The sequence below is a fragment of the Camelus dromedarius genome, chromosome 16, assembly GCF_036321535.1.
Source record: "Camelus dromedarius isolate mCamDro1 chromosome 16, mCamDro1.pat, whole genome shotgun sequence".
In the NCBI taxonomy this organism is placed as follows: domain Eukaryota; kingdom Metazoa; phylum Chordata; class Mammalia; order Artiodactyla; family Camelidae; genus Camelus; species Camelus dromedarius.
The window spans coordinates 43,659,058-43,767,704 of record NC_087451.1 but is presented as its reverse complement, the minus strand read 5'-3'; the positions used below and the strand labels follow the sequence as shown (position 1 = coordinate 43,767,704).

Below are 108,647 nucleotides of genomic sequence, written 5' to 3'. Positions count from 1 at the left end.
CCCAAAGTAAAAGATGTTAGAAAACGAAAAGTGATTTTTTGAGCAGGCAAAGTGTCAGCGAATGAGGCAGACTGGCCTGTTGAGAGCACACTGTGTGAAGGTATGTGCAGCTGCCTAATTCCGATAGGGTTCTACCTGCCTCAGCTACCTGGGCTTGCAGCATGGAAGTACTACTCCCTTTTCTACACCCTCGATGAATTCAGGCCTTGTCAACCATTTCCGTTCTTACTTGTCAGAGATAACTTCCCCTCTCCTTTATCAGTTCATGTCTGAATTATTGCAGCATTCCCAACATTGGCCTCCTTTACTCTATTACCTAATTCCCTGCTCCATGTAAGCATAGCTGGTCTTTCAGAATCACAATACAGTTCATTTTGTAAAACTAAGCTCTGAGAGGACACGGACTGTTATACTTCCTTTTTTTCTTAATCCCTTTGAGTATTTTACATAGAGTCAAATACATAGTAAAGATTTTGAATATGTGTTCAAGAAAGATATAAACAAAGTAACATACCATTGATAACAGGATTATGCATCAGGATTTAGCAAGGAAACATCAAAGATGAAGATTTTTCTCTATATCCTCCACATTTCCAAGCATAGAAGTACCAGGCACACAGAAGTTCAATAATTGACTTTCTAGCCTTAACATTCATTGAGGGGTTCTAGGACTCAGGCTGATGGGATGGGAAAGTGGGAGCAATGTGCCAACAGTCCTCTGCCTACGATCTCAGAAGGGAGATCAACCCAGCTCTGACCCCAATGGAACATCCACAAGGAACAGAGTCCTTATTGAATAGCAAACTCTCCCTTTCCAAATCTGATCTTCCACCTGTTTTAGTTAATGTACTACTGTCTTACCAGCCACCCACCAAAGCTTTGAATTACTTTTGACACCTCCCTACCACATCCAGTTATGGATTGTGTGATCTCTGCTCTCTCCTTTGTTCCTGCCATCAGTACCCTGGTTCAAGTCTCATCACCTTTAACTGAGAGGATTGTAGTCACTATGCATCTGGTCTTCCCCCTAAGTCTTGCCTTTTCCAGTTCCTTCTATCCAACGGTAGCTAGTGTAATCCAGATTGGAGCACAATTGATAATGTATCTCTTATTTTCTGAATTAAAACTTTATGACTCTCTATCTCCTATGGATTAAAGTTCAAATTTCTTAAGACATTCAAGGACCAGTGATTGGACCCCAGCCTTCATTTCACCCTTGTTCCCAGTCCTCCCCAGTAGCCATCCTATGCTGGCTACTTGCCTTTCTCTTTAACTGACCTCTATGTTGTTCTGCATCTCTTTGGTTATGTTATTTCCTGTATCTAAAACCACCTTCATTCTCTGACAAAAGGCAACATAGTGCAAAGTTTAAGAACATGGACTCAGGCATGTGTTTGAATCCTATTTTTGCGTTTATAAAATGGGCATAATAGTACCTATTTCATAGGGTTGATATGAGAGCAAATTATATAAAATAGCTCAGCTAGGCATCATCTCTCCCTTTTTCAAGGCATGCTTTACTATCCCTCAGCTGCAGTTACATGTGTTCATGTCTTAACTGCCTCTGCACCAAGTTTTTTAAAGATCCTTTACAATTATCTTTGTATCTCTTATCCTTCAGTGCCTTGAACAGAATAAGTATTAAAAACATTGTGAAATGTGAGTTAAATTTGGGCTATACAGTATACACCAGTAACACACCACCACTCAGCTGAGGACAGTGGGAGGGTGAAAGCTAAGCATAGGACCCAGATAAGTATTCATTCTAACAAATACGTTACATGCCTACCATGAGCCTGGCACTGGGAATTCAGCAGTAAAGAAGGCCCAGACTAAAGTTCAAGGAGCTTCTAACCTGGAAAAGGATAGGATTTTGAGCTGTGTGCTGAGGTGGTGAATTACAAGGGCAGCGGAGGACCTGAAGGGATTCCAGAATGGCACAGGGTAGTTGGGCAGGCTAAGATGACGGTTAAGTTTTATCAGAAAATGTAGAGCAAAAGGAAATGTGACTATGTTCCTTAACCCCTAGCAGATCTCTTGAGTTTTCTTTCTGTGAACCTGCTTTTTTGGGAAGCCATGCAGTGTCAATAAGACTTGGCACTCCTCTTCCTCTGAGTATCCATAGAAAATGACCTTGCCTTTCTGCTCAAAACTATTCCTTCTCTTTCCACATGTAACCCTGAGTTTGCATCTTCCATCCTCAGTGCCTGCTTCCATTCAGTCTGTCTGTCTGCAATACCTACTATATGCTGGGCTCTGGGCTAGGCCCAGGGGCTGCAGAAAGGAACCTTGCTCTCAAGGGATTCATGGACACAATCCAGTGAACAGACCATGACTAAATAGTGTGCTTGGTGCTGTGTGTTAACCCGAGTGCCAGCCTGAGGAGTTGAGGGAGGCATCTCCTAGGCAATGACTCCACTGGAATCAAATCTTAATTACTGGACAAGAGTTCTGTCACCCAAGAAGGAGTGAGGGCCTGCCTCTGATTGAACAGCTGGTACAAATCTCATAGCCTGTGAGCCAGAATACCCTGGAATGACTCCTCTTTATCCCCATCTCCTTTCCCCTTCAGCTGAGATCCATTTGCCACCTGACCCCCCACCCCAGCACTGGCTGCACTGTCGTGGCCACATTAAGACTTGGCCCCAAATGGAGGACAAGTCAGGAAGCTGCTGCACCAATATGGCTGACTGAAGCTGCCCAAGGCCCTGGAAGGAGGAAGTGGATAAGTGCCTTATCCAAAAGGATACAGCAGCCTCAGGCCTTATCAAGTGGCAGGAGCTTCCTCACCCCCTCCCCAACCCCTGACCAAGTCAAAATGTGCCACAGCTGATGTGTGTGAGGGGAGGAGGAGATGCAGAACTGTGGGCTGGAGTGGAGGTGTACAGACCAGTTGGTTCACGGTTGCACTACCCCAAGTAGAAAGCAAAGGTAGCTTAGACTAGCATGCTGGTAGTGGAAAAGGTGGGAAGATTCAAGAGACATAGTTGAAAGGCAGAGTCACCAGGACTTGATGATAAACTGCTCTCAAGAAAAGGGAGGAGTTGGCTTTCAGCCATAAGTATCCACCCCCAGGGCGACCTCACCCCCTTCCTGGCAATCCTAGAAACCATGTGGATCCAGGACCTATATAGCCTTTTACTCTGCCCACTGCTCAGCAAGTAGGTTCCAGTTTGATAAGAAAAGACTTCCTGTGGTGGAACTGAAAGGAGCTAATCCATTCCTGCCTAGGACGTTGTGGGAGAAGGAAGATGGCCAGAGCTTTGTGTCCACTTCGTGCCCTCTGGCTTCTGGAGTGGGTGCAGCTGCTCTTGGGACCAGGTGCTGCCCCTCCAACCTGGGCCTTGAACCTGGACCCAGTGCAGCTCACCGTCTACACAGGCTCCAATGACAGCGACTTTGGGTTTTCGTTGGACTTCTTCAAGGACAGCCATGGGAGGTGAGCCCTGGAGGAACTCCCCCACCATCACTGCCTTTGTGGGTCTCAAGTTCCCCATTTGTGATAGAGGTTGAGCAAAGTGATTTCTAGGATCTATTCCTGCTGAGTTCTTGTTAGGAATACTGGGGAGGGATCAGCTCAGGTGAGGGTATCAGCGAGGGGCACCACTGGGGACCTGGGCACAGTGAGAAGAAAGAGAAGGCAAAAGTTGATACCTTATTTTTTCCCCAAGGGTCAGTGTTATGATCCACTCCACCCTCATCCCCTAGAAATACAGAGAGGAGAACATATCTTAAATTGACTTGCAAACCTTGCCTTTCAACTCCATTCCTTTCATCCCCATCAAAATTATAGATATTTGAGAAGAAGCAATAGAGCATTCATGGTTGGGACTGATCAGGCTGTGAAATCAGACTGCCAAGATCAGAGTCCTGGCTCTTCCTCTTTATAGGAACTACTCTGAGCTAGTTACTTATTGAGGTGGGTATTAATGTCCAGTTTCAGGGAGTGGCAATGGCAAATGGCCTTCAAGTATTAGCTCCTTGGGGAATTTCCTCTGCCGAAGAGAGCCACTCCCCCAAAGTTAAGTCCCCTTCCAAATGTGGCCTATGACCAATGACTGATGGAGTATGGAAGGAGGGAAGAAGTATAAGTGTCCAACTCTCTTACCTCAGGACAGTTCTGAAGGGTCCTTTTAGCTCCAGAGTTCCCAGGCCATTGGCCCGTGGCTGTCACTGGGCCTGAATCTCACCTTGACTCTCTCCTCTCTCCTCTCCCTGCTTCTTTCACCTCCTTTCCACAGATACTGGTTTTGGGAATGACTTAATAAACATGCCGCATGCCTTAAAAAATAAAATAAAATAAATACATATATATATATATGTTGCATTTTTTAAGCACTTGTTATGTATTATTTGGCTGGCACCATGCTGAATGTTCCTTATACATTTATTTCATTTACTTCTCCTGACAGCATCGATTGGTTGGTATTGTCCACATTTTATATATGGCAGAGCTGTGATTTGATCTACTAGAGCCCTCAGATGTCAGCACCCCACTACCCACTTTAGAGGTGCCCACTGCTTCCCTAATTCTTCACCATTAAAACTGGCTCTCAGGAAGGGATCTAATAACAGTCTAATAGTCTCCAGACAGATGTAACAGGGTGTATGTAAACCCCTGGTTCTTGGTTGGGCTAGTGGGGAATGTAGATTGTGTACAGAGCTTAGGAAGTCTCTTTCAGCAGGGATATCAAACCCTTCGTGTTCAAAAAAAAAATGGTTAAAGCCTCAGCTTTACCCTTAATTTCCCAGGTGACTGTGGGCATGTGATTTCTCTCACTGGGAGTCAGTTTCACTGGCCATAAAATAAAATATTGGCCTCGATGGTCGGTGAAGTCTCATCGAGGACAGATGATTCTGTGACCCCCAGGGCACCCTGCCCTTCCGGGTAGTGCTCCCACCACGAGCACTGGGACTAGGGGTACCCTGGAATCTGCACTGCGCTCACCCAGCTTTCTTACGCAGCGTGTCCATCGTGGTGGGTGCCCCAAGGGCCGAGGGCCGCAGCCAGGAGAAGACGGGCGGCGTTTTCCTGTGCCCCTGGAAGGCCGAGGGCGGCCAATGCAACCCGCTGGTCTTCGACCTCAGTGAGTCCTGGGCAAGGAGGGAAAGAGAGGGAGGAGGAAGCGTGGATAGCTGGGCTTCAGCGCCCCACCCCATGTCGTGCCCTCCAGATGATGAGACGAGAACCATTGGCACCCAAACTTTACAGACCTTCAAGGCCGGGCAAGGACTGGGGGCGTCGGTCGTTAGTTGGAGAGACAACATTGTGGTGGGTGTTATTACAGGACAGGGCTCAGGGAGCAGACCCGGGTAGGGACACGTGGAGGGGGGAACCCGGGTTCCGCCCTTTCCCCACTCTCCTGTGGCCCTGCTTCAGGCCTGCGCCCCCTGGCAGCATTGGAACGTCCTAGAAAACACCGAAGAAGCTGAGAAGACGCCGGTAGGTGGCTGCTTCGTGGCTCAGCTCCAGAACAGCGGTCGCGCGGAGTACTCGCCCTGCAGGGACAACACCATGAGCCAAGCTTACTCGAAAAGTCAGTTTGGTGAGCGCCGCTCTTGGTTTTGGCTACTCCCACTCGTGGCCATTTAGCCCCACACTTAATACGATCCTTACCCCCTGCCCCTACATCTCCCCCATGCCCTGCTTTCAATCCGGCATCGCCCACTGGCCCAGCTCAGTCTGCGCCCGCCGCGCTAAGACCACGCCTCAGTATTACCCAGTGGCCCCGCCCCATATGACAATAACGCTACGCGACGCCCCGCCCCAGGCTCCAGAGCAGGCTTCTCGGTTTTCCCCTTCACTGACTCTTCCTCCTTTCCTCCTTTAGGAGACAAGCGCTATTGCGAAGCCGGCTTCAGCTCCGCAGTCACTCAGGCGAGTTAGGGAGCATAAGCGGCGTAGGGGCAGCTCCCAGAAAGGAACCCCTCTCACTCACTTCCAGGGCTTTCCTTTCAGGCTGGGGAGTTGGTGCTTGGAGCTCCTGGCGGCTATTTTTTCTTAGGTACATGTCCATCCATTCACCTCCCTTCTCTCGACCTGGATAGACTCCAGGGGTCTGGGCCCCAACACCCGCTGTCCCTCGCGCCCTAGGTCTCCTGGCACGGGTTCCAATTGCCGATATCATCTCGAATTACCGCCAGGGCACCCTCTTGTGGCACGTGCCCACCCAGCAGCTCACCTTCGACGACAGCCGCCCAGAGTACTACGATGGCTACCGGGGTAACCCTGGCACTCCTTTCGGAGCTTCCCAACACTCTAAGTGTTGACCGCCGGTCAGATCCTGCCCTTGTGGGAACGCCCCCATGCTAACCCCGCCTGGCCAGCCCCAGCGCTAAGGCGCCTGCCTCCACCCTCTGCTCCCGCAGCTCCCCCCACCTCACAACCCGCAGACTGCCCGGCTCCCATATGCCTGCCCCACCTCACCTTACCGCCCTGGATTCGCTACGTGGCCTAGGGCAGATCTTGACCTCTCGATGGCCTCAATTTTCCCGTCTACATAATTGCAGGGTTTGGACTGGGTGGTCTCTGAGTCCCCTTTCCTCGCGCTCAGCCCCCTCCCTGCTTCGCCCTCCCGGAAAGACTAATTCGAGCTGTGTCTTCAGGGTACTCCGTGGCTGTGGGCGAGTTCGACGGGAATCTCAACACTACAGGCAAGAAATTCACCTAGTTAGGGGTGGGAGTTGGGGAGCCCGGCCTGGGAAGGAGCACCTCCCCCCTCCCGCCACGGTAATCTCTCCAGATTGCTGAATGTGGGCGGAAGGCGGGTAGGTTCCAAGGACCTCACTCGCTGGGTCTGGCTCTCCCCAGAGTATGTCTTCGGTGCCCCTACCTGGAGATGGACCCTGGGAGCGGTGAGTGTCCTCTGCCAGCCACCCAGTATCCTGAAGCCAGTCTTCAGCCTGACAATCCCCCTAAACCTCCTGTTCTTCTGCCCTGTGGTTAAAAGTGACACGCTCCTGTGTATTGTCCCCGCAGGTGGAAATTTTGGGCTCCTATTACCAGAGGCTGCACCAACTGCACGGAGAGCAGGTGGGGGCCAGGTCCTGGTGCGGGTGGCCGATGCTGGGGGGTTGAGACCCTAGAATGTTCCACGAGACATGGTAAGGGTGAAGTCTAAGAGAGGGTGACAAGTCCTGGAGCAGAAATTAAGGTGCACCCCGTCTTCCTGCAGATGGCTTCATATTTCGGGCACTCAGTGGCCGTCACTGATGTCAACGGGGACGGGTGAGGAGCCAGATGCCCCACCCCTACCCAGCTGGGTCCCCAGTTACCAGAGGCCTCGACTGCCCTTGGTCTTCTCCTTTCCTAACCCTCACTCCCACATGACCACCCAGGTGGGAGCGGGAGGGTGAGGATTTACTCCTGGTCTGCGACATATCTCTAGCCTACCCCCACATAACTGCCCGCTGGGCCTGCAGGAAGCATGACCTCTTGGTGGGCGCACCACTGTACATGGAGAACCGTGCTGACCGCAAGCTGGCCGAGGTGGGGCGCGTTTACTTGTTCCTGCAGTCTCGAGGCTCCCGTGTTCTGGGTGGTCCCAGCCTTCTGCTGACTGGCACACAGCTCTACGGGCGATTTGGCTCGGCTATCGCACCTCTGGGCGACCTCAACCGTGATGGCTACAATGGTAAGGGAAGAAAGGAGCCCCACCTGCTGCAGAGGGGTTAACAGCCACAAAAAAGACCATGGATTTGACCTTGAGGGCAGCAGGCACCAGGAAGGGTTTGCAGCAGGAGACAGTTAAAGGAGACCAATTAGAATTTGTTTGCTTTAGTCTAGGCAAGAGATGGTGACTACCTGGATGTAGATTTTGGCAGTGGAGTTGGAGATGACAGTGATTTCAAGATATTTATTACTTAGATTATTAAGATTTGATGGATGACTGGATGTAGGGCTAAGAGAAAGAGGAGTTAGATGGGTGATGGTTCCCTCCACTGCCTGGAGCTCAGGCCATGCAGCAGGTCTGGAAGGGGTGAGATGGGGTGGGGGAGATCAGCAGTTCAGCTCGGGGCCTGTGTGATATTAAAGGACTTAGGAGCATTAGGCAGACAAGTCCAGAGAACAGCTGTATGTAGCTTCCTTCCCCCACTTCCAGCAGAGGGATCTGAGTGGGAGACAGGGGCTTGGGGAGAGTGGATGAGGTCCTGGGAGCTTGTGAATTGTGAAGAGGCCCAGGACAGAGCCCTGGGGAGCAAGAGCATTTAGCGGACTTCCACAGAAAATGAGTCTGGAAAGAAGACAGAGGAATGTTCAGAGAGGTAGGAAGGAAACCGGGAGATCTGATGATCCAGAACTCAAAGGAAGAGTGCTTTAAGCAGGAAGAAGCTGGATCAGTGGCTCCAGATGCTGCTGAAAGTTAGTTAGATGGGTCTGGAGAAGCATCCGTGGGCTTTAGCAAGAAAGAGGTCATGGGTGACAGTGACAAGAACTGATTTAGGGCTGGGTAGGGACCAAAGCCAGAATGCCATGGGGCAAGGTATGAATGGAGGTGAGGAATTGATAACAGCCAGGGTAGACAGCTCTTCCAACCAGTCTGTGAAAGGAAAATGAGAAAAGATGATTTCTGAAAGGACATGAAGGTCAAGGGAAGATTATTTTAATTTCAGAGAATATGGAGTAGGTTGAATGTGGAGGAAAATTATCTTGTAGGGTAATGGGGCAGGGAGAGCAGAGTGAGCTGGAGGAGGGTCCCTGTAATGCCTGGAGGATGTGGAGATGGGATGCTCAGCCCAGTGGCAGGGTAGAGAAGGAACACCTAGTCCAGGGTCATGCGGAAAGGGGGAAAAAGTCGGTGTGGAGTTATAGTACAAGTGTTGGGCTGCTTCTCTTTGTGAAGGAAGTGGGGACCTGGGAACTTGACTGAATGGAGAAGGCTTGAAATAGACGCTGAGCAAGAAAACCCTGAGGGACTGCTGGGCAGCACCAAGGTCTCTGGTGAAAGCTGGAGGTCAGAAATTCGTAGTGTCCAATATGGTGGGGTCTGGCTAGGCTTGCTCAGGACTGGCAATGGGGGCAAGATGGCTGAGGATATGGCAAAAGTGATCCGATGGTCAGAAAATAAGTGAAGAGATGAGGAAGCCAAAGATCAGGAGCCAGTAGAGGCCCAGGGCCTGTGGACGAGACTGATCTGAGTGGTCTGTTTGGATGAATTCTATGTAACTCGATCAGAAACATCAATAAAGATTTTGAAAAGAAAAAACTGCACGGAAAACATACCGTAAAGTCAGAAAACAAAGGAAAGACAGTTACAAGATTGTATCAAAGATATTAATTCCTATCACATGCAAAGAATTCTTACAAATTAATAAGATTATGATGATTCATATATTTTCAAGAGGGATCTGAAAAGTTATTAGTGATGACAAGCCCTTGGTGTGGCTCTGGGTTTGCATGGTGGGAGTGGAATAGAGTGAAGACCCCAGGGGAAGAGGAGGCCAGTATTTAATAGGTCTTTGTTACTTAATCTTCTGGGATTCCATTTTCTCTTCTAAAATGAGAAGAATAATGCCTGATTTTCAGGATTAAATGAGATTATGTCAATCTATTTTCCTCAACAGATAGTGAGAGCTGTTACTGTTTTTCTAATAAGCTGACTTGATGAGTGTCCCTCCTACCCAATTGTAAACTCCTGGAGGCAGGGCCACTGCCTTCTTGACCCGGACTTTTGCATTCCTCTCCTGGTCTCCCTGGGGTCTGCCCAGGGAAGGAGCTCAGGAAAGTTTCACAGGACCATCTGGAGAGACTGGATAACAAGCAGCCACTCCCTTTCTGTTGCTCCTTCCAGATGTTGCAGTGGCTGCCCCCTATGGTGGTCCCAACGGTCGGGGCCAAGTGTTGGTGTTCCTGGGTCAGAGTGAAGGGCTTAACTCACACCCCTCCCAGGTCCTGGACAGCCCCTTTCCTACAGTCTCTGGCTTTGGCTTCTCCCTTCGAGGTGCCACAGACATCGATGACAATGGATACCCAGGTGCCCCTGGACTGCCTCCAGCTAGACAGGGAAGGCCCTTGGGTATTAGCTGAAGATGCTGAGAGACACAGCCAGGGGCCCGTGCCTGACCTGGTGCCCGACTGACAGCTCTGACTTGTCTGTGGGGCTGGGATGACAGGGGAGGCCAGATCAGACTTACAGTGGGGGAGGTAGGGTGGGGAACCCCTGGGAAAATGAGATGAGGACCCCAATGCCCTCGCTAATGAACAATTCTGACACCTCTTCCCTCCCCACCAATGTCTATAGACCTGCTGGTAGGAGCTTACGGGGCCAACAAGGTTGTTGTGTACAGGTGAGCCCTGGCTCCAGGGGCAGGGTAGGGGCGGACCCACACCATCAGAGGAGACTAGGCCAGGAACGGTCACAGTGGCAAGCCTCCCTCATCCCACCAGAGCTCAGCCAGTTGTGAGAGTCGTTGTCCAGCTGCTGGTGCAAGATTCGCTGAATCCTGCTGTAAAGAATTGTGACCTGCCCCAGACCAAGACACGAGTGAGCTGGTGAGGAGATGGAGGGCATGTGCCAGGCAGGACTTGGGACCTCAGTTGAGGGGCCCTAGCCCCTCATCCCCTCTCACGTCTTTGCAGCTTTAACATCGATGTATGTGTGGGAGCCACGGGGCACAACATTCCCAAGAAGCTGCGTGAGTAGCCTGATGGGGACAGGAGGGAGATGGGCCTGGCTCCCTCTGGGAGCTGGCCAAGGAGACCCTGGCCCTCCCTACTTGCCCTGCCAGGCCTAAATGCCGAGCTGCAGCTGGACCGGCAGAAGCCCCGCCAGGGCCGGCGGGTGCTACTACTGGCCTCTCAACAGGCGAGCACTATCCTGCATCTGGATCTGGGCGAGAGGAGCAGCACCATCTGCCAAAACATTACAGCCTTCCTCCGAGTACGCCCAGGCTGGGGATGGGCAGGGCAGGTCGGGGTGTGCAGAACCTGTTCATCCAGCCCTGGCTTAGGCTGGGCGCTGCAGGGGATGGCCAATGAGACACACATGGTAGGGTGCTTGGTAGCAAGATGGCCTGACTCTTGCCCCCTCCCTAGGATGAGGCTGACTTCCGGGACAAGCTGAGCCCCATCATGCTCAGCTTCAATATGTCCCTGCAGCCCGAGAAGGATGGAATAGTGCCTGTTTCCGTGCTGCATGGAGACACCCACGTCCAGAAACAGGTACGGGTGGGTGGGTGCAGGCAAGAGAGGTGCAGGATCCCCTGCCAGAAAGTCAGAGTTAGGGATAGTGTCCAAATCATAATGTGAACCCCAAAACCTGGATGTCACCTCCAATCTGATATTACTCTAAACCCTAATGAAACCTCCAAAATCTCAATATCCCCAAACCCTCATCTAAATCCCGAATATTGATGTCACCTCTAAACGTTGATATAAACCCTGATGCTTCTCCTTTTCCTTCCCAGACCTTCTAGTTCCCTAAGCCCTGAAGTAACCCCCAAACTTACCCACACACCTGATGTGCCCCCTCTAGACCCGCATCATCCTGGACTGTGGGGAAGATGACCTGTGTGTGCCACAGCTTCAGCTCACTGCCAATGTGTATGGAGACCTCCCACACTCCCCGACTCTGGCCCCATCTGCCCTGATGATACCCACTCCCCACCTGGGTCCTGATCCTCTGTCCTCAACCTGTCCCCTCCTCTCAGACCCTGGGGTTTACTCCTTTCTCCCAATAGGACGGGCTCCCCACTCCTAATCGGAGCCGATAATGTGCTGGAGCTGCAGATGGATGCAGCCAACAAGGGTGAGGGAGCCTACGAGGCTGAGCTGGCCGTGCACCTGCCCCCAGGTGCCCACTACATGCAGGCCCTCAGCAACAACAAGGTGAGTGTGCCACCCCCGGGGTGTTGTCGGGGGGCCTGGAAGGAGCAGGAGCCTTGATTCTCATCTCCCACCTGAGAGCTCCCACTTTTATGCTTTCCTTTAAAAGCTGTGATTTTTTTTTTCCTTTTAATTTGGGAGAGCAGTACTTGCTAATGGCACAAAATTCAAGAACTCTGTTATAAACCCCAAACCAAGAATGGCTCAGGAAATGAATGTTAACATTCAGTGAACTTCCTTCCAGTCTTTTTTCTCAACATTGACTTTTACATAAGGATATATTTATTTTATTGATGTAATTTAAAACAATGGGCTTATATTCCATGTAATGTTTTGTGGGTTTTATTTTTTTAAAAATCATTAAAAAGAATAAAGTGCTACAATAATACATAAAGAGGAATGTGACAGTCCTTTAAAATCCCTCACTGAGAAACTCCCCTCCTCTCCCTGGCATCCTCCCTTCCCTGACTTTCCAAGGGAGCTTAAATATATATGGAATGCTCTGTGACCACCTTCTTTCTTGGGACTGCCACCTCAAAGGACTTTGAGAGGCTCATCTGTAACCAGAAGAAGGAGAATGAGACCAAGGTGGTGCTTTGTGAGCTGGGCAACCCCATGAAGAGGAATGCCCAGGTGAGACCACCATGTCCTGGGTGCTGGGTCTCCTCTACCAGGGGTTCACAGGCAGCTATATTTTAGGGGCTAGGTTTGCAGTCAGATGGCTCTGGGCTGGACTCCTGGTCCTTCTACTCCCTAGATGTATGTTCTTGGGTGAGTAACTCCTTTGAATGGGCTTCTAAGCAAAATGGAGATGAATGAGGGTACCCTTGAAGGATGAGGACTGAAGGCCACATTCAGAGCAGGACCACCCACAGTGGGCATTTGGGCAGTGACTTTGGCCCTCCTGTCTCTCAGATAGGAATCACGATGTTGGTGAGTGTGGGGAACCTGGAAGAGGCTGGGGAGCAGGTGTCCTTCCGGCTGCAGATCAAGAGGTACTAGACTGGGGACCACTCCCCTCCCCTGTCCGATCCCAATGTAGAGACACTTCAGATGCCCTCCATACATAAGGGTCATCTGGGATGCCCACTCCTTAGACTGTCCTGTTCCTTTTCTTCCTCAGAAATTGTTTCTGAGTCTTGGAGCTCTAGAGGAAGTTCTTTTCCAGGTCTAACTTTAGTGTGGCTTGCTGCTTGTGGAGCTAGCTCTTCCTGAGCCCTCTGAAATTCTGGCCCTGCCCCAGAGAGTCCTGATGTTCACTGGGCTGGCATCCCTGACCTGTTTCTCCTCATCCATTCCCCTACAGCAAGAACAGCCAGAATCCAAACAGTGAGACTGTGGTGCTGGATGTGCCAGTCCGTGCAAAGGCTCATGTGGAGCTGAGAGGGTGAGAGGCCAGGGATGGATAAGGGAGATGGCAGGCAGAGCCTGAAGGTTCAGGGGATCCTGGGTGAACCCCCACAGGCAAGTCAAGGGATCCAGCTCACTCTGGGGTTCTCGGGCCCTGGCAGGAACTCCTTTCCAGCCTCCCTGGTGGTGGTAGCAGAAGAAAGCAACAAGGAGAACAGCTCAGACAGCTGGGGCCCCAAAGTGGAGCACACCTATGAGGTAGGGAGGAGCCTCCGGGCCTCAGGCTGGGGTGGGAGGGTCCCAGGAGTTAGTCTAGGTCCTGAGCCACCTAACTTTCTGCCACCACCACCCCACCAGCTCCACAACAATGGTCCTGGTACTGTAAGTGGCCTCCGCCTTCTCCTTGGCCTCCCTGGCCAGTCCCAGCCCTCTGACCTGCTCTACATCCTTGATATACAGCCCCAGGGAGGCCTTCAGTGCTCCCCAGAGCCTTCTCCCAATCCCCTCAAGGTGAGAGCCTGGGTGGAAGAAAGAGCTGTGGGTGAGTCCGCAGCCCATCAACCGGGACCCCTCGGGGAGGGCAGGGAGATGGACAGAGCTCAGGACCTGAAGGCCTCTTTTCCTCCCCAGCTGGACTGGGGGCTGCCCACCCCCAGCCCTTCCCCTCTTTACCCGGCCCATCATAAGCGGGATCGCAGACAGGCATTCCTGTCAGAGAAGAAGCAGCCCTCCAGGCTTCAGGATTCAATTCTGGTGGTGAGCAGTCTCTGTGGTCTCCAGCTGGGGCCTCCCTGGAGCCCAGAGACAGAGGGGATGAGGCAGAGGCAGGGAGGGAGAGGGGCAGCTGGTGTGATGTGGGCCTCAAGTGGGCCACCTTGGTCCCACAGAGTCCTCGACAAGAATATGAAGAATTGTGCTGGCCTTGTGTCTGGGGCGGGGGCCACTTGAATTTAAGATTTCCAGCGCATTAAAGAAAATGAGTAAATGCCAAAGCAGGGTTGTAAAAATTCTGGGTATTGAACGCTATATGATTCATTCACTTCTTCCTGCCTTCTCCCTGCATCTCGGGGACTGTGTGAGTAATCACATTTAGAGATAACGTCCGAAGCTTGAATCTGAGGCCCTTCCAGAGGGGGAAGCCAGGCCCCAGCTTCCTGACCCCCAGACGCCTCTGTCTTGGGTCCTGTGATGAGGGGGTGATGGGTCAGGAGGGGCTGGGGACTGATGACGCATCCCCTCAGAGCTGCGATTCGGCGCCCTGTACTGTGGTGCAGTGTGAGCTGCAGGCGATGACGCGTGGGCAGCGGGCCATGGTCACGGTGCTGGCCTTCCTGTGGTTACCCAGCCTGCGCCAGGTGGGCCTGGGTGCGGGTGGGCGGGGCCTCCTGAAGGCGGGGCCCAAGTGTGCTGGGGGCGGGGCTTCGGGGAGCGGGAAGAGAGTGAGGGAAAGATTTACTCTGGACTTTGGAGGGGACGGGATTAGGCGAGACGGGAGTCTGTGGCTGGGACTCTTGCAACCAATAGACCTCGTGTAAATGGCTTTCACCCCCACCCCATCCAGAGGCCCCTGGATCAGTTTGTGCTGCAGTCGCACGCTTGGTTCAACGTCTCCTCTCTTCCCTACGCCGTGCCCGCCCTCAGCCTGCCCAGTGGGGAAGCTCTGGTGAGTGTGGAAGGATGGTGGCAGAAATGAGTCCTGCAGGTCTCCCATTGGTCTACCTACGTGTTTGTGCCCAGCAGGATGGGGGCGGGGCCTCCCCAGGTCTGAGAGATGGGACAGGTAGGTGGCTTGGTTGGGGGTCACCAGCCCGCAAGTTTGAGTCTTTGGGAAAGGCAAGTGTCACCATGACCGAGGAGATGCGCGGGTCTCCCCTCAGGTGCAGACGCAGCTGCTTCAGGTCCTGGAGGAGAGGGACATTCCAATCTGGTGGGTGTTGGTAGGTGTGCTGGGCGGCCTGCTGCTGCTCACACTCCTGGTCCTGGCCATGTGGAAGGTGAGGAATGAAGGGAGGGTGGGGTCTGTGGGTGGGCAGTCTCACAGGGAGGCAGAAAGAGATGGTGACCCAAGTGGGTGACCTGTCTCTGATCTACATCTCCTATCAGAGTGTCATTCACCAGAGGACCTTTTTCGGGGCACAGTGCCTGGGAGAGGTGGCACCTGAAACTCTAAGGCCTTTAGACCCATTTCCCCCTGAGAGCAGGAGTACCAGGGAATGAGTCCTGCCTTTAGGAATTCAGTGGCCACTGAGAAGGACAAAGTTCACCTCCTCCCTGTTCTGTCCTTCCCCTGACTGAGGTGGGAGACCCAGATCTGATCCAGACCTTGCTTCCTGCTCCTTCTGAGGCCCTGGTGGGTCACTCCCAACTCAGCACCTGAAGAACATGTGGGCGGTTCTCAAACTCGCTCAGGTGTCCAGGCTCTGGGAAGCCATGGTGCTTTTAGGCAAAACCGCACATTAGACTTATAATAATCAAATACATACTACATGAGCTTGAGTCACATAAAGACATAATCATCAATATTTAAGAAAAATTCAGGGAAGAAAAAACAAAACATTAAAAAAGATTTTTGTTACAGGCATTATCTCTAAATGGGGAATGGTTTCCATTTGATGGTGGGGTTTGTATTCTCTGCTGGTCCAGGGCGAGGACCTTACCGCTGGCTGGTTTCTAGGATATATCCTCCACTGCTGCTCTGGGGTCTAAATATCATCTTTACACCCTGTTCATGTTCCTGTGCACCCCCAGCTCGGCTTCTTCAAACGGAATCGGCCACCTTTAGAAGAAGAAGATGAGGAGGAGTGATGGTGCAGCCCACGCATGCTCTGTCCTAAGCAGGAAGGCTGGGTGGTGCCTGCTTTGCCCCTTCTCCAACGACTGCCTAGCTCTGGTCTCCCACGAGTTGGAGCTGTTCCATGAGGCCTCCCGATGTCCTCCCCCTCCCATCAGAGCTGGGTCACCTCCTTTCCTGCTGCCTAATAAAGAGGCTGAGCCCCACCCCCAGCATGCTGCCTCCTTTTGGGGTCAGAGGAGTGGAGGGGGCCAGAAGTGATGTTTGGAGTGGGGATCTAGGGCTGACAGAAGTATGAGCAGAGAGGGTCTCTGCCAGGGCAAAGAGTGCAAATTACTGTCTTTGGGGACTGTCAGGGAGTAGAGGGTGGGGGGTAGAACAAGGGAGAAAGGGTGGCAGAGCCTCCAAGTGAGACTGGAGGGGGATGAGTGTCTGAGGGTGGCTGAGTGGGATGGGGGTTGGGATCAGCAGAGAAAACAGGCTGGGACCCTGGTGCGCAGCTTTAAACAATATTTTTTCCTCGATTTTGGAGGGAATAAACCTTAGGATGATCTGAGACTTGGGAAAATAACATGCTGTCCCCATGCTCATAAAAGGAGGTGCTTACAGCTGTGTTCAGAGTAAGGAGGGGCAGAGGGAGGCTGACTAAGCCCTCAGCCTGAGGAAGGCAGTGTTACAGCAGGGAGAGAGGAGCAGGCACTGCTATCTGGCTCCCCTGCTGCCTGCTGTTCCTTCTTCCCCACCAAGGGGAAGGGTTTTCAGTTAGGAACTTGGGCCCTGGGCAGGGAGCTCACAGGAGGGCTAGGAGTGGAAGACAACGGTCCCACCCCCAAGACTGGAGTCAGCGGATAGAGGTGGGGGGTTCCACCTGGAGTCCTGAGAGGTTCATTAGTTCAATAAATATTTATTGAGCACCTACCATGTACCCAGCACTATTCCAGTGCTGGTTTGGAGCAGTGAAGAAAACAAAGTCTCTGTGCTCATGGAACTTATATTCAACCAAGGATAAAGAGTAAACAAATTAATATACGGTCAGGGGCAATCGGTGCTGGAAATACAAATAAAGGTAAGGAGATAGTGACCAGATTAAGTGGGTGTTGGGAGAGGGCTGACACTTTAGGGAGAGTGGGCAGGGAAGGCCTTTCTGACGAGGTGAGCAGAGAGATGAATGAATGAAGCAAATGGCTGCAGGGGAATAAAGTGTTCTGGACAGAAAGAGCAGCCAGTGAAAAGGCCTGAAGTGGGAGCAGGCTTGATGTGTAAAAGCAAGGAGGCTCATGGGCTGGAGGTGGGTGAGGGGTCCAGACGAGCTCAGGGGTTGGGGCAGGCAGACAGCACCTTGTGGCCATGGGGAGGAATTTGGACTTGATGCTAAGCATTGTAGGAAGCCATTGATGAACAGACACTTCACAAGAGCTGCTGGTATTTGATTTTACCCAAAGGAGTAACAGGTAGATTCTGAAAAGAAGGGAACAGTTTGACATCCATGCATGCAAGTTCCAGAACAGGTTTCTAGTGGGGTGACTGTGACCATTTAGGAAAAGATTAAGCTGTGATCCTTGAACACCAGCCAAACTCCCTCTTTCCTCTGCCATTGTAATTGGGTGGCCTCAGACAATTTATCTTGATCCAGCAAAGCATTTGGCATTTGTCCTTATAGACAAGACAGAAATGTGAACTGGATGGTAGAGACTCGGATTTAAAGCTGAACAATTTTGATAAAGCTGAAGGCAATCTCTATGGGGGTGTCCCAAAGCTCCATCCCTGGACTGCCTGATATTGTCAGGAGTCCCTTGAATGGAAGCAAGGAAGCTGCTCTTCATGGAGCAGATGGCTGCTGGCTGAGAGGGAGCTCCAATACAATGGGTGACTGATGCAGATTCAAGGCAGCCTTGACAGATTGGAAAGTTGGGTTGAAACCAACAAGATGAAATTCACCAGGAATGAGTCCTAGATCCTGTGTTGAGGTTGTGAAAAAATTGGTTTCATAAGAATAAGACTGGGAAATCTGATTAGATGGAAACTTATGAGAAACAAAGAAACAGAAAAAGGAGGGAGAGAGAGAATGCAACAAAGAGAAAGGAAGGAAGGAAGAGAAAGAAAGGAAGAAAGAGAGAGAGAGAGAAAGAGAGAAAGAGAAAGGAAAAAAGAAAGAGAGAAAGGAAAAAAGAAAGAAAGAAAAAAGAAAGGAAGGAAGGAAGGAAGGGAGTGACTTTGTTCACCAGCTCATAACAATGTGTCCTTAAGTCAGCAGATGCAACCAGGGGACCCAATGTGATAAAGAGGTGATAAGCCAGACAGATCCAGGAGAAGGTTACCAGACTAGATGAGGATTTGACCACCCAGAAGCTGAACGATGAGGACAACAAGAAACTGGAAAGAAAGAGCTTAGCTGGGGTCAGGGCAGGCTTCCAACTGGGGGTTCAAATGTGGGTTTCAATGGCTGAGGAAGAAGGAAAAGACTCCGTTAGTCATCCATTAACCAGAATCAGTGGGACTAACCCACGATTCTCAATGGGAGAGAAACGCTGCTTCCATATCTAGAAGAATTTTCTAAGCATTGTGTTTGCCCAGCAATGGATCTTACTACCTGTGTGGCGGTGAGCCCCCACCTCACCCTGGGCCAACAATAGCACCATTTATTGCACCCCTGCTCTGGTCAGGCATGTGCTAAACCCTTTACATCATTATCTCTTTTAATCGTTACAATAACTCCACGAGGTAGAGATTATTACAACTCTCATTTTAAAGGAAGGCTGTGGACCAGAAGGGTAAGCAACTTGCTTATGGCTCAAGAAGAAACAAAGGCTAGACGAGAACCCGTTCTGAGTGATTCCTAAGAGGGCTGCGCTCTACCTCCCCAATACTGCTGGGGTGTTTGTGCGGGGAGAACTAGGCAGTTCTTAACACTTTTGGGGAACACTTGTGACCTCTTTAGTATATTATAAGCAATAGCCATTCTTTCTCCCAAAACTTTACACTAAATTTCAAGGGCTCTGGAACTCTGAGGACCCCGGTGATTGGATCCTATTCGCTACTCTTCCTTGAAGCTGGGGGTCTGGGCGAGCGGCAGGGGTTGCGGGGTGGGCTGCGGGTGGGCTGTGCGGGAGGACGGCGGGCGGAGCAGGGCGGCGAGGGGGCGGCACCCGGAGGCCCGCGAGGTGGGCGCCGACTGCAGGGGGCGCTGGCGGCTGCTCCGGGCGGAGACAATCGCGCTGAGCGGCCACCGCAGCCAGAGCGGGAGCCCGAGCAGCGCGGCGCGGCGTAGAGCTGTGGCTGAGCGGGGCCGGCCGAGCGGGGCCGGGCAGGAGCCATGGGCCGCTAGGGCCGGGCCGAGCCCTGCGATGCCGCCGTCGAGTGGCCCCAGCATCCTCGCGCGGCTACTGCCGCTGCTGGGGCTACTACTCGGAGGTGCCTCCCGGGCACCCGGCAAGTCGCCGCCGGAGTCCCCCAGCCCGCAGGGTAAGTCTCGGTCGGGAAAGGCAGCGATTGCGGGCCTGCAGCACCCACCCCGCCACCGCCCGCCACTGGGCCCCTGACTGCCAGCCCCCTCTTCGCGGCGCTCGTGAATTGGAGACTATTCTATTTGGGTGGGGGGAGCTAGGCGACCTGGGTTTGGCGCTTACGGGAGAGAGGAGGGAGGGAGAGGGAGACTGGCGGGCAGGGGTCTAGGGGAGACACAATAGGAGGGCGGGGGTCCCCAGGCTCCGCGCCGCCGCCCCCTCCCGCCTTGTTTTTCTCCCTCCTGGTCCGCGAGGCGTTGCTGCCTGAGCCATTGTCTATCGAAGACACCCGCCCAGGGGCGGGCAGGGGCGGGCGCCTGCTCCGCAGCCCCCTGCGGGTTCCTCGCTCCCGACCTCGGCGGGGTGGGGGCGCAGGCAGCGGCTGCCACCCTGGGCCCGAACGGGGGCTGGGCGCCTAGAGCTGGGTTTGAAGGGGGGAGGGGAGAATGGGGAGTGAGTGAGGCGGTGGGCGGATTGACTGCTCGAATGGGGTTCTTCACCCTGGAGCCTGACAGCCCCCAGCCAGCCCCCCAGGTTCAGAATCTGGGGTGTACCAAAGAGACACTGATCAGCCCATGACGAAGGAGGGGCTGCAGTTGGGGGAGTCTGGAAAAAGGGGTACGTTGTGATTCCCAGCTCAAGGCGCATGGCAGAGCTATGGTGGCGGAGCCATGCTGAGCTGGCTAACAGGCTGTGAGCAGTGTCGGCTGGGAGGGCAGGTGCCTGGGTCCCTGTCCAGCAGGACTCCAGCCACTCTTGTCCCTAGCCTGCCCCCAGGTCACCCCCTCCTCATCTCATCTCTCCATGGCAATGCAGGAGACCCTCCCACCGCCTCACCGCCCAGGTGGGTGTGTGAGGTGGGGGTGGGGTCTGTTCCTGCGGCAGAAGAGGATGGGAGAGCTAGACCATGACTCTTTACCCACCCTTGGATTCTCAGGGGCCCACCCACTCCAGCCCTGCGCCTGCCTTCCAGCCTCTGGCCCCAGCATCCCCGCTACTGTTCTCCCCACTCCTGTCTGAAATGGTGCTCTCCACTCTTCATCTCCCTACCAAGAAGCTGGCAGGAAAAGCAGGGTGGGAAGGGGTCTAGATGAGGGAAGTGGGGTCCGGATGAAGGGAGGGGGTCGGATTTCCTCTTGGAATGAGGCAGGGCTGAAACCAGGACAGGCGGATACTGTATGGAATGTCAGGCTTTGAGGAACAGGGATGGATCTCCCCGGCCTGTCTTCCCTGCTCCCTGCAGGAGGAGAGGAAGCTTTGATGTGTAGGAAGGTGCTCTGTGTTTTCAGGAAGCTTCTTACTCAAGTCCTGCATCCCAGAGGAGGGGGCCCAGGGAATTGGCTGGAATAGAGCCAGGAGAGGGGGTTCTGCCAGGCCGCTGGCTAGGGGCCCAGATTGAGGGGAAGGGGGAAGGGCCTCTGCCAGGCACCTGCCCTTCCCCTCCCCAGCTTAGCACTGATGCCTCCTCAGCCTTACCTGCCCACCCCTGTATTGTTCCCTGGGTCCTCTCCCCTTTTCTGAGGCTCTGCCCTTGAACCCAAGGCATTCCTTCAAATGACCATGTTCCAGACTCCTGAGTCCTCTTTTCCCAGCTGCTCCATCCAGCTGCTACTAGACTGGGGTAGGGGGTGGGGAGTCTGCCAGCCCCTCTAACTTCTCAGAATTCCTGCTGGGTAGTGGTAGAGCAGGGGGGAGCAGGGGCGGGGTGGGCGGGGAGGCTTTCAGTTCCTGGGAGAACCAGAGAGCAGGAAAGTGTGGAGTGTGTGCACCCTCTTGCCAAATTGGGCTCTGGCCTGGGAGGCGAGAGGGAGGTGGACTCAGGCGAACAGCTGGATAGGATGCCAGGGGCAGGCGTGGTGCTGGCCCTGAGGTTGGTTGAAAGCCTGAGATAAGACACCTGTCGCTGTTGAGTGTCAGGCTCCACTCATGAGGCCCCTGACCTCCCCGTGCCCTGCTGCCCTCAGCCCCCTGCTCTTCCTTCTGTACCTGGACTCCCCTAGGTTTGTGTCCAGCATGCACCCCATTCCCCACTTCCCTCCTGGGCCCCTGCACAGAGGCATCTGTACCTTTCCAGGCATGACACCTACTGCCATTTCTAGCAACAGGGTAGGGGTGAGGCATGTTCTTGAGGAGGGGGGAGGGGTAAATGGTGCTATGGATCAGAGCAGCTGCCTGCAGAATCCATGAGAACAACTGCAGGCCTGGTCCCTGCCCTGTCACCCCATCTGAGTTCAGGACACCTGCAGGCCCATCCCAGCCAGACCATCCTGGGGTCTGGGGCAGATGTGGCTGGAAGCAAAGACTTGGACTTCCCTTCCCAGCCCCCTCCACACTAGTTTCCCTTGGGCCTGTGTAACCCCCACCCCCAGATTGTCTTCCCCTTGCCAGGGCCTCAGCTCCCTGCCCATCTCCTGGGAGGAATGAGGGCGTTGCCATGGTGATTGACTGTAGCTGACCAGCTGAGAGGGGGCTGGCAGTTCATGTGAGGGGGAGGGGTCAGGAGGTACTTGTTTGAGCTTAGGGGTTTAGGATGAATCCCTAAATTTGAAGGGAAACAGGCTTGTGCGAAGGATTCTGGGAAGGGGATGAATGATGTGAATGGCCAACTCGCATAGTGTCCCCTTCTCAGTTTTTTCTTGAGAACCCAAATTTTGACCCAGTCTCCCTTTCTCCCTTCCAAATGGCTGAATCCTGACTGCTCTTCCCTCCACTTGCAGATCCCTGGTTCTGCAGTCATTCATCCTTTCTCAGCCGTCTTCCCTCTCCTCTCCCTGACACCAGCCCCATAGGGTCCAGTGGTAAGAATCTCGGTCTAGAGACAGACTCCCAGATTTGGATCTCAGATCTCCCACTTAACTGTAGTACAAGTATCTGAACTCTTTGAGCCTCGGTTTCTTTATCTGTAAAATGAGCTAAGAGCATATTTTATCAAATCATCATTGACTGTAAGATGCATCATTATTTATTTCATGTGCCAGTAAAAAAGGAAGAAGCTGCTGCTGATTATAATGATGACATCATCAATCATAGGTGTAGCCTGAGTTCAGAAGCGGTAAAATGTCAAAAAGTGTATGTGTTAGAATTAATGAAATATGCTAATTGTACCCCCCACCTTACAGGCTGATGTGAGGTTTAAATGAGAGTTCTATAAATGCTGGCTTTTATAGTATCTTGTGTAGCTTGGGCTCCAAAGCCACTCCCAACCCACAGCCCCTTCCTCTGATCTCCTCTCTCCTCTGAGGCTCCTCCCAGTTCTCTTTTCTCCCCTCCCTCCTCCTCACTCTCCTCACCCCATCTTGCCCACAGAGATCCTGATCAAGGTGCAGGTGTATGTGAGTGGGGAGCTGGTGCCCTTGGCCCAGGCCTCAGTGGATGTGTTTGGGAACCGGATGCTGCTGGCCGCTGGCACCACGGACTCGGAGGGCGTGGCCACACTGCCCCTCAGCTACCGCCTGGGCACCTGGGTGCTGGTCACTGCTGCCCGCCCTGGCTTCCTCACCAACTCTGTCCCCTGGCGTGTTGACAAGCTGCCCTGTGAGTGCAGGGGCAGGTGGGGGGAAGCAGCAGCTGACCCCATCAGCCCCTTCCCAAAATAGTCCTTGGAGGGTGGAGGGAGCAGGCGTTCTAGCAGCTGCTGCCTGGGCTGGGGTACACAGAGGGGGCTGAGGGAGGATGAAGTCACTGGGATTCAGATGGTGGGAGTGCCTGGCCTGGGGGATAGGGGCTTCCTCTTGAGCTAACAGCCCACCCCTCCCGCAGTGTATGCCTCAGTCAGCCTCTACCTGCTTCCTGAGCGGCCGGCCACCCTCATCCTCTATGAGGACTTGGTGCACATCCTCTTGGGCTCTCCTGGTAAGGCTGCCCTCTTTCCACTCCCCCTGCCGCCCATGCCAGCTCCTCTTCCTTCTCCCTGACCTGGGTATAGAGAGCTCTGCTCTGCCACATATTAGCTGGGTGCCCTTGGACGAGTCACTTAATCTCTCTGAGCATTAGTTTGTTCATCTATAAGATGTGGATATTGATAGTATGTACATCATCAAATTGAGGTAAGGATTAAATATCATCAGGCATGCAAAAAACAGCATAGAAGGTGGTCAATAAATGTATATTGTTACTGGGGCCTCTCATGGTTTCTATTCTCCCTCTGCTCCTACCATTAGAATTCCAACTTCCTGCCACCTTATCTTCAGTGGGTCTACACATACTTCTTGTGCACCTATTGGGTGGCTGGCTATGTTAGAGGCCATGAGAGGGTCATTCCACAGGTATAGAACACCTATCAAGTGCAAGGCCTGGAGCAGTCCCGCAGTGGCCCTTGTCTACCCACAGGCTTTCGGTCTCACCCAACCAATACTGCCTGCAGCAGCCGGGCTGTGCCAGGCATTGTGTCTGGTGCTGGGGAGTAACGGTAAGGAAGAGCCGACCCGCTCCCCGCCTTGTGGAGTTCACAGACTGGTAGGAAGATAGACAAACAGAACATTGCAAACCCTGAAATAATTACAGAGCAGGCAGGGCAGTGGAGTGGAGGGCGGCTACATTCAATACTGAGAGGACCCTCCCGTGGGAGTATAGCAGGGCGAGAGGATTTGTTGAAGGAAGCTGTGGGACCCGTGGGCTCGGGAGTTGAAGGGGGAGCAGACGCACCCTCATGGCAGAGGAATCAAGATGCAGGGGCATAAGGGAGCCATGAGGTGCAGGGACTGCTCTGGTCTGGCTATGCAGGAGGGGTGCCTGGTGCAGCCTGGTTGCCCAGCCAGGCAGAGGGTGGACGCCATCTGGTTAGTACTAGGGAGCCACTGTGGGTGGAGGGGGAGCCTCCCCTCCTCAGTTTATATTCTTAATTAGAGCCCTTGTCCTCAAATTACTCTTTTTAAAACTTTATTCATTTATTTTATTTATTTATTTATTTTTGGGTGGGTAATTAAATTTCTTTCTTTCTTTCTTTCTTTCTTTCTTTCTTTCTTTCTTTCTTTCTTTCTTTCTTTCTTTCTTTCTTTCTTTCTTTCTTTCTTAATGGGAGTACTGGGAATTGAACCCAGGGCCTTGTGCATGCTAAGCATGTGCTCTATCACTCAGCTATACCCTCCCCCACCTCAAATTACTCTTCTTGTTTGCTCATCTTCCTCTCTCTGATCTTGAACCAGAGGCTTCTGAAATGTCTTTGGAGGTTTCTAAAACACCAAGTGAACCTGTTGTTGCCCCCTAGCTTAAAGCGTCCCCACGGCTCCCACTGCTTTCGTGCCCTCCAGAACCTGGCGTGTGGGCTGCTGCCTTGCCTGCCTCCCACTCCAGCCACCCGACCAGCAAGCTGCCTTGTGACCCTGCGCCTTTCTCTGTCAGTCCTCCAGGAAGTTCCTTTCCACTTTCTTTCCTGGCTGAGTCTTACTCATTCTGCAAGACTCCATGGGGCCTTCCTGAGCTGGGCAGGCCAAACTCCCCTCTCATCCTGCTATTTTAATAACAAGGCAGGATGAACTGGTGGGTGAGAGGATGGGCCCTGGCACCAGACTGTCTGGGCTTCAGCTGGGCTCCAGGATTGTGACCTTGGGCAAGTTACTGAATTTCTTCCACTTCCATGGTTGCAGCTATAAAATGGGCACGTACCTCAGGGGCTGTTGTGCTAATTGCCAGGGTTAGTATAGGTAACCTGCTTACAGCAGTGCCCAGCATATCTTAAAGCTTAGTAAATGTTAGCTATTACCATATTATATTGGAATTCTGTTTATACATCCCATCCACCCCAAGACAGACAGATACACACACACACACAGGACCAAAGCTGTTAAATGCAGTAGCCAAAAGCCACATGTGGCTATCTAAATTTGGATAAATTAAAAATTCACTACACTTTTTAGAATTAAAAATAAATGCAGATCTTGGAAAAAAATAAATGCAGTTCTAGCACAGGGAACTATGCTCAATATCCTGTAATAACCTTTAATGGAAAACATATGAAAACAAATATATGTATGTATATGCAAGACTGGGACATTTTACTGTACACCAGAAATTGACACACTGCAAATTGTATTTCAATTTTAAAAATAAATAAATAAATAAATAAATAAATAAATAAATAAATAAATGCAGTTCCCCAGTCATACTAGCTACATGTCAAGTCCATAATAGCCCCTGTGTGCCTAGTGGGTCCTGTAACAGGCAGCACAGATGTAGAACATTTCCATCCATAGCAGAAAGTTCCAATGGGTAGTGAACAGTGCCGCCCTAGACTATGAACTTGAAGGCAGGGAATTCAGCACCTAACACAGTGCCTGCCACACAGTAGACAATAATAATTGTTTAAGGAGCTGAACATCATCATTTTATAAGTTAATATGGAAACAGTGTTTCAGAGAGAGCAAGTAACTCGCTCAGGGTCACACAGCCAGGGCTAGGAGACTTCAGGTCCATGTCCCTTCTAGGTCAACATTCTAAGACTGTCCAGTTCTCTCCCTAAATCTCCACCCTCCCTGGCCTTCCCAAGTGGCTTGAGCCATTGATCCCCCTTCTCCTTAGACTCTTACTTTCTGCTCTGGTCCTTGGGGAGCCTTGTCACTGGCCAGGTTACTGCAGCTCCTCTCTCCATCCAGGTGCCCGCTCCCAGCCCTGGGTGCAGTTCCAGCGCCGGGCTGCCCGCCTGCCCGTCAGCTCTACCTACAGCCAGCTCTGGGCCTCGCTCACACCTGCCAGCACCCAGCAGGAAATGCGGGCTTTCCCTGCCTTCCTGGGCACAGAGGCCTCCAGCTCAGGTATGCCGGGTGCCAGTCATGGAAGGGATGTTCCCCCCATCAGAATTTAAGCCCTCAACTCTTGTGTCCCTTTCTCCCAGGCAATGGCTCCTGGCTGGAGCTGATGCCAGTGGCTGCTGTGAGCGTGCACCTGCTGGCAGGTAATGGGACCGAGGTGCCACTCTCGGGCCCCATTCATCTGTCCCTGCCTGTGCCCTCGGAGCCTCGTGCCCTTGCCGTGGGCACCAGCATTCCAGCCTGGAGGTTCGACCCCAAGAGTGGTGAGTGTCTCAGGGGGATGCAGGTGCTGGAGTCTGGGGAAAGAAAGTGGGACTTAAGTTTCAGGACACTGAGTTTGATGAAACCCCTGCCTCTCCCAGGGCTGTGGGTACGCAATGGCACTGGCGTGATCCGGAAGGAAGGCCGGCAGCTCTACTGGACCTTCATCTCCCCCCAGCTGGGGTACTGGGCGGCTGCCATGGCTTCCCCCACAGCTGGTGAGAGTGGGGGGACAGCAGGGACAGGGGACAGTGGTGGAGGGAGAGGCTGGGAGATTGGACTCCTGAATGGCAGGAGGGACATCCACACCTGGGAACGCTAAGCCCTTGCCTGGCACAGGGCTGGTCACCATCACGTCGGGCATCCAGGACATTGGCACCTACCACACCATCTTCCTGCTCACCATCCTGGCAGCCCTGGCCCTACTGGTGCTCATTCTGCTGTGTCTGCTCATCTACTACTGCCGGTGAGTGCCCCCCAATCCCCTCCTACTGCCTCCCAATCCCCCAGCCTTCTCTCATCCCAGGCACTGACTGAGGCCTGCTCCATGTCTGGTCTGCTGGGCACTCTGGCCCCAAAGATGCATAGAATACAATTTGGATCCTTAAGGCTCTGACAGGAAAGCATTGCATATGCACATGCAAAGACCCAGACTGGTGGCCTCAGAGAAGTGGGGGGAGAGAAGGCAGGAGCTGCAGACCAGGCCCCTCCCTGCAGCTACTCCTACCACACCAGATCTCACTTCCAGGGGCCCTCAGGCCAGATATGTGCCTGTTGGCTTAGGTGCTCCTCCCTGGCTCTCACTGCACCTGGTGTGTGCCAAGGAGTGCAGTTTACTGGACACATCTGCTGGCCGGACCTCCCACAGACACTCAAGCTCCTTCCACAAACCTCTCAGGACCCATCTAGGCTCCCCAACCTCTCTGCTGAGTCCCAGGCGTTGTTCTGAGCCCTCCAACCATATTCATCCCTCATCTTGCAACTGCGGGTTTAGAGAGCTGCTCTGGTCCCCACCCTTTTCTGAGGGTCCCCGTCTGCCTCCTCTCCAGGAGGCGCTGCCTGAAGCCGAGGCAACAGCACCGCAAGCTGCAGCTCTCCGGGCCCTCTGACGGTAACAAGCGAGACCAGGCCACCTCGATGTCCCAGCTCCACCTAATCTGTGGGGGACCACTGGAGCCTGCCCCGTCAGGGGACCCCGAGGCTCCACCTCCAGGTCCCCTCCACTCAGCCTTCTCCAGCTCCCGCGACTTGGCCACCTCCCGGGACGACTTCTTCCGTGCCAAGCCGCGCTCCACAGGCCGCCCGGCCGCCGAGCCGGCAAGTGCCCGCGGGGGCGAGGGTGCCGGGATGAAGGGCGCCCGCTCGGTAGAGGGTCCTGGCGGGTTAGAGCCAGGCCTGGAGGAGTACCGGCGGGTGCCCACGGGGCCCGCGGCCTTCCTGCAGGAGCCGCCCTCGCCGCCGCCGCCCTTCGAGCACTACCTGGGCCACAAGGGGGCGACCGAGAGCAAGACCCCCGACTTCCTGCTGTCGCAGTCCGTGGACCAGCTGGCGCGTCCGCCGTCTCTCAGTCAGGCCGGGCAGCTCATCTTCTGCGGCTCCATCGACCACCTTAAGGACAGTGTCTACCGCAACGTCATGCCCACGTTGGTGATCCCCGCACACTACGTGCGTCTCGGCGGCGAGGCAGGAGCAACGGGGGCGGGCGACGAGCCGGCGCCGCCAGAGGGCGCGACCCCCGGCCCGGTGCGCCCTTTTCCCCAGCCCGACCCCCAGCGCCCGCTGATGCCGGGCCACTCGGGCCCCGGGAGCGAGGGCGGTGGGGGTGGCAGCGGCGAGGGCTGGGGGAGCGGGCGCTCAGCGCCTGTCAGCGGCTCAGTCACCATCCCGGTGCTGTTCAACGAATCGACCATGGCGCAGCTCAACGGGGAGCTGCAGGCGCTGACCGAGAAGAAGCTGCTCGAACTGGGCGTGAAGCCTCACCCACGCGCCTGGTTCGTGTCCCTCGACGGGCGCTCCAACTCGCAAGTGCGCCACTCCTACATCGATCTGCAGGCGGGCGGCGGCGGCCGCAGCACGGATGCCAGCCTGGACTCGGGCGTCGACGTGCACGAGGCTCGGCCGGCGCGCCGGCGGCCCCTGCGGGAGGAACGGGAGCGACCCCCAGCCGCTGCCCCACCGCCGCCGCCGCCGCCGCCACCGCCTCCGCCCGCACCTCCCCGCCTGGCGCTCAGCGAGGACACGGAACCCAGCAGCAGCGAGAGCCGCACGGGCCTCTGCTCCCCGGAGGACAACTCGCTGACACCGCTGCTGGACGAGGTGGCCGCTCCCGAGGGCCGGGCGGCCACGGTACCCCGGGGTCGGGGCCGCAGCCGCGGGGACAGTTCCCGCAGCAGCGCCAGCGAGTTGCGGCGCGACTCGCTCACCAGCCCAGAGGACGAGCTCGGGGCAGAGGTTGGCGACGAGGCGGGAGACAAGAAGAGCCCGTGGCAGCGACGGGAAGAGCGGCCGCTCATGGTGTTCAACGTCAAGTAGCACCCATGCAGGGCCTGGCACCGCCTCCAGGCCGGCCCCCGCCCCCTCCGCCAGGGCCCGCCCCCAGGGTGCGCGCCCCCGGCAGCTGCGGGGGCCCTCGCCCTTAGCCCTCAGCCCTGGCCTGGAAAGGTGCCCGGGTGTCTGTGGAGCTGTCTGGTGGTATGTGCTGGGTAAAGTCTTGGGAGGGACCCTGGGTCTGCCTCCAAGAGGGAGGTGGGAAGGGTCCAGATCCCCGTTGGGAGGTGCTGGGGAGGAGGGCTGGGTGGGGGGAAGCAGTGCCTGTATAAACATGGCTGTATATAGAAAGCTCTATCGTGGGCAAGCAAGAGGGGCAACCGGGCCTCAGCTGCTAGTGTGAGGGCTGGGAAGGGAGAGGGAGTTCTAGCGGACCCCTGGGAGGGGAGGGGGTGCTGCTTGCTGACTAGTCCACCTCTGGGCTACGATGTCACAGGGCTGGATGCTGGGGCGGCTCTGGGGACTGGGGGATAATGTGATGGGATGGCAGTGGGCAATAGCAAATATAAAACTGGTGAGATTAACTTCTCTGTGTCTTTCTGTGGGGTGGGGGGAGTGTGGACACTGGATGGGGGCCGTTGCCCAGGGGTCTCCTGGGAAGGACAGGCAGGGTGGCCAAATCAGACAATGTTAAGAAAGTGTACAAACTTTACTGCAGCACTACATACACACACGCACACCTGTAGATAAGGAAGAGCACCTGGCCACAGGGTCCATGGAAATTGGGGGAGGGGATGGCAGCTTGAAATGTGGCTTTTGCCACAGCCCCCCTTCCCATGGGGAGGGCCTTAGATTGAGGTCCCATCTCCCATGGTGATGAGGGGACTCAGAAGGGAAGGTCTGGGAGAATTTGGCAGGGGGAGGTGCTGGGGAGGCCTGAGCAGTGGGCACCCTCTGAGCAGGGTCCCGAGGGCTGCAGAGTGTCTTCAGTCCTCAATCCCTCCTCACAGCAGCTGTCTGGGGGCCGCGTCCCTCAGAGGAGTGTCCCAGCGCAGGGCTTTCCTGCGCAAACACTTGGTGCCCTTGGCCCCACAGCGGAAGCCAGCGGGACAGCAGTGACGCTTGTCCAAACAACAGGTGCCCTGGATGGTCAGAGTGGGGAGCGAGAGTTAGACACAGCAGGACCTGGCCCATGCCCAGACCCAGCCCCAGGGCCAGGGATGGCACTGACCTGGCGATAGGGACAGCAGGCCCAGCCCCCTCGGCTGTCTGGGCAGCAGGTCTGGTTATCATGGCAGAAGTGTCCCGCCCCACACTCTACGTTCCCCACACCCACATGAGGGCTGTGGGTCAGCTGGGCAGCAGGGTGGGCAGAATCTGCCTCCTTCTCACAGGATCGGGCCTTCACATTACAGGTGTAGCCAGCAGGGCAGCAGTGCTGGCGGTCCTCACAGCACACGGCCTGGGGGGATAGAGCAGCAGTACATTCTCACCCCCGCTACCCACCCAACCTGGGACCCAGCTCCCCCATCTGGGAGCAGGCAGGTGGGCACTCACGTGGGGCAGCTGGCAGCAGGCCCAGCCCCTGCTCAGGCTTGGGCAGCAGGTCTGCCCCACTGGGCAGCTGGTGTGCTGGTCACAGCCCATGTCTTTGGGGTGGGACAGCGAAGCCCGGTGGGCAGGCATCTTGGCCATCCCAGTAACAATCTTGTCCTCCCTCTTGCAGTGCCCCTCAGCCATACATGTGTAGCCCTGGGGGCAGCAGTGCTGGTGGTCCGAGCAGCAGACAGCCTGGGGAGGTGGCAGAAAAGGGGGGTCTAGGAAGCTACTCTGGGACAGAACACTGAGCCCCTACTACACCCACTCACAGCTCCTTTAACTGGGAATGACTCTGCCAGAGCTGGTGTGCCACCCGTGCGTGGGCAGAGGGTAGAGAACAAGGCAGTAGGAGCCTGGCCACCTGCCCAGGCCAACACACTGTCCCCTACCCCATGTACCTCTGGGACAGGGCAGCAGCCCCACTCCCCAGACATGAAGCGACAGCAGGTACTGGAGGAGGGACAGCTGGTGATGTTATCACAGGGGACATCACTCTCCACGGCTTGGGGGTCTGGCAGGCTGAGGTAGGCTGGGGACTTCTCCATCCAGGGCACCCGGTGGGCCCCCTGTTCGCAGGTACCCTTCTCTGTGTCACACCTAAACCCAGCCGGACAGCAGTGGACGTGGTCCTCACAGCACACGGCCTGGGGTGGATGGAGAGGGGACAGTGGGCATGGGGGGGCCTAGCTGGCTGCCACCGTCTGCTTGGCCCAGCCCACTTATCACTCCCAGGTACCTGGGCAAAAGGGCAGCAGCCCCAGGCCCCGGACTGCAGGCGGCAGCAGGTGTAGTCATCTGGGCAGCTCACCTCCATGTCACACTTCACCTCCTGCACTATGAGGGAGGCAAGGAGTACAGGTCAGCAGTGGCACTAGGGACATTTAGGGGTGCCCACCCTTGGCCAGCTCCACCGCTAGAACCAGATGTGGAGGATGGAGGGTACCGTTCAGGCCACCCCTGGCAGTGATGCTAAGGCAAGGCCCAGTGTGGACCAAAGAGGGCTGTACCTGCTCTGGCCTCTCCAGGCAGCTGTCAGTCCCCACCCCCATATCTATTCATGCTTCATGGTGCAGGTGGAATGCGGCCTGCTCCGGTACCTGTATCTGCAGGCAGCTTGGTGAGGAGGTCTGTGGCATTCTCCTTCGAGAGGCACTTACTCTGGATCAGGTCGCACACAGTGCCTTGAGGGCAGCAGTGCAGGTGGTCGGCGCAGCAGATGGCCTGGGTAAGGGCAGGGTTGGGTCTCTGGGATTTCCAGTCTCCCAGGAGTTCAGGGAGCAGCCAGGCTGACAGCTGGCACTACCCCAATCCCCCGCTAGGGGGTGGCATGAGTCCTGAGCAGCCATGCTCCCAGCAACCAGCCCGCCAGCCCCACCCCCTGGAGTCCCTGCCAGGTAGGTAGGTGTCCAGGTCAGGTGGCGGTGGGCACAGCCCGACTGGCTACAGCCCCTCACTCACATTGGGCATCGGGCAGCAGCCATACTTTCCACTAGGAAGCTTGCAGCAGGTAGAACCGTCGGGGCACTGGGACTGTGCATCAGGGCACAAGACCACTGGGAGGGGAGAGAAGCATGAGGCGCAGCCAGGGTAGAGGGGAACCTTCCCCAGCCAGGAGCCAGATGAGGCTGCTCCTCACTCTCAACCCCCAACCAGATGCTCTCCCACCTCCTCACCTGCCCTTTTAGACTTTTGTGCAGGAATCTTCTTTGCCAGGGGGTGGGTCCCCGTGGTGGTGAGGCAGCGGGCATGAGCCAGGTCACAGGAGGTACCATGGGGGCAGCAGTGCACCTTGTCTTCACAGCAAGAAGCCTAAGAAGAATTGGCCCTGACTCTGTCTTTGCTCCCTCCAGCCGTTTCTCTGCCCCTACTGCCCTCCTCTTTCCCCTCCATCTTCCTAAACTTTACCTGGGGCATGGGGCAGCATCCCCAGGAGCCATCAGGCATAGTGCAGCACGTGGAGGAGTTGGGGCATTCATACCGTCTGTCGGGGCACTGGACGGCACCCAAGAGGTTGGTATCTGTGGATGGAATGACCCAGGATTCCACCCTGTCAGTGAAGGTCATTACCCCCCTCACTCAAGGCGCTGCTGGCACCAGGGCCTGCAGGTCCAGCTACAGGAGAACTGCGGAGTCTGGCACTAGGGCTCAGGGCTCCCCCTGGCTCTCCTAACCCACTGTCTTCCAGGCCAGTCCTTGCCTCAGCAATATGGCACGGGATAGGGGCACGCATTGCCTGGGTGGTATTAAACCAGTCCAGCTGGCCTCTGCCCAGCCCCACAATGCTTGGCTCTGGGCCTGGAGTCTCACATTCTCTCCCACCCCCTCCTCGCCCCAGTGCTGCCCCTCTGGTCAGACCAGGGGGGTCTTAGTACAGATGCCACATGATGAGGGCACGAGGAATCAAAGAATCAAGGTCACACAGCTGGCTGGGCTCCTGGGTGCGCCAGGCTCTGCGAGCTGCCTGTCCTCCACCTCCACCTCCACCTCTGTCGCACCTGATCTCTGGAAGCAGGACCGCCCATCAGCACTGCAGTGGAAGCCCTGTGGGCAGCAATGGCGGCCATCTCCGCATGACACGGCCTGTGGGACACAGAGACACCTTCGTTGGCCAGGCCCTTTTCCCTGAGGGGTAGAAGACTGCAGGAATAGTGGAAATGCAGATCTCAGCCTCTCCATCGACCTAAGGGCACCCTCACCTCTGGGAATGGGCAGCAGCTGGAGGTCCCCGAGACGGTGAGGATGCAGGAGTAGCCAGGAAGGCAGTGGGCATCAATCTGGCAGGGTGTGCCCAGACGCCTGCTCAGTGCTGCGGGCCACGTGTCCTGGGAAGCAAGAGGAGTGGATAAACAGGAAGACCCGAGCTTGGACCCCTCCCCTGGCCAATCTGAGATGACCCATGGGAAAATGTCAGGCTGCCGGCTCTTGCCCAGGCGAAGGGCACTCACCGGGATGGGATTGCAGCAGCTGTAGCTGGCTCCTCCCGGGTCCAGGCAACAGGCCACAGGGCAGAGCTGACCATCTGGGCACTGTGTTCCAGCCACCAGCCCTGTCACAAAGGCCACCCAGCTCACCAGGGTCCACATGGTCCACCTGCAGATTACCAAGAGGCATTTGGCAACTAGCTTAAGCCCATGGCACCCTCAATTCTGGGGCCAGTCACTACCCCCGCCGTAGACCCAGGCCCAGGATTACCTGAGCCTCCTGACAACGTCTTGTCCCGGCACGAAGAAAGATGTGGGGCCTGAGATTCAGCTACCAACCTGTGTCCTGCATGGGTGTCCCACATGCACCACGTGTAAACCCGTGAGCACAAATGCTGACATGAGTAACTGTGAAGCTGTGTCCCCAAATGGTGGTCTAACACCTGAGCCTCTGTGGCTGAGTGTGCAGAGATGTGGGCATGTGAGAGTCAGGAAGATGTGTGAGTTCTGTGGGTCTGACCTGGGGGGATGTGGGCCACCTCCAGGGGTTGGGGAGGCACCAGGAGCCATGGGAGGACAGGGCTGGGGGGCAAGGAGGGAGTCCCCCCCTTAAAGAAAAGTCAAGGTTCCACTTCCCCAGCCAGCCCCTCAAGACACCTCCTCGCCTGAAGTTGTGCTCACACCTGCACTCTGCTAAGTAAGGCCTGTTGGCAGGGGAGGGGAGCTCACATGATGACATGGGAAACCACGAGGTTGAGAAAGTTGTGAAAAGGGAAGTGTTGTGCTGGTAGAGCCTGGGCTGCCTTCCTCAGAGGCCAGCCACCACCCGCCCACTGATGGTCCCCTCCCCACCCAAGGAAGGGGACACGCAAGCTGGGTCAACCTTTGGGACACCTATGTTCTAAGGGCTCCCCAGTACCACCAGGCCCTTTCTGAATCCCCAAACATGCCACCCTCCTGTCCCCCTGCCTCTCCCCACCCTGGAGCTGAAACCCAGCTGCATGTGGAGAGAGGCCATGCATGCCCACCCAGCTGTTGATCTGAGTTAGCAGAAGGAACCAAGCCTCAGTCTCTGGAGGGGAGCAGCCTCTCACTTCCTAAACAGTTCTTTCCCCAAGCTCAGCCAGCCCTGTTTGTTCAATGGGGTGGGCGGGGGAGATGTTACCCTGACTAAAGAGGCAAAACCAGTCAACTCTGTTGAGCCTCTTAGGAGCCAGTTACAACACTACATTATTTTCTTCCTTCTTTACAACAACCATCCAAAGTAGTGATTACTACCTTTACTTTTCAAAGGGGGAAACTGAGGCTCAGAGGGATGTCAAGTAACCCATCCATGTCATATATCAAGACATGGAAATGGCTTGCTTTGATGGTTCCAGAGTATATTGGACCTGGGTTCATTTCACAAGTGGCACCATGGACAGTGCCTGGGAATGGACCCCAAACCCCAGAAAGGTAGAGGCCTGGGGTTCAAGTTGAGAAGGGGGACAGAAGTACTTCCTGGGCAGGTGGACCAGGCAGGACAGAAACTCGGAGTACAGGGGCTGCCTGGATACACCCACCAAGGTGGGTCCTAGTCCTAGAATTGCCACCACTGACAGTGAGAGCCTCAAAAGTTGCTCTCTGTCTCTTGGCCTCAGTTCCCTATGAGTCTGTGTGTAGACACTGCACATTATGTGTGGCAGGGAATTGCAGACCTCCAGTCACTCACATCCTGTCTCCCTCACCTGGCTTTTCTTAGTGCTCCCTCCCTAGCTCAAAGACCATCCCTTCCTGGCCAGGTAAGGCTGAAGAAGACTGGTCCTAGCCCATGGCTCCTTTCACCCTCTCCTCCACGCCCATAGCTCCCTGGCAAGACATCTCCAGCTGGCCCCGCCTGCTTCTTGGGAGTCCAACCTCGGCCCTCCGCAGGCTTGTCCCACTGCTCTGACTCAGGCCAGAAGGAGTGCCTGTTTGCACACATGTCAGACTACTCAGCACCCTAGTGATTTATTTACGTATATTTTCCTTCTTGGGTATCCTGAGGTTCGGGAGTAGAGTGTATACTTCTGTTGGATACACATGCAGGCACATGCGCGCGCGCGCACACACTCAGGACAAGGGATGGGGGACCTAATTCCTCTTAGTAAGGTTCCAAGTGATGGCCTCTCACCTCCACCCCACACTGCCACCAGAGAGCGAGGACAGGAGCCTATTCAAGCCCCGAGCTCCGTCATCTTCCACTAGGTGGCAGCCCCCAACTCCGAGTGAGAGGAGACAGATTCCCAAAAAGTGAGCCAACCCAGCGGTGAGAGAGCAGGGAAAAGTGGCAGGGAGAGGCGGAAGTTAGCTTGTTCCACCCCCCACGAGAGGAAGTAAAAGAGTCAGACACAACCCAGAGGTTCAATCACCTCTCCCAAGTCTCTACTGTCTTTGAGGAGGCCAGGGTCTCAAGCTCCACTTCCAGCCCTCTGAGCTCGGAGCAGGGGCGGGGACTACCCAGCACCACCAGCACCACCAGCACCACCAGCACCTGCCGACGGAAGCGGAGTCGGCTCTAGAACAAAGTGGTCCCTGCTTTGGGGGAAGAGGCTGCAGCTTCCGGGGATGCTGGAGAGGGAGAGAGCCCCTTCTAATGGAAGTCACTGCAATTACTGCTCACTCCCACCACCTATAAAACTCCTTCCAGTGCATCGGAGTTTCTCTAAGGGAGTCTTTCCTTGTTTCCCCGCTGAAACTCCAGAGGAGCCTCAAACCCCCACGTCCCCCTGGCTGGGCCCCTGGGGAGGAGCAAGCGAGAGATCTACGCAGCCACCCTCCTTACCTGAGTCGGAGTTCGAGCTCGCTGGGTAGCAGCTGCCGGGTAGCTCAAGAGTTTGGGCCTCTTGGCTCGATGGCCCGCCCACCTCAGTTTCAATTGGCCAGGTGTCCGATCTCTCGCGCTCTCATTGGCTACTCGTCGATGTAAAGGCGGGGCCAACATGTAATCTGTGCTGCTTTCCTACTCAATTCACTCTCCTCCCTCCCTTCCTCTCTTCCCAACCCCCCATTTCTAGGGATCATGTGATTGGAGAATCATGTGACGCCCTGGCTCGATCGGTCAGGCTGCGGGTGCCCGCCTCGCTGCCTTCTGCTGCCCCATCCCGATATGGGGCAGCGCCTGTCCGGGGACATTAAGGCACAAATGCATTTAAGAGCATTCACAGGATGTCGGCTTCTGGATTCGGAACGTCTGGGCTTCCTGTTTCTATTCTGTTCAATCAACTCAAATTTAATGCTGGGCGGCCAGGCCCCAAAGGGAGGTGAAGGAGAGTTGTGCGGGCAAGGATAAACAGCCCTCAGGCTCTTTCCTCAAGGTGCTCACAGCAGTGGGTGGGGTGGGGGTTGGAGAAGGAGAGACAGACTCAGATTAAGTCTAAATTAAGGTACAAGGTCCTGTGCCAGGTGCTCTAGATGTGTGAAGGGAAAAGGTAGTAGGTTGGCTCTGGGCAGGGAAGCAGGGAAGAAGAGATTTAACTTCATCCTGAGGGCACATTTTTGAGCTGAGTCTGGGAGGATTTTAACTGGTAGGTGGAGAGAGGTTGGAGAAGTGGCTAGACATGGGAGTGGGTGGGGAGTGGGTTGGGAAGAGCATTAAGAAATCAGATAGGAAGGGCAGCCTTGGGCAGGGATTGAGTGTCAGGTTCAATGAAGTGGACGTGAGGAGCTGCTGAATGTGTGGCACAAGGCTGGGCTGGAGGTGAGTGCATTGTGGAAGTGGCTTCCTAGTTTCAGTCGGCCCTGCCCTCTGGGAACTGACATGCCAGTGAGGGGAGAAAATGTACTACATTTTCGCCGGCATTAGGAGTCAGACTGCTCAGTGCCAAGGGGCCTGGCCCAGGCAGAGGTGGGTGATGGGAGATGCACCAGGAGAGAGGAGAGGCCCATAGAAAGCCTGGTGCTGGGCCTTGGAGGAAGGGCAGTGTTTGGTTGTGCAGAGTGGACGGAGAGCACAGCAGTCTCCGCAAAGAGCTTGAGCTGAGGGTGAGGCTGGGGTTGGGGACGAATAGCCAAGCTCAGGGGTGGTGGGAGTCTGGGTAGGGAAGAAGTGGCAGGGTTGAAGGATTGTGTGACAGTGGTTCTCAGCTGGGGCTAGAGAGGGTCCAGAAGGTGGATAGGGCTTCTGATGAAAATCAGAACTATTCTGCACACTGGTGACATTGTGCATATTTATGCTTCTATTGACCAAGCGAGCACACACACACAATTTTCATAAAATGTTAGACATATCAATAAATTAACCTATAACCCCAACAATACAGAGCCAGAACAAAATACATGAAGAAAAACACCTAAAGTGACTGAAACGAATATCGCAAAATCCATAAAGGGGTGCTGTGCTTTCCAGGGACATTTGACAGCGTGTGGAGACATCCTGAGTTGTCACAGTTGCAGGGAGGTTTTACTGGCATCCAGTGGGCAGGGGCCAGGGAGGCTGCTGAACATCCTACAATGCACAGGACAAAGATGATTCTGCCCAAAATGTCAGTAGTGCTGAGGCTGAGAAACCCTCTCTGAAGGATCTAAACTTTCTCCATGAAAGAACTCAAAGTTTTCCTCACACAGAACCTCTTTTCTCTTACTTTATATACTTTTAATAAATGATGACTAATTAATTGATGCTGATTAAATCATCTGATGTCTCAGTAGCAGTAGATTATATAGATCAGGGGATTTGTGTGTTGAAGTTTTCAGAAGTTTAGCAGGGATTAAAAGCATTCAGTACAAAAAACTATGAAAAGCAGACTGAAGAACTTAGAAGCCCAACATCCTGGGGATGTTGAGTGTAGGGGCACACAGTCCCAACTCAATATACCTCATGGGCATCGCTTTTAAAGGACAGTAATTACTAGTTAAGGTATGAACCTAAGCATTCAAAAATTTTGAGTTATATGCGGTTACTCTGATTACTGTGGTAAAGAAATGTGAAATATATTCCTCAAGAAACACTCAAGTCCTTAAACTCCCCAAGTCAGGAATCTCTCTCCCTCCACTTTTTGCTTTTAAGGAGGAAGTATCATTTTGTGAACAGGGAGGACTGAAAAGAAGCAAATTTCCAGAGCCACAAAGAGATTTGATATCAAAAGTTCTACCCCTCATTGCCCCATTCCCTGAGCCCTCCCAGCCTCCTTGGGTCAGGCTTTGTGATTTTTAATTTTGATAGAATCAATTGACTGTAAATGTGAAGGTTTATTTCTGGATTCTCAGGTCTATTCCATTGATCTATCTGTCCATCCTTAAGGCCAGTACCACTCTGTCTTGATGACTATAGCAACTTTTGAAATCAGGAGAAGTGAGAATCCTCTACATTCTTTTTCAAGATTGTTTTGGCTATTCTGGGTCCCCTGAATTTCTATGTGAATTTTAGGATCTGTTTCTGCACAGAAGACAGCTGAGATTTTGATAGGGAATGCCCTGAATCTGTAGGTCAATTTAGGGTGTATTTTCATCTTAATAATTTTAAATCTTTCTGTCCCTGAATGTGGGATATCTTTCCATTTATTTATCAGTTTCTGTTTGACAGTCACCAAGTATTCCACTATTACATAGTTTACTTAACCAGTCTCATTTAATGGACTTTAATGTGTTTCCAATTTTTTCAGGTACAGATAATTAATTCAATGAATATTTTTGAAAATGTTTCTGAATGCACATATGGGGATTATTTTCATGAAAGTTACACTGCTGGGTAAAGGGTATGCACATTTGAAATATTAATGCCAAATTACCTTAACATTTTTCCGTTTTACACTCCCAGTCACAGTATTTGGGGAAACTTATTTCCCATATACTTACCAACAATGGATATGTGAGTTAAAATTTTTTTTGCTAATCTAACGACAGAAGATATTTCATGGTTGTTTTATCTGCATTTCCCTGATCTCTAGGGAAGCTGAGCGTGTTTGTGTATGTTTATTCCGCATATGTACTTCTGTGAAGCCTGTTCTTATCTGTGTTAGTCAGGTTCTCCAGAGAAACAGGACCAACTGATGTGTGTATAGAGAAAGATTTATTAAAAGGAATTGGAGCCGCTCTGCCTTCTGAGTGAGATTAAACTCACTCTGTCTATGGAGTGTGTATCTCCCTGAACAAACTTACTTTCATTTCACTATGCCTTGCACTTGAATTCTTTCCTGGGCAGGATAAGAACCTGATCCCCAGCAACATCTTTGGCACAGCCAGCCAGGAGGATTCAACCGTTATTCTTGTACTCTGATGCTGTTGCAAGCGCTTCGTCTTCAAGAAGACTCATAGGAAGGCTATGGAAGCGGTTACAACACTTCCACATCAAGATGATGGCTATGCGAGGATTCTAGCCCGTACTGCCATCCTCTGACACAAAACAAGAAACTGTCTTGCCCCTGGGACCCCTAGATTAAGCATCCAGAGATTTTTTTACTCCTTGACAGGCTGAATCGATGTCCCTAATCAGCCCTGAAGCAGCTACAGAAGACAGATCGTCACCCTCTTCTCCTCATAAAATTATGGAAATAAAATCTCTGAGAGGGGAAGGGAATGAGACAGGAAGGAAGGCTACTGAGCACAACCATCAAAAGAGTGACATAGCCATTGAGGACACGACAAAAACTGGCTAGAACCCACTGAGCCCAAGAGGGTGGAAGATTTGACTTCCAAAGACTTTGAGCCTCATGGCACACCCACAGGCACCATGACAGTTCCCAGGCTGACCTTAAAAGGCCAAAAAGTGGGCAAGGGCCCAATTCCTGGAAATCTCCGCTCCTTCCCCAACATAGTTAGAATAATTCTCCCACTCTTTAACATGTGAAATTACCTGGCCCATAAAAACTAACAACCCCACACCTCCTGTCCGCTCTCCCTTCTGAGTGTGACAGACTGTACTCTGACTATAGAATGTGTATCTCCCTGAATAAATTTACTTTCACTTAAAAAAATTTTTTAAAGGAATCATCTCACATAATTATGGAAGCTAGTAAGCCCAAAATCTGCAGTGTGGGCCAGCAGGCTGGAGAGTCAAGAGAGTTGATGGTGCAGATGAAGTCCAAAGGCAGTCACTGGAGGATTTCCTCTTGCTTGGAGAGGCTAGTCTTTTTGTTCAATTCAGGCCTTCAACTGTTAGATGAGGCCCACCTACATTATGGGCAATTTGCTTTAGCCAAAATTCAGTGATTTTAGATGCTAATCTCAACCAAAAACACCCACCAAATTGATACATAGAACTAACCATCACACAACAGACTCACAGATATAGAGAACAAACTAGTGTTTATCAGTGGGGAGAAGAAAGAGAGAGGGGCAATATAGGGGTAGGGGATTAAGATGTACAAACTACTATGTATAAAATAAGGTACAAGGATATATTGTATAACACAGGGAATATAGCCAATATTTTATAATATCTATAAGTGAATTATAACCTTTAACAGTTGTATATCATTGTATTGTACACCTGTAACTCATACTTCAATAAAAAACAAAAACAAAAAGCCTAACCATCACATTGTCCATGGTTCATTTTTCTTCTGTGTTTATCCTTTTCTTGTTGAAATGTGGGAGCTCTTTATATATTCTGGATTTTTATATACGTTGCAGAAATTTCCTCCCAATCTGTCATTTGTCTTTTATCTTTGTCTATGGCATCTTTTGTGGTCAGAGGCTGTGTTATTATGTCATCTGAAATCTAGCCATCAATCTTTTCCTTTGTGGCTTCTGCCATTTTTCCCCCTTCACGCTTAAATGGTTATAAATATGTTCTTCGTGGTCTGTGATGATTCCTGCTGCAGCTGACCCTCAGAAGCCAGAACTGCCCTGGACTAAGGCACCACAGTGAAAGGAGGTTCCCCTGATGTGAAGAGAACCCTGGATGTGTCTCTAGAGGAGGTGGTCTGGATACAGGGTTGGACAGCTGCCCCCCATCCCTGCCCTGGTTTCTACTTCTCTCAGCTTCTCTCCAATTCTTCCGATCGTCCCCTCAGGGTTTTCTTCATTCAGAGTTACTGTTCTGCCCCCAGAGAAGAGTCCCAGCTGCCCCAGGGCAGGGGCCTTTCCCCCAAAGATCTTGAGTTGCTGGATAAAACACAGGCTGCCCAGTTCCATTTGAGTTTCAGATTACAGACAAATTTTTTTAGCATCAGTTATGTCCTATGCAATAGTTGAGCCATTCTTACACTTAAAAATTATTCCTTACGTATCTGAAATTCAAATGGAACTGAGCGTTTTGTATTTTTATTTGCTAAGTCTGGCAGCCCTGAACACTAAGCTCTGGAGTGAGGGCACAGAAACAGCCCTGCCACACACACCTACTCCTTCCTTCCCTTTCCTGCCTGAGTCACCTTAGGGTGAGCAATTGTTGCCCCAGTTCCTGGGGCGCCTGCCCTTGTCACCAGGCACCTGACTGGTGCCTGTGGGGCTCCGCTAGGCCCTCCAGGTTGTCTGGGTAGGTGTGGGGGAGGGGCGGCCGGAACAGGCCTGTGCCAGGCTGGAGGCTGTGGCGGGATATTTGGCAACTGAGGTCCCAGACCTAGGTTCCTGCCCCAGCATAGGTCGTGAACTTGCCCAGTGCCGGTGGGCAGGCCACTTCCCTTGTTGTTGCTTTCAATCGGTGACTATTTTTAACAAAGTGTAACATGCAAATAAATTTTAATCAAATTACAACACAAAGTAGCACTCTCATCCTCTCTCTTTCAAACTCTTTCACAGTTTCTTCTGTGAGTTTACCTTGTGTACATATGTGAATTCTAAATTCGCCTTTGGCCTCAGTGTGTTCATCTGGGTAGTGGGTGAGCACTGCCCTGCTTCTTGTCAGCTGGGAGGTTCTACAGTGAGCTGCCGCTGTTCCACCTGGCCCTGGGGGCAAGACCACAGCTTTGTGTGGGTAGAGTAATGCCAGATGTTACCTTTAATCCAGCTGTGGGGATGGAGGTGGAGGGAAGGGAGGGGAAAATGGGGAGAGTAAGGCAGGTAGGGGAAGAGGATTACTTGGCTTTGCAGAGGCCCTGGCTGGAGGGGCCTTCAGGGATCCTCTGGATGGGGGCTCTCAGCCCCAGAAGCCTGTTGGTCTTACCTGGGGAGCTCCTGTAGCTGCAGAAGGCCTCATGTGCAGGGATGTGCAGGTCTGAGGGCCCGTCATCCAGCTGAACCTTCTTTTTTAAATTTAGTTTTATTTTATTTTGGGGGGGGTAGTTAGGCTTATTTATTTATCTTTTAGAGGAGGAACTGGGAACTGACTCCAGAACCTTATGCATGCTGAGCATGTGCTCTACTATTTGAGCTGTGCCCTTCCCCCTGAACCCCTTTTTAATACAACGAGGAACCTAGTGTTCAGGGAGGAAACTCCTCTCCAGCCCCTTTCCTCTTGCAAACTATGTGACTTGACTTAACGTCTCTGCCTTAGCATCCTGGTCTGTACATCGAGGACACTGACGACAAGACATTCCCTCAGGAATGTGGTAATGCCCACGGTGCCTTCAGCACAGGGCCTGAGCCAAGTACATGCTCAATTAACAAAGCTGCCACCACTGTGGTGACTCCTCCCCTTGGGCCTTCCTCAGCCCCCACCTCCCCACCACACATACATCTTAGCCTGGGAGATTGCCCACCCACCCCTCAGCCCACCTCACCTTCTCCTCCCTAGCCCTGGCCCACATATCTCTCCTCCCCAAAATCCACCTGGACCGCCCCCCGACGCGGCTGCACCTCATCACATCTTCCTGGCCCAGGGCCCAGAGCTCTGTCCAGCAGGGACTATTTGCACCCAGCCCATTTTGGACTCCTGTGAAAGGCACCCCTCAAGCTGAAACCAACAGGATCCCTCAGCCAGATCAGGGGAAGGGAAGGGGCAGAGGAAGACTCAATCCCTCAGGGATGGGGTCGGGTTTGGGAGACATAGGGTAGGGTGAGCTGGGTTGACTTCTCTTCTCCAGATACGGAGTCAGCATCCACCTTTTCTAGAAGAGGAAGGGCGCATTCCCAGGTAAAGTTTCAGTTTCTTATATCATGAAAGCAGTGGGGAGATCCAGAGACCTTCCTGGTGGAGGCAAGGACTGACCCCAGCAAGTCTCTAGGAAGCCTCTGGGAGTGGCAGGTGGTAGGTGCCAGAGGTTGGGAGTCAGTTCTTTTCCTGGAAAGCTGGGTAGGGGACTGGGATCAGGCAGTGGGATCTCGTGTTTGCCTGCTGATGTCAAATCCCAGCCTGGCCCCTTACCAACTGGGTGACTTTGGCTTATTTCTTTGAACTTAAAAGCCTTCATCTGTGAAATGGAGTAATTGTAATAACTGCCAGGGCTTCAGGAGGCCGGAATGTGCTCACATCTATGTAAAGTTCCAAGCACACATTGTTCCTCACAAAGTCACCTCCTTCTCCACCACCCCTATGACTGAGAGAATTTTCACAACCAAAGTACATTTATTCAGGACTAAGGAATTCATTTGCCTATTAAAATTTATAAAAGCAATGATGGAAAATCTAATGCCACTCAAGTGAAAAAGAAAAAAATCCAGCCAAACCCAAGACTGGGGCTCAGGTCCTCCAAACCCTTCTCAAGCTCCCTCAGAGCCTGCGCCCTCATCTAAGAACACCCTGTCCCTCCTGGGGAAGGTGTGGGAGGGCCTGGGGCCCAATGACAGTCTAGACAGTGTCGTGCCTCCCTGTGGATACAGGGAATAGCTTTCCCCACTCTGTGCCTTTTTCTGAACTTGAAAATGCCCTGGGGGCAAAGCGGTTGCTGCATTGCCTGTGGACTCCAAGAGTTGGAGCTTAGCGTTGTCAAGGGCAGCAAGTGGACAGGTTGGGTTGTGGAAATGGAAGGACAGCTTGAGTTGTGGGCACTGTTGACCCACTGACTGTTAGAGCTGGGATGTTAATGAACTTGGCAAGGGCGAGGAGTGGAGAGAAGAATCAGGACCATATTTTGCATGCCTCATCTGTATCGCAACATGAGTCCTTCTAACAACTGGGGTGCATACGCTCCATCTTGCAGATGTCTGAGACGCTAAGGATCTTGTCCCGGGTCACCCAGCTACTAGTGATGGTGGAGGTATCTGAGTCCAAGTTGATGAGACCTCAGGGCTTTTGCCGGCATCTCCAGGCTCCACTGGATGCTGACACTAGCTCAGCCTGGTCCTCCCTCCCATCCCTTCCAGCCCACCTGAGCTCTCCTGGCTCTTCTCCAGGCAGACCCCCTAGGGGTCAGGAGACACCTGCTCCAAGTCACTTGGACAGGTCACTTAACTCCCCTGAGATTGTTTCCTCGTCTGTAAAATGGGAACACAATAACCTCCACGTGCCCTATTACACAGTCATGTGCGGTTCAAATGGGGTGATGGATATAAAGAAACCTTGTAAAATGGCACATAAAATGGGAGGAATTCCTTCTAGGACATCAAAGAGGTTCTTCTTATTAATCTGATGATCTGTCTCTGAAGCACTGGGCCAGGACCTCGATGAGAAACTGCCCTCTCCAGACAACTCAGAGGTCAGGGCAGAATCAGCTCCAGGAGCCCAAGGAGGTGCAGAGAGGAGGCAGCTCTAGGGAGGGAAAGGAGGAAACTTCCCCCCCGGGGCACCCTTTCCGGGTCACAAACCTGCTTCATGCATCTCCTCTGTCATCTTAAACCTCTCAGCAGTCTTAGGAGGGAAGCAGGGCCAAGAGTATTATTCTTTCCATTTTGAAAATGAAGAAACCAACGCCCAGAAAAGAGTCACGATCCCCCAACCAGTTAGCAGAGAAATCTGTCCTCAAATGCACATCAGGGGACTTGGATTCAATTGCTTATATTAGGATGGTCACTGGTATACCTGATTTCAGTGTTTTTAAGAAGTAGGTCTGGCTGATATTTGCTGAGACTTACATTGTGCCAGGTTCTGTGTTAAGTTTTCCTTTAATCTTTAACACAGCCTTGTGAGGTAGAGACAATTATTGCCCCCATCTTACAGTGAAAGAAGGAAGACTCAGAGAGGTTAAGCAAGTTTACTGAGATCACAGAGTCCACCTCTGTGGGGTGGAGCCCAAAATTGAGTCCAGGTCTGGTGCAGAGCCTGTGTTTGCAATCGTCAAAGTTACTGTGACATCCTGGCTCCTCATCTGAGCCCTTCCTTTCATCCCAGCCTGCTCAGTCCTCCCTTGGCCTTCACCTTGAGTTTATCTCCATCACTGTTCCCTGACGGCCCTAGACCATCTTGGGCCTCTGTATCACGTGACCTGTCTTAGTGCCCTCACAGATGTCCTTCCTGTCTGCAGCTGTCTTATTTATTCACTTATTTGTGTGTGTCTCCTGCACCAGAAAGTGTGAGCAGGGACCTGATGTGTCCTGTTCCCTGCTCTATCCTGGTGCCTACAACAGTATTTAGCACACAACATATGCTCAAAATTTTTGAAGAAGGAAAAAAGAGAAAGAAACACTCAGTAAATCAAAAAGAGAGAGAGAGATGCACACACGTGAGGGCTTTGGTCCAAGCCCAGCTGGGACAGCGCCTCCTCCGCTTGGGTCAGAGACACGCGCTCAGCCCTAGCACAGCCACGCTGTTCTGGTGGCTGACGTGCTCCAGGCAGCCTCCGTCACACAGCAGCCCCCAGGAGGCAATGACACTACAGAGGACTGCTCGGTGCCTGCTGAGTTCATGGTCCTTCCTGAGATTCTCAACAGAATCAGGTCCAAAGTGTCCTTTTGCTAATATGTATTTTGTAACTCTCCTTCAGTAAATTTTCAGAAATGAAATTCATAGTGTAATTTCCTAGGCACGTTTAAAAAAAATCCTTATAAAATTCAAACTGTAATACAGAGGGAAAATAAAAGAAAGCGAGAATTACATAATATGTATTTCTGTATGTGAAAGCTCAGACTTGACCCCACGAGAGAACAGAAGCTCGCACTCGAACATGCACACGAATCGCTGGCGTTGGAGAACCATAAACGCAGACTCGATGCTAGGGCGGTACGTTAGCAACTCAGCTCACACTGACTAGGTGGCCAACCGGATGAGATGTACTGAAATGGTGAATGGTCCTCGGTAAAGTTCTAATGGAGGCAAAGCCAAATCTTTCCTAAGATTACATGGTAGTTTTATTCCTGGGGAAGGCGACATATTATAAAACCATTAAAGAAGATGTGGGTGAAAGAGAGCTAGCGGATTCCAGGTCGGATAATTAGGAACAGATTTCTTGAATCCGCAGATGCGAAACCGGCGGACACGGAGGCTATTTGTTGTACTAGGCCATCTTCTAAGAGACTTGAGCACCGGCGGATTTTGGTATCTGCAGGGACTCCTGGAAAAAATCTCCCACTGATACCGTGGGACGACTGTCCAGAAAGACAAAGGAAAGTTGAGAGGTGTACGGGGATCAATCCTTCTTGTGTCAGGCTGGACAATTAGCATCCTTGCCCTGCCATCTATCAAATGCCAGGGGCTCCAATCTTTTGACAAACACAAACGGACTCATAAATTCCCCCAAATTTCCCCTAGAGGGCAGTAGAGCTCCGGGCGAGAACAACTCATGCCCAGCATATTCTCCAGCGCCTTGCCTTTTAATTTAACAGTTATTTTTGAGATTGTTTTACACATTCCTTTCAAGGTAGTATTCATTATTTGGAGATGTTGTCAGGCAGTCCCCTTTCGGCGGCATTATGCTGTTACAAGCAGGACTACGATAAAAGCGAGTCATTTCGCACACGTACAAGCTAATCAGTGGAGGAATTCTTACAAGTGGCCTGGCTGAGTCACAGGGTTTGGGCATTTGGAATGTTAGTTATGGCCAAAAACTGCCTTCCACGGAGGTGGATTAATCCACACTTCCCCAGCAGAGTAGACGGAGACAGCCTGTCCCCCAAGTTCTGGCAGTCAGGCTAGGTAGGCGGAGACAATTCTGGAAAGTCTCAACCAGGACCCTTCCCCTCTGGGGGCCACCTCCTCAGACCACACCAGGGTTCCCTCCAGTGAAGCCTTGGGTGTCCAGAAATTCCCGAGCCTACCTTCTCAGGCAATGGGGGCTGGGGGGAGATAGAGAGCGCTTTCTCCAGGTAGGCTGATACTAGCTATTAACTTTATTCAGTTTTTTAATCTTCCAAAAGACAGTTTTAAAACAAAAAAGACAGCTTTGTTGTTTTCTGATTCTATAAGATACATATATATTTTTTTCAGAGAGAGAAATCCCTTTCCCCACCAACTTTTTATTCTGAAAACTTAAAAAAGAAAAACTTCAGAAAAATTGCAGGAATGGTACAATGAACACCATAGACCCTTCGCCTTGATCTACAGTTGTTCATTTTGCTACACTGGCTTTACCTCTCTGTTTTTGCTGAACCGTTTGAGACTAAGTTGCAGACGTTGACCCCCAAACACTCAGTGTGCATTTCCTAAGAACAAGGATATTCCCCTACAAAACCACTGTACGGTGATCCCACTCAAGAAGTCTAACGTTTGATAAAGTAACATTGACCACACTCAGTTTTCTGCGGTTGTCCCAGAAAAGTCCTCTGTAACTCCGCCATCCCTTCCTGCCCCCAGGGCCCAGTAAAAGATCTGACCTGGCATTTAACTGTGGGCCCAGAGGTTGGATTTCTCCTCTTGGGCTCAGTGGTCCTGCAGCCTGGGGCCCTGCCTCCAGGAAGTCACCTCTAGGTGGGGATAAGGCTGGCCCTGAACTCAGAGGTGCTGGTGGAGTCCACGAGTGGGACCTGAGCCTACTTCAACCTCATAAATGTCTTCCTAGGCCCTGGGGATGCAAGCTGGGGCTTGCCCTGAAAGAATTCAGCCTCACAATAAACTGTCTTCTGTTGAAGTCGCTCCCCCATTGCCAGGCAAGGACTTGCCTGTCAGGCCCTGAAATAACTCCTGGGGCTGGTACTATTTTCTCCCCTTTTACAGTTGAAAAATTTTCTGTTTTCCATCTGGCAAGGAGGCCAGTGATGGCCACATAGGGCCACACGCTGCCTCCAGAAGGACCACTGGGTGCATGGTCAGTGTGAACCACGTCTGAATCAGCCAGGACAGCAGCTGCCTCCTCCTCCAGCCTCTAGGCTTTCTTCTCAGGGCAGCTGAGTCTAGCCAGGGCTCCACAGGTTCATGGGCGTCTTAAGGCTCCGGCTCCACCCTGCAGCCACCATGATTGTCCTTAGGAAGCACCTCTACCAGCTCCAGTGCTGGATAACTTCCCCTGCCTGCCCAGACTGCCACCACCGCACTGGGGTTTGGTCACACCAACGATACCCCCAAGGTTTTCTCTGACTCAAAACAATTACATGTTGGGGGTGGCAGGGGCTGTGATCTACTCAGCCTTGGGTCCCTGGCAGGGGCTCCAGAACTGTTTGTCTACCCTCCACATAGCTTTTCACAGACACGACTTTAGCTAAGAGTCTGTAAGTTAGCAGGATGGGTGACCTAATCCTTATTTTCAGTTGAGGAAACTGAGGTGTAGTGACAAATCTCAAAGGCATCCTATTGCAAGAAGAAAATCAGAAATGGAGTGCCAGCCTCTCATGCTACTATAGGGGAAACTGAAGCTCAGAGGTCACTAGGTTTGATTCCTGGCAGTGCTACTTTGCAGCTGTGTGAGTTTGGCTCTGGGGCGGAAGCGGGGGTGGGGTAAGGAGTTATCACTATCTGTGCCTGCGTTTAGAGGCAGAGGTAGGACCAGAACCTAGTTGCTCTAAAGACCCTTTCCAAAACTTTCTGTGCCACAGGTGCAGTGGGGACAATCAATAGTAATAATAACAGTAATAGTCACAGTACTTGCCACATGCCAGACAGAGCTGTAAACACTTTACAGCTATTAAGTCATTAAATCCTCACAAAATTCCTGCAAGGCAGGAGTATTTTTATCCCCATCAGCTCATTTTATAAACGGGGGAAGCTAGAGGTCTCACGATACTTGCCAGAGGTCCCACAGCTGCTGCAGGAAGCAGCCCAGACTGAAGCCAGGTCCCTGCCTCCCAGTGCTCCGATATTGAGGCAGGTGGGTGATGCAGCCCTGCACGTGCTGTATCTCTTGTAGTTCTTGGGGCCTGAGGTTTACCCTTTGCAGGAAGCAATGGGATGGGGTGGGGTGGGGGGTTGAATTCTGTCTGTCTCGAGTGATCTTGGTACAACTTGATCTCTGGGGGCCCGTTTCTCATTTGTAAAATGGGAGCGTGTGTGTGGAAAAAGTCTGAGTTCTACTCCACACATAAAGACCTCTGTTTTCTCCTCTCTAAAATGGGGAGAGTAATCTCTTGGCTGATCGCTGTTCGTATAACTTCCGTGAACCTGTTCGTATAACTGAGGCTGAAAAGGACCTTAACAGGGGCCGGGTTCTCGCCTTAACTGATAGTTTGTAAAAAGATTTAGTGTCATTTCAGAATTTAGTTGGTATGGGAGGGGAATGTAAAGGACGCCTTCTCTCGGGCCCTTTGGACCGGCCGCACTTCACTGATCACAAGTTACACTCTCTGCCCACTCCTCATTTCGGGCTTCTGAGCAGTGGCGAGCTGCAAAGCCGTTTCTCAGGGAAAGCGCATGGTTGGCCCCTTGGAATCCACGTGCTAATCCGGCGTGCACCGGCTGGCTGGGAGACTCCGGGCCCCGGCGCGACCATTCTGGGCGTGAGGGGCGGGGAAATTAGTGACGTCAAAGCCACGGCCTACTCTTCTTAAAGGCGCAGACTCATACACAGTGGGGTTTTTTTTTTTTTTTTTTGGACAAATTATTATTGACCGCACGATAGTTTTAAAGGCGAGGCAGGTGGTGGGGGTCTCGGGTGCAGGACTGGCCGAGGAAAGAAATGCATCCCTCTGTGAAGAGGGATCAGAGACGTCATTGCAGGATTTAAGCCCACCTGTCGCTCGGAGAGGCAACCTGGTGCAGGGGAAAAGGTACCTGCCTGGTTCGAATTTCGAGTTCTTAACTCCTACCCTCAGTTTTGTCTTCTGGAAATTGGGGTTAATAATAAACTACTTCTAAAATGTTTTGAGACTTAGAAGAAATAGGTTCTGTAAGAGTAACCAACACAGAAATGTCGGTCTCCTTCTCCCCTACTCGATCCTCAGTGCAGAGAAATCCAAGGTCCAGAGCGGTGTTGTAACTTGCCCAGAGTCACACGGAAGTGGGACGAAGCCCAGATTGAACCCGAGTCTCCGGGATCCCAGGCCAGTCTTTCCTCTCTGTCCAGCTTGTCTGGCTCCGGTTACAATTTGTGGAACTCCATTGCCCAAACCCGCAGGGTGCCCGGCAGTTTCCCAAGTGGTTTGGGAGCTGCAGGCTTGGTGGACTGTCTGTTAAATGGGGAAGATCTTGTCGCCGTGAAGTTGTAAAACCTCAGCAAAGAGCCCGGTGGGTAAATGTTTGTCATCACAATCTGATTACCCCGCAGCCTTGAAAGAATTGATTCAAATTCCCACAGCTGCACAAATGAGGAAGATGGGGAGAGTGCGTTACCCACGCTCTTCTGCAAAGTTCGCGGGAGCAGCGCTTGGCCAGGGTACTGGCGGGGTGGCATTGGTGACAATACGTCACCAAGTGCGGTGTTGCCGCCAGGTCACGCGCAGCGTGGAGACCTGCGACCTTGGCGGGCGGGCCAGGCGGGGCACCGGCGGCCGCGAGCGGGAGGGCGGGCGTAACTCCGGGCTTGTGGCCGGTCGGCCCGCAGGGGGCGGGGCCTCGCTGTGCAGTCCGGGGGCGGGGCGGGCTCTCTGCTTTCCGAGTCGGCCCTGGTGCCCTGTGAGCGCGCGCGGACCCCGCACCGGCCGCGTAGCCGCCATGGGCCCGCCCGGCCCCGGGCACCGCGCCGCGCGAGCACCGGCCTAGAGCCAGGTGGGCGGGGCTGAGCCAGGGACCGGGAGTGGCTGTTTCTGGGGATCCCGGGGAGCCTGAGCCGGGGCTGGGCTAGGGGCCGGTTGTCGCGGACCGACCTAGTTCCCACCGGGCGCTCCCCGAGCGTGGGGTCGGGACAGAGTGTCGCCGATGGGCGAGGAGCGATCTTCTCTCTCCATTCCTACTTCCTACCCTTTCAGCCGACCCAGGGACTGTATTTTGGGGTAGAGAAAGCAGAGAGATTGTCCTTCCCACCCAGGCCCGGGGCCTGGCTCTTCCGGCCTCGGGAGGACGGGTGCGGGGAAGGGCCGAGCACACCCTCCAGCAGGCCCCAAAAAACGGACGAACCCTTCCCCGCTCTTAGATTTTTTACCTTTCCCTCACTGCCCAGCCCCATCTCTCCACGCTCGGGACTCGAGGCTCCCATGCGCACGCCTCGAGGCTGAGTGCTGGAGTAGGGGGCGAAGGAGGGCGGCTCATACGTTTGATCTTTGGGTCCCCGGGGCCAAACCGGGCGCCTGCACTGAAGAGGTCCACAGTAATCCCCTCTGGTGAGGGTGAGGAATGGCGTTGGGCCATCATTACCCACTAACCGATGGATAACTATCCCAGTTTCCTTCCTATTCCCAGAGTGACCTCTGGCAGGTCACCTCACCTCTGTGAGCATCGGTGTCCCAATGGCAAAGTGGAGCTGACAGTAATTACTTTAAAAGGTGGTTGAGTGAAACTCGTACTCAACGAGTGAATGGGATGAGGGTGTGGGTGGTGTTCCCCCCTACTCCCCGTGCCCCGCCTCATATCTTCCCCTCGCCCTGGCCCTGACTCCTGTTTTGTGGGTTGAATTGCCAATTGAATGACCTTGTTTTTCAGAACTGAAGCTACAAGATGGCTGACCAGGACCCTGAGGGCATTAGCCCCCTCCAACAAATGGTGGCCTCGGGCGCTGGGGCTGTGGTCACCTCCCTCTTCAGTAAGACCTGGGGAGGTGGGGTGAGGGCAGCCAGAGACTGGGGCAGGCCAGAGATTGGAGGTGACTTGGCCCCAGAGGAGGGGTCAGGGGTGGGGTCCTGAAAGGCACCTTCAGACTGCCCTCCTCCCCCAGTGACCCCTCTGGACGTGGTGAAGGTCCGCTTGCAGTCTCAGCGCCCCTCGGTAGCCCGTGGTAAGTGCCTGACCCTGGAACCAATAGAGGGTGGTGCCAGGGGTCTCCTAGAGATGGGGCTCCTGGGCAGTTGGGGGTCTTCCTAACTTGAGGTGCTGCTTTGTGTTTTTGTTTTTGTTTTTAATTTAAATGGCGGTACCGGGGAGAGAACCCAGGAATTTGTGTGTGCTAAGCATGCACTCTGCTACTGAGCTATTACTCTCTCTCTGCCTTGTGTTTTAGATCTAACGCCTCCCGCCAGACTCTGGAGCCTCTCCTACACCAAATGTGAGTGCCCCAAGCCATGGGGAACCTGAGAGTCAGGGGAGGGAGTGTCCTAGTCTCCCCAGGGTAAGCTTCTAGATCATTTCAGCCAGTCCTCTGTCTTGCATAAGAATGTCCACCCAGGGACTCCAGCCTCTGCTGGAGCCCTTCCATCCTAATGCCCCCTTCCCTTCCCCAGTGCCCTCCTCTCTCCAATCCACAGGGAAGTGCCTCCTGTACTGCAGTGGTGTCCTAGAGCCCCTGTATCTGTGCCCAAATGGTGCCCGCTGTGCCACCTGGTTTCAGGACCCGACTCGCTTCACTGGCACCATGGTGAGGAGCAGCTGTGCCCTTAGCTGGGTCTGTAGACATTCCTAGAGATTCAGATTGGTGGGACAGCAGACCAGGAAGGAACAGGCAGTGTAAAGCCTGTAGGGATGGCCAGTTTAGTTTGGGAAGGGCTACTCAGGAGGTGGGCCTCCATGAGGGTTTTGAAGGGTAAATAGGAGTCCATTTGGAGCTGAATAGGGAATTACACGTGTGGAGGCCTGAGGGGCTACTGGGTAAAAGTGAGGGTACCAAGCTAGGGCCCAGCTTGGACCAGCCCCGTCACAGGCCTTGTTCATGTTCATCCTTCCTCCTCCTCGGCTGGTGTCTGCTTGGCCAGGATGCCTTTGTGAAGATTGTGAGACATGAGGGCACCAGGACCCTGTGGAGTGGCCTCCCAGCCACCCTGTGAGGACCCTAGTTCTTTGTATTGCTTTTCCCTGGTTACCCCACTGATCCCTTGCTCCCCTGTTGGCTGGCTGGGTGGGGAAGGGGAAGCTTGGGAGGTTGGGGAATTCGGGGGAGTCTTGGCTAACCTGTTCACATCCCCAGGGTGATGACTGTACCAGCGACTGCCATCTACTTCACCGCCTATGACCAACTCAAGGCCTTCCTGTGTGGTCAAGCTCTGACCTCTGACCTCTATGCACCTATGGTGGCCGGTGCATTGGCCCGCCGTGAGCACAGTCCTAGGCCGTGATCTCCCTCTGATCCCACCTATGCCAGAGCGCGGTCCTGACTCCTAGTCCCAATCTCTGCCAGCCTGGGGTGGGGGGATGTCCTAGGTCCCCAGACACTGGGCAGGCTGCCACTGGGACCTGTGAGCTGACCCCTCCCAACTGCTTCCCCCAGTGGGCACGGTGACTGTGATCAGTCCCCTGGAGCTGGTGCGGACAAAGCTGCAGGCTCGGCATCTGTCGTACCGGGAGCTGGGCACCTGTTTCCGAGCTGCTGTGGCTCAGGGCGGCTGGCGCTCGCTGTGGCTGGGCTGGGGTCCCACTGCCCTTCGGGATGTGCCCTTCTCAGGTAAGCACCAGTAGTCACGTAACTTCTCTGAACGTGGAATATTTCATCTGTGAAATGGACCCCGGCAGGCAGCACGTTCACCCAGGTTTTCACGAGATAATTCCTGCAGAGGACCCATTACAGAAACTGGCACGTAGCAGGCAGATCTCATAACTGGGAGGGAGTGTTTGTGATGTTGGCCCATGGAAGATGAGCAGTCTCGGGCCCACCCCATGGCCCTCCCCATCTCTAACAAGTGGACCCCTGTGCCCCCAAGCCCTGTACTGGTTCAATTATGAGCTGGTGAAGAGCTGGCTGAGTGGGCTCAGGCCAAAGGACCAGACCTCCGTGGGCATCAGCTTTGTGGCTGGCGGCATCTCAGGGATGGTGAGTTGACCGGGCTGGGAGTGAGACCAGTGGAGATGTCCCTGGGGGGGACCTGAGGGGTTGTTGGAGACCCTCTGGAGAAGAGTTTTTACCTGCAGTCAGGGAGTATGATCACCCCCGCCCCAGCTACGGCTGGCTGACCATGGCTGGATGCAAGGGATGGGGGTCCTGGGAGTGGAGGCAAAGCCCTCTCCTCACCCCACCAGGTGGCGGCCACCCTAACTCTACCCTTCGATGTGGTGAAGACTCAACGCCAGGTTGCACTGGGAGCCATGGAGACAGTGAGAGGTGAGGGGCCCTGGCTGGTGTGGGCCCTGGGCAAGCAGATCCGAGCAGGGGTCTTACTGGGCGGGGCCTCGATTTGTAGTGATGCCCCCGCACACTGACTCCACCTGGCTGCTGCTGCGGAGGATCCAAGCCGAGTCAGGCACCAGGGGACTCTTTGCAGGTGAGTGTCTGTGTTCATGCCCTGGCAGCATGGTGGGGTTGGGGGACAGGACCACCCCCTGACCTCAGCCTCCTCCCCACTCCCCAGGCTTCCTCCCGAGGATCATCAAGGCTGCCCCCTCCTGTGCCATCATGATCAGCACCTATGAGTTCGGCAAAAGCTTCTTCCAGAGGCTCAACCAGGAACAGCCTCTGGGCCCCTGAAAGGAGAAGGAAACAAGGACCCCTTCTCTTCCGTGGATGGTGGTGGGGCAGGAGGAGACTGAGCCAAGTGCCTTTTCCTCAGCACTGCGGGGAGGGGCCTCCTTTCTCTTTCCTTTCAACTCTGAGCCCCGGGGGAGGGGGCTGCCCCTCTGGGCCCTACCCACCCTCCTCAGACCACTTTTTTCCTGCTGCTCCCCAGCCCCAAGAATCATCATTCCTTCCCCCCAAGTTCAAGACCAAATCTGCTAACTACTGCCCCCCCCCCACACAATTTACCTGTATGTTGCTGTAGCTGGGCCTTGCCCCCAGGAGCCACAAGACCCTGTGCCTGGCATAGTCTGCACCCACTCCTGTTAATTCCTTGAGTCTAGAGATGATAAACTGTTCTCCAGTGCCTGTGACTGCGGGGAGATGTCTGGGGTGGGTGGGGAAAGCAGGACCTGGTGAGTGATTTGCACCAAAGAGGCCCGGAAGGGACCTTGAGGCCGGCTGTGGCTGCCCAGGTGACACCCATGTAGAAGACCCAACTTAGTGAGAGTCGGGTTGGGGTCGGGACCAGGAGTTGAGGGAGGTGAGACCTCTCCCTGAGGGCACACTTGAACTGGCAACCCAGGAGGGAGGGTGGCTTCACTGCCAGGCTTTGGCCTGATGGAAGGATCTGGACCTTTAGGTAAACCTGAATTGCTCAGGAGGATGGAAGGGAAATGGGGTCCTGCCAGGGATCGCCTTCACCATCCTGCCTCCCAGGACCTTCAGTCTTCTCTGCCTGGGGTAAACGAGTTACTGAAAGGTGTTGGGTTTATGGGGTCCTTGCATGTTTTGGTCTTGCCCTAGGCTGACTATTATTTAAGACACTTCATTCAAAATCCACCCAATTCTGAGTTACTCTGACAGGTCTGACAAGGGGTGCACACTGATTCTATCTGGTCCAGCATCATTTTTGTTGTGGGCCCAGCACTGGCCTCACCACATTCCGCCGACCTCAGGACAGAGCCCTGTCCCAGCCCCCCACAGACAAGGCTGCCCTCAGTCCTCTGGTTTTTATTTGCCTGATCCCCTTGAAGCCCCCGTCCTGGGAGCTGAGGAGGGAGGGACTCCAGGGGGTACACAGGGACAGACAGGAGAGGCATGGGAGGTGAGGATGCTGAGGCTGGGCCACCAGGTCCTGAGGAGGGTGGGGGACATGAGCAGGGGAGAGTCTGGTAGGGAGCTAGCCAGACATCAGGGTTGCCAGAAGCTTCCCCAAGGGCTTCCTGTGGCCTCAGTGCCCCTGTCTCCTGGCCTGACCAGCCTCCCTCTACAGCTCCTGCCTCCTTGGGCAGGAAGCTAAACTGGGCTAGAAGCAAAGGGTGTCTTTCCCGCAAGACCCCTGGCTGAGTGGGCAGCACTCTCTGGGAGGCTGGCCTGGGTTGGGGGCCTCTGTGTCTGTGCCCCTGGCAGGTGGCGCTGGCACTGCCCACGCCGCTCCTCAGCTGGGGCTCAGTGCCGGGCTGCCCTCAGGACTGTCGCTCACCAGGCACTCGTTGGATTTGAAGCTCGCCAGGGACTTGCAGCTGGGGATGGAGGCCAGGGAGCCGCAGAGGCCCAGCATGGAGGGCGTGGGGTCCTTCCCTGGGGAGAGAGGGCAGGTGAGGCTGGGCCAACCAGTCTGCGTGTGGGTGGGGTGTGCACAGGTGCAGGAAGTGAAAGAACAGCCAGCCCCCAGGTCACCCGCCAGGAGCCCTTCCTCATTTCTGGAGCGTTTGCCTTTTTCAATTAAACCTTAATAAGCACTATGCCATGCACAGTGCTGGGGACACTGTATTGTAATCGTCAGTTTATGTCTCTGTCTCCCCCTGAGGTTCATCCTCTCTCTTTGTCCATTTATTAAACACACAGTGAGCACTTGTTCCGTTCCAAGCACGGGGGATACAGAGAACGGACGAGACACGGTCCCTGCCCTCACGGAGCTCACAGTCTGGCGGGGAGACAGACAAACAGACAATCACAAACAGTGTGGCGGGGTTCCATGTCCATAGCCTGCCTTGTCTCAAAGAAGATCTAGGGTCATCCATTGCAGTGTGGTTTTTAGAAAGAAAAGACAGGAAGTCCAGGCACCGGGAAAACTAAGGTGGGAAACCAAGGTGAAGCCAGGGGGAGGGCAACACAAAATGCATGCGTTGAAGTCCTGGACATTCGCTTGAAGAGAGCCACTAATTTGGCTCTGAGCTTCCTGGCAGCCAAAGAAAAGGGGGAAACAATGGTCAGGTGACAGGTTCACAGAGTGCAGGAGATAAGAGCAAATTAGTTAGGCGAAGAACTCCCGAGAACTTGTGAGCCCCTTGAGGATGTCACAATACCAAAAAGCCATTGAGCCCTCACTGTAGGCCAACACTGGTGATTATTTTAATCAACACCCCCATTTTACAGATGAGAAGGGCTCAGCAAGTTGAAGTCATTGACCAAGCTCACACAACCAGAGGAGGCGCGGCTGGGATTTGCATCAGGGTCTGCCTGACACCCACCAGACCAAGCTCCTAATTGCTGTGCTAAGCTCTATGGAAGGGCTGAATGAATGAGGGAAGTGGCCAGGGCCTGACTACAAGCCCCAAGGCCTGGCCTCAGCCCTTCCTGGACAGGTGCTACGTGCTGGATGGGGGGGCTCACCGAGGGGGCCCCAGGGCTCCTCGTCCCGCTTGCCCTCTCCCAGGCGCTGGGAGTCCGAACTCAGACTGGCTTCAGCTGACAGCGGCTCCGTACTCATGAAACTGTGTCTGTGGCAAAGCAGAGAGCTGGTGTGCAGGCAGAGGCCTGCAGCCCCCAGAGTCCCTCTTCCCCAGAAGGGACTGGCAGTCAGGCCCAAGCCAAGCATGGCTGAGGCTTACCTCCGGTAGAGCTTGGGGTTGTTGGCACCCTCGGCCCCATTCAGTGTTCCCAGTGACGGCCATTGGTTGACCAGGCGTGTGGTGAGATCCTTGGAACCCTGGGCCAGGGGGCCGTGGTCACCGGGGATCAGACCTGTCCTGGGATGGGGAGGTGGGGGTCAGGCCTGGCTGGGAGGGGGAGCAGAAGTGGGGAAGAGGGGCTCAGCAACAGGTGGAGGGAGGGGGGAAGATTGAAACCTGGGTAGCAGTCTGAATGTTGAGGACCAGTGGGGCATATCCTGGAGTCAGTGGAGGGTACTGGGGGTCAGAGGTGACAAGAATTAGTGCACTCAGGCTGGGGATTGGGGGGATATGGGGTGTTGTGGGAGTCAGGGTGAGAGGCGGGTGGGTGGGGAGTAGGGTGGCAATCGTGAAAAGTAATGGGATGTCTTGGGGGATCATGCTGGTAGGTCGTAAGAGTGATGAAAAGGTTTAGAGGGGAACTGTTAGAGGGGTGGGTAGGAATGAGGTCAGGGGTCACGGTGAGTGAGAATGGTCAGTGGGCCTACATTGCTGATCAGAGGGGTGTTGAACGGAAGTAATGCAATCATGTTGAAAGTCGTTGAGTAACATTAGAGGTCCTTATGAGTAATGTTGCGGTCCTTGGTAGTGTTGGAGTCTCAGGAGTAATATTCAATGGCCATTCTAGCTGATGCTGGGTAATTGAAGGTCAAGTGCGGAGCCAGTTTGGGGGTCTTATGCGGAGGATAATGTTAGGTCACTGAGGGGATCTCAGGTGGAGGTGACGGGTTAAGTGGTTTGATGCTGGCGGTTGGTATCGGATAAGGTGATGTTAGAGTCAATGGGGGCGATGATGGGGGTTCTTTGGGTTGATGTGGTCGGGGTGGCTGGGGCCGGGGCTCAGGGTGGCGGCTGCGCTCACAGCTGCTCCTGCAGCTCCAGGATCACGCCTTCCAGCTCCCGCTTCTCGCGCTGATTCTGCGCCGTTGCCTCCTCCAGCTGCAGCTGCAGCCGCCGGTTCTCCGCCTCCAGGTCCTTCAGCTGCGACTCGCGCAGACGCACCAGCTCCTCCAGGTAGCCCTGTGGGGCGCCGGCTCAGCCCGGGCGGCGGGACGAGGGGGTCCCAGCGACCGCCCCGCCCCGCCCTCCGCCGGGCTCCAGCCACCCCCGCCGCGCACCGCACACCTTCTGCGCGTAGACGATGCGGAACTTCTGTTCCATCTTGTGCCATTTGCTGTACCAGCTGTCCTCGTCGGTAACGAGCGGCAGGTATGGGTGCTCGGGCGAGTTGTCCTCGCTCGTGCTGCTCTCAGCGCTGTGCCGCTCCTCCTCGTCCGTCAGGTAGTCGTAGCTTGAGGGAAGGAGCAGTGGGCACCTTTCGGCGCTTCTCGCCCGCGCGGCCCATGCCAACCCCAGCCCGCTTGGGCAGGGAGACCAGGATGCCGCCCGGCCCGCCCGCCTCCCTCCATCCCCGCACCTTAGGGCGGTCGTCTGTCTGCAACCACCGCAACAATTGGCTGCTCACCTCTGGGTGAACTTCAGGTAGGGCGTATAATCGATGACTACGGGGGTCTTCCCGTCCAGCACTTCGCCCTTTAGGCAGAAGCTGGGGGCAGAGCAACCACAGGTTGGGGGCGGGTATGAGGGGATAAGAGTGTGGACTTTCACAGAGAAACAGCAACCGTCACCCAGATCTCACCTGAAGTCAATGGCGCTCAGTCCGATCAGCATCCCAGTGAGGACCGTGGCTTCCTCCCGCAGCATGATGGCTCCTGAGTCATAGAAACGTCTGTGGAGAGGGGGGAAGGGACTCTCGTATGGCTTCGTCAAGGGAGCACCATCCCTCAGGGCTTCCCTTTTGGCTTACAAACCTTCCCTAGAGGAAGGTGCCTCTTGCTCAGCCCCCAGTTGTGGCTCTTGTCCCCACCCCAGACTGGGGCTCACTGGGGATAGCACTTGTGTCTCCCACCTATTAGAACGTGGGTCCCCTGAGAACAGACCTCCACCCTCTGAACTACCCCTTTCCCACCAAGTAGTGGGTCACCAAGATTCTCAAAATCAGAAAACAATGTCCTAATCATTAGCACTTCGCATATAGTAGATTCTCAAAAATATGTCTATGTGAACTCTGAAATGTGAGGACAGAGTGGAGAGAGATGCAGTGAAAACACAAGCTTGGTGTGGCCACTTGAAGGGAGGGGACAGGTACATGCCTCCCCCCCCCCCCCCGCCCCGTACTCAGACAATTTCAAACACACCTTCCCCACTGGCACATCTTGCCTGTGACCCTGTCTTCCAGACCCAACCTCTTTGCAAAACCCCAGTGCAGGGATTGAAGCTCTGCACCATAGGACTCTGTAGTCCATGGGTAGCAGGTACACACTGCTGCTGTTGTTTGGGGAACAGGTGGGGCTGTGTGTTGTAGGTCATGGAACAAGGCCAACAGGAAAAATGATCCACTGAGGTTTGTCCAGAGGTGTGTGTCTTAGGGTTCAACTGTGCATGAGACTAGCGCTGGGGAGTCATGGGGGATAGTGAATTTGACTTGGAAGAGGCGGTGGTGGTGCTAAAGTTATGTTCTGGGACTGCAGGCCCGGCTGCCCCCTGGACAGTCTAGGGGAGGGAAACTAGCAGAGCATGCTGGGAGTTGTAGTCCAGGTTCTGAAGGTTGCAGCAAGAACTTAAGGATCAAGTGTGTTTAGGCAGTGAACGTGCACACTGGGATTTGAGGTCTGTGCTAACTAAGGGGGTCTGACCTGGTGGTCCGGGTGTCCCGCAGGGCTGTGGTGATGTATTCCGACATGCGTTTCTCCATCAGAGCCACCCGAATCCATGCCCGGCCCTGGAAAGCACACTCCCCTTTACTTGCTGCCCCAGAGGGACTCATGTGTGCGCCACTCGGTCTGGACCTCCTGTGGCCCTTCTCCCCAGTGTCCGTGGGCAGGGGTGAGGACCAAGGAGCAGGCAGTCCCCCTGTATCCAGAGCAGGGGGCAGCTGCCCTGGCCCTGCCTGCTGCAGGCCTCTCACCTTGGCTCGGGCTGTGCTGATGTTCTCCATGTTCTCGATGCTGCTCACACAGTTGTTGGGCACTTTGCTGCAGGCCAGCCGGATATAGTCCCAGAAGCCCCGCTGCCCGTCTGAGCTGAACCAGCTCACAGGACCTGCTGGGGCACAGGCTGAGCCAGGGCAGGGAAGGGGCTCAACAAGACCAGGGAGTTTGGAGAGGGCCCATGTAATGGGGCACACACATGCATAAGTATAAGTGGCCATGCACACACATGCATGTACACGTGGGGCATGCTGGCACGAAACTGCATGCCCATTGATGGGGCTTGTGGGCAATGATAGAGTTCAGAAAGCCAAGGAGTAGATCAGAGAAGGGTGGCTGGAAGCTAAATGCTAGGAGTTGGGAGGGCTGAGCAACGGGAAACAGGAACCTGGGCCCACCTTTGAAACGGTGGCTGAGGATCTGCTCTAAGATGGCCGCAAAATTCACAAACTCCTCGGATGAGTCATCGATGGGCTCCGCCGTGTACTTCTCCAGCAGCGTTTTCACAGAGAACCTGGATGAGGGGCAGGGAGAAGGGGCAGTGGAGTGTCAGGCGAGAAGACAGAGCAATGGTGGTAAAGGAAGGGCTTCAGGCAGAGAGGGAGCGAGGGGCTGAGGAGACGTTGTGGAGAACACAGATGTGCTGGGGAGGAAGAGGAGAAGAGGACAGGGTGAGGAGAGAAAATAGTGACCATAGAGGGACTGTGACATGGGAGTGATAGGTTAACAGATGGGAGATGGATTGACAAAGTGGGTGACAGGAGAGGTGACAGGCAGAAAAAGGAAGCTTCAGGAACAAGGTATGAGAGGGGATGAAACAACAGGTAGAAAGATGAGGTACCTAGAGCCTGGGGGCTGGCCCTGAGCCCCTTGCTCCCTGCCCATCCTTCGGGGTTGCATTGTCTATGTGTCAGAGAAGTGTCAGTCAGCCAGGAGTTAGGAGCTGTTTTGTGCCCCTGCTCCCAGCTGTCTTCTGCTAATGCTGGAACAACCTCCAGTCCCTTCTGGGGTTGGGGTGGGGGCTCACCTGTGCCAGGGCATGTGAGTTGGCACCAAGCACATGGAGCGTGGGCTTGCCTGGGCAGCCAGGTGGGCTCCCAGCACACGGATGCCCCCCATCCCCCTTTTCCTTCCTAGTTTGGCCACCCACACACCAGCTGCCCAAAACCAGGCGGTGCAGAGCTGGGCCGGGGGAGGTGCAGTGGGTGGGTCTGACACACACACTGGGTGGGAGCGGGCATTGGCAGCAGATCTCAGAAGGGGGATTTGGGGCCCAGATACCTGGCTTCTTAAAGAGGGAAGCCAAAGGAAGCCAGTCAGGCTGAGGGACTGGAGCCCAGCAGCCCCTGTCCCTCTCTCCTATCTTGCTAGGAGCCTCGACTCCCTCTGCAGTTCCTACCCTGCAATCTCCACTTGCCATCGCTGCAGTGGGGTGGGGCAGGGATGAGGATGTTGCTCCCAACATCCCATTATTGCTCCATTGCAGGTGGCACAGCAGGGGTGAAGTATCCAGGGATATGGGGGCTGCTTGGAACTGTCCTTTCTCCCTTAAGCTCATCAAGCCCTGTAACATAGCAAGCACTGTACTCTGCATGTGTTACCTCGTCCATCCTTATGGAAGCCTGGGAGGCAGTGCTCTTATCATTGTCATCCCCATTTTACAGATAAGGTAACTGAGCGTCCAAGAGCTTGACTGGTCTGTTCAGTCACAGAGCTTGTGAGGAGTCAAACAGGTCTGTCCAATTCCAAGCCCTTGTTCTTTCTGCTACATCTGTGGCCTCCTGGTGGCTGTCAAGATTACTCATGTCCCCGAACAGCCCCTGCCTCCTCTGCCCTCTGTCCTCTACTCTGTAGGCTCCAGCCCTCAAGCACTGGCCTCTGAGGCTCCTGGACCAATGGTACAACTGAGCCCAGGGACCTCCCTTCCCTTCCCTTTGGACTTAGAGTTGGTCTGGCCTGAGATCAGAGCCAGGTCAGTGCTAGGGTTGCACTTGGGGGAGGCAGCCAGGCAGACTCAAATTCTGTGTCCTTGTGGTACCTGTGTGTGGCCTTGGCTAAGTTATTTAATCTCTCCAAGGCCCATTTTCCCAGCTGCAAACAGGAATAATAGTACCTGGAAATTTTGGTTCAGATCCCAAGAAAGACCGGAAGAAGGTGCGTGTACAGGCCATGGGGCAGGTGTGGTGAGGAGCTCGGCCATTAATGGGATGACCAGAAGGAGCCTGTGTTTCAGGCATTATTTGGGCTTCATTATGAAGAAAACCCGCCCCTGTGGTTTCTTCTGGTCATCTGGGTCAGACCTCAGTGGGGGCCTGGGGCTGGTTTCAGCGTGGCAGCCATTTGCCATCTGTCCTCGGGTGCTGCAGAGCTGGTCATCGCCCCCGGGAGCCCCATGGTGTGTTCCCTGGTAGGAGGTGCAGTGACTGCTGCAGGTTACCATGGAGACAGGGCAGCCAGGGCCCAGGGGAGCCCTCGGCCTGCTAAAGGGAACTGTTCTGGGAGCTGGAGGTGAACCACATGACAGTGATGAGACGGCAGGGGCCTGAGGGGTTTCTGAGCCTTTGTCATACTCCCGATCTGCCCCCATCCCAAATTCTATCCCTCACACCCCAGCTCTCAGTCCACTTCCAGTCCATCAGAACCTCTGCTTCTCCAGCCCAGGCTGAGGGGAGTTCCCCCTTCCCCACACACTCAAGAGGCCCAGCTGTCCAGAGAGGCAAGAGAAAGAAGAGGAACCTAGGTCAAGAGAGAGGAGAGGGACACGAAGGATGTCATCAGGATGGGGCTATCTTTGTGTGCCAGGCACTGGGCTAGGGTCCTACATGGATTATGTCATTACTATTCTTTGGTGTGGCTGTTACATCTACAGTGGGGATGATGAGGCACCCAAGGCCCAGAGTGGTTAGGAGACTTCCCCAAGATTGCACAGCCAATAACTGAGGAAGTCAGAGTTTGAACCTAGGACCATCTTTGTTTCATACCACACTAGCAGGTTTAGGGGGGTGAAGATGGAGGCAGTTACACTAGGCCATTGCTTCACTCACTCATTCTATAACATTCCAGGCATTTTTATAGAGGTCTGATGGAAACAGCACTGTGCTAGGCACTAGGGATATAATGATGTGAGACAGACGCAGTATGGTTGCATGTGTGCCCAGGAACCTGGAAGGAGAGGTAGGAGACAGGAGCCAGGGCATCAGGTGGGCACTGATTCCTGGGGGAAGGAGAAGGGCCAAGGCCAGTGTGCAGGCAGGTGGGGCTGACAAGGGAAGACAGCTGAGTCCTGCACTGGGAGCACCCTGCTCCCAGTGGTGTGGGGGGAGGGGAGGTTGCAGGTGGAGAAGGCAGCTGGTACTGGGGCTCCTAGGCTGAGAGATGAGTGCAGGTGGGGGCTGAGGGACGGGGCTGAGCAACTGGGCCATTCCTGGCTTCAAGGCAGAGCAGGCAAGGTGAGTCACTGCAGGGCTGGGAAGTGGGAATTTTCATTTCCTGGACCCCAAAAAAGCAGGCAAGTCTTCCTAACACTGCGACAGCCCCACCCTCGGACCAATGGCTCTGCCCTCCCAATCTCCTCCCCTTGAGCCCAGGAGACTCAGGCTTCTGCGGTCAGGCCCTCAGTCCTCTCCATGGCAGGAACAGGGCTCCTCGCCCTTCACTGGACAGATTCAGGGGCTTTGCCCACACGCTCAGTTGACCCTGCCATAGGCTGCCGCTGCCCAGAGATGGAGGAGGGCACCATCCCTGCTCCAGGATTTGAGCATCAGAAAATCTCCCAGGAAAGCCCCATCCCAGAGAGGCCAGGCTGACAGAGGTGGAAGTGAGGGTTTGCTTGGAGGGCGTTCATCCCCCTATCCCATCAGTTCTCTGTCCACCCATCTCCCGCCCCCAGCAAGAGAGCCAGCCTTCCCCCCTCCCCCTCCCCCTCACACACAATGTCACTTCCTGGTTCTCACAGGAAACTGCAGTGCCAATTAAACACCCCTCACCCCCCAGGCCCCAGGCTGGGGATAGGCCTGGCTTGGCCTAGAAAGGTAGGGACTAGTCCTCCAAACCCCCTCTAGGCCTGGGCCTGAGGATAGTGGACGTGCTCCTCTTAACCCTGTTCTTCCTCCCTTTTCTCTGCGGCTGCGCTGCATCCTCCCGCGGGCGCGCTCAGTCCAGGTTTCCGCAGCCCGCTCCGACGTCTCTCCCTGACCACCCCACCCCCGCCCGCCAGCGGCGCCCACCTGCACACGGTGATCAGGTTCCTACGCTCCACGGCCACATTGCGGGAAGACGCTTTCTTGGAGGACAACCCCAGAGCCATGGTGGTCTGGACAAAGCTCGCTTCCATCCAGGTGTGTGGCCACTGCCGCCGCCACCAGCTGCCCCCCACCCCACCGGGCGCCCTGGCCCACTCCGCCGGATCACGGCTGGGTCCTTTGCCCGCTGGGGCCCCTCGACCCCTCCACGGCCATCCTCCTGCCGCTGCGCCTTTTGTCCGGCCCCCTGGCTCCCTCCCCCGGCGGCGATTCCGGAGCAAAACAAGGCCGGGGAGGGAGCTCTCCGAGGTGCTGAGCCGGGGCCCGTCACTCCCCCCCTCCCCTAGCCGACCGCCCCCCTTGGCCGTTGACGTCAGGGCCCTCGGGCCCCGCCCCCCGGCAGGCCGGGGACCAATCCGCAGAGGGCGCAGAATTGGGAGGGGGGAGGGTAGAGGGCCGGGGCCTCTGGGAGGGCGGAGGGGGTCTCCCGAAGAGGCAGCGATTGGAAGGAAGAAAGGGGGTTTGTAGCCTGTCCTCTACTTCCACATTCAGAGCCCGGGACCCCACGCCTTGCGTCTCTTGAGCCCTGACGCCTCTTCTCCCTTGTTTCTGACCTATGATCGAGGGTGTTGATCTTGGGTTTCTCTCCCTGATTTCTCCTCACCTCTGGTACCCTCTTCCCAGCCCCAACGCCCCTATGCATTCAGTATGGCATTCCCAGAGAGGCCAGGCCAAATCTGCGTCCAGGGAGCGCAGGTGGCCCCACGCTGCCGACCCAGGAGACCAAGGAGCAGTCAGACTGCAGATCTGTCTGTCTGCGCCTGGACTTGACTTGTCTGCACCAGTCAGTGGAGTCCACTGCTCCTAGGGTGGGGGATGGGAATCCAGAATAAGCTGTAGGAGCCCGGGGTCTGGAACCACTCAGGACAATGAATGGAGAGTAGACTGGCAGCTCACGGCCTGGGCTCTGTGGAGGTTCCCAGCAGTAGAGCTGGTGTGTACAGTGGTATCAAGGCAACTGGAGGGGATGGAGCCAAGGCACTGCTTCTTCTCAGATCCTACCTCTTCATACTACCCCTGAGGCAGCTGGCTTGAGGGTTAACCCCTTGGCTGCCGGAATTGCTGCATGATGCTATCAACCCTCTCTGCAAGGCCAGGAAGGTTCCTGCAAAGCTGACTGCATCTTTTAGGGAAAGGTAGGGAAATGGAGGCACAGTCGGCTTCCCTGCCACCCCTTGCCTCCCAGTTGCTCTCTTACATCCCTGCTTCCACCTGCTCCATTCCTCTATTCAGCCTGTTCTCTTTCACCCACTGAAATCCCCAGTTCCCACAGAAAGCCTTTCTGTGTTGATTACAAGGACTCCAACCAGTTTTTCCATCTGGTCTCAGGTATGTCCATCCCAGGGCTCAGCTCATATGCATTCACCAACTCTGCTTACCCACTGGATTTACTCTTCTCTGCTAGTGGATGGTCACTGTGTCTATATTGATTCATATGTGCACCCACATCTGGATATGACCAGCAGGCAGGGGCCCTGTGTTAGCACAAAGAGAGGAGGAGATGAAAAACCTGTAGACAGATTCCTTTGGGGCTGGGGAGAAGGCCCTGACACCCAGCACAGATCTCATGCTTACTCAGCCTCTGCCTCAATTCTTGGCTTCTGGGGACTCAAACTCACTCTTTTAGTTCCTCCTCTCTCTTACCCCTCTTGCCTCACCTCTGTAAGTCCTTCTTATCATCCTCCCGCCTGGCCTCCAGACCCATAGCCAGGGCAATCATGGTGTTCTTTTGTTTTTCAGTTACAAGATATATCAGAAGCACAAAAGAGCACCTAAAACACATATGTGCAGTTTAAAGAATATTTACAAAGCAAAAACCTGTGTCATAACCTCAAAGATCAAGAAATAGAACATCATCAACACTCCAAGACCTCCAGTATGCTTTATCCAGATCTCATCTTCATCCATCCTCACAAGAGATAACCACTATCCAGGGTTTTGCCATAATCATTTCTTTGCTTTTCTTTCTAGTTTTTTCACCTATGCATCCATCAATAAAAAAATATAGTTTAATGTTGCCAGTGTTTGAACTTTGTAGAACGGAGTCTTCTTGTATGAATTCAGTTGTGATTTGCTTCCTTCAATATTATATTAGATTCATTTCCCAGTATACTATTCCAGTGTATGTCTGTACCACAATTTACCTATTCTACTTTATTTGGGGGGGGGGGTAACTATATTTATTTATTTATTTAATGGAGGTACTGGGGATTGAACTCAGGACCTTGTGTATACTAAGCACTCCTCTACCACTGAGCTATACCCTCCCCTCTCTATTATACTATTCAGAATAACTTTTGTGCACCAGATCTGACCTAGACAGATAAATAAAAAACAATTACATATTTCAAATGAAGGAGATTTGGTTACACAGGAGTTGGGAGACTAAAAGAACAGAAAAAGAAAAAACACTGAGATAATGTGGAAGTAGTGGGACTAGTCACTAAAGAAAGCAGAAAGGGCTGAGGGAACTCAGGGTAAAGTGTAAAAACCAGAAGACCTCTATGGCAGCACTTAGGGACCTCTCATCTGCAGCCTGTATAGAGCATACTGTGCTGAAAATCAAACACATGACTGTGAGAGTAGCAGGATTCTATATTCAAAGCTCCAGCAAGTCGGGGCCCTGATAGTGATAGGGAAGGATTAGGCCACTGAGACTTGGTATGGATCTGGGAACGTCTGTTCTGGAACCCCCAGATAATCATCCTGAACCTTTGGGCCAGCAGAAATAGCCTCTCCCCTTTGGTGGAAGAGAGTGAGCTCTCCTTGCCTGGATAACATGCAAAGTCCTCACCTGAGGCAAATGCCTCACAAGGGGATGCTCTCTTCAAGGTCTGACACCCTAAACAAGATCCTACTGTAAAGCACAGGGAACTATATTCAATAGCTTGTGATGACATATAATGACAAAGAATAGGAAAAAGATATATATATTCACAACCAAATCACTATGCTGTACACAAAAAACTAACACAACATTGTAAATCAACTATACTTCAATTTTTTTAAATTTAATTTTAAATACTGAAAAAGAAAAAAAACCTGACCCTGACCTCCTTGGTGATTCTAAACCAATAACCATAGTCAAGTCTCATCATGGATCAAGTGGCGAAGTACTATCCCACCTATGGGAAGGAAGAGATTATTCACCAAAAATGCCACAGAATCTGGCTAACATGTAGTACCAGAAATTTGGAGAACATGCGTGAGAACAGATCTTGAGATCCCAGACTGTGGTGACAGGGTGGAATATAAGGCTGGAATGGAGAGTTTATTGATCTGGAATACGTTACAATGACTAAGGATTTGGCATTTTAAAGGCTTAGCAAGGACATCTGAAGCCAGTTGCAATATGCTACTGGGGTAGATCTTTAACGTTTAGGGAAAACTATGCATTATAGCAAGTGAAGTGAGATGCTAGAATTTCCTTGGCAGAGTAGTGGGGAAGGGTCAAAAGCCTCAGAAAGGTGGGCTCTAAAGAATGAAATTATTATCATATAAGACCAAAGAACCTTCCAGCTTAATGTGTTCCTCATGAGGACCTGGAGACATTCTCTTAAATAAAGCAGGAAGAAACGTGCTAGTTGTTGGAAAGGCACTGGTTCATCTGCAGCTCACTAGGGGCTGTTTGCCCACTAAAGTTGATGGTAGTGGACTGGGCTTCCTAAAGTCAATGAGTATGACAGGAACTCAGAACAGAGGCCAGATGATGGCGCTTAGTCATCAGAATCAAGGTAAGCATAATTACCACAATGGGCAGAAAGACCAAAATGGCAAGCTTGGTTCTTCTGTGATGGCCAGTGGTCTTCCTAGGTAGTTGGACAGTCAATGAGAGTACTTCTTGACTTATATAGCTAAAAACAAGCAAGAATGTGTGAGCAGAAGTGTGATGTCAGCCACTGCAAAGGAAAATCATGATCCCTCACCCAGTTTCCAGACCCAAACCATTTTTCAGCTACAGAGCCCATTGAAGCAAAGGCCAGTGGCCTTCAGGAAGAATCCTGCAATGTCAAGTAATCATCTCACTCCTTCTCCAAAGGTATCTACAGCCATTTCTCAGAGTAACTGTACACTAGGGAAAGAGAATACTCAGATCTTTCAAGGTTTTTGGGTACAGGGTCTAAGCTGACAGATCTAGGGATCAAAATGCCATCATGAACATGTATGAGAGTGGGACATACAGAGGCCAAATGATTAAAGGAGACCTGGCTAAGCACATCCCCCAGTGGATCCAACAGTTCCACAGACTCACCTGGTGGTTATTTCCCTGGTCCCTAAATACATAATTGGAATAGATGGACTTGGCAGATAGCAGAACTCTCATACTGGCTTCCCGAACTAAGAGCCATCAGAGTAGGAAATACCAAATGGGAACTCTCCCCAACCCCTGCCAAGATATTAAATCAGAAGCAATACCTTACTCCAGGTGGAATGACAGTGATTATAGTCACCCACAAAGGATGCAGGAGTGATGGTCCCTGTTATATCTCCATTTAACTCATCAATCTGGCTCTTGCAAAAACCAGATGATTCACTGTTGATGGTCATGAACGTAACCAGGTGGTAGCCCCGATTTAGCTGCTGTGCCAGATGATGTGAGAGCTTTCCTAGAGCAGATCAACGTAGCCCCCAATACTTAGTATGTGACTATTAATTTGGTGAAGGAAATAGGATCAGAACTTTAAAAAAGTACCCTTCTATGGCCTCTCTCCCTGACTTTGAATATTTTTATACATTATATTTTAGCTGGCATTTCCTGGCTTGTTAATGAGATTGAGCATTCTTTCATGTGCTTCTTGGTCATTTGGGTTTTCTCTATTGTGAACCTGTACAAAATATTTTGCCCATTTTCCCTTGGGTTTTTTTGTTGTTGTTGTTGCTTTATAGTAGTTCTTTATATATTCTAAATATGAATCTTTGGTCACTTATATGTACTACAAGTATCTTCTCACATTCTGTAGCTTGCCATTTAGTCCTCTTTATAATGTCTTTTCATGAAGAAAAATTCTTAATTTTTTCAAGTGTATTATTTTTTCTTTATGATAGATGGGTTTTGTTTCTTTAAGAAATATTTCCTTTTTTTTTTTTTTTCAGTGGAGGTACTGGAGATTGAACCTAGGACCTCATGCATGCTAAGCATGTGCTCTACCACTGAGCTATACCCACCCCTCAAGAAATATTTCCTATCTTGAGGTTATGATGTATTTTCTTATCTTATAAGAAGTTTTACTATAAGTTTTATAGTAAAGTAAAATAACATTTTACTTTACAGTCTGTAATTTACCTGGAGTAGATTTTTTTGTATAGTGTAAAGTGGGGGGTCAATTTCAATTTGATCCAGCACAATTCATTATTTTTATTTAAAGTATTTTCTTTACAGTGTCCTCTCTCTCCAAATATCCATACATGTGTCGATCTGTTTCTTGGCTCTGTGTTTGGTTTCAGGGTCTCTTTTTCTATCCTTGTACCAAATCATAATGTCTTAATGATTAAATTTTTATAATAAGTCTTGATGACTGTTAGGGCAAGTCCTGCCATCTTATTTTTCTTCAAGGGTATCTTGTAGGGGAAGGTATAGCTCAGTGGTAGTGTGTGTGTTCAGCATGCTGGGGGGCCTGGGTTCAATCCTCAGTACCTCTATTAAAAAAAATTTATAGTATCTAAAGAGTGTCTTGTTTTCCCTTGGTCCCTTGCATTTCCAAGATAATTTTAGAATTAGCTTGACAAGTGCAACAAAACCAAACTTTATTAGGATTTATATTGGAATTGTGACTGTATTGACTCTATAGCTTATACAATATATTTCTCTTTTTATTTAGCTTGTCTTCTCTCCAGAGAAGTCTTATACATATTTTGTTAGATTTATCTTGGGTTATTCATAAGTTTTATGCTATTTTTTTTCCATTGGAGGGGGAGGTAATTAGGTTTATTTATTTATTTACTTAGTGGAGGTACTAGGGATTGAACCCAGGACCTCATGCATGCTAGGCATGTACTCTACCCCTGAATTACACCCTCCCCCTCAGTTTTATGCTATTTTTAAAGGTACCTTGTTAAAATTTCATTTTCTAATTGTTGCTGGTATAGATAAGTAATTGACTTTTGTATTGTGTTAAAATATATGCAACATAAAACTTGCCATTTTAACCATGATTAAGTGTACAATTCAGTGCATTAATTACAATCACAATGTTGTGCAATCATCACCACTATCTATTTCCAAAATATTTTCATCACCCTTCATAATACTGCCATGAACATTTGGGTTCAAGTATCTGTTTGTGTCCCTGTTTTCAATTCTTTTGAATTGCTGTGTCATATGGTAATTCTATGTTTAACTTTTGGAAGAGCAGCCATACTGTTTCCACAGTGGCTGAACCACCTTACATTCCCATCAGTAACGCACGAGGGTTCTAATTTCTCCACAGCCTCACCCATACTTACTGTATTTCATTTTTTATATTAGGCCTCCTTGTAAGTGTGAAGTGGTATCTCATTGTGGTTCTGATTTCCATTTCCCTTGAGTGTTTTTTCATATGTTTATTGGTCATTTGTATATCTTCTTTGGAGAAATGTCTATTTAAGCCCTTTGACTATTTCTTAATTGGGTTATTTGTCTCTGTGCCGTTAATTTTTAAGCAGATTCTTCTAATGTATTAAACATTTCTACAAATTGAAATAATTTCTTTATAGCTTCTTTTGGATTTTCTTGCTACACAGTTAGATCATTTGCAGATAACAGGTTTTTCCCTCTCTCACCAAATAACAAGCATTCTTGTCCTATTTCTAACCTCAGAAGGAAAGATTTCAGTGTTAAATGTGTTTGCTATAGGTTTTTTAAAAAATAGATGGCCCTCATCAGTTTATAGAAGTTCTCTTCTAGTCTTAATTTGCTCCAGGTGTTAATCATTAATGGGTGACAAATTTCATCAAACGCGTTTCTTGTTTCTGAGATGAATATTGGGGTTTTTATTCTTTATTCATGTTCACGTGGAGGATTATATTAATTGATTTTTCTAATGTTACCAAACTCCATATCTGGGATAACCCAATTTGGTCATGCTGTATTATATTTTTTTATGTATTACTGCCTTTAGTTTGCTGATGTTTTATTCTATTAGGATTCTTAAATTTATGTTCATGAGTAAGACTGCCCTTTTATTTTTCTTCCTTGTACTGCTCACACCAGGTTATGCCATTAAATGAGTTCAGAAGTGTCCCCTCTTCTTGCTGAATAATCTGAAATAATTTGTGGCTATTTGGAAGTATTTGCTTCTTCTTTTTTTTTTTTTTTTTTAATTTGTTTTGGAGGGGGAGGAAATTAGATGTACTTATTTATTTATTTTTAAAGGAGGTATTGGGGATTGAACTCAGGACTTTGTGTATAAGAAGAATGTGTTCTACCACTTGAGCTATACCCTCCTCCCTGGAAATATTTGCTTCTTGAATTTAATGATAAAGCTATCTGGTCATGGAATTTTGTGGAAGTATTTTTGACACTGATTTCATTTCTTTTATGGTTGTAAACTATTCAGGTAGTCTATTCCTTTTTTTTTTTTTTTTAATTCCTAGAAGGTTTTTATTTTGATTTTGTCAATTCGTTTCTCCATTTTAAAAATCAACATTTTTGAAGTATAATTTACACACAATAAATGCACCCATGTTAATTGTACTGGTCAATGAGTTTTGACAAACATACACCAATCAAGGAAAAGAATATTTCCTGTGGAGGAAAGGGAACCCTCCTTCACTGCTGGTGGGAATGCAGTTTGGTGCAGCCACTGTGGAAAATAGTATGGAGATTCCTCAAAAGACTAGGAATAGACTTACCATATGACCTAGGAATCCCACTCCTGGGCATATATCCAGAAGGAACCCTACTCCAAAATGACATCTGCATCCCAATGTTCATAACAGCACTATTTACAATAGCCAAGACATGGAAACAGACTAAATGTCCATCAACAGATGACTGTATAAAGAAGATGTTTGTATATTTATACAATGGAATACTATTCAGCCATAAAAAACGACAACATAACGCCATTTGCAGCAACATGGATGCTTCCGGAGAATGTCATTCTAAGTGAAGTAAGCCAGAAAGAGAAAGAAAAATACCATATGAGATTGCTCATATGTGGAATCAAAAAAAACCAAAAAAAAAACAGAACATAAATACAAAACAGAAACAGACTCACAGACATAGAATACAAACTTGTGGTTGCCAAAGGGAAGGGGGGTGGAAAGGGTAAACTGGGAGTTCAAAATTTGTAGATACTGACAGGCATGTGTAGAATAGATAAAAAAGATTATACTGTATAGTACAGGGAAATATATACAAGATCTTATGGTAGCTCACAGCAAAAAAAAAAAAAAATGTTACAATGAATATATGTATGTTCATATATAACTGAAAAATTGTGCTCTGCCCTGGAATTTGACACAACATTGTAAAATGACTATAACTCAATAAAAAAATGTTTTAAAAAAAGGTAATTGGAAGAAAAAGAAAGAAATGTATGGGAAATCTGTAGACTTAAAAGAGACTTGAAAGAAAGATCAGTTTATTTAATGGGCAAGACTAAACTAGAGTGTCTAGGGGTACTCACTTGGATGGTGAACTATGAAGAACACAAGGAAGTAATTACAATAAAAGTCAGGATAGTGGTTACTCTTAGGGAAGGGGGAAAGTGAGATCAGATGGGGCACATAGCCTTCTAGGGTGCCTGACAAAGTTTTATATCTTGACCTCAATGGTGATTAGAAGGGTGTTGCCATCTAACACATTAAACTACACAGCTATTTTGTATTATTTTTTGTATCTACTTGAGTTAACAATAAAAGGTTTTGCAGAAAAAAAGAGAGAGAGAATATTTCCATCACTGAAAAAGATCCTCTGTGCCTCTTCCTAACCAATCCTCTGCCCTACTCTGATCCCAGGCAACTATTTATCTACTTGCTGTCACTGTAGACTAGTCTTTTTTATAATTTCATCTAAATGGAATTATACAGGATGTACTATTTTGTGTCTGGCTTCTTTCACTCAGCATAATGTTTTGGAAATTCACTCCTGCTTTTGCAAGTACTCTTAATTCATTACTTATCACTGCTGTGTACTATTCCCTTGCATAAATGTATCACAATTTATTTGTCCATTCACTTATTGATGGACATTAGGATTTTTCAAATTCTTTTTACTAGTATGAATAACACTTCTATAAATGGTATTATACAAATTTTTGTGTAATGAAGTGTTTTCATTTCTCTTGGTTAAGTACCTAGAAGTGGAATTGCTGGATCATATGAGAAGTAGGTGTTTAAACTTATAAGAAGCTTCCAAACTAGCAAAGTGGTTTTACCATTTTACATCCTCACCATCAATGTCTGAGAGGTCCAGTTGCTTCACATGCTCACCAATACTCAGTATTTTTATTATTTTTAGTGTTAGTCATTCCAGTACCTCAGTGTGGTTCTTCTCTTCTGAGGTATAATGTACAAACAGCAAAATGTTTCGATTTTAAGCACTGCCATTCAGTAATTGAATAGATACCTGCATTCCAGTAGCCACACAACAGTTAGAACACATTTCTATCACCCCCAGGAAGTTCCTCTCTACCCCTTCCCAATCAGTCCCCACCCCCCAACCAGAAGCAATCACTGATCTAATTACTAGAACCATAGATTAGTTTTCCCTATTCTAGAACTTTATATAAATGGAGTTATATAATAAACACTCTTTTGACATTGGCTTTTTTGCTTCAGCATAATGTTTTTGAGATTCATTAATGTTCTAGCAGATGTAAGTAATTTGTTTATTTGTATCGATGAAAAGTATATCACAGTTTGGCTATTCACTTTTCTGTTGATAAACATTTGAGCTGTTGCCAGTTTGGGGCTATTATGAAGAAAACATCCATGAACATTCTCGTTGAAGGTTTTTGTAGACATGTATTTCATTTCTCTTACATAAATAGCTAGAAGCGCATGAATGAATCATAGGAAAAGTATATGATTAACTTTTAAGAAACTGCCAAATTGTTTTCCAAAGTGATTTTACCAGTACAAATGTGTAAGTAGCCATGTTTCATTTCCTTTTCAACACCTGGTGATGCCAATGTTTTTGCATTTTAGCCATTTAGTGCATATCTCCTTGTGGACTTAATTTGCACTTCTCTGGTGACAAATGATTTAAGCTTTTTATGAGCTTATAAGTCCATTGTATATTTTCTTTTGTGATGTGTCTTCAAGTCTTTTGTGAAAATTTTTATTGAGTTGTTTGTCTTTTTTCATACTGAGTTGCAGGAGTTCTTTATATATTCTAGATACAAATTTTTTGTCAGATATATATGTTGCAAACATTTTCGCCCAGACTGTGACTTGCTATAAGGATCAGGGTTCTGGATTTTGTTGTTTCTCAAAATGGTGGACTTTGTTCTAACAGCCAATTTGTTAACCTATTCATGATCAACTTAATTCATTTGAAATTTACTCTTGAGGTGTTAGGAAGTCTAAATTTGCCTAAGGCTAATGTAGCCCTTATTAACCACTAAGTGTTACTTTTCTGGAGTCGCTCTTGAATGTCCTGGGTTTAACAAGGATTCTCCAGTCCAGGTGATCAGAACTGGGCTACATCCTAGCCTTCTGTCAGCTCTGGGAATTCTGTGCCTTATTGCACAGCTGACTCTCTCAGATAGACGTGTGGCGTTTCACCCTCACGGGAGTGGCTTAGTGTTTAATGACGCTTCTCAAGGACACCCTGGTGCATATTTCTGCAGCTCTCTCTACAAAGCCCCCTTTTCTTTAGCATTCCACTTTGCAGATTTCAGGTGTTCCAGCCTCCCCTGATCTCTCATCTCAACCCAGCAAACCCACTGCTTCAGGATACCTTCCTGGCACTGTGGTCTAGAAAGGGCCTCCAGGAGGGGCTGAGACCATCATAGGGCTCACTTTGTTTGTCCCCCTTGTCCTAGAGATCACAGCCCTGCACTGCGTCTCCGTCAGTGTCTAAGACAATTGTTTCATATATTTTATCTAGTTTTCTAGTTTACATCAAGACAGCAAATCCAGTCCCCATAACCCCATCATGATGAAATAGAATTCCCTTGTTTCTTCTTGAGTTGGTTTGTTCCATCATAATTTTCTAGAACTTTATCTTTTTATTGAAAATTTCAAATTATTTGGCATTAAAATAAATTTATCCATATTATCCTCTTATTTTTAAAATGTCCTGAAATATGGTAGAGAAGTTCACCTTTTCATTTCTGATATTTGCAGTATACGATCCTTTTATTTTTTTCTCATGATCAATGACACTAGAGATTTTACAATTTTATCACTCTTCTTGGGGGACAGACATAGCTCAGTGGTAGAGCATATGCTTGGCATGCACGAGGTCCTGGGTTCAATCCCCAGTACCTCCACTGAAAAAAAATTATGAATCTTCTTAAAGAACTAACTTTGCTTTATTGATTCCCTTTATTGATATTTTATTTTGTATTTTATGTATTTTTACTATTAATTTTCTTCTTTGTACTTTTAAGAGATTCATTTTGTTCTTCTAGTAAATAATAGAAATGGGTAACTTAGATTGTTCATTATAAACTTGTTTTCCAATATATACATCTAAGGCTATAAATTTTTCTGTTAGTATATATAGCTTTAGCCAGATTCACAAATATTTTTCACTCAATTCAAAAGACTTTATGATTTCCATTATGGTTTCTTTTTCCACTCATGAGAATGAGTAGGACAAATAGGTAGGGACATGTATATATAGATGTGTAAGTATCTCTCTCTGTGTATACTTGTTGACATACATATACACATATAGATATTAGTATATTTCTAGATAGATTTCTAGATAAGTGTTTACGTATATAGAGAGACTGATTGATTGGTTTACTGCTTTACTGTCCAGGAACTGGCTTACCCAATTGTGGGGGCCAGTTAGACAAGTCTGAAATCTGCAGGGCAGGCGCTGACACTGTGGTTCGCAGGTAGAATTTCTTCTTCCTCAGGGAACCCTTAGTTTTGCTCTTCAGGCCTTTCCACTGATTGGACAAGGACCATTCAAATACCCTTGACTTCAAGTCAACAGACTGTAGATATCAATCACAGGTACAAAATACCTTCACAGCGACACCTGGATTAGTGTTTGAGTGAGTAACTGGGTCCTGAAGACCAGCCATGTTGACACATAGAACCGACCATCCCTGCGCTGTCTGTCTGACGCTTCTCTCATGATTAGACTCAGGTTCTGAGTTTGGGGGAGGAAGTCAATTTTCAGAGTCCATTTCCATCCTATTGTATCATGTGTGCTTCTGTCAACATAAGTGATGGCTGATGATGTTGACTGCACTGGAACTTGACCTTTTTGACAAGTTACTAACTGTGAAGTAGAGCATAAACACAGACATATATGTGAGCTTTAAATGAAATAGTGGACTAAGATGTGAAGCTCAGGCCTGGCAGGGAAGGAGAAGTTTTGCTCCCCCTCCTTGAGGATGGAGTATCGATATACATTATTGAGAATTCTTCTGCATGGGAGATTTGTCCCTTCATCTTCATTTATTAATTTATTCAATCACTAATATATCAATGTGGACGCATGGATATTTGTTTTCTACTTTGGACTATCATCCAATACTATATTTTGTTGTTCAAATTGTACCAGTTTGGCCACTGAGAACTACATAGTATCTATTTTCCTATATTCTTACCTTTACCTCTGAGCATGCACAGTTAACAAACATTTATTGAGCACCTACTGTGTGCCATGCCCTGTGCTAATCATATAGGATCTATCTGTAGTTTAGTATGTAAGTGTAGAGAATGGAGAGGAAGAAGGAAGCTCCAGGTTAGGCAGAGTTACAGATTTGAACAGCAGCATTTGAACATGACCAAGGAGCAAATGGCTCCAATTTGGGCTTTAGCAAGGTCATCAGTTATCGGAAAGGCAATGGATGGCTCCTTGGTGATTGACCAGATAACATGGAAGTTTTGCAGTCACTTCCAGGTTTCTGTCTTGAGCAATGGGTGGACTGGGGTGTCACTGGTTAAGATAGGGCACCGTGGATGAGGGCCAAGACACAAGAACGTGCAGAGGGGAGGGAGAAGATAGCTGAGGAAAGATGAACATGGGGGAGCGTCAACATCGGGGGAGGTGATAGGAGGAAGATGAGCCAGCCAAGAAGATAGAGAAGAAACCATCAAATAGTGGGGGTGGGAGGTGGGGAGCAGATATTTCCGAGACGGGAGAGGCTGCACGTGTCAAACACTACAGAGAAACCCAGCTGGGGAGCTGGGCAGTGTTTATTAGATTTGGCAACAAATAGGTTATTAGTGGAAAGGGGAGACAGAGGAGAAGCTGGGCTGTCTTGGGCAGAGGAGGGAATGAGAGAGGAAGAGGAGAGGTGCTCTGCGGAAGGGGAGGAGAGGAACGGGACCACCGCTCCAGGGTCAGGAGAAGCTTGTCAGGTTATTTAAATGGATGGACTTGAGCTTCTTTAGGGTTGTGGGGAAGGAGTGAGGGGGGGGGGGAGCAGGGAGGACTGAGGGAGGAAGTCCAGGGTGGCCTGTGCCTCTGGGTAGGGCTGGAGTGCTCCAGAGAGGGAGGGAGTCCCACTGAACAGCCTGAGCCCCCTGGAGGACCGGTGGTGTCACTACAGACAAGTTCACAGGAGTTGGGGGGAGGAGAGGCTATTTTTTCATTTCTTCAATGTTCAGGGATCTTTACTGATGGGGAGAAACCCTCGCTGCTACCCAAACTCAGTTTCCTGTCCAGTTCATTAACCCTCTGAGTCTACTGAATAACTGCTATTACTTCAAACAATCAATATCTCTCTAACAGTCACCCAAGCATAACATTTAGGAATTTGACAAATTAAATTTCTCCTAACATTTTACACATGAATTACCAAAACAATGCCAATAAAAATGGGCAGCACTTTACATTGCTTTTACTACGCCCCGGGCACTGCTTGCGGTGCCTTACCTGCGTTACTTCATCACTCCTCACAAAAACCCTTCAAGGAAGGTACTATTATTATCACCCGGTTCCTATTTTGCAGCTGAGGTAACTGAAGCCCAGAGAGGTGAAGAAAGTAACTTGCCCAAGGTCACACAGTTGCTAAGTGTCAGAGCTGTCAGAGCTGGCACTGGTACTCAGTCATGTGGGCCCTGGAGATGCTACTACAGTTACATCCTGTAATGAAAACATGGCTGATTTTTCTGAACACTGAAACCACTGGTAAAACACATATAAACAAGATTCTTTCCAAACGTATAATGTCTGGTGATCAGAAAAACTGAAGCTTCTGTTTGCAATGGTCATTTCTCAATGGTCTAAACTCTAATTTTTTTTTTTTTTAACTTAAGTGTAGTTGATTTACAATGTTAGTTTCAGGTGTACAGCAGTGATTCAGTTATACATATACATACTTTTTTTCTTTTCAGATTCTTTTCCATTATATGTTATTACAAGAAATTGAATATGGTGTGCTATACAGTAGGTTCTTATTGTTTTTCTATATTATATATATATATTAATGTGTGTCTGTTAATCCCCAACCCTTAATTTATCTCTCCCCACCCTCTCCCCTTTGGTAACCAAGTCTGTGAGTCTGGTTTTGGTTTGTAAATAGAATTTTTATCATTTTTTTCTTTTAGGTTCCACATATAAGTGATACAGTATGATATTTGTTTTTCTCTGTCTGACTTACTTCACTCAATATGATAATCTCTAGGTCCATCCATGTTGCTGCAAATGGCATTATTTCATTCTTTTTTAATGGATGAGTAATATTCCATTATGTGTGTGTGTGTATATATATATATATATATATATATATATATCCCACATCTTCTTATCTCGTTGTCTGCTGATGGACATTTAGGTTGTTTCCATGTCTTGGCTGTTGTAAATAGTGCTGCTATGAACACTGGGCTGGATGTGACTTTTCAAATTATAGTTTTCTCTGGATCTATGCCCAGGAATGGGATTGCTGGATCATGTGGTAAGTCTATTTTAAATTGTTTGAGGAACCTCCATACTGTCCTCCATAGTGGCTGCACCAACTTACATTCCCACCAACAGTGTAGGAGGGTTCTTTTTTGTCCACACCCTCTCCAAGGTATATTATTTGCAGACTTCTTAATGATGGCCATTCTGACTGGTGTGATGTGATACCTCATTACAGTTTTGATTTGCATATCTCTAATAATTAGCAATATTGAGCATTTTTTCATGTGCCTGTTGGCCATCTGGATGTCTTCTTTGGAGAAGTGTTTATTTAGGTCTTCTGCCCATTTTTTGATTTTTTTTTATATTAAGTTCTATGAGCTATTTGTATATTTTGGAACTCAGTCCCTTGTCCATTGTGTCATTTGCAAGTATTTTCTCTCATTCTGTAGGCTGTCTTTTCATTCTGTTTATGGTTTCCTTTGCCATGCAAAAGATTTTAAGTTTAACTAGGTCCTATTTGTTTATTTTTGCTTTTATTTCCATTACTCTAGGATCTGGTTTGAAAAAAATATTGCTGAAATTTATGTCAAAGAGTGTTCTGTCTATGTTTTCCTCTAGGAGTTTTATAGTATCTGTTCTTACATTTAGGTCTTTAATACGTTTTAAGTTTATTTTTGTATGTGGTGTTAGAGAATGCTCTAATTTCATTTTTCACAGATAGCTGTCCAGTTTTCCCAGCACCACTTATTGAAGAGACTGTCTTTCCTCCATTGTATATTCTTGCCTCCTTTGTCATAGATTAATGACCATAAGTGCGTGGATTTATTTCTGGACTTTCTATCCTGTTCTATTTATCTGCTTATCTGTTTTTGTGCCAGTACCATACTGTTTTGATTACTGCAGATTTGTAGTATAGTCTGAAGTCACGGAGCATGATTCCTCTAGCTCCCTTCTTCGTTCTCAAGATTGTTTTGGCTACTAGGGGTCTTTTGTGTTTCCAGACAAATTAAAATCTTTTTTCTTCCAGTTCTGTGAAAAATGTCATTGACAATTTGATAGGGATTGTATTGAATTTGTATATTGCCTTGGGTAGTACGGCAATTTTAACAATATTGACTCTTCCAATCCAAGAACATAGTATATCATATTTCCATCTGTTTGTGTCATCTTCAATTTCTCTCATCCGTGTCTCATAAGCACTGTTTTTAAAACAAAATGAGGAGAGGGAAACTAAAGCCACCATGGAGAGGCATCTCTCATGAACGTGCTCGTTTTTTGCCTTCATCTTCTGTTCCCTGGTCACAAGAATGCCACTTCTGCACTGGCCTGTCCATGTTTTGACCCTCTGGATCTCCTGTCTGTGGTGCCCTGGTATATTTCACACCCGATTAGTTCAGGATAGCCTAATTATCCTTCTCTTTCTTTCTTTTTTTGGTGGGGAAAGGCAATTATTTATTTATTTATTTATTTACTTATTTATTTATTTATTTATTTTTTATTCATTCATTCATTCAGTAAATTTAATGGAGGTACTAGGAATTGAACCCAGGACCTCTTGCATGCTAAGTATGTGCTCTACCACTGAGCTATATCCTCCCTCCTATCCTTCTCTTTCTGATGCTGAAACTATACCTGCTTGATAGAAATACTCCTCAGCACTGCCCCCCCAACATCCTCGAGAGTTTTCCTGCTACCACAGGACACTGTCATCCTAGGAATCATATTCCTTTTGATTGAGGAACTTATTTGAGAGCAAAATCTGAGTGTCGGGCCACATTTGGTGTGAGTGATGTCCTCCAGCAGCAGAGTCCAGGCTGTGAGAGGTCACCTCCGGTCATGGGAGGTTTCAGGTCTGCCGGGCAGAGGAGGCAGAAGGATGAGGGTGCCTGTTCACTGCAGGTACTGGCAGCCCTTCTTAGCAGCGTTCGCCCTCCAGACCTTCCCATTCGAGTTGGAGAAGGGATAACAGCTCCACCAAGCTGCTGGCTCATTCCTTCATGGACACACCTGCTACACTGCTTTGAGTGTCTCTGTTTACCTGTCTGCTAAATCACAGGAGGAATCCCTGCTCCCTCCTGCGGTTTATGGCCAAAGTGATGTGTAACTTGGGGCGGAGGAGGCTCTCATGGGTCCTGGGCTGCTGCCTTTCTCTGCATAGTCCCAGGACTACAGTGTTTACTCACCCCCAGACTCGCTCCCAGGCCCCTCAGCATGGGTTTCAGGCTTCTGTATCCCTCAAGCACCTAGCAAAGTGCCTGACACATTAATGATGCAAAATGAATGTTGTGGACCTACTTGCTGGATGAATAAAGGAACTATGCCCCATCTTCTCAAAGCTGAAGCTTAGGAAACCCCATTTCATCAGTTATTCGAAAGATAAACTGAGGCACAGGCTGGAAACCCTCCCCGCATCCACCCCTCCCCAAGAATATCAGACCCAGTAGTTTTCTCCCAGACAAGATGGGTTAATGTAGACCCCTCCCACGTGTCCCAGCTGAGAGTGCTGGGCCCTGAGATAGGGGCCTGGGCCCTGCAGACACCACTGTCTACTCCCCACCCTGCCCCACCCAGGCCCCTTCAGCACCACTGGCGGGGCCCTATTTGAAATGAAGCAGTGCAGGGGCAGGGCTGAGGCTCTGGGTCCTGACTGGCTGCTCCTGGTCTATTCAAAAAGAAACAAGGAGCAGTTTGGACTCTGGGGCTCCCTGTCCCCCTCCAGGCTCTTGGAGGGACAGTGGGGTTATTAAGCTGAGTCTGCTGGAGTCCGGCTGGCTGCTTCTGGGGAAAGACAGGTGCATGGGAGGAATGGCGGTTTCTGAGGTTTCCCTCGTGAGGGAAGTTTCCCTGGAGCACAACCTTCCTGCTGGGACTGGGGGTGAGCAGCTCAAGGTCTCCTGATGGGGGACGGTCCACAAAGGAAGAGAAGCCTGGGTCAGGGGTTTAGGGACCCAGAGGACTTGCTACTCCCCTTCCCTGTCAGACAGGCCTTTGGGCACCTACCCCCACCTGCTAGGAACAGGAAACTTCAAGGTCCAGCATATGGAGGGCTCCCTCAAGAGACCCTCCTGCTCACTGAGGTGTTCCCCTAAGCGTGGCAATACCTACCATGTACCAAACGTCACTTTGTGCCTGGAGCTGGGCTAAGGGCTTCCTGTACAGTATCTCATTCTACCTGCACAACCTCTCCGGGAGACCGGACGTTATGAATGAAGAATCTGAGACTTTAAAGACATCTGGAAATGTACTCAAGGTCACACAGCTAGTAAGAGGCCTGACCTAGTTGGTTTGACTCCAAAGCCATTGGCTTAACTGCAACCCCTCCCATCCCCCCACACGTACCCCTCAAACACACACACAGACACAGTGGGGGACACACCCATAGGCCCAGACTCTGCCATCAGCTGTCAGGCCAAGTCCCCAAACATCTGGCTCAGCAGATAGGAGGGACCAGGAAGGGGTGGAGCTGTTCCCTGAGGGAGGGGCTGGGCCCAGTCAGGAGGGACCATCTGACCCCTCCTCCAGGAGGGATGGAGAGAGAAGGGGCCCTCATAAGTAGAGAGGGGAGGCCCAGACTTGCCCGGAGACCTACCTGCCCTGAGGAGGGGTGGGTTAGCCACGGAGAGAGATCCCAGGGGATGCACGTGAGAGACAAACCAGTGGCAAAACAGAGGGAAGATGGAAGGGGATCACCCCTGACCCCTTCCTCTCCCCCTCGGGTGCACCAAGAGCCCTGGCTACACAGACGCTCACTAGTGAACTCAGACGGGTCAGGCACAGGCACCCGCAATCATCCCATTACCTCCACCTCCTCCCCTTCCTTTTCCCCCTTCAATTACCCAGCCCAGGCCTAGCTGGGAGAGCGTGGTGCGCTGGTCAGTTTTTACTGTTGAGGTTTAATGTGGGATGACTGATGCTGTGATATTTAACTTATTATCACTTGGCTGTTTTTAAATAAAGTACATAGGAAAGAGTGGCTGCGGGTGACCCCTCCATAATGCCGGGGTTCCTCTCACACAATTTGCAGGGTGGCCAGAATGCACCCTTCTAGACACAGCACCCACTAGCCCTGTTCCTGGCTTCATAGGCCCTTTGAGCCTAGAGGGACTCTGCCTGAGGCTGACCCCCCCCCACCCCTCAGCAAAAGGGGGCTGCTCCCTGGTGTTTCAAAGCATCAGGAAAAGAGGGTAGACAGAGGCCTCATTAATTCATAAATATGAATTTTCTTCCAAAGTTACTGAAGCTCAATCAGAGAAATTAGCAAAACTTCAGCCAAGAATATCACCTCCCACCTGTGAGATGGATTTACGTGGTTAACACCAGGCTATGGTCATCCAAGTTTAAGGCTCCCTTGTTTAGAACTATTTAACCATACTAAGGATAACCAGCCTAGTAACACTAGGAAATTGGGCTCGGTGCCTTATGGACAATGTCAAGGTATAATTTTCCGTAAATGTAAGGATTGGTATGGAACAGACTAAATCAGATCATCTGGGGACATACTTGCTGCACCTAACAGAAGTTCTTGACTTAACTTCTAGCTTATTATCTTACTGTATTGCTAGTGATATTATATGCACATTGCCTGTTTTTCAAAAATGTTGTTTTTTGCACTCCCCAATGTGTGGCTGAGCCTCTGATAAAATGATGACTAGGCAATTTGATACGGTTTACCAGATACACACTTTATAGGAGATTTTGTGATTATAATGGTGTAACTCCAGACATGAGAGGAAACAATAAGAGGGAATATTTTTCTGCACCATAACCCAGTAGTAAGACAGGAGGTCCGGAGATTTTGGCCACTGTTAATAAGGCTTAGTCCAGTAGTAGCACCTGAGTGGCCTGTCAACAAAATCCTCACCTGGCCTAGGAATGAGCATTCCTAGCACCATGGGATGAAAGGGTCATAAAGTGTCTCCTAAAATATGGTCAAATTTGTGACTATGACGGGACCCTGCCAACTAAAATTGGCACTTGCCATCTGCCTCTACAAGGGTTAAGTCACAAGCCACTGCAGTCGCTGATCTTCAACTCACCCTGAAATGAGTCAGGGTGAGATCAGAAACGAGGCCCTCAGTGCTCTGGGAAACCCAGCGGAACAGGCCTTCAGGTAGTTAGATATTTTCAGGAGAAGATTTTAGGAGCCTAAATTCTTCCATCTCCTCATATCTAGAAAAGCACGAAAATAATTAACAGTGACATCTGCTTTGGCCATTAAGGAGAAATATCCTTTTGAAAGTCAGAATGGAGTAACTGTAGTTCAGACATCCAAGGTAAAACTAGGTAGCCATTGTGGACGTGATTGCAGACACGTTTGTGTAGTTGAGAACTTGAGTTTTCTGAGGTTTTTCAGACTTGGGACCCCACCAGCCATTCTCAAAGCAGTGTCTGCTGGCAACTGGTAGCTGCAACCTTGTGGGTTCAAGACCTCGTCTTGTTATTACTAAATTTTCAGAAGACTTTTTTTTTTTTTTTTTTGCTAACTTTTCTTTCTTTGGGGGTGTAATTAGGTTTATTTATTTATTTTTAAATGGAGGTACTGGTGATTGAACCCAGGACCTCCTGCATGCTAAACACGCCCTCTAAGTAAGTTTTATTAAAACTTAAAGGCTTTATTAAATAAAACTTAAAGGTTTTATTAAAACTTAGTTAGATAAAATTAGACAACTATCTCCCAGGCTACAAGTCTCCCTGAAATGCCAGGTCCAGACTGGGTTTAAGGCTTACTATTCTGAATTCCTCAGGGAGGAGATCTATTTTGTCTGGTAAAGTTTGGATTGTCACGCCTACATCTAATTAGCTCTGTTGCACCAAAATGGCAGACCAAGGGATTGAGATCTTATTCTGACTAGACTCAGATCCAGGACTTGAAATTCCAGAATATTTCCAACTTGGTGTCCATTCCCCAGATAGAGGCAGGACCATGCCCATTTCAGCAGGAATTAGCCAGAGTGCTTGTCACCTCGTTCTCTAAAAGATTTGGGGAAGGATCACAGAAAAGCGGAGACTTCAAATTGAGTCCCGCTAAAACTGATTTTCTGTGCTGAGTTTATGATTAAATTCTCTATCCAAAACATTATTCCTTTTCTTTTCCAACACCTGCTTTCCTCAAGATTGAGGAGTATCAAATGAAAAGGGAGGAACTGATCCAGAGCAGGACACTCTGGCGTCCTCCCTTACAAATTTTTCTATGTCCCTTGTTTCTCATTTGTAGGAAGTAGGCTTCATTCAGCCTCCTTGAATGTCCCTGAGTTCCAAAAGGCAGATTCAAATAGTTGCTAATCTGAAAAGAGAGGAAATGCAGAAATCGGGGAGATAGGGTCAGGAAACAATAGTGTAGCTTTGGGGCGGGGTCCTGTTTCCTCCTCAGTTAATATACATAACAATGTCTTTAAATTCTTCTGCGGGAACTAAGGCCCTCCAATCCCGGCTTCTTGTTTATTGTTGATTAGAATCATCAGAGACAGTTTTCTGGGGGACACTGGGTCCACCAGATCAACAGCATACTAATTACAAGCAACTTTCCTTTTTGTTACCAAGACTGTTGCCCCCAGGATCATACCCTTGTCCCTCCCTCAAATAGAAACCGGTTACTCTTATCTAAGTCTCAGGAGGCAGCTGCAAAGAGAAGAAACTGGTTAGAAGCTGTGAAGCCCAAGGTGGCAGAGGACTTGACTTCCAGTGGACCTTGAGCCTCCTTATACCGCCATTGTAATTCATTAGCATGGTAAGTAACACACCCACCAGCTCCATAACAGTTGATGATTGCCATGACAACAACTGGAAAAGCCCATATAAGGACAGAAAAGAAAGGTGATTGGCTCCAGCACATCCAGAGCTACAACTGATTCTTTCCAGTGTATTTCTCATTTCAGTCATTGTAGTCTTCAACTGTTTTTGGTTTTTCTTTACATTTTCTAACTCTTTGGTAAAAACTTCTAACTTTTTGTTCTGTGCACCCATTCTTCGCCTGAATGGAGGATCATCTTCATGATCATTACTCTAAACTCTTTCTCAGGTAGGTTGCCTATCTCTACATTACTTAGTTCTTCTGGGGTTGTATCTTGTTCTTTCATCTGGAACATATTCTTCTGTTGCCTTATATTATCTAAATCTCTATGTGTATTTTTATTAGATGGTGGGTTAATTATGTTTCGAGACCTTGGAGAAGTGGTCCTCTGTAAGGAACGTCCTATGTGTCCCAGCAGTACACTCTCTGCTCCTCACCTAGGGGCCAGGAGCTGGCTGGTCTCTGGGTAGGGGTCTGGCCTGCATTTGTGGATTTGGTTCTGCAGGCTGTGGGGTCATAGTTTTCTTGCTTCTGGAGTCTGCCCCCTGGTGAGTGAGGCTGGTCTAGAGGCTTTTGAAGGGTTTCTGGTGGGAGGGGCTGGTGCCTGCCCACTGGTGCCTGGCCCTTGGGTGAGCAGGGCCCTGTTTAGCGTGTGCCTAGAAGCAGCTGTGGGCTCAGGAAGTCTTTAGGTAGCCTGTCTGTTGATAGGTGGGGCTGTGTTCCCACCCAGTTAGTTCTTTGGCCTGAGGCATCCCAGCATTTAAGCCTACAGGCTGTTGGGTCTTGGGGCTAATGATCCAAGCAAGATATCAGCCTCCAGGAGAGTTTATGCAGATGAACACTCCCCAATATGTCCACCACAAGCTTTTTTGTCCCCAGGGTGAGGCACAGCTGGCCTCCACCTTCCCAGGAGACCCTCCAAGACCAGCAGGCATGTCTGGCCCAGGCTCCTATGAAATCACCGCTTCTGTCCTTAATCCCGGTATGCATGAGATTTTGTGTGGACTCCTTAAGAGTGAAATCTGTTTACCTCAGCTCCTACAATAAAGACCCTCTGGCCCTCAAAGCCAAATGCTCTAGGAGCTCCTCCTCTCAATGCAGGACCCCTGGGCTGGGGTGCTCAACATGGGGTCTCAGAACCCTCACTCCTGGGGAAGAATCTCCGCAAAATTACTATTCTCCAGCTTGTGGGTTGCACACGCCGGGGTTATGGGACCTGATTATATCCTAAGTGCAAAACACCTACCATCCTCTATGGTTCCCTCTTTATGTCTCCAGTTGGTAGGTTCCAGTGTTTTTTATCGATGGCTGACAAGCAGTCTGGAGTTTTCTTCACTTCATGAGAGGAGGTGAGCTCAAGGTCCTTCTAATCTTCCTTCTTGACAAGACCTCCCCTCTAATGTTTGAGTCTGAAGCAGGGAATCCCCAAGCTGGCAACCACAGAACCGGTACTCTGCCTTTATGCATGAGGTCACAGAAGCCCAGAGAGGGGCAGCCACTTGCCCTGCATCCCACAGCCAGGCAGTGTCAGAGCTGGGTTAGGATGCTTTCCTCCCTCCATGCCTGGAGCAGTGTTCACAAAAGCCCCTTCTGACTGCTTCCAAACCTCTCTTTATTCTTACCAATCTGCACTCATCTTTCAGTCCATGTCCTTTTAGCAACAAGAGCCCAGGAATAGGTGACCGGCCCCAGCACCCCACCAACAACAGAGACTGCCCTGCTGGGGGTGCGGGGAGGGGCACAGCGAGGCCGAGAATGCTGGCTGCTCTGGCCCGGGGGCCTGGGCCTGGCTGCCGACAGAGGAGCCAGTGTGCCCAGACACTGGGGCTTTGTGAGCTTGGAGCTCCGTGTGGGGATGTTGTTTTGGTTGACCTGGGATTGTTTCAGGTTGACTGAGTGGCAGTGTCTCAGCGCTCAGGAGCCAGTTCTATGGAGCCAGCTGGGGTCTTGCGGAGAGGGTGGTTCAGGGCGCCCTAGTCTCTGGGGCAAGAAGGAGAGGGGGCTGCCTGGGCCCGGGAGCGCTGAGCTGGTCCCTGTGGGCAAGGCTACAGAGGAAGAGGGAGCGAGTCCCCATGGAGGACACCAGGACAGGAGGGAGGAGAAGATGCCTGTGCATCTTGGGGCCTGAGCAGAGGGGGCTGGCCAGAGTGAGGATGGGCAGAAGCAGGACAGAGGCATCCAGGGCTGGAGCACACTTGCCGGGAGGCTGGGAGCTCCAAAAGCCCAGACATCAATGTCAGGTCCCGAAGAAAGAACCAGGAGAATCGTAGGGGCCAGGAGGGCCTTAGGGGCTGGCCAACTGGGGTTGGGTGCGGTGAGCCAGATTAACAGTTATCCAGATGTGGGTGAGAGATAACTGTTTATAGGGCACCCAGCAGGAGCAGGGCGGGGTGGTGGGAAGGGGCTCCCAGGGCCCATGGGGCAGGCAGATTAGGAGGCGGGGGCATGAGTCAGGGGTTTGGGAGCTGCCCCCAGGGCGCGGGAGCAAGGACCTAGTGCTGTTAGAGCGGGTGTGCGCTCAGCTGGTCACAGAGGCCACCGGTGGCTGCAGGAGTTTGCCGAGGACTCCAAGGCTTGTGAGCAGGTAAGCAGGGCAGGGAGGGGCTGGGGTGGTCCTCAGGTGCCTGTCTGGAGAATTTCAGCAGGTGCCCAACCTGAATCTGTGCCCAAGTGGGCATGGGGGCCAGACATTGAGGAGGGGTGCGGGTGGGTGGGGTGAGATTGTTACAATGGATGTTGTTATCCCTAAGGGCACAGGCCCAGCAGCACCTGCAGCTGGGGAGAGTGGGGCGGCAGGTCTTAGGGAAAGGAGGCTGGCACGAGGCAGCAAGGTGTGTGTGGCTGCTGCGTGAGTGTGTGTACATGTGGGCTAAATCTGATCCTCTCCAAGTGCGGGTCCTTGTCAGGCGCCTACTTACCAGACCCTCGGATTCCACAGGCTCAGGTCTTCACCCTCCACCCAGCCCTCTCTTTCCTCCATGTATGGAGTAGCCACGCCACCCTATGTTCCTCTTGGAGGGAAGTTTTCAGCTGACGCTGCTTCTCATTTGAGACACTTCCAGGGAGGCTACCAGGGAAACCTGGCACTGTCCCTGTCCTAGGGTGTGTTTGGAGGAAAAAGGGGAGTCTCCCACCACCCATGGATCTCAAAGCACTTATGCTAATTCCAAGGGAACTGAAGGAAAATCAGAAGGGGATGAAGATATAAGTGTGACCTTGATCCCCAGTAGCGGTAATAATGCTGGCAAACATGTACATAGACTTCCTTATGTGCCGGCCACTCTTCTAAGTGCTTCATGTATGTGACCTTACCTAATACAACAGCAGGTCTATGAGGAAGGTGTCATTATGATTACTCCACTTTACAGATGAGAAAACTGAGGCACAGAGAGGTTGAGTCACTTACTCGAGGTCACACAGGAAGTGGCAGGGCTGGGACTTGAGCCCAGGCAGTCTGGCTGCAGAGTTCATGCACTTAGACATGAACACTAAACCAGCCCCTAGCGATTTTCTCTTCCTGGAGGCAACTCAGTGCAATGGTTAGAGGTGTAGCTGGATTCAGATAGATCAGGGTTTAATCCTGCGTCTGAGACCTACCAGCTAGGGAAGCAAAGCAGGTAAAACTCTCTGAACCTCAGCTGTCTCCTCTGTAAGCGAGGCTAATGACATTACTCACTGCACGGAGTGGTTTGGGGATCATGAGATAAGACAGTGCAGCTCCCAGCAGTGTGGGGGCGATTACACAAAGGTGATGCTATGCCACCAGGGAGCCCTCCCCATCATCTGGTCACCCCTCCCCCAGCCTCTTCCAGCTGTGCTCCACCTCCTGGGCTCCAGATGCCCTGCTCCCCCTTATCTGCCTGGCCCTGCTTGGCGGACTAGCCAGGTGTTTGGTGCGCTTCCAGAAGCAGGGCAGCCATCAGGGTCCAGCCTCTTATCAGTGCCAGCAGAGCACGGCCTGAAGCTGAGGGGAGGATGGGCCTGGTGGGGGCAGCAGTCTGGGTCATGCGTGCACCCTCTATGGCCCCAGTGGAGCTCCAGGCACCTCCGATCTCCCCTCTTCTCTCTCACTGATGTCTAGGAACCCCAGTGGGAAGAACTCCCATTGTACAGACAGGGTGACCAGGCCCTAGAGAGAGGCTGGCAGCTGCCCACGGCTGTTTGGCCACTCAGTGGTGGAGAGGCAGCCTGGATCTCTGGCTCTCTGGCTCTGGAGGGCCCCTCTGCCCCTCTCCCCTCTCAGATGGGAAACTAACACTACAGTGCCAGTCCATGGGGAGCCATGTTTCCCACCTCAGGCTCCAAACTGGGAAGGCGGCTAGGGATCTGAGGCCCAGAGAAGGAGAAAGGGGAATAAAGATGGGAGAAAGGGAGGCAGAAGAACCTGGAGGAAGGGGACAGGGAGGGACAGAAGACCGGGAGAAAAAAGGTGCATGACCCAAGTCCTCACAGGGCAAGTCCCCATCCTCAGGTACACCCCATCCTCAGGCTCTGGGGACCCCCCCATGGCCACCACTTGCCTTACAACCACCCTAAGGCAGGGACTCCTGCCTTTCTCAGTTTGGTGGGGCTCGCTCATGCCCCTCTCTCTGTCTCTAAAGACTGCAGGGCCATCCAGTCCTCAGAAAGAAAGTTCTCTGTGCAGTTCCTTCCATACAAACTCCCTGCCCTTTTTCTCCCACAACGCCCAGCCCTGTCTTTTCTGCACCTTTGCCCGTCATTTCTCACATCCCAGCTACCCTCCCCCACCTCTCAGCCCTTCAGATCCCAGCATCTTGTCCTCCAGAGACACTCCGTCCCCAACCCCACCCCCGAGTCCTGCTCTTCCTCCTGCCAGACACATCCTGGGCACCCAGCGCAGTCTGCTCACTGCTGTGTTTGTCTGGGGCACGTGTGACCTCGTGAACCTCTGAGCCTGTCACATGGTCCCGGCTCGTGTCCCCAGTCAGGGCTGCGAGCTTCTGGAGAGAAGGAACAGTGTCTTCTTCATCTCAGCCTCCCAGGCTCAGCACCACGCCAGGCTCGCAGTGGGCACGTTGGTCAGCCTGACCCAAATCCCTGTCGCTACAATGCCCTGTGCTGCCTTGGGTGAGGGGGAGAAGAAAGTCCCTCCACACCAGTCTGTGCTCCCCTTGGGCGGGTCCTCACGTTCCTGGGGTGGGCGTAACTTCCTGTAGAGGCACAGCTGAGAAAACAGAGGCCCAGGGCGCCAAGGTCTCCTGGCTGGGTCCTAGTCATCCTGGCTCCCAGGCCCAGAGCCCCAAGCCTGCATGGGGGGGCCATTCATACCATCTTTCAACACATATCTATTGAGCACCTACTATGTGGCAACCATTCTGCTAGCAGTGGGGGGTCCAGTGAGGACTGAGATGTGCAGGCTCTTACTGCTCCTGTGGCTTCTCTTCTAGAGGCATCGTCAAACCGTATGTACACAAATGAATCAAGAAATCAGAAAATGACACATTGAGTCAGTGACTGCGAGGGTGGTCAGGAAAAGATGACATATGAGCTGAGATGTGGAAGGGCTAAAGTGTGGGGAGGGGCATCCAGGATGTGGACAACTGCACATGCAAAGGCCCTGGGGCAGGAAAGGGATTGGAAGGAGGCTAGTGGAATAGGTGGTGAGAAAGCAAGAGATGGAGTTCAAGATGGGCTGAATAGCCAAGTGTCCTCTTACTTGCATTGCCCCATCTCTCCCGGCCCCTGCACACCTGCCCTCACACCTACATACAAATCCAGCTCCTTCGCCCAACCCCACCCACACTGCCTTCCTATGACCCTATTGTCTCCCAGCATCTGGGATCCCCCTACTCAAATGCAGCCCCCTCTGGGGGAGGACCAGGACACCCCAGGGTGCCCTGTGCATCACCCAGCCTGTGCTCTTCCCCCGCAGGGACCCGCAGTGCGGGTTATGCTGGGGGCTCAGACCACTGCAGACAACTGAGCAATCAGGACAGTGCCATGGGGGATTTGCGGGTGAGTCTTCGGTGGCATCTGCAGGGCTCCTACCTGGGGGCTCTGGGAACCCAACCCTGAACCCCTACCTCCATGAGGGCTTGGGAAGCCCCTGACACCCCAGCCATGATGGCCACATCACACAGGAATCCGATCTGGAGGAGGTTCTTGGGCTGAAGGACTATGAAGACCGACGTGTTCCCATACTTCAGGTGAAGAAGCCAGGTGAGCCCCACCTCCCTATCTCCCGGGATAAGCTCCTGAACCCCCAACAGATATTAGCGGGGAACTTGTCCTCCCCTTCTCCGCACTCCCCACCCACCCAGCCTCAGGGCCAGTTCTCCCACAATCCTGGCTGATTGAAGGATAAACAGTTTTGTTTGAAATGATCACAAGAGGTGACTAGGGTGGGGGTGGGGGGGGCGATCAGTCACCCTTCTCTGTGCCCCTTAGATTTATTTGCAAGAGGGCAGCCAGGCCTGTCTGGGACAAGGGCATGAGTCCACATGCCACCCACCCCCATCCAATGCCAGTTTCTAGGTCAGGCACTGGGGCTGTTCTGGGAACTTCGATCTGTTTGGAGTCCTGAGAAATGGGGGGCCCATGGGGACCCTCAGGGCAGAGAGGCATCAGGAAACCTTCCTGGGCCTGCCCAAGGTCTCAAATGGCACCCCAGGAGGGCACCTGTTTACTGTCAACAGGACTTAAGTGCTGGCAAGTGGGATTGGAGATAAGAGGCCCCTCTGGGAAATGAGGGCTGGGGGAGTGGGGGCCATAAAAGGCCAGATCCCACCCTGGTACCCGGAGCTCAGCTTGGGGGCAGTGAGCGCTACTGGGCTGGGTGGACTGTTGAGGCAGGTGGGAAGAAGCAAGGGAATCTGGTCCCAGAAGGTAGCAGGAGAGGGAGGAGATCCTGGGAAAATCCTGAGAATTACCATTCAGGACTCCCCAGTCACCCTGGAGATGACGCCCCTTGTCACTCCTGAGGATGAGCCCCAGGGGCCCTCCACGGAGCCAGGCTGGGCCAAGAACAGGCAGGAGACACAGCACACTGACCGGCAGGGGTGGGGTGGGGCGCCAGGGTCCCAGCCAGAGTGGTGGGCAGGAGAGAGGCGTCATTCCCTTAAGTCTCCCAGGCTCCTGGTGGGTGGTACAGGAGGGTCTTAGGGAGGGACATCATCTGGGCATAGCACTAACCAGCCTCGGGGTTTTCAGCTCTGCCCACCAGGCGATCATCCACAGACTACCACAGCGCAAGGAATGGAGACACTCATGAGGTGAGCACCCCAGGCTCCCCCGATTCCCTTTCCTGTGCTGCCCTTGGGACCCAGCATTCTACCAGGGGAAGGGAGAAGCAGAGGGATCCGACAGCTTCAGGACCAGGGAGACCCCTCAAACAGGCAGAGAAGGAGCGGGCATCCTGGGAAGTAGGTAGAGGAGGACAGCTCCCATTGAGGGGCAAGCCCTGGGCCCCCCTTCCACTGATGGCGGACCTCCCTGGACAGAGAGAAACTGGCTGCTGGAGGTCTCTGGCCCTGGCTGGGCTGTCAGATGCTCCCTGGGGAGCACAGAATTAAATACAAGCTCTCCTGGGCCCAGGCCACACAGACCCCCCCTGTCCCCACTGAGGAACAGACTGCCTAGCTGGATAGATACTGGGTCTGCCCTCAGCTAGGCCCATGGGACTGGTCCCGTTCCCAAGGAGACCAAGGGCATGTGAGCCCAGGCAACAGTCTTGGAGGGAAGAGACTGACCCGTCACCCCAAAGGCTTGCCTCTCCTTTCCCTTTTGTGCCCACTCTAGCCTCTCTTTTGGTCCAGAGTTTCTTCAAATGCTTCTAAAATGGGGTGAAGGGCCTGGTCAGGAAGTTGGGGAACAGCCAGAGGTTGGGGCCATACTGACAAGACCTTCAAGCATCTCCCGCATGTCACACCTCACTCCACACCCCCAGGCTGCAGCTCCTGACAGTCCCTTCGGAGCTCAGGGTCTGTCCCAAGTGCTCCAGGACCCTGGGCCTCTGACAGACATCTCTCAGAGTCTACTGAGGGTCCACTGCCGTGGGCTCCCAGTCTCCCCACAGCCCTGCCCTGGGCCTGATGGACTAATTCTGGCCTGTGGGGCTGCAGGTGTATGTGGAGCTGCGGGAACTGGTGATGGATGAAAAGAACCAGGAGCTGCAGTGGATGGAGGAAGCGCGCTGGCTGCAGATGGAGGAGAACCGGGGGAAGGATGGAACCTGGGGCCACCCACACGTGTCTTACCTCACCTTCTGGAGCCTCTTTGAGCTGCAGAAAGCCTTCGCCAAGGGTGAGTGAGCCCCACTGGGCCCCTCTGCGTGCATCTCCCGCAGGGGAGGTTGGGGGAGGAGGAGGGCCAGGCCCAGTCGTCCAGCTCACCTTCCACTGCTTGCAGGTACTGTCCTCCTGGACCTGCCAGAGAAATCCCTGGCTGGGGTGGTCAACCACCTGCTGGACAGGTTTATCATTGACGGGCAGATCCGTCGTCAGGACCGAGAAAAGCTGCTGCGGACCTTGCTCCTCAAACACAGGTGCCCCTGCCTGCCAGGGCCTGGACTTCACACCCACAGGGCCCAGCTCCCCACCCACCTGCCTCAAGCTCTCCCTGAGGTCCAGATGGCCCCTCCCCCACCAGCCTGGGACCCACTTTTCTCCCATGATGGATCCTGCCTCTGACACCTCTTGAGCGGTGGCCATGTCTCCAGGCTCTGATCTGGGGGACACTGGTCCCCAGGAGGGCAGACACTCCAGGCCCTTCTCTTCATCCTTTCTCCTGGCTCCACTAGTTACTCCAGACTGAGGCCACCTGCTCTCATCCACTACATCCTTCAGAGGCGGCTGATCCTCCTTCTGACCCCGTGCCTCTCTAGTCTGGTCACTGGGAAATCCGTTTGATCCCTCCCACCACCATGTCCACTTTGCTGAGAGCCCGGCCTCAACAGCCTACTCAGCCCATGCCCGCTGTGTGTCCTGCAGCCACGCCAGAGACATCGAGGCCCTGGGGGGCGTGAAACCCGCGATCCTGACTAGCTCTGGAGACCCTTCGCAGCCTCTGCTCCCGCAACGTCCCTCGCTAGAGGCACAGCTCTTCTGTGAACAGGTGAGGCTGTACCAGGGGCGTGTGGGGAGAATGGGAAAGCCCTCAAATTGAACGTGGTTAGAAATGACAGTGGGTACTGACCCATAAAAAAGAATAAAATAATGCCATTTGCAACAATATGGGTGGACCTGGAGATCATCATTCTAAGTGAAATAAGCCAGAAAGAGAAAGAAAAATACCATAGGATATCACTTATATGTGCAATCTAAAAAAGCAAGCAAGCAAGGAAGAAAGAAAGAAAGAAAAGGACACAAATGAAATTATTTACAAAACAGAATCAGACTCATAGACATAGAAAACAAACTTATGGCTACCCAGGGAGAAAGAAGGTGGGGAAGGATAAGATTTGCAGGTACTAACTACTATATATAGAATAGATAAACAACAGGTTTCTGCTGTACAGCACAGGGAACTATAGTCAGTATCTTGTAGTAACCTATAATGAAAAGGAATATGAAAGGAATATATGTACATATGTGTATGACTGAAACATTATGCTGTGTAACAGAAACTGACAAATTGTAAATTGACTATATTTCAATTAAAAAAAAAAAGAAATGAGAGTGGGAAGGGGAGGGAGCAGGATACTCAGGCCGCTCAGGTCCAGAGTGGCTGGAAGACTCCCCTTACCACCCTCCTTCCAACAGGGAGAGGGGATCACAGAAGGGTACCCGCCACCTGGAATTCTGGAAAAGATTCTGCAGAATTCAGAGACCACCCTGGTGCTAGTGGGTAAGTGGCCAGTGCCTCCATCCCTCACCCCTGCTCCTCCCCTGCTTCTACCTCACACCCTGGCCCTGCCTGCTTCTCCCTAAACCCAGACCCCAGCAGCAGCGCCCCCCTCAGCCTGGCCTGACCACCGCACCTCGTCTGCCCCCAACAGGCCGCGTAGACTTCCTGGAGCGGCCTGTGCTGGGCTTCGTGAGGCTCAAGGACCCTATGCAGCTGGAGCCAAAGCAGGAGAAGCTGGGCCAGCCGGCAGTGCCCGTGCGCTTCCTCTTCGTGTTGCTGGGACCTGAGGCCCCCAACATGGACTACACCCAGCTGGGTCGGGCCGCTGCCACCCTCATGTCGGAGAGGGTGAGCAGGGGCGGGTGAGGGCTGGGGAGCCCGGACGCTGGGCCCTGTCTCTGGCCTGGGTCACTTTAACTTTGCTAGTTTGGCGCGTTCAGTCTGCTCTAGCTGCTGCTATGCTGTGTGGCCAGGGTAGTCCAGGCCCCTGTAGTCTGGCCCAGCCCTGCCTGACCTGGCCTGGTCTAGTCCGGCCTGGTCTGCTCTAGTCCCATCTGACCTGCTACAAGCCCCCTGGTTTGCTTCAGTTCTTTCTGCTTCCCCACTCAGGGCCCCGTCTGCCTCCCCAAAGCCTCTTCCTAGGGGAGGGTAGACCGGTGGGGGGCTGGTAATGCAGTTCCTAGAAGGAAGGAGCTGGTGAGAGGGTTCTGGTCCCCAGAGGCCCTGGCTAGGGACTCCTGGATCCTTTTGTGGAACAGACCCGAGTGGCCCTGACCATCTCTCCTGCCCTCAGGTGTTCCGCACTGAAGCATACCTGGCCCAGAGCAAGAAGAAGCTGGTACATTCTCTGGAAAGCTTTCTAAACTGCAGTCTGGTGCTGCCTCCCTCGGAGGCCTCCCTCTAACAAGCAATTTGCTAACCTATTCATGATCAACTTAATTCATTTGAAGTTTATTTTTGAGGTGTTAGGGAAGGTTTAAATTTGCCAAAGCTAAAATAGTCCTCATTAACTACTAAATAGTTACTTTTCTGGAGTCGCTCTTGAATGTCCTGGGTTTAACAAGGATTCTCCAGTCCGGGTGGTCAGACCTGGGCTACATCCTAGCCTTCTGTCAGCTCTGGGAATTCTGTGCCTTATCGCACAGCTGACTCTCTCAGATAGACGTGTGGCGTTTCACCCTCACAGGAGTGGCTTAGTGTTTAATGACGCTTCTCAAGGACACTCTGGTGCATATTTCTGCAGCTCTCTCTACAAAGCCCCCTTTTCTTTAGCATTCCACTTCGCAGATTTCAGGTGTTCCAGCCTCCCCCCTCCTCTCTCATCTCAACCCAGCAAACCCACTGCTTCAGGATACCTTCCTGGCACTGTGGTCTAGAAAGGGCCTCCAGGAGGGGCTGAGACCATCATAGGGCTCACTTTGTTTGTTCCCCTTGTCCTAGAGATCACAGCCCTGCACTGCGTCTCCGTCAGTGTCTAAGACAATTGTTTCATATATTTTATCTAGTTTTCCACTTTACATCACATAGCAAACTCCATCATGGTAAGAGAAAATCTCTTATTTTTTCTTAGGTTGGATTGTTTCGTCATAATTTTCTAGGACTTTGTCATTTTATTGAAAATTTTTAATTATTTCACGTAAAATAAATTTATCCATAATATCCTCTTATTTTGTAAATGTCCTGAAATTTAGTAGTGAAGTTAACCTTTTCATTTCCGACATTTGCAGTATGCGATCTTTTCTTTTCATGACAAATCATGTTAGAGATGATTAAATTTTATTAATCTTCTTAAAGGACTATCTTTTCTTTACTGATTGCCTTTATTGATGTGTTAGTTTGTATTTTATGTATTTTTATTATTAATTTTCTTCTTTGTACTTTTAAGAGACTCATTTTGTTCTACTAAATAATAGAAATGGGTAACTTAGATTGTTAATTATAAACTTGTTTTCCAATATATACATTTAAGGCTATAAATTTTTCTATTATTATAGCTTTAGCCAAATCCCCAAAATATTTTTTCATTCAATTCAAAACACTTTATGATTTCCATTATGTTGTTTTTTATTCATAAGAAGCAGTAGGACAAATAGGTAGACATATAGTTATAGTTGTATAAGCGTCTCTCTCTGTGTATACTTGTAGACGTACATATATACATATAGATACTTATAAGTAAATATATAGATATTTGTATATTTCTAGATAGATTTGTAGATAAGTGTTTACGTATATAGAGAGACTGATTGATTGGTTTACTGCTTTACTGTCCAGGAACTGGCTTACCCAATTGTGGGGGCCAGTTAGACAAGTCTGAAATCTGCAGGGCAGGCGCTGACACTGTGGTTCGCAGGTAGAATTTCTTCTTCCTCAGGGAACCCTTAGTTTTGCTCTTCAGGCCTTTCCACTGATTGGACAAGGACCATTCAAATACCCTTGACTTCAAGTCAACAGACTGTAGATATCAATCACAGGTACAAAATACCTTCACAGCGACACCTGGATTAGTGTTTGAGTGAGTAACTGGGTCCTGAAGACCAGCCATGTTGACACATAGAACCGACCATCCCTGCGCTGTCTGTCTGACGCTTCTCTCATGATTAGACTCAGGTTCTGAGTTTGGGGGAGGAAGTCAATTTTCAGAGTCCATTTCCATCCTATTGTATCATGTGTGCTTCTGTCAACATAAGTGATGGCTGATGATGTTGACTGCACTGGAACTTGACCTTTTTGACAAGTTACTAACTGTGAAGTAGAGCATAAACACAGACATATATGTGAGCTTTAAATGAAATAGTGGACTAAGATGTGAAGCTCAGGCCTGGCAGGGAAGGAGAAGTTTTGCTCCCCCTCCTTGAGGATGGAGTATCGATATACATTATTGAGAATTCTTCTGCATGGGAGATTTGTCCCTTCATCTTCATTTATTAATTTATTCAATCACTAATATATCAATGTGGACGCATGGATATTTGTTTTCTACTTTGGACTATCATCCAATACTATATTTTGTTGTTCAAATTGTACCAGTTTGGCCACTGAGAACTACATAGTATCTATTTTCCTATATTCTTACCTTTACCTCTGAGCATGCACAGTTAACAAACATTTATTGAGCACCTACTGTGTGCCATGCCCTGTGCTAATCATATAGGATCTATCTGTAGTTTAGTATGTAAGTGTAGAGAATGGAGAGGAAGAAGGAAGCTCCAGGTTAGGCAGAGTTACAGATTTGAACAGCAGCATTTGAACATGACCAAGGAGCAAATGGCTCCAATTTGGGCTTTAGCAAGGTCATCAGTTATCGGAAAGGCAATGGATGGCTCCTTGGTGATTGACCAGATAACATGGAAGTTTTGCAGTCACTTCCAGGTTTCTGTCTTGAGCAATGGGTGGACTGGGGTGTCACTGGTTAAGATAGGGCACCGTGGATGAGGGCCAAGACACAAGAACGTGCAGAGGGGAGGGAGAAGATAGCTGAGGAAAGATGAACATGGGGGAGCGTCAACATCGGGGGAGGTGATAGGAGGAAGATGAGCCAGCCAAGAAGATAGAGAAGAAACCATCAAATAGTGGGGGTGGGAGGTGGGGAGCAGATATTTCCGAGACGGGAGAGGCTGCACGTGTCAAACACTACAGAGAAACCCAGCTGGGGAGCTGGGCAGTGTTTATTAGATTTGGCAACAAATAGGTTATTAGTGGAAAGGGGAGACAGAGGAGAAGCTGGGCTGTCTTGGGCAGAGGAGGGAATGAGAGAGGAAGAGGAGAGGTGCTCTGCGGAAGGGGAGGAGAGGAACGGGACCACCGCTCCAGGGTCAGGAGAAGCCTCTCAGGTTATTTAAATGGATGGACTTGAGCTTCTTTAGGGTTGTGGGGAAGGAGTGAGGGGGGGGGGAGCAGGGAGGACTGAGGGAGGAAGTCCAGGGTGGCCTGTGCCTCTGGGTAGGGCTGGAGTGCTCCAGAGAGGGAGGGAGTCCCACTGAACAGCCTGAGCCCCCTGGAGGACCGGTGGTGTCACTACAGACAAGTTCACAGGAGTTGGGTGGAGGAGAGGCTATTTATTCATTTCTTCAATGTTCAGGGATCTTTACTGATGGGGAGAAACCCTCGCTGCTACCCAAACTCAGTTTCCTGTCCAGTTTATTAACCCTCTGAGTCTACTGAATAAGTGCTATTACTTTAAACAATCAATATCTCTCTAACAGTCACCCAAGCATAACATTTAGGAATTTGACAAATTAAATTTCTCCTAACATTTTACACATGAATTACCAAAACAATGCCAATAAAAATAGGCAGCACTTTACATTGCTTTTACTACGCCCCGGGCACTGCTTGCGGTGCCTTACCTGCGTTACTTCATCACTCCTCACAAAAACCCTTCAAGGAAGGTACTATTATTATCACCCGGTTCCTATTTTGCAGCTGAGGTAACTGAAGCCCAGAGAGGTGAAGAAAGTAACTTGCCCAAGGTCACACAGTTGCTAAGTGTCAGAGCTGTCAGAGCTGGCACTGGTACGCAGTCATGTGGGCCCTGGAGATGCTACTACAGTTACATCCTGTAATGAAAACATGGCTGATTTTTCTGAACACTGAAACCACTGGTAAAACACATATAAACAAGATTCTTTCCAAAAGTATAATGTCTGGTGATCAGAAAAATTGAGGCCTCTGTTTGCAATGGTTATTTCTCAATGGTCTGGACTCTGTTTTAAACTACAAAATGAGGAAAGGGAATCTAAGCCACCAAGAGCGGTATTTCTCATGTCCTTGCTCATTTTTTGCCTTCATTTTCTGTCTTCTTGGGCACAAAGATGCTACATCTCCTGCACTGGCCTGTCCATGGTCATAAGCATGTTTTAATCCTCTGGACCTCCTGTCTGCAATGCCCTGCTGCGTCTCACACCAGGTTATTTCATGTTAACCTAATTATCCTTCTCCTTGTGATGCTCAAACTGTCCCTGCTTGACAGACTCCTCAGCACTGCCCCCCCAACATCCTCGAGTTTTCTTGCTACCCCAGAACACTGTCATCCTAGGAATCATATTCCTTTTGATTGAGGAACTTATTTGAGAGCAAAATCCGAGTGTCGGGCCACATTTGGTGTGAGTGATGTCCTCCAGCAGCAGAGTCCAGGCTGTGAGAGGTCACCCCCGGTCATGGGAGGTTTCAGGTCTGCCGGGCAGAGGAGGTAGAAGGATGAGGGTGCCTGTTCACTGCAGGTACTGGCAGCCCTTCTTAGCAGCGTTCGCCCTCCAGGCCTTCCCATCCGAGTTGGTGAAGGGATAACAGCTCCACCAAGCTGCTGGCTCATTCCTTCATGGACACACCTGCTACACTGCTTTGAGTGCCTCTGTTCACCTGTCTGCTAAATCACAGGAGGGAATCCCTGCTCCCTCCTGGGGTTTACTGGCCAGAATGATGTGTGACTTGGGGCAGGGGAGGCTCTCATGGGTCCTGGGCTGCTGCCTTTCTCTGCATAGTCCCAGGACTACAGTGTTTACTCACCCCCAGACTCGGACGCTCCCAGGGCCCTCAGCCTGGGTTTCAGGCTTCTGTATCCCCCAAGCACCTAGCAAGGTGCCTGACACATTAATGATGCAAAATGAGTGTGTGGACCTACTTCCTGGATGAATAAAGGAACTATGCCCCATCTTCTCAAAGCTGAAGCTTAGGAAACCCCATTTCATCAGTTATTCAAAAGATAAACTGAGGCACAGGCTGGAAACCCTCCCCGCATCCACCCCTCCCCAAGAATATCAGACCCAGTAGTTTTCTCCCAGACAAGATGGGTTAATGTAGACCCCTCCCACGTGTCCCAGCTGAGAGTGCTGGGCCCTGAGATAGGGGCCTGGGCCCTGCAGACACCACTGTCTACTCCCCACCCTGCCCCACCCAGGCCCCTTCAGCACCACTGGCAGGGCCCTATTTGAAATGAAGCAGTGCAGGGGCAGGGCTGAGGCTCTGGGTCCTGACTGGCTGCTCCTGGTCTATTCAAAAAGAAACAAGGAGCAGTTTGGACTCTGGGGCTCCCTGTCCCCCTCCAGGCTCTTGGAGGGACAGTGGGGTTATTAAGCTGAGTCTGCTGGAGTCCGGCTGGCTGCTTCTGGGGAAAGACAGGTGCATGGGAGGAATGGCGGTTTCTGAGGTTTCCCTCGTGAGGGAAGTTTCCCTGGAGCACAACCTTCCTGCTGGGACTGGGGGTGAGCAGCTCAAGGTCTCCTGATGGGGGACGGTCCACAAAGGAAGAGAAGCCTGGGTCAGGGGTTTAGGGACCCAGAGGACTTGCTACTCCCCTTCCCTGTCAGACAGGCCTTTGGGCACCTACCCCCACCTGCTAGGAACAGGAAACTTCAAGGTCCAGCATATGGAGGGCTCCCTCAAGAGACCCTCCTGCTCACTGAGGTGTTCCCCTAAGCGTGGCAATACCTACCATGTACCAAACGTCACTTTGTGCCTGGAGCTGGGCTAAGGGCTTCCTGTACAGTATCTCATTCTACCTGCACAACCTCTCCGGGAGACCGGACGTTATGAATGAAGAATCTGAGACTTTAAAGACATCTGGAAATGTACTCAAGGTCACACAGCTAGTAAGAGGCCTGACCTAGTTGGTTTGACTCCAAAGCCATTGGCTTAACTGCAACCCCTCCCATCCCCCCACACGTACCCCTCAAACACACACACAGACACAGTGGGGGACACACCCATAGGCCCAGACTCTGCCATCAGCTGTCAGGCCAAGTCCCCAAACATCTGGCTCAGCAGATAGGAGGGACCAGGAAGGGGTGGAGCTGTTCCCTGAGGGAGGGGCTGGGCCCAGTCAGGAGGGACCATCTGACCCCTCCTCCAGGAGGGATGGAGAGAGAAGGGCCCTCATAAGTAGAGAGGGGAGGCCCAGACTTGCCCGGAGACCTACCTGCCCTGAGGGGGGGTGGGTTAGCCACGGAGAGAGATCCCAGGGGATGCACGTGAGAGACAAACCAGTGGCAAAACAGAGGGAAGATGGAAGGGGATCACCCCTGACCCCTTCCTCTCCCCCTCGGGTGCACCAAGAGCCCTGGCTACACAGACGCTCACTAGTGAACTCAGACGGGTCAGGCACAGGCACCTGCAATCATCCCATTACCTCCACCTCCTCCGCTTCCTTTTCCTCCTTCAATTACCCAGCCCAGGCCTAGCTGGGAGAGCGTGGTGCGCTGGTCAGTTTTTACTGTTGAGGTTTAATGTGGGATCACTGATGCTGTGATATACGTTTTATCAGCACTTGGCTGTTTTTAAATAAAGTACATAGGAAAGGGTGGCTGGGGGTGACCCCTCCTTAATGCCAGGATTCCTTCACAGTGTACAGGAGGCTAGAGGGCACCCTTTTAGACACAGCACCTCCTCCTCTGCTCCTGGAATCAGGGCCATTTGACCCTAGAGGGACACTGCCTGAGGCTGACCCCACCTCTACCTCGACCCCACCTCTACCCCGACCCCTCAGGAAATGGGGGCTGCTCCCTGGTTCTGAGTATTTCAAAGGGTCAGGAAGGGATGGAGGACAGAGGCAGCTTCCCAGTTGGTGGCTGATAGCCTGGCTACCCATGGTCTGCCCCTGCCCCTTCTAGTTCTGAGTGCCTACTGGGTGCAGGGAGAAAGCAGAAGGTGACCATCGCAGGGAGCCCCTCAGGAAGGGGAGTAGGTTGGATTGGTGGTGGTAACCATGCTGGGTAGTCAGTCAACAGAAGGGGAGGTGCCCTCCGTTGGGTCATGGGTTGCTACCGGAGAAGGGACTGAGCTCAATTTTAAACATTTAACCAGTTCGAGGCAGAGCCGGAAGGCAAGGACCAATAAGGCCGGATCTGGGATCAAGATCAAGTTCACAAACAGGAGCGCCAGGCCAGGAGGTTAGCAGAAACCAAGTCAGAAGGAAGAATTTGGACTTTATCCTCAAGAGCCAGGAGCAGCTGGGAGCAGGAGTGGGCTGGGCGTGCCGGGTCAATGGGCTGCTAGGGCAGGTGCGGGCCCCCCACGTGCCCTACCGCTGTGGAAATAAAGAGGGGACTGCTCTCCACGGGTCCTCCGCCCGCAGAGGGTTACCCACTCCGGGATCCCCCCAACCATGCACATAGGCCCACAGGGATGGGTCCTCTCTCGGCGCAGTCCCACCCCCTGCGGGTTCTCCCCCACCGCACAGGTTCTCTGCCCTTCCCTGCAGGTCCTTCGGGTGTAGAGACCCTCATGCAGGCCTGCATCCCAGGCTGCCTGGGCCCTAAGCTGAGCCCGGGTCTTGAGCCTTTCCTGCGTGGTGGATCCAAGACACGAATCGAAGGGCCGTCACAACGGGCCAGCCCGCCCTCCACGCCCGGGTCAGTCTAGTGGGCGGTGGTTTCCGGTCTGCTGCAGCCCCGTCCCAGCCGGAGAGGCCCACGTGTGCCCAGTTCCCTGGGCCCCACTTCGGTGTGAATTCAAACTCTCACTGAACCAGAAGAGCCATCTCCTTGAGTGTTTTCCCTCCCTGTCCCCATCCCAAGCTTTGCACTCTGGCTGTCTGTGTGCGACTCCTGCTCCAGTGTGCTGCTTGTGAGCTGCGTGACCCCAGGGAAGTTACATCACCTCTGTGCCCCTCTTTCCTCAAGTATTGTGAGGATTAACTGAGAACAGCCCATAAGTAAAGACAGCTTACCTATGGACGGTGGTCTTTGTGCCATGTGATTAAGTCTTTTTGTCTGGATGAGGAAGCAGAGGGTCAGGGGTTGCTACTTAACCAGGAAGAGATGAGGTGGAGGAGGGCCTAGATTTCAGCATCCTGCTCGGGGTTGGGGCTTGTTCCAAGACTAAACTTTGCTGCAAGCCCATTGGTCTCTGGGGACTTTTGAGCCATCCTGGAGCTGTTGTCTCCACCTGTGGGCTGTGCTTTCAGCCCCTGGGGACAGCGGGTAGACAGTAGGGTTAGTGATGGACAAGCTAGAGCCAAAACGGATGGGAAGATGCAGATCCTCCTTGAAGCCTTCCTAGACCACTTCACCCTCTTATCAGAGAATTCCCGGGGACTGAGAAGCTGCAGCTCAGGCTTGGAGAGCTGAGGGTTCCCTGTTACTGCGTATGCTAGGGGCCCACCCTTGATTCATCAAGTCATTTTTAGAGAGCTTTCCCACGTGTTAGCTCATTAAATCCTCCTAACAGCCCTGGGAGAGAAGGATGAGATATGCTTAATTCCAGGAGGATTTTATCTCATGGATTCTGTGTAATATCTTCACCTAGTTAGTAACAGAAAGGTTACAGAAACTTGTCCCAACCATTTCTTATGTTAATCCCATTAGAGGCGAAAGGCAACATAAGTGAGAATTTGAGATGGAATTTCCCAGGGAAATGGCATTTATAGACTCCAGGTAATTGTTTCCTGCCTTCTAACTTGATCCATGGTGGATCTGAGACATCAGAGAAGCCAGTATATGAGGTAGAAGGAGTTGAAAGAATGCTGGAGCCAGACAGCAAGGTTCAACTCTCAGCCGTATTGCCTACTGTGTGACCTTAGGCGAGTTATGTAATCTCTCTGAGCCTCATTTTCCCCATCTGTAAAGTGGGAATGAGAATGCATCCCTCAAATCATTATTGTGGGGAATCATTCAACCATTCATTTGGGAAAAATCCATAGCCTACCCTGTGCCAGGCACCGTGCTGGACGCTGGAGACACAGTGGGGGGTGAGCCTAGCAAAGAACTTGTCTTCAACAAACTACTATGTGTAAAATGTACAGCACAGGGAATACAGCCAATATTTTATAATAACTATAAATGGAGTTAAATCTTTAAACATTGTGAATCACTGTGTTGTACACCTGAAACTGATATACTATCGTAAGCCAACTATACCACAATAAAATAAATAAAAATAAAAAGAACTTGTCTTCATGGAGTTTGTGTTCTAGTGGAGGGAGGTAACAATAAACAATAAATTAAACAGGAAATTATCAGCTGGTAGGAAAAAGGAGAGAATTTAGCAGGTGATGTGATTCTGACTGAGATTACCGAGTGTCCTCTCATTTTCATTCTCCTCTTCTTCCTGTGTAATAGAACTCTGGACATTAAGGCTTCACAGGCTCCCTTGAAGCTAAGTGTAGCCATGTGACTAAGTCCTGACTAAAGGGATGTAAGCAGAAGCAACCTCTGGCAAACATCCTTAAAGAAATGAACACATCTTTTTTTAAACCTTCCTTTTTTCTTTCGGCTGGAATTCAGAGGTGATGGCTGAAGCTCAAGCAGCCATGTTAGACCATGAGGAGAAAGGCACCTGCTGAAGATGCCACAAGATAAAAGGTATCTGGGTGGGGTCCCTGCACGTGGAGCACCATACCAGCCTGGGACCTCCTACCTCCAGACTTTCATATCAAAGAGAAATAAACTTCTGTCTTGCTTAAGCCAATAAGATTTTACTTTTTCTCTCAGGCACAGCCCACCCTGAATTTCCTTGACACAATGATAGAGTGGCTGGGGTTGTCTCTAAATGGGTGATCAGGGATGCAAGGGTAACATTTGATCTTAGACCTGAATGGTGAGAAGGAGCCAGGCAGGCAAGAGGAGATCGGGGAGGAATATCTAGGCAGGGTTGGGAGGCACAGGTAAGAGAGATGCTGGTGCATTGGCAGAGCAGAAGGAGAGGGGTGAGTAGAGGGCAGAAGTAGCCTGGAGTAGGGAATGGGTGCCACTCCACATGCGGGTGAGTCATGAAGGATTTTACACCGGGGAGTGGTGTCCTCTGATTTCTGTTTCTCAAAGGTCACTCTGAGTGCTGTCTGGCTCCTGCACTGCAGGGGCCCTCAGTGAAGCCAGGAGGCTGGGGGTAGGCTCCTGGGGTGATAGAGGAGTGAGACGGTGGGCCTGGGGAGAGACAGTGGAGATGGAGAGAAGAGCATGGAAACGTGAAGGTGGAGCCGTGGTTGGATGAGGGGCAAGGGAAAGAGAAGAGTCAAGGAAGCACCTCAGTCTGGGGCGTGGGGAACCGAGTGGATGGAGACGGGAGGAGGCCCAGAGTTTGTTTCTTTGCTTATTTGTGTTTTCGGGGGGAAGATTAGAATTAAATCAGATGGTTAACTTGTGTCACTCATATTGTCTTTCTCAAATACTAATTGTCTCACCCAAGGCCCACTGCTAAGTTCTCACTTCTCATTGAGGGCTGACCGTGTCCCAAGATAATTGAAAATGAGAAATCTCTTCCCTTCAGGATAACCTCACACCGTGCCCACAGGGAATCCCTCTGGGACAACCTGTCCCAGCCCATGGTCTGGACTGTATGGTTTGGAATAACATCATATGGGCGCACAGCCAAATCGCTGTTCAGGGTGGGTTTTTGCAGGCCCAGCTTGGGCCTGGACTGTCTGCTCATCTCGTTCCGGTCGACATTTGACCTTGGCTCCTAATCTTCTGCAAGCATGAACTTGGACAAGGGCACCCATGGACCTTGGGGAAGGGACAAGTTCGGCTCCTCCCTTAGTGCTCTAGGAAATGGTGGGGTAGGGATGGCAAGAGGGGCTCCATGGGAAAAGAATGATGGGGTGTGGGGGTTGTGGCCCTGGAGGACCAATCAGGGTACCCTCTCAAGGCATCCCAGGGCCCTGCTCAGTTCCCCCAAATGCCAGGCATTCTGACCATCTCCATCCAGCCCAGGGGCATGGCTAAGGAGGGGCAATCCTCTCTCTTGTCTTGTTTCTGCAGGGCCCAGCCCAGTGCCAGGCACTGGGACCTTCTGACCCAAGTCCAAATTGAAATAAAATGTGTGAGAGGAGCTATCACTTCTCCCTGGAAAAGCAGAAACAAGGGAAATGTGATGTTGGGCAGATTTGGGGAAACGTCCGCATTCAG

The 108,647-nt window shown here is 51.4% G+C and overlaps 6 protein-coding genes across 18 annotated transcripts; 4 read left to right on the top strand and 2 right to left on the bottom strand.

The window, feature by feature from the left end:
- The first annotated feature begins 1,614 nt into the window (after positions 1-1,614).
- Positions 1,615-16,173, top strand: ITGA2B (integrin subunit alpha 2b). Of its 3 annotated transcripts, none has more exons than XM_064494782.1 (30): positions 1,615-3,439; positions 4,966-5,087; positions 5,175-5,272; positions 5,381-5,537; positions 5,832-5,878; positions 5,960-6,005; positions 6,095-6,223; positions 6,607-6,654; positions 6,812-6,855; positions 6,980-7,033; positions 7,176-7,228; positions 7,423-7,634; positions 9,792-9,974; positions 10,242-10,287; positions 10,388-10,492; positions 10,580-10,635; positions 10,729-10,880; positions 11,036-11,161; positions 11,475-11,542; positions 11,680-11,827; positions 12,365-12,457; positions 12,740-12,819; positions 13,131-13,211; positions 13,336-13,432; positions 13,532-13,684; positions 13,805-13,930; positions 14,416-14,529; positions 14,736-14,837; positions 15,052-15,168; positions 15,849-16,171. In XM_064494782.1, exons 1-30 carry the CDS (start codon positions 3,252-3,254, stop codon positions 15,954-15,956), a joined length of 3,153 nt encoding a protein of 1,050 aa, XP_064350852.1. In that variant the 5' UTR covers positions 1,615-3,251; the 3' UTR covers positions 15,957-16,171.
- A 3,002-nt stretch (positions 16,174-19,175) lies between these two features.
- FAM171A2 (family with sequence similarity 171 member A2) lies at positions 19,176-29,578 on the top strand. The gene is made up of 8 exons (XM_031468630.2): positions 19,176-19,427; positions 22,775-23,002; positions 23,228-23,320; positions 26,059-26,217; positions 26,298-26,477; positions 26,577-26,693; positions 26,815-26,941; positions 27,525-29,578. Exons 1-8 carry the CDS (start codon positions 19,310-19,312, stop codon positions 29,005-29,007), a joined length of 2,505 nt encoding a protein of 834 aa, XP_031324490.2. The 5' UTR covers positions 19,176-19,309; the 3' UTR covers positions 29,008-29,578.
- A 74-nt stretch (positions 29,579-29,652) lies between these two features.
- GRN (granulin precursor) lies at positions 29,653-36,389 on the bottom strand. Of its 3 annotated transcripts, XM_010986454.3 has the most exons (14): positions 36,286-36,336; positions 35,873-35,994; positions 33,507-33,651; positions 33,258-33,383; positions 33,057-33,141; positions 32,467-32,579; positions 32,235-32,370; positions 32,020-32,114; positions 31,659-31,782; positions 31,298-31,395; positions 30,960-31,205; positions 30,520-30,753; positions 30,194-30,424; positions 29,653-30,104 (listed from the first exon to the last, which is right to left on the bottom strand). In XM_010986454.3, the coding sequence occupies exons 3-14, from the start codon at positions 33,642-33,644 to the stop codon at positions 29,967-29,969; spliced, it is 1,764 nt and encodes a 587-aa protein (XP_010984756.1). In that variant the 5' UTR covers positions 33,645-33,651; positions 35,873-35,994; positions 36,286-36,336; the 3' UTR covers positions 29,653-29,966. The 3 variants fall into 3 exon arrangements, with proteins under 3 accessions (XP_010984756.1, XP_031324493.1, XP_010984755.1); XM_031468633.2 differs by lacking the exon at positions 35,873-35,994 and having other exon boundaries at positions 36,286-36,389; XM_010986453.3 differs by lacking the exons at positions 35,873-35,994; positions 36,286-36,336 and adding an exon at positions 33,754-33,833.
- A 14,156-nt stretch (positions 36,390-50,545) lies between these two features.
- On the top strand, positions 50,546-55,430 carry SLC25A39 (solute carrier family 25 member 39). 4 transcript variants are annotated; one of them, XM_031468640.2, is made up of 13 exons: positions 51,162-51,261; positions 51,892-51,974; positions 52,132-52,231; positions 52,364-52,423; positions 52,646-52,690; positions 52,866-52,999; positions 53,334-53,401; positions 53,546-53,670; positions 53,846-54,019; positions 54,276-54,385; positions 54,592-54,673; positions 54,753-54,833; positions 54,921-55,430. In XM_031468640.2, exons 3-13 carry the CDS (start codon positions 52,147-52,149, stop codon positions 55,034-55,036), a joined length of 1,080 nt encoding a protein of 359 aa, XP_031324500.1. In that variant the 5' UTR covers positions 51,162-51,261; positions 51,892-51,974; positions 52,132-52,146; the 3' UTR covers positions 55,037-55,430. The 4 variants fall into 4 exon arrangements, with proteins under 4 accessions (XP_010984757.1, XP_031324501.1, XP_031324499.1 ...); XM_010986455.3 differs by lacking the exons at positions 51,162-51,261; positions 51,892-51,974 and adding an exon at positions 50,546-50,781; XM_031468641.2 differs by lacking the exon at positions 51,892-51,974 and having other exon boundaries at positions 51,128-51,261; positions 52,890-52,999.
- Positions 55,431-56,062: 632 nt separating this feature from the next.
- Positions 56,063-65,467, bottom strand: RUNDC3A (RUN domain containing 3A). 5 transcript variants are annotated; one of them, XM_031468636.1, is made up of 11 exons: positions 65,177-65,467; positions 61,349-61,464; positions 60,929-61,062; positions 60,657-60,742; positions 59,600-59,689; positions 59,426-59,506; positions 59,086-59,251; positions 58,823-58,980; positions 57,901-58,038; positions 57,683-57,789; positions 56,063-56,647 (listed from the first exon to the last, which is right to left on the bottom strand). In XM_031468636.1, exons 1-11 carry the CDS (start codon positions 65,281-65,283, stop codon positions 56,505-56,507), a joined length of 1,326 nt encoding a protein of 441 aa, XP_031324496.1. In that variant the 5' UTR covers positions 65,284-65,467; the 3' UTR covers positions 56,063-56,504. The 5 variants fall into 5 exon arrangements, with proteins under 5 accessions (XP_031324496.1, XP_031324494.1, XP_031324495.1 ...); XM_031468634.2 differs by having other exon boundaries at positions 60,929-61,077; positions 65,177-65,367; XM_031468635.2 differs by having other exon boundaries at positions 60,929-61,065; positions 65,177-65,367.
- A 23,971-nt stretch (positions 65,468-89,438) lies between these two features.
- On the top strand, positions 89,439-98,604 carry LOC105106176 (band 3 anion transport protein). 2 transcript variants are annotated; one of them, XM_064495778.1, is made up of 10 exons: positions 89,439-89,587; positions 92,897-92,979; positions 93,105-93,183; positions 94,174-94,235; positions 95,085-95,265; positions 95,371-95,506; positions 95,952-96,075; positions 96,723-96,807; positions 96,959-97,155; positions 97,601-98,604. In XM_064495778.1, exons 2-10 carry the CDS (start codon positions 92,965-92,967, stop codon positions 97,709-97,711), a joined length of 990 nt encoding a protein of 329 aa, XP_064351848.1. In that variant the 5' UTR covers positions 89,439-89,587; positions 92,897-92,964; the 3' UTR covers positions 97,712-98,604. The 2 variants fall into 2 exon arrangements, with proteins under 2 accessions (XP_064351848.1, XP_064351849.1); XM_064495779.1 differs by lacking the exons at positions 89,439-89,587; positions 92,897-92,979; positions 93,105-93,183 and adding an exon at positions 93,706-93,816.
- Positions 98,605-108,647: the final 10,043 nt, after the last annotated feature.

Coding starts and splice junctions, on each gene's coding strand:
- ITGA2B (XM_064494781.1), top strand. CDS start 3,252: ATGGCCAGAGCTTTGTGTCCACTTCGTGCCCTCTGGCTTCTGGAGTGG. Junction 10,636..10,728: donor CAACATTCCCAAGAAGCTGC/GTGAGTAGCCTG, acceptor TTGCCCTGCCAG/GCCTAAATGCCGAGCTGCAG. Junction 11,543..11,679: donor CTTCAGCTCACTGCCAATGT/GTATGGAGACCT, acceptor TTCTCCCAATAG/GACGGGCTCCCCACTCCTAA.
- FAM171A2 (XM_031468630.2), top strand. CDS start 19,310: ATGCCGCCGTCGAGTGGCCCCAGCATCCTCGCGCGGCTACTGCCGCTG. Junction 26,218..26,297: donor CACAGAGGCCTCCAGCTCAG/GTATGCCGGGTG, acceptor CCTTTCTCCCAG/GCAATGGCTCCTGGCTGGAG. Junction 26,478..26,576: donor GAGGTTCGACCCCAAGAGTG/GTGAGTGTCTCA, acceptor TGCCTCTCCCAG/GGCTGTGGGTACGCAATGGC.
- GRN (XM_031468633.2), bottom strand. CDS start 33,644: ATGTGGACCCTGGTGAGCTGGGTGGCCTTTGTGACAGGGCTGGTGGCT. Junction 32,115..32,234: donor ACAAAAGTCTAAAAGGGCAG/GTGAGGAGGTGG, acceptor CTCCCCTCCCAG/TGGTCTTGTGCCCTGATGCA. Junction 30,754..30,959: donor GCTGCTGCCCTGTCCCAGAG/GTACATGGGGTA, acceptor CCACCTCCCCAG/GCTGTCTGCTGCTCGGACCA.
- SLC25A39 (XM_010986455.3), top strand. CDS start 52,147: ATGGCTGACCAGGACCCTGAGGGCATTAGCCCCCTCCAACAAATGGTG. Junction 52,232..52,363: donor TGTGGTCACCTCCCTCTTCA/GTAAGACCTGGG, acceptor CTCCTCCCCCAG/TGACCCCTCTGGACGTGGTG. Junction 54,020..54,275: donor TCGGGATGTGCCCTTCTCAG/GTAAGCACCAGT, acceptor TGTGCCCCCAAG/CCCTGTACTGGTTCAATTAT.
- RUNDC3A (XM_031468634.2), bottom strand. CDS start 65,283: ATGGAAGCGAGCTTTGTCCAGACCACCATGGCTCTGGGGTTGTCCTCC. Junction 59,507..59,599: donor CTGAGCGCCATTGACTTCAG/GTGAGATCTGGG, acceptor CTCTGCCCCCAG/CTTCTGCCTAAAGGGCGAAG. Junction 56,648..57,682: donor GGAGCCCTGGGGCCCCCTCG/GTGAGCCCCCCC, acceptor CTCTCTCCCCAG/GGAAGGACCCCACGCCCTCC.
- LOC105106176 (XM_064495778.1), top strand. Junction 96,808..96,958: donor GACCACCCTGGTGCTAGTGG/GTAAGTGGCCAG, acceptor TGCCCCCAACAG/GCCGCGTAGACTTCCTGGAG. Junction 97,156..97,600: donor CCACCCTCATGTCGGAGAGG/GTGAGCAGGGGC, acceptor TCCTGCCCTCAG/GTGTTCCGCACTGAAGCATA.